Genomic DNA, 144,179 nt, shown 5'->3' with positions numbered 1-144,179 from the left:
GATGAATCAGTATACCCAACATTAGGGGGAGAAAATAAGCAGCTGAAAAGGAAAATAGATTGGAATGCATTATCACTATCTCATTTAGATCCTCGTACAAATAAATGTGAATTGGAAGTTCAAAAGATAATTCATTTGCAAGATATTGCAAATCAACTGCCAAATGTATTCATTGACCTATCAAGAATTACTAAATCTCATATTCCAACTGCTAATGCTCTAATTCGAGTTGATGTCCCAATAGGATAATTAAATAATGCAAATGAGTCTAAACCACATTTAAAACATGGTAGACCGATCGGTTCTAAAGATAAAAATCTTCGGAAAAAAGAAGAAGTAAATAATCAAGATGGTCATCATATGATAGAATCTGCTCAAGAAAAGCGGGGAGACATAACAATTAATAAAATATTGGAAGAGGTTAAGGCACCCGAAAATGATGAAGAAATTTCAATAAATTATGTCTCATCAGGAAAAATATGAAACCGAAATAATATAATTGTCGACAATAATTTTGCTTACAATGTTGCTATGGAAATAATGCAATAAAATGAGGATCTTGAACCAAAATCTGTCGATAAATGTAGACAGAGGAATGATTGGCCAAAATGGAAAGATGCAATTCAAGTTGAATTAGCTTTGCTTGAAAAACGCGAAGTTTTCGGACCGATAGTCTGAACACCTGAAGGTATGAACCCAGTGGGGTACAAATGGGTCTTTGTGCGAAAAAAAATGAGAAAAATGAAGTTGTAAGATATAAAGCACGACTTGTGGTACAAGAATTTTCGCAAAGACCCGGCATTGATTATATGGAAATATATTCTCCTGTGGTGGATGTAATCACTTTCAGGTATTTTATAAATCTGGCAGTTCATGAAAAACTTGGCATGCATCTGATGGATGTCGTTACAACCTATTTATATGATTCTCTAGATAACGATATCTTTATAAAAATATCTGAAGGATTTAAAATGCCTGAAATATATCAAGATTTTCGGAAAACGTTTTCAATAAAACTTCAAAAATCTTTATATAAGTTGAAACAATTAGGGCGAATGTGGTACAATCGTCTTAGTGAATACTTGCTAAAAGAAGGATATAAAAATAATTCAATTTGCCCCTATGTCTTTATGAAAAGGCCTGGATCTGAATTTGTCATAATAGCAGTATATGTTGATGATCTGAATATTATCGAAACATCTGAAGAACTTTTAAAGACAGTAAAATGTCTGAAAAAAGAGTTTGAAATGAAAGACCTCGGAAAGATAAAATTTTGTCTTGGTCTACAAATTGAACATTTTGCAAATGGAATATTTGTCCATCAATCAACATATACAGAAAATATTTTAAGGAGATTTTACATGGATAAAGCACACCCACTGAGTACCTCAATGGTTGTGAGATCTCTTGATATTAATAAAGATCTATTTCGACCGCATGAAAATAATAAAGAACTTGGTAGTGCCGAAATAACATATTTTAGTGCTATTGGTGCATTAATGTATCTTGCCAATAATTCTAAACTAGATATAGCTTTTGCAGTAAACTTGTTAGCAAGATTTAGTTTTCCCCAATGCGAAGACACTGGAATGGAATTAAACATATATTCAGATACCTCCGAGGGATCATTGATATGGGATTATTTTACTCAAATGAATCTCCATTACAATTAATTGATTACACAGATACGAGATATTTATCTGATCCCCATAAAGCTTGATCGCAGATAGGCTATTTATTTACTTATGGTGATACAGCTATATCATGGCGTTCAACAAAGCAAACTATGGTTGCCACTTCTTCAAATCATGCAGAGATAATAGCCATTCATAAAGCAAGTCGAGAATGTGTTTGGTTAAGATCAATAACCCAACACATTCAAGAAATATGTGGCCTTTCTTTGAAAAGAGACGCTCCAACAATATTGTATGAAGACAATGTTGCATATATAACTCAATTAAAGGGAGGATACATCAAAGGAGATGGAACAAAATATATTTCACCAAAATTCTTCTTTACCCATGATCTTCAAAAGAAAGGTGAAATAGATGTTCAACAAATCCGCTCAAGTGATAATTTAGCAGATATGTTTACTAAGGCATTGGCAACGTCAACCTTTGAGAAATTGAGATACAAGATTGGAATGCATCATCTTCGAGATATTAAATGATGTCTTCATCAGGGGGAGTATAATACGCGCTGCACTCTTTTTTCCTTAGTCTAGGTTTTGTTCCAGTGGGTTTTCCTAACAAGGTTTTTAATGAGGTAGCACTCAAGGCGTATTACAAGATGTGTGTACTCTTTTTCCTTCACTAGGCTTTTTTCCACTGGATTTTTCCTAGTAAAGTTTTAACGAGACACAATATTTATAGGTGTTTAGAATAATTATGTATATTATTTCTTGTAAAAGTTTTTTTTATTTTATATGGTCATCCAAGGGGGAGTGTTAGAAAAGCAAATGGGGTAGATGTCCATTTCATAGACCCACTATTGACAAATCGGCTTGACAAATTGGCATGGCAAATTGGCAAGCTGATTCACTTGCCATCTTTCCTTATAAAATGGTCAATCTTGGCCATTCTTGTACTGGCAGAAAAACAAGAAATATACTCTTCAGTTTCTCTCTTTCCTCCTTCCCTCACTATCTCTCTTTAAAAATTTTTGTTCAGTTAAATTTATATTTCTTAACATCAAAAATATTTATTTAATTTAGAAAATCAATGAATTATTTATCGATTTGTGTTCTTTGTACCCTTCCTATGAGATACTACAATTCAATATCTAATATATTTTTAAAGCATTAAATTTAATATATTCAAAAGATAATATAGTAATACTATCCTTATTATTTATTGTTTCTTAAGGTATGTGTCACGACCCGAATTCGGGTGTGATGACACTCATCTCAATCCACCGAGATAAATCAGCCTAATACCCAACGAAAAGTAAATGTGGAAGTAATTGAGATAAAACAAGGTTTAACTTAGTCAAAAATAAATAAATAATCTCAAAATCCCTCAAGACTGATTGTCACGTGTACAAGCCACTAATACATTACCGAAGTACGAAAGAGAATACAACCACAATGTCTTTGTCTCTAGAATATGACTAAAACATATTAAAGAGTAAGAGGTTTCCGCTAGATGAATGTAACAGCTACCTCAACACTCAGAATGATAACCTCGGATATAGTAGAAAACACTAAGAGATCAAGCAGGTTCGGGCTCACAACCTACACAAGTGTAGAAGCAAGGGGTGAGTACCAAACAACACGGTACTCAGCAAGTGGACAACTAAAACAAGCAAAGCTCAATAGATACAAGTACTCTTGTCCTCCCAACCAAACATCCTTAATTACAACTTGCATAAAACCAGTCTAACTCTACACATGTACAATAACAACAGTAATATAGTCCACGAATGCTCATCAATAGTCTCATCAATGAATCATATCAAGTCAAGTTCATCATATACAGAGCAATAAGGGGGTAAACACAAATTCACAAATATCAACGAAATGCAATGCAATGCAATGAGATGATGCATGTCTATCCTATCGGTACACATCCGCTGAATTACAGTCTGGAACCCATGGGGACATTTCTGTCCATGTAACCTGCCACAGAGCATGTGGCCCGTACTCTTAATATATATATCTTGCCACGGAGCGTGTGGCCCGATCCTTTTGTTTCATAATACCTGCCACGGAATGGGTGGCCTGACCCTTTTATTTCATAATATCTGTCACGGAGCGTGTGGCCCGACCTCTTTTATTTCATATCATTTTCAGTTTCAACGTAATATGTCAAAACCAATGCAATCAATTCATGTTCATATAATTCACGATAATAACATGACAACAACAATAATTTTTCCTATCTCACATCAACCTAGTTGTTTCACATGTCCAAAATAAACTCATAATCAAAACATATCAATTCCACCAACACATGTCATTAGATCATTATTTTATACCCCTCATCTCCATTTTTAAGGCCAATCATACAGTCAATAACCCAGTCCAATTCTCAGTACTCCCCAGTACACATAATACGGAAATACAAGCATCTACAAACTTAAACTGAGGTTTAGAAACTCACTTGCCTTAATTAATTCAGCAATCACTCCAGGACTTGATCCCTCCCTTTTCGTTGGGCCTCCAAATCAACGTAATCTAGTCAAATAAATAATCACAATAAGATTTTCGAAACTAACAGCACCCTCATTACCATATGTCTGGCCTAGACCCAAAAATTTAAGCAAATCTATAAACACGTTCCTAATTTTGATGTCACTTAATATGTCAATTCTCATATTTTTTGAATTTCGAAACTAGGGTTAAACCTCAATTAAATTGAATAATCACTTTAAAACTTGAGCCTTGCGTAACACTTCCAAACGATTAAAATATGTTCAAATATAAAATCTTCATAAGAATACGAATTCAATAACACTCATATTGCTATATTTATTTTTGGATTAAAAAATTGAGTCAAAAAGTCATATCGAGTCAGTGAAGTCAAATCTGAAATTTTCTTTCCGATTATGTTCACTCATGAGAAAATAAACTCACATGTCAAATTTCAGCTAAAACGAATCGTTATTCAACCCTCAAATCAAGATTTTATGTGAAGAACCATAGGGTCATATTTTATTATTTTAGCATTATTTATCCACCAATATACCCTAAAAATATGTTCATAATTGAATAAAAATTTAATAAAAAGGATGAGAATAATTACCTTGACGCTTTAGAATGAAAATTCTTATTTTCATCTTCTCCTTTACTTTTCTTTTTCCCTTTCTTTTCTTTCTTCCTCTGTATTTTTTTTTTCGTTTCCGTTCGCTTTTCTCGTTTTCTTGTTTATGAGCCCGTTTGGATGGGCTTTAAGTTGGTCAAACCAACTTATAAGCCCCTTTTTTGCTTTTGGACGTGTTTGCTTAATGCTAACTTTAAGCCATAAAGTTTTTAAAGCGCGCGAAGCGCATGCGGAACGGGCACGGAGAGGGTCAAAGAGTTTTAGAAAACGTTTTTGGTGGAAAAAAATGTTCAGTCAAAAATGAAAAGTTAGGATTTCTAACTTTTTTTTTTCTAAGTGATTAAAGCCATTTTTTACCATAGAAATTACTTTTATATCCCTTATATTTTAACTAAATTTCCAAACTACCATTTTTATTCTTTTAACCCTAAAATTCAAACACTTATTTTCAACATAAACACTTTTATCCAACCACTCAACTGCTTATTTATAAAAATATCTTTCAGCACTTTAAAGTTCTAAAAGCACTTCATACATAAAAGTTACTTTTTTAAGCCCATCCAAACGGGCTTTATATCTGATGGCTTAATGCCATCAGATTTTTTTGTATATATATAATTTTTTTTTCTTTTCTTTTATTATTTTTTTCCTTTTTCAAACTAATTATGTATTAAAATTTACAAACCCTACTAACCTATTTTAATAAATATAAGAAAAGTGGTATAAGGTATTAAATAAATTAACACTTTAGCCCATCAATTAAATTAATTCTCTAAAATTATCCCTCAACTAATTAACCAAAGTTATCGAAAGATCCAAAATTTTCAACTTAAATTTACGAAAATGATCTTTTATTAAAGGAGGAGGACTCGTTCTCAAAATTACCTAACGGGTCATTACAGTATGTGTCAACTCAATAGTGGACAATTATTTTTGGGCGGAGGGAGTATAATACTTTCTTTGTTCATTTTTACTTGTTACTGTTTGACTTGGCACACCCATTAAGAAAATAATTATAAATATAGGTAATTTATCACACTATCCCTATTAATTGATGTTAAGTATTAGGTCTTGAAAATTAATGATTTGGAGAATAATATTTAATGTTAAGGATAAAATATAATTCTCTTTTCTTGATATGTTAAGAGTGAGTAGTAAAAATGAAAATATATTTTAAAAATAAGAGACAAATAAAATTAAACTAAGTGATTATATATAATATCCTTTTTCTGTGACCCTTGCTCTATGGTAAAATCAATTAGACTTTTCTTCTTTATTTGTTTTTCAATCTTTTGGGTGAGGGAAAATGAAAGAATACCTAATTGGTGCATTAAATGTTCTATGGTAAAATCAATTTGACTTTTCTTCTTTATTTGTTTTTCAAACTTTTGGGTGAGGGAAAATGAAGAATAACTTGGTGCACTAAATTTTTATTATAGAGTTTGGAAATAGATCGATCAGATCACATAAAAAATTATTGTTCATATATATATAGTCTTTATATTTATATTTTGTAATTATATGATTTCTAATTCCTATCATCTCATAACTCCTGATCGTTGTCAACCCCTCATCACGATCATGATGGTTGTTTTAAATTTCAAACATCTCATAACTCTAGCCTTATTAACAAGTCTTAAAATATAATGCCAACTTATATAACATCTCAAAGCATGATTTGAAACACAAATACTCAAAATGAGTGTAATATCCCCTAAAAACGTTGTATACGATGTTTCAATTTTTGCCTAAACATGATACAGCCTCTGTATTTTGGTCATAACTTTTCATAGGAATATCCAAATTGAGTGATTCAAATTTTTGAGTAACCACAAGATCATTACCTACAACTTTTATGAAGACTATATTTTAAGATTCGGAGGTTAAGTAGGTCAAATAAATTAATCTTTGTAAAGTAGGATGCTGTGACGGAAATAAGTGTTTATAGAAGAAAAATCCTATCTCACTGTAGATTTATCCAAATTGGTTGATTCTTGAACGATATGAAACTAGACTTCCATATCTACAATTCTTATGAAGACACCAAATCCTAATAAGGAATTTATCTTATTCAAACGTAGCTCTCAAAAAGAGTATTCTGTCAAAGATAACTCATTTCACCTACCATAGAAAGATCTAGATACATTTGACATCACTCATGACATAAATTGTCCTCCATTTAACATCATCCATGACATCAATATATTCCACTAAATTTTCAGATTTTTATTTATAATTATTTTATTTATTGTTAGGTCATCTTTCCCACCTATAAATACCCACCTTATTTCCTCATTTTATTCATCAAGCTTTCTCAAGCAAATCTTCTCTCTATACACATTCTCAAATATAGTTTTAGTTCTTAGTAGTGAAGAAATACTATTCCGGTGATTCATATATTCCGGGTAGTACACAAAACGTTCCGGCAAGGAGAGAAGCTAGGACTCAAGAGTGTTCATTAAGTCTTCCGGTACCAACTAAAGCTTCGGTTTCCAGGTATGTAAGGTTTCAATGAGAGTATTCCTTCCACTCTCATGTCTAAATTATTTTGATTATATGATAAATTATATTTATTTTCTTTAAGCTTTACTCTAAGTTATGTGGTGTTTATCCATTAATTCTTCCATCCATGTAGTCCAAAAACTCTTTCAATTAAATATCTTGATTTTAAGTAATATTTTCTTATGTTAATTCTTATTTTTACTTAATAGTATGAATCATGGTTAAACTAATGATTATTGCTCTATTTTGATACAACGTAATTTTATATATATGAATTTATAGTTTGCAAGTAATTCCTCTATTTATCTATTTAAAGGTTCTTGAAATTCATGGTGGGTTGTTTAAAGCATGATTTTTAATTAATGATTTTTAAAGTATTTATGTATATTTAATTACATACATATTTGCAAGTTGAAGTGATTTGAACCCACCTAGTTTTACTATATTTTTAATAAAGTTTGACTTGAAAGCTTTGACTCCAAATAAATGTTTATGAAAGAAATATCTATGATAAAAAAAGGAGTCTTATGAAATGAAAGAATGATGAAATAATATGAATGATGAATTCTTTATGCAATAAGGACAATTCTTGCATATTTGAATTATCAAATGTTTTAATGAGCTATTCTACCGAATATGATGTTTGAATTCTCAAGTTATATACTATGAATATTTTGAAGTATTAAACTATTCTGTGGGATTGACTTAGCACCGAATGAGGCATTGAGGTGGGATTCGGTAAGGGAATCCTAGTAGCAACCCCTTGTCTCATTAACTATGTGCCAACATAGGAGCCCTTGTAGGCTTAGGCTAATGGATCCATAAATAGCCCTTAAAGTTAAAGTTAAAGAAGTGAATGAAGTTGACGGAGTTCTACCTGGCAAGTAGTCTCCCCGGCCAACGTAGGGGGTTATGTTGGATTCCATGTAATAGCTCGCATGGTCTTAAATGTCGGTTATGGTTATTTTCCCACAAAATGAATGTTTTAAAGGATATCCATATGATTTATTATGCATGTATTACATTATGTTCCATATTACATAAATGTTATAATATTTTCTCAATGTTCATGCATCCTTACATACTTAGTACATTCAAAGTACTAATGCATACTCTTTTGCCTACATGATATCACCATGTAGGGATCGGTGCTCCTCCTCGTTCTCCTCCACGTGGCTAGTTGATATTCCATTGAAGACTACTTTTGGTGAGTTCCCATGTTCCGGGAACAATACTCCTTTGTCTTTCTAACTTATGATATGTTAAGATATTTTATTATGTCATTTCTTCTATTATGATTGAGGGTGAGCTAGGAACTTGTCTTAGCCCCATTAAATCTAATAGTTAGAGGTATTGTTGGACATATGTAAGTTGAAGATTTATTATTATGATTTCCGCTTGTCTATTTATCATCATTACCTATGAAAGGCTAAAAGAATGCTAAGAGGCTTGTTTGAGGTACTTTCGGGTTCCTCATTCGCCATGTCACGTCTAGGCCCTAGGCTTGGGTCGTGACAAACTTGGTATCAGAGCCCGAGGTTTTGAATGACCCTTGGAGTCCAACATACCGCGTCGAATAGGGTCTTGTTCATGGTTGTGAAGCGCGCCACAATTATGAATAAGAGATTATGAGACGTTTAGGAAAATTTTCACTTCTTTCAAATTCATGTCGTGCCTTAGAGTGTCCTAAGCTTTCCTTTAACTAACGACCCATTTTGTGTTCTCTAGATAATGACTCGTGGAAGACCACCTCGAAGAGCAAGGGTTGACGATGAGGACCAAACTCCTCCGATTCCTAATGCCCAACATCATGAGGACGGGGTAACCCATGCCGAGTTTCGCAGTGTTATTACTTTGTTAGCTCAAGTCGTAGCTAACCAAGGGAATCTAGGTGTTCTTTCTCCCCAAATGCAAAATCCAGCCTCTAGGATTCGGGATTTCCAAAAGATGAATCCACCCGAGTTCGATGGTTCTAAACTAGATGAGGACCCTATGGAGTTCATTAATGAGGTGTACCGGATTGTGGCTATCATGGGTGTGCCACCAAATGAGAAGGCCGAGCTAGTGGCCTATCAACTCAAAGGTGTGGCTCGAGTATGGTACGAACAATGGATTGTTGAGAGGGATGAAGAAATAGGGTCGATAGGATGGGAAGAGTTCAAAGGTGCCTTCCTAGACCGCTTCTTCCCATTAGAGCTAAGGGAGGCCAAAATCCAAGAGTTCATCAACCTCCGTCAAGGGAGTATGAGCGTGAGGGAGTATGCTCTCAAATTCACTAAATTGTCAAAGTATGCTCCTTTTATGGTTTCCGACCCAAGAGCTAGGATGAGCAAGTTTATTTCCGATGTCTCAAGCTTGGTGTCCAAGGAGTGCAAAACGGCCATGTTGATCAAGGAGATGGATATCTCTCGGTTAATGACTTACGCAGAACAAATTGAAGAAGAGAAGCTTAGAGAGAGATCAAGGGGGTTCAAAAAGGCTAGAGTGGATGGTGGAGGGTTTAACCCTCAAAGGTCCGATTATGGTAACAATGGCAAAGGTCAAGGTGGGCAACGATTTGTGGGACAAGGTTCCACCAATACTCCTCCTCCAAGGTTCAACAAGGACAAGAGTGGTAAACCAATGATTCCAAGAGAGAATGTTGCTACTCAAACTTTCCCTGCTTGCAAGAAGTGTGGAAGGACTCACAAAGGGGAATGCTTAGCTGGTTCCAATGCATGCTTTAAGTGTGGCAAGCTGGGCCACCATGCTAAGGATTGTAGAGATGGTGGTGGTAGGACTCAAGGCCAAATTGCTCATGGTCAACAAGTCCAAGGAGGTGTCCAACGCACTAACCGCTTTTACGCCTTGCATGGGAGACAAGAGGTTGAGGATGCACCCAATGTCATTACCGGTATGTTAAAGGTCTTTTCTTTTGATGTGTATGCACTATTAGATCCGGGTGCAAATTTATCTTTTGTTACTCCATTCCTTGCTAATAGATTTGATGTTTTACCTGAAATGTTATTAGAGCCCTATTTGGTGTCTACCCCCGTTGGTGAGTCAGTTATTGCTAGAAAGGTCTATAGGGATTGCCTTGTGTCTATCTTGCATAAAGTTATTCCTTGTGATCTCATTGAGCTAGATATGGTAGATTTCGATGTCATTCTTGGGATGGATTGGTTACATGCATCTTATGCTTCCATAGATTGTAGGAATCGTCGAGTCAAGTTCCAATTTCCAAATGAGCCTGTTATTGAATGGCAGGGTCGTGATTCGGTGGTTAAGGGTCAGTTTATTTCTTATCTTAAGGCTCGCAAAATGATTTCTAAGGGATGTATTTACCATATTGTGAGGGTTAGGGATGTCAACTCCAAAAGTCCTTCTCTTGAGTCAGTTCCTATAGTCAATGAATTCCCCGATGTCTTTCCTGATGACCTTCCCGGTATCCCTCCCTAAAGGGAAGTTGATTTTGGTATTGATATCCTCCCCGATACCCAACCTATATCTATTCCTCCTTACCGCATGGCCCCAGTAGAATTGAAAGAGCTGAAGGAACAATTAAAGGACTTGTTAGAGAAGGGGTTCATAAGACCAAGTATTTCGCCATGGGGTGCTCCCGTTCTATTTGTAAGAAAGAAGGATGGGTCACTTCGAATGTGCATAGACTATCGGCAATTAAATAAGATGACCATTAAGAACAAGTACCCACTCCCTAGAATAGATGACTTGTTTGATCAATTACAAGGGGCAAGTCACTTCTCCAAGATCGACCTTCGGTCCGGCTACCACCAACTACGGGTAAGGGAGTGTGACATTCCCAAAACAGCCTTCCGAACAAGGTATGGTCACTATGAGTTTGTGGTGATGAGTTTTGGGTTGACGAATGCACCAGCGGTGTTTATGGACTTGATGAATAGGGTGTTCAAACCTTACCTTGATACCTTTGTAGTAGTCTTCATTGATGATATTTTAATTTACTCTCGGGGTGAGGAAGAACATAAAAATCACTTGAGAGTTGTACTTCAAACATTGAGGGATAAACAATTATTTGCAAAATTTAGTAAGTGTGAATTTTGGTTAAAGGAGGTAGCATTTCTTGGTCACGTAGTGTCCGGTGATGGAATCAAGGTTGATCCTAAGAAAATAGAGGCAGTCAAAAATTGGCCTAGACCATTATCTCCTTCAGACATTAGGAGCTTCTTAGGTCTAGCCGGGTACTATAGACGGTTCGTCAAAGGCTTTTCTTCCATCTCATCTCCTATGACAAAATTGACCCAAAAGAAATCCAAATTCATATGGACAGATGAGTGTGAGAAGAGTTTCCAGACCTTAAAAGATCGACTTACCTCTGCTCCTATTTTGACTCTCCCAGAAGGATTAGAAGGATTTGTAGTTTATTATGATGCTTCAAAGATTGGTTTAGGTTGTGTCTTAATGCAAAAAGGCAAGGTAATAGCCTATGCTTCTAGGCAATTAAAGGTGCATGAGCGCAACTACCCTACCCATGACCTTGAATTGGCGGCTGTTGTTTTTGCTCTGAAGATTTGGAGGCATTACCTCTATGGGGTGCATGTGGATGTATATACTGATCATAAGAGTCTTCAATATGTGTTTACCCAAAAGGACCTTAATCTAAGGCAAAGGAGGTGGCTAGAACTCCTTAAGGACTATGACATGAGTGTGCACTATCATCCGGGTAAAGCCAATGTGGTTGCTGATGCACTTAGTAGAATATCTATGGGGAGTGTGGCCCATGTGGATGAAAGGAAGAGGGAGTTGGTGAAAGATGTTCACCGATTGGCTAGATTAGGGGTGAAGTTGGGTAGTACTAATGATGGGGGTATGGTTGTTCAAAATAGTTCTGAATCCTCTTTGGTGGTGGATGTTAAATCAAAGCAAGATCTTGACCCAAAGTTTATCGAGTTAAAGAAGTTGGTAAAGGAAAAGAAGATAGAAGTCTTTTCCCAAGGGGGAGATGGGGTTCTATACTACCAAGGTCGGATATGTGTTCCAGATGTTGATGGCCTAAGGAGTTTGATCTTGATGGAGGCTCATAATTCTAGATACTCCATTCATCCCGGTTCAACAAAAATGTACCGAGACTTAAAGGAGTTGTATTGGTGGGGTGGCATGAAGAAGGACATAGCAAGGTTTGTGTCCGAATGTACAAATTGTCAACAAGTGAAGGCCGAACATCAAAGACCGGGTGGCCTAGCCCAAGACATTGAAATCCCAACTTGGAAATGGGAAAATGTGAATATGGATTTTGTAGTGGGTTTGCCTCATACTCGGAAACGTCATGACTCGATTTGGGTAATTATTGATAGAATGACTAAGTCAGCTCACTTCTTACCGGTTAAAACTTCCTATAGTGCCGAAGACTATGCCAAGTTGTATATTCGGGAGTTGGTGAGGTTGCATGGTGTGCCATTATCCATTATTTCGGATCGTGGTACCCAATTCACTTCTCACTTCTGGAGATCATTTCAAAAAGGCCTCGGTACTAAGGTAAAGTTGAGCACAGCATTCCATCCTCAAACGGATGGGCAAGCCGAAAGGACGATTCAAACACTAGAGGATATGTTAAGGGCTTGTGTATTGGAGTTTAAAGGGAATTGGGATGATCATCTACCTCTCATCGAGTTTGCCTATAATAATAGTTACCACTCAAGTATTGAGATGGCACCGTTTGAGGCTTTGTATGGGAGACGATGTAGATCACCGGTTGGTTGGTTCGAAGTAGGTGAGATGACCTTGTTGGGCCCCGATTTGGTACTTGATGCTTTAGAGAAGGTGAAGATCATTAGAGAAAGGTTGAAGACGGCTCAAAGTCGTCAAAAGTCCTATTCTGACACTAGGAGAAGGGATCTTGAGTTTAATGTGGATGATTGGGTGTATCTGAAGGTTTCACCCATGAAAGGTGTGGTTCGATTTGGTAAGAAAGGAAAATTGAGCCCTAGATATGTAGGGCCTTATAGAATCGTGAGATGTGTTGGTAAGGTTGCATATGAGTTGGAATTACCATTGGAAATGGCCATGGTTCATCCGGTGTTTCACGTGTCTATGTTAAAAAAACATGTGGGTGATTCTAGTTCCATTGTACCTATGGCAGTAGTGAATATTGAAGAAAACTTGACCTATGAAGAAGTTCCTGTGGAAATTTTGGACCGGCAAGTTAAGAGATTGAGGAACAAAGAAATTGCATCTGTTAAAGTCCTTTGGAGGAATCAACAAATAGAAAGTGCAACATGGGAAGCGGAAGCGGATATGATTAAGAGATACCCTCATCTTTTCCCCTCTACCCAAACCTAAGGTATTAAGTTGTCCTTGCTCAATTACTTGAAATCCTTACATCTCAACTTTTCTTGTCACATGCTTGCAAAATTATGAAATATTTTTTAAACGATATTTTAAATTACACTGTTGCATTAATGATAGGTTGTTTGTTAATACTCTACTCTACTCAAGCTAAGTCTTTTCTCATTCGAGGACGAATGTTCCCAAGGGGGAGATAATGTAATATCCCCTAAAAACGTTGTATACGATGTTTCAATTTTTGCCTAAACATGATACAACCTCTATATTTTGGTCATAACTTTTCATAGGAATATCCAAATTGAGTGATTCAAATTTCTGAGTAACCACAAGATCATTACCTACAACTTATATGAATACCATATTTTAAGATTCGGAGGTTAAGTAGGTCAAATAAATTAATCTTTGTAAGGTAGGATGCTGTGACGGAAATAAGTATTTATAGAAGAAAAATCCTATCTCACTGTAGGTTTATCCAAATTGGTTGATTCTTGAACGATATGAAACTAGACTTCCATATCTACAATTCTTATGAAGACACCAAATCCTAATAAGGAATTTATCTTATTCAAACGTAGCTCCCAAAAAGAGTATTCTGTCAAAGATAACTCATTTCACCTACCATAGAAAGATCTAGATACATTTGACATCACTCATGACATAAATTGTCCTCCATTTAACATCATCCATGACATCAATATATTCCACTAAATTTTCAGATTTTTATTTATAATTATTTTATTTATTGTTAGGTCATCTTTCCCACCTATAAATACCCACCTTATTTCCTCATTTTATTCATCAAGCTTTCTCAAGCAAATCTTCTCTCTATACACATTCTCAAATATAGTTTTAGTTCTTAGTAGTGAAGAAATACTATTCCGGTGATTCATATATTCCGGGTAGTACACAAAACGTTCCGGCAAGGAGAGAAGCTAGGACTTAAGAGTGTTCATTAAGTCTTCCGGTACCAACTAAAGCTTCGGTTTCCAGGTATGTAAAGTTTCAATGAGAGTATTCCTTCCACTCTCATGTCTAAATTATTTTGATTATATGATAAATTATATTTATTTTCTTTAAGCTTTACTCTAAGTTATGTGGTGTTTATCCATTAATTCTTCCATCCATGTAGTCCAAAAACTCTTTCAATTAAATATCTTGATTTTAAGTAATATTTTCTTATGTTAATTCTTATTTTTACTTAATAGTATGAATCATGGTTAAACTAATGATTATTGCTCTATTTTGATACAACGTAATTTTATATATATGAATTTATAGTTTGCAAGTAATTCCTCTATTTATCTATTTAAAGGTTCTTGAAATTCATGGTGGGTTGTTTAAAGCATGATTTTTAATTAATGATTTTTAAAGTATTTATGTATATTTAATTACATACATATTTGCAAGTTGAAGTGATTTGAACCCACCTAGTTTTACTATATTTTTAATAAAGTTTGACTTGAAAGCTTTGACTCCAAATAAATGTTTATGAAAGAAATATCTATGATAAAAAAAGGAGTCTTATGAAATGAAAGAATGATGAAATAATATGAATGATGAATTCTTTATGCAATAAGGACAATTCTTGCATATTTGAATTATCAAATGTTTTAATGAGCTATTCTACCGAATATGATGTTTGAATTCTCAAGTTATATACTATGAATATTTTGAAGTATTAAACTATTCTGTGGGATTGACTTAGCACCGAATGAGGCATTGAGGTGGGATTCGGTAAGGGAATCCTAGTAGCAACCCCTTGTCTCATTAACTATGTGCCAACATAGGAGCCCTTGTAGGCTTAGGCTAATGGATCCATAAATAGCCCTTAAAGTTAAAGTTAAAGAAGTGAATGAAGTTGACGGAGTTCTACCTGGCAAGTAGTCTCCCCGGCCAACGTAGGGGGTTATGTTGGATTCCATGTAATAGCTCGCATGGTCTTAAATGTCGGTTATGGTTATTTTCCCACAAAATGAATGTTTTAAAGGATATCCATATGATTTATTATGCATGTATTACATTATGTTCCATATTACATAAATGTTATAATATTTTCTCAATGTTCATGCATCCTTACATACTTAGTACATTCAAAGTACTAATGCATACTCTTTTGCCTACATGATATCACCATGTAGGGATCGGTGCTCCTCCTCGTTCTCCTCCACGTGGCTAGTTGATATTCCATTGAAGACTACTTTTGGTGAGTTCCCATGTTCCGGGAACAATACTCCTTTGTCTTTCTAACTTATGATATGTTAAGATATTTTATTATGGCATTTCTTCTATTATGATTGAGGGTGAGCTAGGAACTTGTCTTAGCCCCATTAAATCTAATAGTTAGAGGTATTGTTGGACATATGTAAGTTGAAGATTTATTATTATGATTTCCGCTTGTCTATTTATCATCATTACCTATGAAAGGCTAAAAGAATGCTAAGAGGCTTGTTTGAGGTACTTTCGGGTTCCTCATTCGCCATGTCACGTCTAGGCCCTAGGCTTGGGTCGTGACAATGAGAAATGAATTGTTACAAAGTAGGAAAAAAGAATAGCGTTGTGTGCACTAAACCCCGTTTTGTAGAGTTTGGAAATAGATCAGATCACATAAAATTTATCGTACACAACATTATACTCACATGTTTCCCATCGCGATAATTAAATGCTCTTTAAATATTGAACAGGGTAGAAAACTGTTTTCAATTTTTTACCCCAAGTGTTGTGATCGTTTGATAAAATTAATGATGAGAAATTAAAGACAGTCATTAATATTAACCTAAGTTTTTATGTTTAATTCCATATGAACTAGGGAACGTGGCCGCGCTTCGCGCAAGTGTTAAATATGTTTTAAAATTAAAAAAAAAATTAATTGATTATATATTCATTAGATTATCCGATCGTATCATTATTTTTGGGGTTAATTGTATTATAAAGATTATTTTGAAATGATGATACATAATAAAACTTATCAAACTTAACATCTTTTAATGATGGATAATAAATTCATAATGAAAATTCGGAATATATTCTCTAATAAAGAATTGTTTCATTTCTATTACATTGAATGGGCATTTGGTAGTATGTTTTGATGGTCCTGAGACTTTTTGTTGGGATATCAATGGGATTAAAATTAAAATTTAGCTTTTCCATAGTTAGCTTTATATATATATATATATATATATGAATGCACATTATATCTAATAAAGAAGATATATTATATTGGGAGGTAAAAAGTTGAGTAAAGGCTTTCTGAGATATTAAAAACAAAACAAAATAAATAGTTAACTAAAAGAAAAAAATGGTCTCTCTCTCACACACACACATATAAGAGATAATTTTAAAAATTAAAAATTATGAAGATTGGAGGTGAAAGAATATCAAAATGCACATTATATTTAATATAGTCTATCATATTATAGTGGGAGATAAAAAATTGAGTAAATGAATGTAAAGACTTTTTGAGATAATAAAAATAAAATAAATAATTAAATGAAGAAAAAGTATTTTTATCTCCCAATTTTTAGCACATTATTACTACACATTAATAAAATTGATTAAGAACAACGAAGGTGAAGGGTGGAAGAATACAGAATGCATATTAAGATATCTAATAAAGAAATGTCATTATAGTGAAAGGTGAAAATTTGATGAATTGATAAGTAATTTTTGAGCTATTAAAAATATGCATAATACATAAATATGCCTTTTAACTTGGCCGCATTTCACATTTATGCCCTCCAACTTTGGGTGTGCACAAGTAGACACTTAAACTTATATACATGTGTGTCCTACGTGGCACAACACACGTAGGAGGCCACGTATGACACAAAATTGCCATGTAGGATGCCATGTAAGACGAATATGTCTATTTGTTCAAGTTTTGGATAGTTAAAGTGCCTACTTGTGCACTAATAAAGTTAGAGGCCATAATTGTGTAACGACCCATTAGGTCGTTTTGAGAACTAGAACTTTTTATTTTATAAAAGACTCATACCATAAATTTTAATGGGTATTTTGGACTATTCAATAACTACGATTATTTAGTTGAGGGAAACTTTATATAACTAATTTAATTGGTGGTCTAAAGTGATAATTTAGTTAATATATTATACCACTTGTTCTATATTTATTAGAATAAGCTAGTAGATTTTATCACTTTTGGTACATAATTATATCTTGATTAGAAAAGAAAAGAGAAGAGAAGGGTTTGAGAAAGAACTTACATGTGCGGCGTCGAACACCGAACGAAGCCGCCAATTGCTTCAGGTAAATCATCCATGCATAAGTCTTTTATTATGAATGTAGGTAGTTATATTATTACTATAATAGTAACTTGGTAAAGAGAGAAGAGTAGTAGAATTAAAATTAAGGTATATGCGGTAATGAGTTTAGATTGAGTGACAATATGTGTGGTTATATGAATGAGAAGTCACCAGACAATAAGTGGCAATCATTTTGTAATGATTAGGAGGATATGTATCCTTTTAAAAATTCATATTTTGGCAGCCATTATGTCATATCTACCATGCGAGTAGTTACTGTCACGATCCAACCCCGTAGGTCGCGATCGGGTTCTGATCTGGACCCCCGTATACGTACCTATCAGCTATAGTCAAGTTAAACTATGTATAATGTGCTACTGCACACAAAACCCCAACGGGTCAAAATCTTTTCATGTACATGTAGCCTCTTTCATTCGGACCATATCATGCAAGGGCACGCAAGCCGACAGGGCTGCCATAGCATAAAAACATTTGCAGTATATAGTATATGCACAACTGAAATAAGCTTACAAACAACCCACATACATATGTCTACAGACCTCTACGAATAGTAATGATGACATATGGCGGGACAAGGCCCCCGCCGTACCTCCGAATAAACAAACATATACATTGTAGGTCTAGTACCCCCAAACTCATCTCCAATACAATGGAGCTTCTTCCAAACTTGCTGAGTGGAATCCTAAGCTGGCGGATCCCCGAAATGAACATCTGTACCTGCGGGCATGAAATGCAGCCCTCCGAAAAAAGGGGGTCAGTACAATACATATACTGAGTATATAAATCATAAAACATCATAACTGAGATAACACTGAGGTAGGGATGCAGGAGGCAAGTATAATAAACCACAGTACCTGCATCTCATTAATGCAAATCATGTATACCATTATCACATACCGTCTCCGGTTCTCTAATGGGATTCGGTGCTACAAATGTCTCACTATGTTTTTATATGCATGCCTATATACTGTATCTTTCCCTTTAGTGAGGGACTCGGTGAAGTTGTCATTTCATCGTGTATTATGCCCGGCCTTTCATGGGACGCGATGAATAATCATTCTATAATATATCATGCCCGACCCTTCGTGGGACGCGGTGAATCAGCATTTCATTATTTATCATACCCGGCTCTTCATGGAATGCGGTGAATAAGCATGTCACCATTTATCATGTCCGGCCCTTCATGGGACGCGGTGAATAAGCATTTCATCATTTATCATGTCCGACCCTTCATGGGACACGTGAATAATCACTTTATCATTTATCATGCCTGTCCCTTCATGGGACGCGGTGAATAGTCATTTCATCATTTATCATACCCGGCCCTTCATGGGATGCGGTGAATAGTCATTTCATTGCTTATCATGCCCGGCCCTTCATGGGACGCGGTGAATAATCATTCCATCATTTATCATGCCCGGCCCTTCATGGGACGCAGTGAATAATCATTTCATCATTTATCATGCCCAGTCCTTCATGGAACGCGGTGAATAATGTATTAACAACATGCACGAGCAGAGTAATGGGTAATTATATGCAAGTAAAATCATCATCTAAGACTCAATAAAAAAGTAAAGTGAACCGTCACTTGAAGATCAGGATACTAACTGTCTTGAGTATCCTCTAAAGGTCATTAGGGATCATATTAAGTGGGGCCTCAAGTATCATAGGCGTGCATCAATATAATTCTACACATCTTATGCAATTAGAGGCATTTGTCATCTTAGAATCCTTAGTATTAGGAGTTTATGCATTCAATTACTATTCATCATATCGAAGGCTTGAGGGTGATAGCTCAACTACCTTAAGAGCCTTAACATTCAGAAATGAATACGAGTCACGAGTTATACTCGGAGCTTTATGAGTGGAATTACCCGCAAACGCATATTACATTTCACTTATAGCTAAAACATGCCAAAAGGAAAGAAGGGATAGGCTTTACATACTTGTGCCCAAAACATGCCAAGAGATAGAATAAACTTAATACACTTATGCCGAAGACATGACAAAAGAAAGTATAAGCCTTACATACTTATGCCAAAAACATGCCAAAAGAAGGAAACATTAGCTTTACATACCTCTTACGGATTACTCTTAACACGTTCGCCTCGTCATCTCTTGAACCTATTTAACATGAAAGTAATTCTAAGGTTAGTGACCTTCGACTTTCCAGCTTGTAATTCTACCAGACCTTTGACTTTCCAGCTTGTAATTCTACCACTAACTACCTATAGGAACCAATCCCTTATCCATTTCCTTAGACAAGTTCATTACTAGTTCCGAAGTTAGCGGAAATCGGGCAACATCTCCCCTATAACTTGCCCTATCCAAACTTCCGCTTTAACCTCCAAACCTTAGCAGCCAACCAAAACAACAATCAACAGCATATATACAAGTAAACCACTTCAACATTACACAACACAAACTCCAAAGAGCTCGCTTAAAACTACGATACCTCCTTCCGTCTCTTCCGTGGGTTCGCAAACTCGTCTCATTTTAAGAGCCTATATATTCTTTGCTACTTAAGCTCGAAGCGTACTCAAGTATCTCAAGTATGTAAGACATTCAAGTTGATAGGTTACGCAAGTAAGTCGAGTCCTATGACTCATTACTTGGCTTCCAACTCCTTCCAGATTCTTATAACCCTATTTTCAATCTTCCCTATTATTGGGGTATCTAATTCTCCCCTCCTTAGAGTCTTTTGATAGCGTTATAGATTATACGACTCACATGAAGACTTCTAAGAAACTAAAGATCCTTCCCAGAAACTTAAGAAGCGTTCTAAGGAATCAAAGTACGGGGTGTAACAGTTATAGAATTCGGCATTTTTTTAATTCTGCATTCTACTTATCGGATCTCCCATATAGTTATCAACTATAGGTTTAATAAATTGATATTTAACCCTAGGCTTGAGATTTAAGAAATTGATTATAGAATAGTGTGAGGTTTTGGGTTTAGGCTAGGCATATAGTAATAGGGGTGTCTACATACTCATTTACCTATGAATATTTTATACATGATAAATGGGAAATGTGAGGCACTAAATAAAGAAAAGGCATTGATGAATTAACTTACTTGACTTCCGGCTCTTCAGTTGAGGTAGGTTATGGTTTATTCTATATCATAGATAGACTCTTAATAGCGATTGATAGTCATTGAGTAATGTGTGAAATTTACTATGCATTTAATTATTGTGGTTTGGATGGTTGGTATGTTGTTGTGATTGGTTTGAAATCTCAAGACCATGAAATTCATAATCTTGAACTTTCCCTATAAAAAATAGTGTCTTGAACAAAGAAGGCTTGATAAAATGTTGTTAATGAAGTAGAATGTAATAATAAAGAATGATAAATTAATTATATTTGGATCGAGTTTCACGAGCCGACATGGTATGTTTAGATCGAGTGTCACATTCCGATATAGTATGTTTGGATCGGGTGTCACGTTTCGACATGATATATTTGGATCGGGTATTACATTCCGGCAAAGTAATATTAAAGAAAAACAAAATTAAAATGACTTAATGCTACCCAGTCTCCAATAACTCATTTCCCAAAAGAGCGTGATGTGGAGACCTGAGTTCTCATGTGTGATCTTAATATTTTTGACTGGTTATGTAATTGTTTATTGTGTTGTCACTTGATCTTGATCTTGTTGGTTCTAAACCTGTTAAATGTTATGGTTGATTTTCCGCTATTACTGTATGCATATTGATTTCTATTTTGAGTCGGTCGATGATACCTAGAGGCCGTTTGGATTGGCTTATAAGTTGTTTTCAGTTTTTTTTAGTGTTTGGCTGGACAACTTAAAGTCATCTTGTGCTTAAAATAAGCTCCAATAAATAGTTGGGTTTATTTGAATAAACTTATTTTAAGCAGTTTATAAGTTGAAAACAGATTATAAGTCAAAAAAAAGTTGGCATGCACCTACTTTTTAAAAAAATTTATAAGCAGTTTTTAACTTAAAAGCTGCTTAAAAATAAGTCAATTCAAACAGGCTACTACTCAGTACATGTTGTCCCGTACTGATCCCTACTTATATTTTTCTTTGTTTTATTTTGTGGAGTGCAGCGAGTGTTCCATCGACTTCGACTCGACCTCATCTCTAGCCAGTGTCCCGCACATCAGGTTTCAGGGTGAGCTATTCCTTCTAGCTCGTGTTGGATTCTCTCTAGCATGGCATGATATCCTTAGTTTTCGGACACATTAAGTTATTTATTTATTCTGGTGTTTGATATTTTCAGACTTACTATTTTAGAATTAGATGTCCTTGAAGTGATGACTTTCAGATTTTGACAAAACATATCTAATAGACTTTAGTGGTTTTATTATTTCTTACTCTCATAAAGTGAGCTTTCACGTTATTGTCGTATTTTATAAGTTGGAGTTTGTATCGTTGGTTCTCCACCTAGGAGGTTAAGTGTGGTTCTACTCATGGCCCATTTTAGTCGTGACAAGTTGTCAGCTGAAGCCAAATTAAGGGTCATATTTATGTATAATGCCTTAAGAATAAAATAAATAAATAAAGGAAAAAATGGTAAAAAAGGATTAAAAAATATAAATAATTTTCTAAGACATAAAGAGGTGCCACATCACCTTTTTACATCTAACTTTATATATATAAAAATTAAAAATTATGAAGATCGGAAGTGAAAGAATATCTAAATACACATTATATCTAATAAAGACGATATATTATAGTAGGAGGTTAAAAGTTGAGTAATTGAATGTAAAGATTTTTTGAGATATTAAAAATAATATAAATAATTAAATGGAGGAAAAAAGGATCAAAAAAAGAGCAAAAAAATATGAATGGAGGCCATAGAGAGGTGTCTCGTCACCTTGTCTATGTTCCTCCTTTATAATATGATAGGCCATATCATATATTTTAGGGGCAACAATATCCAATAGCTATGAAAAATATATCATATGTAATATACCTTTCGACTGTGGGAAAATTTTAAAATATTAATTAGAACTTGGCAAACAGATATACACATAAACAAAAACATGCATCTTTTCATCTTCATTCGCATAATATTAAGATGAAGAAGAGCAAAGTTAATTGAGTAAAATTTGCTAATTGAGCTTTCTAATATGTTGGTTTGTAGAGTTTCATAATTTATTTTTTGCTGAAATAAAGGAAATCATATATCTGATTAAATATCTTTGTTCAAAAGAAAGTACAAATAAAAAAAAATAGAATAATATTAATCGAAATCAAAACAATACATTAATGAATCTTCAAAATATTTGAAAATCATTCAAACTTTTATACTAATATGACCATCTCTCTTGATGAATCTTCCAAAATAATCAAACTTCCTCCTCCTTCATTTTGATGAACTTGTACCAAATAAATGTGAACATCTCACAATAATAAATCTTTGAAAAATATATCTATGATCTTCACGAAAGTCCCCTAACTTCTTCTATTCCATTTTAATTGAATTTCTAAAATGATGCACACATATTTTAAAAAAAAATATTCAAGGAAGAAATTTGAACCATATTTTCCTCTATTACTCTTTTATTTTATCATCCTCATAAAAATGATTAAATGTGAAATCATAAATACAAATAGTCCATTATTGGAGTATAACTTTGTAAGTAGTGTAGTTTAACACCTAAAAAATTACAAAACTTCATTAATTGAAAGGGAACATAGAAAAAGATTCAAACATTTCTCTTGAATTTTGAACAATTCAACTATTTTGAACAATGAAAAAAATTCTAGAAATTCAGCTAATATAAAATAGAGGGAATAATCTTTTTATCCATTTTTACTCGTTCAGTATTGACTTGACATATGTAATTAATTAATTAGTATTTATTTATGCATAATAAAACTCATAAGTAAGCAATTTAAGATGAGTCAAAGGCGCTATTCCATGGAAATTGATCAAACTTTGTAGATTGTCAACCAATCACACGCCATGGCGGTGGTCAACCTCTCAATTACTGTTCCCTCCGTTTTTTTTATTTGTCAAATTTTGACTTAGCACACTTATTAAGAAATAATAATTGGTATAGTGGATTTACCATTTTATCCTTATTAATTGATAGAGTTTTAGTTACTCGCTATATTTTTCAAAAATATTAACTCAATGTTAATAAATTGAGGGTATAATAACAAGAAAAAAATTGTCCTATTTGTTAAAATTAACAAGTAAAAAAGAAAATTAAATTTTAAAACATTTGATAAGTAAATAGAATCGGATAGGGTATTGTTCAATCTTTATAATTGAAAAATAATCACTTTGTGAAGTTTCAGACATCATATATGGAATTTTAAGATATTATTATAGAGTTTCACATGTAAAATTGAAAAAGTAAAACTCTACAATAGTGAATATTTTTAAATGTCGGTTTGAAAAGTGAATATTGATTGTACGAAAATGACTTTAGTGACATGTAAAATAAGTTAGCTTACTTGCTATGATGCTATGTTTAAATACATATTCTATTAATTATAACTATTTATAGAGAAATTTTATACACTCTCAATTTATATGTATGAAGACACAACAACCATAACATGTTATATGTAATCCCATATAATGGAATTCGAAAAAATGGTTGATACATAGTCTTACTTTAATAATATATATTAAAAAATAGAAAATTATGAAACTATGGAAACAATTATAATTTTAAAAAATTGTAAAAATCACTATATGTTGTTTTTAGAGCAAACTCTCTCTTCCTTGCCTCTCCTTCCTCTCTCTCTCTCTTTCTCTCTCCGTAAAAAACAAAAAAGAAACAGCCAAATTAGGATGAAAAATTAAAAATTAAAAAAAAATAAAATCAAACAAATAAAACAAAGTTATCAGATAAACTAAAATAATTAAAGGGAAGTAACAATTGTATTCAATCAAATATAGGTGAGAGTTTGTATTTTATATCAATTGTGTTCGAAAAATTATATTTGTTTTTTTTGTATCAATTGTATTTGTATTCATACGAATACAATATGCATTCATCTTCTCTGCCAAACATATTATATATCAATTATAGTCAATCAAAGAGAGGATGAATACAGTTCTATCTGTTGTATTTCGAATACAATTATACATAATACAAAATAGTTATGCATTAAATAAATACAGAATACAATGCAAAATAAATATAAAATACAACTCTCTCTCCTCCCTCTCTGGATCTTGCTCGCCTCTCTCCTCCCTCTCTCAATCTGCCTTCTTTCTCTTCCTAATATGTATTCATTTTGATACAAATCAGTTTATTTTTATATTTTTTCTCCGAAATCTGTAAAAAAAATATAAATATACAAACACATAACAAATCAAAGTATAGCTATTTATTGTAAATTGTGAAAGTATAGCTAAAGAGACCTAATTAACGTGGTATGTTTGTTGTGTATGAAAATTTCCCATTAAAAAATCATATTATATTTGTCCATCAATTCAACAAACACAACTAAGTCGTGGCTCATTATAAATAGGGTGTTCCCAACTCATTTGTCTTCCAAATTAAACTAAAATTTGTCCAAGCTATAATTGTCTATTATTACTAAATCTCCTCCTTTCTAGAGAAGTTAATTTCTCTTTTTTCATTATTAATAATACTTAAGTATTTTGGGGCACATATTAAAGTAATATAATGGGAGGAACTTCATCTCCTTGTGCATCCTGCAAATTATTAAGGCGTAGGTGTGCAAAAGACTGCATATTTGCTCCATATTTTCCACCACATGAACCCCACAAGTTTGCCATTGTTCACAAAGTCTTTGGTGCTAGCAATATTAGCAAGATACTGCAGGTTCGTTTTACTTTTCTTTTTAGTCTGTTTTAAAATATATATATATTATTCAAGTATATGATCTTAGATAGGGGACTGTAGTGAAGTATACAGATTAAGATAGTAGAGCATTAATTGTCTAGCGTATTCTTTCATACTAGTAGTTGTATATTATTATTGTTGTAGTTTCTTGCGCTACGATTTTTGTTACTATCTGATATTTAATTTCTTATACTTTCACATTCATTGCTTTTTTTTTATGGATTGCGTTGATTTGATTTTCGTTAAGCCAGGGATTTATCGAAAACAACTTCTTTATTTTTTAGATAGGGGTAAGGTCTACGTACTCTAACCTTAGATTTTACTTTATGGGACTACACTGCGTATGTTGTTATTGTTGTTGTTGTCATCTTTAATTCTAACTTTTCACATGGCATGGTATGTTTAAAATCACAAGATTAAATGACATTTTGGTACATTATACATATATTTAGTTAATTTAAAATCATAAAATTTAAAATTATTTTTTACTTGCTTAAATTTTGTATCAAGTCAAAATCAAACAAACGAATCAAAAATCTATAACATATAGCAAGTCAAATATCATTATTATTTGACTATTAACACACACTATTTACTTATCATACTAATTTATCCGTAATTAACTTAAAAGTGAGAGAGAATTTATAAAGTGGAAATTGTACCCTCACCAACAAATTGAAAGTTCAAATAGCTAGACAACGAACTGAGCTACTAAAATTTCATATTATTAATAAATGCTTAACATAAAGTTTACCTATTATTATATAATATCTTCATATTATATTGCAAAATCTATAAGATTAATTTAATTTTTTTGTTTTGTTTTAATGTTATATTTTTTTCAGGAATTACCTATACAACAGAGAACAGATGCAGTAAACAGTTTAGTATATGAAGCAAATGCAAGAATGAGAGATCCTGTTTATGGTTGTGTTGGTGCTATTTCTTTTTTACAAAATCAAATCTCACAATTAGAAATGCAACTTGCTATGGCCCAAGCAGAAATATTATGCATCCAAATGCAGAATAATCAACACCCTTTTCCTAATTATAATAATAATAATTATAATTTGTCTGAAATTCAAATTGATAATAATAATAATAATAATAATAATAATAATAATCTGCAACAGTACCTTAGTTTGTTGCAAATTATTAATAATTCAAATTAATTATTTGTTTGTTCATCTTGTAACACAATGTGTGTTGGATTTCTAACAAATTAATGAAATGTATTGTAGCACTTTTGATTACTAATAAGATGATGAATTGTACGAAATTTCATTTTTAAGTTTTATAAACTAATAGTACAAAATTGTTAATTTTCAAATTATTTTTGTCATATTTTGGACCTTCCTTTTTACTAATAGTAATATTATTATTTTTATAGTTTCTTGTTCTTCGACTTTAATTATTATTGATTTTTTTTGTGTTTTGATTATTGCATTATTTAGTTGTCATTACTTCTTTAATCTATATATTGTGTAATGCTATGCATTTCATATTATTTTATTGTTATAATTGATCCCTTATCTATATCCCCTTTTTCAGATTGTTTTGATAATCTATCCAAAATTAAAATAGAAATAATTGAATTTCTAGATCTGCAATTGAATTGTATGATTATGGATATTGAAAATACAATCAACTTTGAGTCCTCACTCAAAATTATAGATTTTGCAGAGTATGAAAAAATATATGGTTTGATGATACTATTATATTACATATGAAAAGGCAAATTGAAGATGAATAGACACGCAAGACCAAGTATAACCCAAGTGGAGAATTAAATGATTTTAAGGCAAGAATAGTTATTCGAAAATACAAGAAAAGGAAAACACATGATACAATAACAACTCAGTGAAATCCCACAACGTGGGGGCTGGGGAGGGTAAAGTGTATGCAGACCTTACTCCTACCAAGGTAGGACGGCTGTTTTCGAGAGACCCTCGGCTCAAAAAAAGCATAAAAAGGTCAGATAAGGTTAAGAAGTTCAAAGCGTTATGGAAAACCAAACATGATAATGATATTATAAAAATATTTAATATAAAAAAAGCCAAATTGACTTTAGATCCTGTTAAAGAGAAATTGAAGTTTACTAAAGATGACACACACGATTTTGTTGATTCTACATATTTTAGAAAATTGACAGGGAGTCTAAGGTATTTGACTTCTTCAAGGCATGGTATTACTTATGGGGTTGGATTAATCAGCAGATTTATGGAATTTCTGCGTTAATCTCACTTGCAAGCAGCCCAGAGATTTTTGAGATATATTCAAGGTACACACTGTGATAGCATATTTTATTCAAAGACTAGTGATAGTAGTCTTGTTAGATTCACTGATAATGGTTTTGCTGGTGATATGATGGAACGAAAAAGTACTTTTAGCTATACATTTTATTTGGGGTCTTGCGTATTTTCTGGGTCTTCAAAGAAGCAATAAGTTGTTGCTTTGTCAACTGCTGAAGCAGAGTACATGATTGCAACAAATAGTGCTACACAAGCATTATGGTTGAGAACGATGCTTGAATATTTTCGACACGAACAATATAGTCATACAAAATTATTTTGTGATAGTAAATCTGCAATTGAGTTAACAAAGAATTCAATTTTTCATTGATGTAGCAAACACATTGATATCAAATGACACTTCATTAGTGGTTTGGCTCAAGATAAAGAGATAGTAGTTGAATATTGCAAGATTGAAGAACAAGTTGCTGATATTTTCACAAAGCCATTAAAATTAGAGTTGTAAAGTTGAAGAAGATAGTTGGCATGGTCTCATTATTTGTTTTAAAAAGGTTTTCTAGTTCTAGTTTAATTTGGTTTGTTAATATTATAAATATAGATGTCTTATTACATATTTTCAATTTAGTGAAATACAAGAATTTTTGGATTAAGTAAAGTCTCTTATTTCTTTTCTCTAACATAATAAATTTTTTCTATGTAAATTTTGTTGGGTCTTTCATTCATATATTATTCCACGGTATGTTTTTATTTCCTTCAAAAATTAATTTGATAGGTTAATAATAATACTTTCTCCATTTACTTTTACTTACCTTCTATATTAAAATAGATATTTATTTTTATTTATCCAATTAAAAAATAATTTATTATTAATTATAGTGTCATTTAGCAATGCAATTTTGGCTGACAATAATATTCTTTATCGTTTCGGCTAGTCTGTAACAAAAAATAACCGTAGATCATGGCTGGTACATACGATTACGCCGGCGGCAGATCTGCCCCGCCACCTGCTGACGGAGGATACAGTGGATCCGGCGGCGATGGATACGATGGATCGCGCGGTGGTGGTGGATATGGTGCTCCGGGTAGCGGTGGCGGATATGGTGGTTCTGGTGGCGGGGGTGGATATGGTGGTTCTGGTGGCGGTGGTAGATATGGTGGTCCAGGCAGAGGTGGATCCGGTGGTGGATATGGATCAGGATCAGGCAGTGGAGGGGGATATGGTGCTGGAGGTGGTGATTATGGAGGATACGGTAACAGTGATAGAGGAGGTGGGAGAGGAAGCAGAGTATATGGTGGTGGTTCTCATAATCGAGGTACTAGACTATCTTTGTTGTAAATTTTGTTGGATAAGATATAGAGCCCGTTATCAACTTAAACCCCTTTTTTAATTTTTGTACGTGTTTGCCTAATGCTGACTTTAAGCCATAAAGTTCTTAAATCAGTCAAAAATGAAAAATTAGGATTCCTGACTTCTTTTTTTTTTTTCAAAATGCTTAAAGTCATTTTCTTTGAACATGAAAATTACTTTTATATCCCTTATATTTTAACTAAATTCTCAAACTACTTTTTTTATTCTTTTAACCCTAAAATTCACATCATAAGCACTTTTATCCAAACCCTCAACTACTTATTTATAAAAATAACTTTTAGCATTTTAAAGTTCTAAAAACACTTTCATACATAAAAGTTACTTTTTTTTAAGCCAATCCAAACTGGCTCATAGACTATTCTATGCTAGAATGATTTATTATCCCATAAATGTCTGAATTGATAGGTGGTGGTGAATATCAAGGAGGAGGTGGTGGCGGCGGTGGAAGAGGTGGTGGAGGAAGTGGGAGGGATGGTGATTGGCGTTGCCCTAATCCGAGGTAAGATTTTTCAGTATTTTTTGGAGTTTTTTATTCCTGATAAACAAAATGTTTATCCTCATTATGTCTGCCTAAAGATGACTAGTGGCTTCACTTTCAAAGATCAGTGAGCAAATTTATTTTTATTCTCTAGTCATTACAAGTTCTAATGATGTTCATGTCATGCTAAGAAAAAGAGTACTTTGTGAATTGATTATCGGAATTGAATCTAGCTTGACGAGTTTTCAATTTCTATAGAGTTCTGTCAAGTATTAGTATGAAAGTTATATTCTTTTGGGTTTAATTACATAATATCTCATTTAAACTATGTAATTATATTCTTTCATATCTGGGTATCTGGGTGTAGTTGTGGAAACTTGAACTTTGCTCGAAGAGTCGAGTGTAATAAATGTGGTGCACCTTCGCCTGTGGATAATGATGATCGTGGTAGCAGAGGTGGTAGTGGTTACAGTAGAGGTGGATATGATGGGGGATATGCAAATAATCGAGGGGGAAGAGGCGATAATTATGATAAAGGAGGTGGAGGAAGCAATAGATACAGCTCGTATTTTGGTAATCAAGGAAGAGATGATGGTGGTTATGGTCATGGTCCTCAAGTTGCTCCTCCATCTCACGGAGGCCCGTATAGCAACCATCCACCACCGTCCAACACTTACAGTGGGAACCCAGACTATGCCCCTGATGCAGTTCATCAGCCTGCAAGTTACGGTGGAGGACCTGTGTCATATCCTCCTTCACATGCTAGCACTGTTGGCTATGTTGGGAATACACAATCTCATGCCCGTGGTGGTGGTCGGGGTGGTTCACAAGGAGGATATGATGGGGGATATAGCGGTGGTCCTCGAACAGAAGTAGGTAGTTATGACAGTGCTCCTGCTGAGGCTCCAGCAAAGGTGAAGCAGTGTGATGAGCAATGTGGAGATTCCTGTGATAACTCCAGAATATATATCTCAAATTTGCCTCCTGATGTCACCATTGAAGAGCTCCAAGAACTTTTTGGAAGCATCGGACAAGTAATATGAAAGTTCTTTTGGTTATTATTTTCGTTTCAGATTTATTTTTTGAGTTAGCAGTACATTATTTTCCTTTACTTCACATATCCATGCTGTTCAGTGTGATATTAGCACTTAGAACACGATGATAACATGTCGGGTAACTTTGTATTTTGATGTTTTATCGATAGCATGTTGGGTAACTTTGCATTTTGATGTTTTATCTTTTACTTTTTATAGAAATATTGCTTTGACTTTATCAACCCAATAAAGTGATTGATTTTTGTGACTAGCTGTTAGTCTATGCCTTCGAATGATGCTTAATTTCTTTCCGGCTGATCTCTAGGTAGCGAGAATCAAGCAAAAACGAGGTTACAAGGACCAGTGGCCTTGGAGCATAAAGTTATACTCAGATGAAAAAGGGAACAACAAAGGGGATGCAGTTTTGTCATATGAAGATCCTTCTGCAGCGCACTCGGCTGGAGGCTTTTTCAATAGTAAAAAACTATAATAAAATGATTTCTTTTGACCTTATGTACTAGTTGCCTTACCTGCTAACCATTATATGTTCACCAGATTACGACTTCAGAGGTTATAAGATCAGTGTTGCAATGGCTGAGAAATCTGCACCAAAGGCTCCTCCAGCATATGGGTCTGGGTAAGTCATTTAGTGTTATCCTTGGTTCAATCTTCTTTTTGAATTTATTTTCTTTCATTTCACATGACTTCCAGTCTACTGTATACCACTTTTAGAGTACAAAAGTATCTTTGAACTTGTGCCTTGGCATGGCATATGTCTTTGATTAGATTATGGGAGTGTCTACTAGCTAGTTGGTACAGTTTGATGGTTTTGTAGTAGTCTCTAGTTCTCTACTTGGGGAACAGCCAATGGCTTGTTCTCTCTCCCCCCCCCTGTTTTTTGGGGTTGGGTTGGGTTGGGTTGGGGTCCTCGAGTCTGAGGAACTAGTGATCTTGTAACAAAGGGTGACATGTTTGGATGGATGTGCCAACCTGCATACCTACAATGGAATATTTTTGTGGAGATTCTATAATGAAGTTCAACCCTTTTTTTTTCAATACAGTGAAGTTCAATGCTATAAAAATGATGTTCATAACACCCTAATAAGCAGAGTTTATACCAATCTGGTGTAATCCCCGTAGTCTTGCAGAATATGATCATCACCATCGATTAAACTAAGTGTCAAGTTGACAGTCTGTTGTATTATCTATTATACTTGTTTAAGGGAGTGTTTTAAATGTTTTTATCCATTTAATCTTCAGTGTATCTGCACCTACAACCTATGTTGCTCGGACTTTTCAAAAATGTTATCAGGTATGTGTCGGATCCTTCAAAAGTAGTGCATTTTTGGAGGATCCAACACAGGTACAGCAATATGTTCAGAGAGTCTGAGCAACTTAGCCTACAAAATATCACTTTGTATTCTTTTTGTCATTAAGTTTTTAATGTTAGCTTAAAGTGGACAAAAATGCCTAATCCATTAGTCTGATGGTTGCATTCAGTTTATCGGCTAGATATTAGATAAGGTCGGGTAATTAAATGTTTATTTTGAACTCTTGAGTGAATATTTTGTCCACCTAGAGAGTAAAATATCTCTAAGTAGAACGGTAATGAGGATCATTATGTTGATCTCTTTGATTGATTGTAGGGGCGGTGCTCGAGGCGGTTATGGTGGTGACAGGCGCAGAGGTAACTATGGTTCTGGTCCAGAGAGAAACTATCATGGTGGAAACCGCTCACGTCCCTACTGAATTTCAGCTACACAATCTATGTACTAATTATATGTGGTGGGAGGGTTTTTTTAATTAGTTCCATTCCATGATATACTCCCTTAGCTGGAGACTAAGAGGTAGGTTGTTCACTTACTCTAAGCGCTACCCTTTTTCTCCTTACTGTCTGCTACTTAGAGGGGTTTTCCATTCCAGTTTGAAGATATGATTAATATGTACTATGTGAATGTTTTTATAGAGGCAAATGGATGGTTCTGCAAAATGCTGCAAAGGTAGGTTTGAAATATTCAGGTGAGTTGCTTCTTTGAAAAATCTAACATGCTCCATTAATTCAAGCTGGTTGATACTGCTTTTGAGTGTGCATGCTGGCATCTTCACATGATGCCAAATTTGATGTTTTAGGTGCATCTAGATGGGGGTGGCACATAAAAAGTTTTCAAACTATGTTCTCATTTCTATGGTTACTGGCTAGTGTCGAGGTCAGAAATGACCATCTGGTTTGGAATCAGTCTATTTTAGCCAGTGTAAAGGATCTTTTTATATCTTTTGAAATTGCTCGAGTTGGGTCCTCAATCCTCTGGTGTTTCTGGTAGAGAAAAGAATCAATGTGGTTAGTTTTGCTACTTTTAGAAGTTCGGAGTGTGGAGTGAAGAATTTCGAGATTGATAATTGTTTCAGTTGTAGGGATTCTCTCTCCCCCTGTATCCACTTCTCCTTTTGGTTTTACATAACATAAAATTGTGGTGTGATGGCCTGTTTGTTGACCGAGCTTTCCTGGGTCGCATTGGTATTGACTGGGAAACTTATGGTGTGAGCAGAAAAATAGGATGTCTCATCTATTTGATTAGGACGTTTAGCTGGAGGAGCTATTCGGTTTTCCTAACAGCACCCTTACGTTACATATTGAAAACAAATCAGCAACCTGTGAAGCCTTTGAAGAAGCATGAACCAAGGAAGTGCTGACGCCCCCTCCTGCTAAGCTGTGCTATTGAATGTCCCCAGCTATAGAAGCCTATCTGAGACAGTTGTGTGATTAGTGGATTAGTGGCCAATTCGATCTTAAATGTTTTTACTATGTTTCTTTGTTTCTTGAATAAAATGGGTCCTCCTATAATATAACGAAAGAGGAAATTGGTAAATGGAGGAGTCTTGAAACGGTTAACGCTCAAAGATAAACTTTCTGCTATTGAGTATTTTGTTACTATGTTTGTGTGAATTTGGCCATTTTGACAAACCTCTATTAAATAATAATTGCTACTTGCGTTTCTAATTGAAAACTGTTTGTAAAGTGAAAAAGGTGCACCTTCATTTAAAGGATTATCCAGACGCAAGCTAAGGGGTCTTTTGAAAGTCATGTTTTTACCGTCTTTTTACTTTCAGCATAGTTTTATTTCTACATTTATTTTCATTATGAAGTTGTGACGAGTAGTCTAAACGCCTATTTGTGTCACTGAATTTAATCAACATATATACTATATGAATTTGAAGTTCGTCTGTTATCACAAACCAAAGAATCAAAATGCCGTCAACTTCTTGATGTTGTAACAAAAGTATATATTCAAACTTTCCATCTTCCTCGCTCAAACTCAAAAGTGAAATATATATTTTGGTCCAAAAATAATTTAATCCAATGAAGATTTGGTTGGACGTCTAAAACACCATAGCTGAAGCTCAAAAAGAGAAACCCGAAGTTTGTTGTCTTCCGTTATGAAAAACGATTTTCTTGAGTCAAGGATCTATCGAAAACACTCACTAACCCTACAAAAATATGATTAAAACAAGCATACATATAATCCTTTTCAAACTCCACTCGTGGACAATATTGCATATGAATCTCACTCCCATTCTTTCTTTAGTAGTCCTTGGGAGAATTCATATATGCTTTTATAATACCTAGAGATATTGACCGATTTGATCAAGTGAAAAAAAATCGTCTTCTAACCCAATGTAGCACAAGGAATGCTTAAAGGAAGTTCAAGAAGAGAATTATGAAGTTTGTTGCATTTCGAAAGGAAATGGGATTTTCTTGAAACGAGGATTCATCAAAAATAGTTTTACTATCAACAAAGCAACAACGTACACCCCACTGTCCCCAAACCTCAATTGTAGGACTATGATGGGAGACAAACTCAATTGTAGGACTATTATGGGTATGCTATTGTTTTTATTTTCCAATATGAATTTCACTCCCATTTACTTTTTAGTAATCCTTGGAGAACAAGCTGTTCATAAAAGTCAGAATGGATCTTGACAGAAAGACATCAGTCCCAAAATATGGAGAGGCTGTTATCTACAAGGTAAACTTACAGAAATCATGCAATTGATTAAAGCTAAAATCTGAGTGATCAAAGCTTCAAATCCTAGCCAACAGGAACATCAAGTGAGTTCTTTCATCAACCTCAACATTGATGAGTGCTGGTGGAGGATAGCAGCTACCTAGTGAATTAGTCAAATTGCTAAACCAACCGAGGTAGTACAGTTTATTGGTATGGAAGTACAAAATCATAGACGCTGCCGTAATAGCTTTAGACTGATCTAAGACAAGATAGCATATTGGGTACCGGTACTATCCTAAACTCTTAAGATATGGTCAGCACTAGAAGGAAATAAAGCGCAGAAGCCAAGTCCAGAATCTTGAAATGATATACTCGATGCAGCAAATACAGCCCTCGGCAGAAACATAGCACATCATACTACTTGATGGCTTAAAAGAAAATGGGAAAGGAGAAACTCTTTCAAATCTGGAACAAAAAGAACCAAGGTTTGATCCCATAAAGGAGTCTAATCATCTTCTCAATCAAAACGTTAAGACATGCTAAAACCAAGAATACAAATATTCGAAAGGCTGCTTGCAGAATAAAATATGTATTACTAAACAAAGGAAAACATTTAGAGACCAAACTACAAAACTTAACTTTATCCACGCTGCAACAGCGTGAGATTGACTTGAACAGTGGATGAAGCAACCGAGAGAGTTTAAGCAGTGGTGGCAGATTGAGCAGCCAGCCTCTTCCGTGCCTCCTCGATGATGGACAACTTAATTCCTTTACCTTTGGGTAGTGAAACCCATGGCTTAGTACCCTTTCCAAGAGTGAAAACATTTCCCAAACGTGTAGCAAATTCATGACCAAGTGCATCCTGAATGTGGAGGGTCTCAAAGCTACCCTTATGCTTCTCCCTGTTCTTAATAATACCAACACGTCCCCTGTTTCTACCTCCAGTCACCATCACAACATTCCCAACATCAAACTTGATAAAATCAACAATCTTATTAGATTCCAAGTCCAGCTTTATGGTATCATTGGCCTTGATGAGAGGATCAGGATAGCGGATTGTTCTTCCATCGTAAGTGTTCAGGTATGGGATCCCCTTCTGACCAAACTGCACAGAGCGGACCTTGCAAAGCTTAAACTGCCAATGGGGAGAAAAATATTCAGATAAGAGCAGTATACCACTAATAAACTTTACAAGGTCAGAAAATGAATATAACAGAGAAATTCGTCACAAATGCAAAAAGTTAAATATTAATCTACCTTGGCTTCCTCATCCCTGACTGAGTGAAGACGGAAGCGGCCCTTGGTGTCATAAAGGAGACGGAAGTTCTCATTAGTCTTCGGAATTGAAACAACATCTGTATATAGGAAGTTAGCAATATTCATTGTCAATGAGCAAAACAAGCCAGACCGCCAAAAGAAAGTGAAATGTCATTTGATTATTGAACAAAAACTGTTATTAACAAACAGACCACCTATCCATAGTTCTCCAGAAGTTTTAATTTAAATCACTCTACCTACTTTAAAATGTTTCGAAATGTTTAACACAATTCTCTTTCTACACAACTTTAAGAAATCAACTTCATTAAATTATTCCATAAACATCAAATAGAGATTGAAATGAAGGAGCATTAGAAAAGATACCAAAAATGGAAAATGTAGATAAAGTGCATTTACCCATGAAACCAGCCGGATATGTCTTGTCTGTCCTAACTTTCCCATCAACCAGAACTTGTCGTTGCATCAAAATTGAGATCACCTCTCGGTATGTAAGAGCATACTTCAACCTGTTTCGTATGATAATGACCAATGGCAAGCACTCCCTTGATTTGTGTGGACCAGAGGACGGCTTGGGAGCCTATAGAGCAAAAGACACAACTTTTCTAGCTAAAGCAGTTCCAAGTCATTTCGAATTACTTAAAAAATACTCAAAGATAATTCACTTACAAATGCTCCACCAAGCTTATCAAGCATCCAATGCTTTGGGGCATTGAGCCTCTTCAGATGCTTCTTCAAACCTCTAGCCTGTAAATAAATGTAAGCCCGAGTTTTTATACAAATTTTCCTCAATATATCTTCAACATGCAATTTGTTTCCAAAAATGTAAAGCAACACCAAGTATGCAATATGATGTATAACACAAAACCAAACAACCACTTCATGGTCTAAGGAGCAATAGACATTAGGGATGGTAAAATTGTCTCAAGAAAGAAAACACTCTTTTCATAAACAAGGTTCACAGAAGTCATGACTCATACTGTAAGGGACAGTCAGTTATAGTATCAGACCCATCGAATGGGCCTATCGAAAGATTATTTAGGGTAAATGGACAAACCCATCATAGAACTATTAACTTAAGCAATATAGATCATGTAAAGGGCATGGATCAACCCTGAATAAACACTATCTTAGGGTAAATACTCATACTGTAAGAGACAGATAAAGTATCAGACCCATTGAATGGGCCTATCGAAACACTACTTAGAATAAATGGGCAAACCCATCATACAACTATTAACTTAAGCTATATAGATCATGTAAAGGGCATGGATCAACCCCGAATAAACACTCTATCTTCCGTAAATACGTCACGAGAGACTGATTACCACACCTAGACAATCTAATCAACAGTATTCAATCCACAACTATCAAGTAGAAACACTGAATTTATTTGAACTGATATGGGACCCTATCAGTTTTCAGGTCGCATCTCTATAGCAAAATTATAATACATAAACTAAAGTTTGTAGATTTTGGCTTCATAACTCTTCATCAATGACCTGAAACTGATCCTTAAATCAAAAGAAAAATTATTCACATGAATGACAACAGCAGAAAATGAAACAAACCCATTGTTTCCTTCACAAAGTTTTGATTTTTCCACCGACCCATTAACTAAAAAATGTTTCTACATACATTTTAGGTCTAGAAGAAAATTTTACCTTCTGATTCTATGATATAAATATACTCAATGAAAGAAATTGCACCGACAAAACTTATCAAAAGCGTAAAAAAATTGATAAATAGATGCATCACAGTATATACAAACAAACTTAACCATTGAAGAAATAGAGGACAGAGAACGAACCATTTTTTTAGTCTTTAAGAATTTCTCTGTATTTTTTGCTGCTTCGTTGAAGACGACGAGAAATACTTGAACCCTAATTTTTTTATTTTAACCTTGCAAGCCTCTGGGCTCTGGATAAGTTGGGCTGGGCTTTTAATGGGTTACTAACTTGGGCCTCCAACTACTTCTCATAAAAAGAAGAGAAACTTATCGAAATTCCGCTAGTTTAGAAGTTAATTATTTAGATACACTCTAATTTGCAATATATTTTGATGCGTCCAGATAAATGTACCTCGGTATACATGGGTCGAAATTACGTGTAATTTGTTCTAGATACATTGTATCCAAGTGGACTCGCATCTATCTGAGATACATATATCGATCTCGCTAGCATCCCTCACCTCCTTCCCATCTCGCTCACCACTCTCCTATGTATCTGGTATCTCAGATACACGTGAATCATACCAGATACATACAAATACATATATCTAGTGTGATTCGCATGTATTTGATATATATGACTATCTCGCTCGCCTCCCTCACCTTCTCGCTTGTTACTATCACTATTTTTAGTGTAATAGCAAATATATATATATATATATATATATATATATATATATATATATATATATATATATATATATTTAGGTGTATCTTTCTCAACATATAGCAGAAAACTCTTAGTTAGTACGCATTGATGTATGCATAATAGGTAGTTTCTCCTAAAAAGAAAGAAGAAAATTGATATGTATATACAAATGTCCCTAGATAGAATTGGCATGTTTTGAACTATATATACAGAGAAAATGATGTATGTATAAGACATAAGAGGTAATATTAGAAATCTTTACATGAGTTTTTATTTTGCAAAATATAATAGTAGAAATTTAATAAAACCTGGCAAATAAGGTGAAAAAATAAAAAGACATAGTAAATTGTATTTCTCTCAATCACACTAATAACGTATTTTGTTGATATACTTCTAATAAATTTATCTCGAATTGTTGCATTTCATGATTCTCTCGTTTGATGAACCAGTTGTTGCTTCTGCTAAACATATGTGGTTTGTGTTAAACATATGCAGTTGACACTTTTATATTTCGTTTGATCAACATACATTCAAGGGAATCAAATTTTGATTTTTTCACTCTCTGAAAATTTTCTTAATTTCGTATCGTATAAGTGATATAAAAGTTGTATACAACATGTGTTTTGAACTATGCTATGAACTAAGATGTGTGAAAAATATGAAGGAATTATGTATAACATATGTATAAAAAATAGTATGTTAAAAGTTGAATGTTTATATTTTAAATACATATGAATGACTACCAAATGTCATTCATACTGCCAGCTATTTGCTTTTTTGTAAAAATTCTTTCTCACAAATGTCAATTGTGCAACACTAATGCGATGAAACCATTCACCATTATATGGAGAAAATCCTGTTGGAAGCGTCATTTCTAAATGGGCCCTGCGATCCGCGATTTGAATTTAGTAGAGGCTCCAATGCGGGCTCCGAACACCAAGTGGAAACCAAAAACATTCACCATTTGTTTCTTACCTGTCACATCTTGACAATTTGGAGGGATCTTGGTTTCACTTCTTTTATTCATCTTGTTGCTTACTTTTGTCTTGTTGAGACAATCTGGCTACCTAGGCTTCTTAGGCATGAAATGAACCATTATAATATATGTTCTTCCTAGTGGTCATGTTTGCTTATTCTCTTTGGCATGTTTGAGTAAGCAGGAACAAACATATCTTTGAGGGGCACCCTTTTTCTCCTATATACGTGGGTGGAAACAAGAGAAGGGGTTAGATTTATCCTGACGACGACAAGAATAACAATACAGCTTATAATGTTATAGGTATAGTAAGCAAAATCATACAAGAAGAAAAAAGAGAGATATAAGACAACCATAAGAAAAAAGGGAGATATAAGACAACCATAACGAATATGTGGACGTCAAGTGGTTGATATTATCCCTCCCAAACAAGAACTTAATGTTTCCGAGGGCAAATCCCAAAGTAACTTTAACTTTATAATGGCTTAAAGCAAATTGGTAAAGGAGAAACTTTTGTCCAAATCTGGAACAAAAAGAAAAAAAATTGATCCATAAAGGAGTCTTTATCATTTTTTCATCAGAATGTTAGGCATACTAATACCAAATACACAAATATTCAAAAGGCTGCGTGCAGAATAAAATAGGTATTACTAAACAAAGCTAAACATTTAAGACTCCAAAATCCAAAACTTTAAACTTTTCCACATTTGCAACCGCATGAAACTGAAAAAGTTTAAGCAGTGGTGGCGGATTGAGCAGCCAGCCTCTTCCGTGCCTCCTCGATGATGGACAACTTAATTCCTTTACCTTTGGGTAGTGAAACCCACGGCTTAGTACCCTTGCCAAGAGTGAACACATTTCCCAAACGTGTGGCAAATTCATGACCCAGTGCATCCTGAATGTGGAGGGTCTCAAAGCTACCCTTATGCTTCTCCCTGTTCTTAATAACACCAACACGACCCCTGTTTCTACCTCCAGTCACCATCACAACATTCCCAACATCAAACTTGATGAAATCAACAATCTTATTAGATTCCAAGTCCAACTTTATGGTATCGTTGGCCTTGATGAGAGGATCAGGATAGCGGATTGTTCTTCCATCGTAAGTGTTCAAGTATGGAATCCCCTTCTGTCCAAACTGTACAGAGCGGACCTTGCAAAGCTTAAACTGCCAATAGGAAGAAAAAATTTCAAACAAGAGCAGTATACCACTAATAAACTAAACAAGGCCAAAAACTGAATGTAACACAGAAATTCATCACAACACAGAAGTTAAAATATCAAAATCTACCTTGGCTTCCTCATCCCTGACCGAGTGAAGACGGAATCGGCCCTTAGTGTCATAAAGGAGACGGAAGTTCTCATTAGTCTTCGGAATTGAAACAACATCTGTATATAGAAAACTGGCATTATTCATTTTCAAGGGTGAAACAAGCCAGACGACCGAAAGAAAGAGAATGTCATATGAAAATTGAACAAAAACTTCTATTGACAAACAGATGACCTATCCATAGTACTCCAGAAGTTCCAATTTATGCGACTCTACCTACTTTAGAATGCTCTCCAAAATATTTAACACAATTCTTTTTCTACACAATTTTAAGAAACCAAATTCATTCAATTGTTCAGAGAACAAAACTTTCATGTTGTTTTATCTATCAAACTAACTTTTCAACGAGTACTTCAATATTCTTTTCAAGTATACTTATAATATAAGACAGATGTTTAAACTCTGTACACATCAAATAGCATTAATATAACATAAATTGACGGTGCATTAGAAAAGATACCAAAACTGGAAAAAGTAGATAAAGAGCATTTACCCATGAAACCAGCTGGATATGTCTTATCTGTCCTAACTTTACCATCAACCATGACTTGTCGTTGCATCAAAATTGAGATAACCTCTCGGTATGTGAGAGCATACTTCAACCTGTTTCGCATGATAATGACCAATGGCAAGCACTCCCTTGATTTGTGTGGACCAGAGGATGGCTTGGGAGCCTATAGAGGAAAAGAGAGAAATTTTTAGCTTAAGCAGCTCCAAATCATCTCGGATTACTTACAAAATACCATGATCAAGGATAATTTACGTACAAATGCTCCACCAAGCTTATCAAGCATCCAATGCTTTGGGGCATTGAGCCTCTTCAGATGCTTCTTCAAACCTCTAGCCTGTACATAAATGTAAACGCAAGTTTTAATATAAATTACTCCCAAATAAGTCTTCCCACATTTGATTTGTTTTAAAATTTTGAAGCACAGCCAAATATGCAATGTGATGTACAACAGAGAGCCACACAACAATTTTTATGTCAGGGATTGGTAGAAAAGAGGGATAACAAAATTATCTCAAAGAAGAATATACATTGAATGGGCCTATTCAAGAACCAACTTAGAGCCTCCGTCTATTAAATAGATCGAAGAATGAATGGATTACCACACCAAGACAATAGGATAAATCTGAGAAAGTGATGGAACTAAAAAAACTTGATGAACAAAAAAAATCTAGCTATTTACATAAGAAAATGTATACAAACAGTCCTCTGTCCACACCGACAAGTAGAAACACTGAATTTATTTGAACTAATCTGGGACCCTATTGGTTTTCAGATGGTATCCCTGCGGGCAGGAACTTTAACAACATCTGATATAGATTGAAAAGAGGGAAGTTAATTGAATTAATTGACCGGATCTTCCATCTACAAAAAATGGTAGAGATAGCTTGCTTAAACAGATCAAGCTCTCTTTTCTGTGAACAAGGGGAAATTCTTAGAAATCACATTGCTTTTCTGGAGAATAACTTGACCACCACCGTTTACAGGACTTCCATTCAAAGCTTAGGCCAAGCCTGTGGGCATGGTATTTTTCCGTAGTTGGATTGGCAAATTGATAGTTTATTGGCTTCCTTAATTGAAAGAGTTTTCCCATAGGACAGCTACTATGAATAAATGGATTGTTTCTATTGAATAAGCTAAAATTTCACTAACAAACTATTAAACAGGTAACTTTTGGCTTCAATATCTTAGTCCCACGAATTTAAACATAAAATAAGAAACCAACAAAACAAAACCTGCAAATGATCATCATCAACAACATTCCAAGTATACTCACACACAGTGGGATTAGTGGGATCTGGAGAGGTCGACTGTACCCAAACTCTGATAGACACTCAGCTTAATGAAAAATTGATACAAGAAATATAGTAACAAAAGCAAATAAAATGATAGTCGAAGTACAAAAATCAAAAGGTGATAATAGAAACTGATCCATAAATCAAAAGACAAATTACTCTTGATAAAATGAATGACCACAGCCAAAAAATGAAACAAATCCAATGTTTCCTTCACAGGGTTTTAATTTTTCTACCGACCCATTAATTAAAATATGTTTCTACATACATTTTAGGCAAATTCCAATTTGAATCTACGCTATAACCCATGATAAAAAAATTACTAACAAAACTCAACAGAGCCTAAAAGATTTATAAATAGATGCATGACATTATATACAAAAAAAATTATTCAGTTAATAAATGGAGTATAGAAGAACGAACCATTTTGTTAGTCTAAGAATTTCTCTGTATTTCTGCTGCTTCGTTGAAGAAGACGAGAGAAAGGCTTAAACCCTAGTTTTTTTGTTTAAGTAGTTGACATTGCGGGCCTCTATCTATTGGGCTATGGCTAAGTTGGGCTGACATTTTAATGGGTTACTAATTTGGGCCTCCAACCAATTGATGATCTAAGGAAAAATTACACGGTCAAATATTACTAGTTTATTGCTCCATATGGATATAGTTTTATTTTATTACTATTTATGGTATATTTTGCTGAGATTTGCTATAATTCATTTGTATATTTTGCTATACAATTCGTGTTTGCTATACAATTCGCAGTGTTTGTATATTTCGATATACAAATAATTTGTGGATATAGTATTTGTATAATTCGCTATACAATTCGCAATTTTTGTATAACATTTGTATATTTCTCTATACAATTCGTGTACAACGTTTGTATAATTCGCTATACAATTCGCAGTGTTTGTATATTTCGATGTACAATTTGTGTACAGCATTTGTATAATGACAAACACGAATTTATTATTATAAGTAATTAGAAAAACTATACCCATATGGAGTTATTATGCAAATAGCCAGTTAGATTTACTGTTTACTTTTCCTAACCAGTGAAGAATAGACTGACTCGAAATATAGCTATTAGCCTACCACCAGTGATGGCTTCTAGATTAGGTGGGGCGACTATTGTATGAGGTTGATCCAATTATTGAATGTGTGGTTATATTAAGAGTAATAGGGTTAGATTTGAAGCTATCTAAGACAAAGTAAAAGCAACCGTGGTGGAGGTCAAGCTACGGGAGGCAAACTTGAGATGGTTCGGATATGGATAGTTTTCGAAGCGATAAAAATATGTTGAAGAAGTATTGAAGATAAGTGATTAAACAGCATATGACACAGTTTCAACTCATCGAAGACTTGATCTTAGATATGAGGTTGTCAGTGACACCATTTAAGGTGAGAGGTTAATAGACAGTAAAGCATTGTCTCACAATTCGAGTGTTTCTCATACGAATTATCACGTAAGACGTGTGTGTTTATCTGTTCAACTTTATACAAGTTTAAGTGTCTATTTATGCACATGCAAAGTTAGAGATCATAGCAAGTTGAGACAGAGTTAAATTTTTTTTTTATGTATTATGTATTTTTTTAATATAATAAATGCATGTGTTTAATTTTGGGATAAGACATTAGAATTCCCCTAAACTATAATAAAATTATCAGTTACACACCTAAATTATGCGAGGATCCTATCATCCCCCATCACGAACTTAACTTTTACATATTATTCACACCCTAAACTATATGAAAGTTCTATTACTGTCCTGAACTTACTTTTTTATATTATTTTAAACCTTTGAATTATTTTGGTCTGATTTTGTTGTTGTCTAATTGAAGTTTTTTGTCCAGTTTTTGATGTAGTTTTAGTGGATTTTTAGTCTAGTTTTGACTGTTGTTTTGGTGCAGATTTTCTGTAATTTTGATCTAGTTTTGATCCAATGACATGAACATGAACAACGCTAGCAAACTTTGTACATCAAATAAATGAAGAAAATTTGTGCAAATATAACTTTACAGGACAGCTTTATAAATGAAGAAAATTTGGGCAAAAATGTCACAAATATTTTTATGGCTATCAAAACGAGTGACGGATATTCATAAATAGAATAATTGGTGCAAAGTGTCTAACTATGCAGTAACATCATTTTAATAGAAACAAAAGGTTAAACACAAAAATCAGTGCAATCTTGACGATGAAGTTTAGGAGTAATTCGATAATTCAGAGGGATAATAGACTCTCACATAATTTAAGGGTGTAATTAATATGAAAAATTAAGTTAAAGAAATAATTAGACTCTCGCATAATTTAAATATGTAACAGATAATTTCGTTATAGTCCATAGGTGTTTTTTATACGTATTTCTTTAATTTTAAAATATATGAGTGAATATTCATAGGCCTATTTAGAGTAAATCATGAAGCAACTTATGCAAGGGCGTATCGAGGGGAGGGGGGAGGGGTGTTCAAGTTCACATGAACCATTCTCCCCTACTGAAATCATATATAGTTATGTTATGTTTTTAAAAAATATTTAAATGTAGATGTGAATATAAACTTGAAATATCATATAATAAAGTGTTATGATAATTAAATGCATCTCTGTCAGTGAGGTTAGAAATTTTAAACTTATATCTATCTTCTTCTCTCATTTTTTCTTTCTAAATTCGATTAATTAACACATTTTTAAGTGGTTATTGGTAGCATTTTAGGCGTTTTATTAAAATTAGTAGTACTGGATGATATATCATACAATCAAAGTGTTCAACGATCTCAACATATTCGACACTAGTGGTGGAATCAATACTTTTTATTAAGGAGGTTCAAAATATGAAGAAGTAAACACAAGAACAAGTCATACTGGGTTCAACATTTATTATATACACATAAAAAAATAATTTTAATTGTGTATAAATAGTATATTTTTTTTCATTTAAGGGGATTGAGATGAAGTCCCTAGCCACATGCTGGCTCCGTCCATTAATATATATAAATTACTATTTGATAGATACGAATTAATTGGACTTATAATTTTTAAAGTTTAACGAGTACAATAATAAGAATGCAATAGCGAGTTCGCATTAGGGTAACATGGATGAAATGGAGGTTTGCCTCTAGAGTCTTGTGTGATAAGAAGATACTGCCTAAACTTAAAGGTAAGTTCTATATAGTGGTGATTAGACCTTCCTTGTTATATGGGGTGGAGTGATGACCAATCAAAAACTCACATGTTCAAAAAATGCATGTTGCGGATATGAGATGTTGAGACGGATATGTGGACATATTAGGAGAGACAAGATTAGGAATGAAATTATCAGAGAGAAGGTGAGAGTAACCTTTGTGACGGAAAAGATGAAGGAAGTGATGCTGAGATGGTTTGATAGTGTGAAGAGGAGGTGTGCTGACGCTCCAATAAAAATGTGCGAGAGGCTAGTGGTAGGGTGTACACGGAGGGATAGAGGTAGGCCGAAAAAGTATTGAAAAGAGATGATTAGACAGGACACAACTTCAGATTACCGAGGACATGACTTTACATAGAAAGGAGTGGAAGTCGCGTATTAGGGTGGAAGGTTAATAAGGATAGAGTGTTGTCTTGCCTTGTAAAGACTCCTTATAATTATTGTTGTATATTATTTATTGTTTTCCGATTATCACACTATTTGATGACGTCACTCTTCTTTCTTGTAAATACTACTTTGTCTTTCTTATTAATTGCTATACTTCTTCATTGTTTTCTTTTTTCTTGTATTTGAGTTTGAGTACCTTAACTGAGAGTCAATCAAAAACAGCATCTCTACCTCCTTGAGGTAGTGATAAGGTCTCCATATACTCTATCCTCTCCATATCCCACTTAATGAGATTTCATTGAATATATTATTGTTTTATAATTGTAATAAGAATATATAAATCAAATCAATCAAATTTATATTTTATATTCATCTTTTCATAATAATGTGTCCCTTACTTCAAAATTCTAAATACGCCTCCAAATACTCATGCATTTATATTAAATAATAACAAAATTTTAGCACACCACCAATCTAATAAACTTGTCGTTGTCGAACCATTCATTCATTTGTGAAAATTACCTAAATTGGGTCTGTTGGCCACAATGACACTTACCTCACACACGTGGAGAGATACATTTGGGCTAAGTGTAAATATCTCCAACGTTGAGGTCCCTTTCTTATACTACTATTTCCTAAAATTGAGGGCTGTCAGATTACTCAACAATAATCCACCAATTTATGAAATTAAGAAATAATTTTAATTTAGTTTCTAATTTATATTTATTATTAATTAATAGTCACTTTCATGTTATATTTTTTAAGATATTATATTTATTATATTCAAAAAGTAATATAATAAAATTATTATTTTATTTATAATTTCTTAAGGATTGTGCAAAATTAACCATGAATAACTATTAATTGACGAAGGGAATATTAAATATTTTTTTATGTATAAAAAAATTAAAATTAAATATGTATTATGTCAGTTTAATTTTGATTGAATTTAACTTTTTTTTTATTTCTGTTAATAACAAACTAAATCAACAAAAATCGATTTATATCTTTCAATGCTAAATCAATCAAATCAAATTACAAATCAATTTTGTTTAGATAATTTAACTTAATTCATTGATTCGATTTGATTTCACTATTGATATACACTTGCCTTTTTCCCTTTTCATCAAATGTTTCCTCAATCATTCATCAGTCTCCTTGTGTCCCCTCTCTTTTCATTCTACGTGTTTTCATTTTGTCCTGGAATTAAAGAGCCAATTTTTTTTATTTTTTTAAAACGAAAAAGGATCAAAGATATTTTTGAATAATTTGGAAAGATTTAAAAATGCTGTTCATTCGTTTTTTTGTTTAAAAATATCCTCAAATTCACATCTCCATTAAAACTAACAACCCTCTCTTATTTTATTTTTAAAAAATATTTATTATATGTAATTTTTTTATTGGATGAAATAAAAATCATATCTGAACTAGATATTTTTTTATAATTTATCCAAATCAAAATATATACCTCTTCAAGACACCATTTTTTTATATAAAAAAAAATCAAGTGATTTTTGTATTTTCCATGGCCTAAGTTTGTTTTAGATAATTAATATTATCCAAAAAAAATTTTAGTAATACCACAATTCTAACATATTATGTTATTCAAAAATCTAAGCAATATCTATCTTCCATTTTTTAAAGAAAAATTTAATAACATAATTTTTTTGCTAATAATTCTCTGTGATAAGTAATTTCAAAGAGAAAATTTCACAAAAAGTTGTAATTAAAGATTAACACAGTTAAAAAAAAGATAGATGTTCGTTGGGAAAAGAAAAGTAGGAAAAGAGAGAAAAATTTATAATGTATTTATGAATAAGATAATATATTGCTATGATGTGATATTTTTAATTTATTTATGAAATATCAATTATCTAAATCATGATTAAAATTTTGATGTAGTTAATTTTTTCTCATGCCATGTATCTTCAATTCAAGTAAGAAGTTGAAAAAAATGGAGAGGAGCCGAATTCAAAAAATAATAATTAAAAAAGCTACAACAAATACAAAATGCTACTAGATGTTTACAAAAACATAAAATTGGAGTCTTGAAAATGTATATTATTTTTACTTGGATAAATGAAAAAAAATCTAATAAAAATGAGATTTTTACTTCATTCAATAAAAAAAGGACACATAATAAGTATTTTTTTAAAAAATAAAATAAAGAAAGAGTTGTTAGTTTCAAGGGTATAAGTGAGCTAAAAATGTAAGTGAAATGGTACTTTTATACCAAAAGATGAGTAGAAGAGTATTTTTAGATCAAAAGGTGGATAAAAATTATTTTAAAATCTTTTTTTATAGTTTAACGATATTTTTGGCCATTTTTCCTTTTTTTAATATCTATTTAACTTAAATAATCCACAAATTCACAATCTTGAAAAACACCCACAAAATAGTTTTCTTTTCCCAAATTCCATCATCTAAAAAAAATGGGTTCTTCTTTCCAAAAAAATGCAACTTTTTTTCTTGTTTGCTTGCTATGTTTCACCCAATTTTCTTTCATTTCTTGTGAGAAAAAAGTTTCCTTGGCTTTGTATTATGAAAGCCTTTGTCATGAATGTTCCAATTTCATTGTTAATTACTTACCTAAGATTTTCAAGAATGGGATTATTGATATTGTTGATCTTAAACTTGTTCCATGGGGAAATACTAGGCTTCAACCAAACAACACCTTCAAATGCCAGGTTTTTCAAGAATTCTTCCTTTTTTTTTGTTCTTTAATTTGTACAATATTTGGATCAAAACTACTGAATTCTACTGAACCTGTAAGCGATATTCTAGCTCCACCCCTCAATTGGAGGCGGATCCAAAATTTAGTTAGTGTTTAACCATAAATTTTAGATGTAGATTAAATTTTTTTTTTTATCTTGAAATATCTGTTTGGCCATGAAATTTGATCAATCTTTAAATAATTTTAAGATCTGTATTTGGGGTATAGTTTGGCTAGTTAGAGTGGAATGTTAGTAGGGATAGAGTGTTGTCTTGCCTTGCAATATTATTTATTGTGTTTCGATTATCATACTATTTGATGACGTTACTGTTTTTTCTTGTAAATTCTACATTTTCTTTCTTATTTATTGCTATGCTTCTTCATTATTTTCTTTTTTTTGTACTTGAGTTTGAGTACCTGAGCCGAGGATCAATCGAAAACAGCCTTTCTACCTCTTTGGAGTAGTGATAAGATCTGCGTACACTCTATCTTCCTCATACTCCACTTAGTAAAATTTCTCTGGATATATTGTTGTTACAATAAGAATACAAAAATCAAATCAATCAATTTATATTTTAGATCCATCTTTTAATAATAATGTGTCCATTCCTTCAAAATTCTAAATATGCCTCCAAATACTTATGTATTTTTATTAAATAATAATAATAATAATAATAATAATAATAATAATAATAATAATAAAATATTAGACACCACCAATCTAACAAACAACTTGTCATTGTCGAACCATTCATTCATTTGTGCAAAATACCTAATTTGGGTCTGTTGGTCACAGTGACATTTACCACACAAACGTGGAGAAATACATTTGGGTTAAGTGTAAATATCTCCAACTTTGAGGTACCTTTCGTATACTACTATTTCCTAAAATTAAGGGCTGTCAGGTTACACGCCTTGAGAAATACTTATGTTCTTATTTTTATTTTATTATTTTAAATTTATCCTATATTAAAAAATTAATTAAATTTATCATTTTATTTTTATTTAATATTTTTTTTTTGCTTAATCCTCAAATTCACAATCTTGAAATAACCTCACAAATTAATTTCCTTTTCCCAAATTCCATCATCTAAAAAAAATGGGTTTTTCTTTTCAAAAAAATGTAACTTTTTTTCTAGTTTGCTTGCTATGTTTCACCCAATTTTCTTCAATTTCTTGTGAGAAAAAAGTTTCCTTGGCTTTGTATTATGAAAGCCTCTGTCCTTTCTGTTCCAATTTCATTGTTAATTACTTACCTAAGATTTTCAAGAATGGGATTATTGATATTGTTGATCTTAAACTTGTTCCATGGGGAAATACTAGGCTTCAACCAAACAACACCTTCAAATGCCAGGTTTTCCAAGAATCCCCCCTTTTTTGTTGTTCTTTAATTTGTACAACATTTGGATCAAAGCTACTAGATTCAACTGAATCTGTAAGCAATATTCTAGCTCCACCCCTCAATTGGAGACGGATCCAAAATTTAGCTAGCGTTTGACCATAGATTTTAGGCGTAGATTTTAAATTTGTTATCTTGAAATATCTGTTTGGCCATGAAATTTGATCAATCTTTAAATATTTTCAAGTTCTAAAAAAGGGGCTCCGAGGAGGTTTTGGGACTTCGACTCACAAAACTTCAATTTTTTTCAAAGTAAAAGCCATGTTCAAACACAACATCAAGTTAAAATTTTGATAACTTTTGACATTCCAGAATACTACGTGTTCAGTTGAACCAAGTAAACTATGCCTCCTCTGAGTTTAGAGTGTGATATTTATACATTTTGTAAACATTTTTGTGTATGTATAATGGTTGAACAAATAAAGAGTGAGTGGAGTTGAACCCATTGAGAAGGACTAGATCTGTATCCGGGGTATAGTTTGGCTAGTTAAGTTTAAGTTGTTTTGTACTTCTAACACATATATATTCTGGAAGAAGCAGGGTAAAATCTGCCTACACTTTACTTTCTTCGGATCCTACTTGTGTGATTGATTACACTGGGTGTCTTGTTGTTGTTACGTATATATTTATATAATGCATAGCATCAGTCAAAACTAGAGATTTATGAAGTTCTCTTTGTAATGGTTGCAGCATGGAAAAGCTGAATGCTTTCTGGATATTGTAGAGGCGTGTGCAATTGATGCCTGGCCAGATTTGGTAAGCTTCTAATCAAAGTTGTTGAGCATGTTTTCGATAGTTGTAGTGTGCCAATTGGAAAAGCTTAGAAACATCACAATTCAATTCACTTGGAGCATGCTTAGGTTGATTTATCCAAATAAATAATCCCTGCGTTACTAATTCTTGCGTTACTAGTCCTTGGATAACTTGTCTTGAAGCAAACGACCCCTTATAAGATAAATGTGTAGCATCACGTTAGAGCCTATAGAGTTACTTGATAAATGACAGGTAGCTTGCTACTTTTCTATCTCTCTTAGGAGGTTATTCTAAATTATAGTTGTGTTTTTATTCAATATTTGATGCAGAATGAACACTTTCCCTTCATTTACTGTGTGGAAAGTCTGGTCTACCATAAGAACTATACCCAGTGGGAAACATGTTTTGAAAAACTGAATTTGAAGAAAAAGCCTGTTACTGATTGTGTCGTCAGTGGGCGAGGGAAAGAGGTTAGTTCTCTTATTGATTTAGAGCTAATCATAAATCATATCCTTTCTGTTTCTCTCTCTGGTTTTTGTTTTTCGGGTGTTATTGAGCATTTCGTGGTAAATTGGTATTATTTCTGAATTACTTTGCTGTAAAGATGTATTTGAAATTTATGATTTTCACATCACAATGTGCAACAAAAAACAACAACAGAACTTTTTTTCCATTGTTGTGCTATATGCTTAATCAATAGATGTTGAACATATGAATATGAAGAAGAGGAATTTCTTCAAGTCTGCTATTGTCAGCTCGCAGATATGCATTCTTGAGCATACTAGCTCACGTTATGCATCTATGTATATAGAAGTAATTGAATTTGAATGTATTCTTCACGAAATTAAGTTTAAGAAGACAGTCGTAAAAAATAAAAAGAAAGTGTTATGTCATGCTTCATTATCGTAATAGTTGTAGTTCCACCTTTTTGGATATATCTTCTCTTTCTCCCTCTTGGATATACCCTTCAATGTGTTGGTAAAAATAGCACTTAAAAATACTACTCAGGGTAAATTACAAGAATAAAAACGGATGTGGCAGCGAGAATAAATGAGAGAAACAACAACAGCAAGATTCAAATGTGGAAAATCATTCTCAATAAAGAAAAAATCACTGCTTGAAAGGATCAGATCTTTCAAAACACAAGCAGTCCCTTGAGATATCTCTCTGGTATATGGAATATCCAGTTTACAGTTCCCAATGTTCTGTTTCGACCCCCGGAATACTATACCTCTGCTTCTGATGACTTCTTCTACGGATCCCACAATATGTAACCGATGAATATGCGAGGAACGACTTTGTTGTCCAACTTCATTCGTTTCTCCTACAGTTCATGATTGAAAGCTCTCACATGAAAACCTTTAGCTTGGGAGTAGGACACTTTCTCATTCGTCTAAACTTTCTCTGGGATATCTAAACCCGAAATTGATAGACTTCTGTTGATCAAGTAATAGGTTGTCTGAAGTCTGAACTGTTTCATCCGATGATGACTTGGGCAGTTTAGCCATTCTGAGCATGCTTCTCACCTTCTCAACCATGATGCAATTCATCCTCTTAGTTACACCATCGTGTTGCGGTGGGATTTCGGGAACTGTCTTTTCATGTATGATCCCATGACTTGAACAATACTCATCAAATTCCCTTGAAATGTAGTCACTGCCGTTGCCATGTCAGAGATGCGTTAACGTTCAAGTCGTCTCCCATTCCACTAGAACATGGAACTTCTGAAAAACTTGAAATACCTAGTTTTTGGTTCTCAAGAAATAAACCCCCAGTTTTCGGTAAACAAGTGGCAGCTTGGTTAATGAAATTGTAGTTGTAACCTTCATGACTCATGAGAGTAACATAAAGTGGGGAAGTGCATCAAATTAATTAAGAAATTCAAGACAAAATTGCTAACATAGCAGTAAAAGTACTTTAGAAATTTCTAGAGGTGCAGGTCAACAAATGGTGTTTTCCTCATTTCTTGCTATGCTGGGGCTGGAGAGGATTTAAGTTATTCACATGTGCTGTTTGAGATTGATGAAATTGTGTAGAATAACTCAGAAATCTAGTCCTATCATCCATTTGTTTGGCTTGAATTCCAACAACAGAAAATCATTATTATCAAGCTTATCGGAAGCAAATTTGATTTATTAAGAGCTTTGATGGTACAATGTTTTGTTTCATATAGTAACATCTTATGTTGTGTGAATTAATGTTACTTGATCTTATGTGCAGCTCGAACTACAGTATGCGGCTGAGACGAATGCCCTTCAACCTCCACATAAATATGTACCATGGGTTGTTGTTGATGGCCAACCACTTTATGACGTCAGTTTCTTCTTACTCTACATTTCAGAACTTGTACTGTTTATTAAGTATCTAGTGTTATAGTCCTTTTCTAACTGTTTGTCGAAATATGTTTTTAGAGTTCTTTTCCTGCATGCACACCGGCAACAAATCCCTTCCCCCCGTCCTGCATTTCCCCTGAAAACTATTCCACAATAATATGAAAGTTGCCACCCTATTCACTTTAAGGAGCGGACTTCAGCTTTTTGGGCTGATTTAGAGCTATCTACCTCCGAAATTGCCTTGGATATCAACAATTCCTCGAAGTCTTTTCTATATCTATCTGCTCTCGAAGTTTTTGCTTTGTATAATTTTTAAAACAACAACATACTCAGTGTAATCCCACAAGTAGGGTCTGGGGAGGGTGGTGTGTACGCCGCCTTACCCTCTTACCTTGTGAAGGTAGAGAAATTGTTTCAGATGGACACTCGGCTCAAGTAAAGCATACCAAAATCAGTATGAAGAGTTTTGTACAACTTTTAACTGTCGTTAATGCCCTCTTAACGCAAGGGGATAATTAGAAGTTCCGCAACCAGTTATGGTTTGCTGTATGAAAATATATTTCATTGTTGCAGGACTACACGAACTTCATAACCTACATCTGCAAAGCGTACAAAGGAACTGCTCCTGTCCCCAGTTGCAGCTCATCCATCAACGTCATTAAAATGGGACGGAAATTTAAACCTTTCTGTTTAAAGCAGGCAGCCATTTCCAAGTTATCAACTGTAAGTTCGGCTATTACATCATGGTTGAACCGAGGTAAGCTCACTGCATCTGTATAATACAATAGAGCTTCGTGGTGCAGACAAACGTGAAACGACGTTCATTTTATGAAATGATGAGATACTGTACATGGTTGAACCGCGGTAAGCTCACTGCATCTGTATAATACAATAAAGCTTCGTGGTGCAGACAAACGTGAAACGACGTTCGTTTTATGAAATGATGAGATACTGTAGTTGGTTTATGCAGTTGTAATATGGATGATAATGAAGAAGATGCTAAGTTCTCTAATCAGCTGTTGATAGAGGAAATGTTGTAATGTGAGAATTTGGTTCAATTTGGGATGTGGATATAGAAAGTATGGGTTTTTATAAGTTGTCTACATCAAAGTAGCCGCAACGTAAATTCGGTCGATTCAGAATGAATGTGATCTTATTATACACATATATATCTTGTTTAGCATTGTTGCACACAGTTCAAATCGAAAGTAATGGATTCAGTAGAATTCACAAAATCACTTTTTAATTCGACTATGGATTATTAGCTTGTTTTGGCCAATGTTTTAAAATTTGCTTATTTTAAAAAGTACTTTCGGTGAGAAATAGTTCGTGTTTGACCAAACAATTTTGAGCAACAATTTAGTGTTTGGTCAAGTTTTTTAAAAATATTTTGAAATGTTGTTTTTTCAAGAAATTATTTTTTTATATAAAAAAAAATTTAGCTTCTGAAAAATAGTTTCAGTTATTCTCCGGAATCAGTTATGTTTTCCTTAGTAACGAATTCCTTGACATAAGCTATACTTTATTCATTGTGAAATGTGGCATTATAAAATGCCTTGAGGAAATATTTTTTGGAAAGTGGCATTTGATATCGATGAGATCTGCATTAGTTTTAAAATAAAATATAATTCACGTTGAATTTTTTTATTCGTGTATAAGACAGCTAATAGTCATATTAATTTATTCCAATAGAAAAAGTATAAAGTAGGCAATTATATAAAAAAATATAATCGAAATTTATGAATAGTCATGTGAAATCGTGTGCACATAATATTTAGAATTTCTCGTTTCCAATGGCGTTCGCATTATGTTTTTAAGTGAATAATTTAAAAAGTGAATAATTAATTTCTTTAATAAAAAAACACATACTTTTGTATAGTTTAACTTCAAAAACCAAAAACATTAGATGTCTTCAATGCTATAACAACATTGCAATATCGTAAACTGGATGTGTAACTGAATTTTATTCCGTAGATAGAAAAGTTATTTTTGATAAATTCTCAGCTAATTTAAAATTGAGTTCCTTTACTTTCCTCTTATGCTTCTTAATCTAAATGTTTTTGTTGCTCGAATCAGTAATCAAAAATCAACTCTATGATAAATAATGATTTCATCAGCACAAACCCCATAAAGTCAAAAACACAGAAAAAAGTTCCAAAATTCAAATCATCTCAAAAATGGGAATTTCTTTTCAAAAAAGTGTATCATCAATTTTCCCATTTTCCTTGTTATGCTTCATCCAGTTTTCTTCAATTTCTTGTGAGGAAAAAGTTTCTTTGACTTTGTATTATGAAAGCCTCTGTCCTGGTTGTTCCAATTTCATTGTTAATTATTTACCTAAAATTTTCAAAAATGGGATGATTAATTTTGTTGATCTTAAACTTGTTCCTTGGGGAAATACAAAGATTCAACCCAATAACACCTTCAAATGCCAGGTACTCCGACAATCTCACTTTTTTTTTCTTGTACATATTTAGTGAATTTTAAATTTTGAGATAGCGATATCATCTGTTAGTATTGAATTAATTTTCGTACATAAAAATCACTATTTTCGCACTGAAAAATGTTCAGTAGTTATTCAGACAGATATTTTGATTGAATCAGTAAAAAAAAATGATAGTGTTTTCACATGAAAAAATTAAGAAGTTTTCCAATGTTTCAATGAGAATCTTTTCCCATCCTGTGTTTTTCCAATGCGCTTGTCTGGTGGGAAAATCATGTTGATATATAAGAATAGTATCAACAACACTTATTTGGTATCTGTTAGTGGTGGAGGTGACAAGTATCCCTTGGAATTAGTCGAGGTGCACATAAACTGTTCTGAACACCACGATTATCAAAAAAAAAAGAAGAAGAGATTTATGATGTTCTCTTTGTTGTTATGGTTGCAGAATGGTCCAGATGAATGTTTTCTGGACACTGTTGAGGCTTGTGCTCTTGATGTCTGGCCACATTTGGTAAGCTGTTAATTAAAATTGCACCTTCCTGTTATCTGTATTTTCTGAGCAATTTACTTGCACATAGTTTAGTTATCGAAAAATTCTAATTGCATTTTTTATCGGATATATTTGATGCAGAAGGAGCACTTCCCTTTTATTTACTGTGTGGAAAGTTTGATCTACCATAAGAATTATATCCAGTGGGAGACATGTTTCGAAAAACTGAATTTGAAAAAAAAACTCGTTACTGATTGTGTTGGCAGGGAACGAGGGAAAAAGGTTAGTTCTCTTGATTGATTTAAGTCTAATCCTGTTTTTATAACTTCCCTCTTTTTGTATTTTGGATGTTATTGAGCATTTCATGGCAAATCAGTATTGTTTCTGAATTTCATTGCTGCAAAGATTTCACTTTGGGTTAAGTAAATTTCAAATTTATTTGAGATTTCTGATTTCACATATCGTCTGTTAATATCAGTTGTTTCTTATACTTCGACTATCATATTACATTGTTGTAGACTTGTAGTTATTGTCTTGTTTCTCTCTATTGTTTTTGTTAATGTCTGTTATTTCTTGTTACTTCTTTTTTTTGGGGGATTGCTTTGAACTATTTTTCTCTTGAGTCACGGTCTATTAGAAACAACATCTCTACCTAAAATAGAGGTAAGATCTACGTACGTCCTCTGTACCCTCTCCATATCCACGATGTATGTTGTTGTCGTTAATTTCACATTTTAATGTATTCCTCATTTCTGGTTGTAAAGAACTTCGATTGAACAAGGAAAGAAAATCATAGAAGTGAAGCAAATTTGATATGTAAAGAACTTCGATTATCTTATGCTATGTGAATTAACGTTACTTAAATCTTATGTGCAGCTTGAACTACGTTACGCAGCTGAGACACCTCCGCATAAATTTGTGCCATGGGTTGTTGTTGATGGCCAACCGCTTTACTCTGGTAGTTTCCAATTCTTCCTCTATATTCTTTCATTTTGCAATATAATCTACCTAATTAGAGTCCATGTCGGAAACAACCTCTCTACTTCCCAAGGTAGGGATAAGGTCTGTGTACACTTTACCTTTTCAGACTCCTCTTGTGGAATTGCGTACACTGGATATGTTGCTTTGATAATGCCTTTTGCTTTCAATAGTTCTTCACAAGTTTTTCTATATCTACCTGCTTCCTGAATTCTTGTTTTATATGATTTGTGACTAATATAAATGAGCTCTAAGTGTCGTGGGAGGGAGGGCAATCGGATGATGGCCATGATCTAGAAGTACAAAGAATCAGAAAATCACCGGTTATGGTGTTGTATGAAAGTTTTCATTTCTCCTCTAAGCACAACTTGGTTTGCTAGTCGCGTCAAACCATCCAAAGGCTATGTTAATCTTCAAAAAAGCCACCAGGTATTTGTAGGATCCTCCCAAAAGTAGTGCATTATTGGAGGATTTAACATTTTTGGAGCATCTGAACAACATAGTCCAAAAGATTACCGTCAACCCCCAAAATTACTTTCTTTTTAACACGATAACAATGTATTTTCATCGCTACAGAACTACAGGGAATTCATAAGCTACATCTGCAAAGCTTACAATGGAACCGCGCCAGTCCCTGGGTGCAGCTCATCTAATTCTTTAAGTTTCACCAGTTCCCTAATCAAATGTTTATAGGAAATGTTGTAAATTGTAATATGAGAGTTTGATTTATTTGGGATGTGATATTACGAAGATTATTTAACTTTCTTTTGACAATAAAACAATTAGGACCTAAAAGTTACACACCCAAGAGAATTAGTAGGTGAATAAAACTATGGGAAACATACTAAAAATTAAATTATTTTATCATCAAGCTGTGCGAAAATTTAAAAAATACTATCGCGTCAGGTAGGGGTCGAACCTACGACCTTCTGCTTAGGAAACAGACGCTCTATCCACTGAGCTACAGACGCCATTTCTTGTCTACTAACTATTTTATAATAAACCAAACTCTGTCTCCTCCTCTGCCCATGTACTTGTTGAAAGCTTTGGAGAATAATTCGTGACTAGAGGTCCCACTATGGCATTGTTCTTATACATTCCATTAAACGATCCTTCAGTTTTATTTTACTTGATAACTTAATTATTTCCTCAAGGAAATATTTGAAAATTTAAATTTAATAATTAAAATTTTATAATTATTTAGTTATAATAATAATAATATTGAAAGAAATTAATTATTTTTTCTTAATTTATTATAATAGATAAATCAAAAAAATAATACTCTTTTTTTCGTATAAAAATCAAATTAAATGTAACGGCGGAATGAAAAAATTACTAGAAAAAACACTTTTTAATAAATAATTACTAATTTTAGCGATACTTTTTATTTATTACCATTTATAACAATATATAACAATATTATGATATATCTACTATGTATTAAAAGTGAATTATGCATGCAATATAAATGTATTATAAGTGTTTTAAAATATATTATATTTTTTTAGTGAGAAATTGACACAATATATTATAAGTGTATTAAAGTATATGATAAATATATTATCAATGAATAAAACTTGTATTATATGAGTTTTATAAATTATTTTTGCTAATATATATTAAAATTATATTATAAGTGTTTAGTAAAAAAAATTATTATTATAAATGATAAATATTTTCTTAATGTAGTACATTTATGTTATTACTTTTAGCCCAAGTATTGAAAAGTATGGCACACCGCACTATGCAGGCAATGACGTTGATCATTATGCAGATTATTGTCCCATTTTATCTATATTTTAAGGCATAAATTCCCCCAAAGTTATATCAAAAAATCAGTTATACATTAAAATTATTATAACGATCTATTATAAATCTAAATTATTTAAAAGTAAACTTATTACACACTTAAATATATAACATCACTTTCATAGTATGTTATGTATTATATATGCTGTCACGTGATGCTACATTAGTGCCACGTCAGAGATTATAATTTTTTATATTTTTTCTTTTTTTTTCTTTATTAATTAACTTTTCTTCTATTAACTATATTTTATACTAATTAACTCCTAATTAATTATTAACTATCTATCTGATTTTTTATATTTTTTTCTTTTCTTTTCTTTATTAATTAATTTTTCTTTTATTAACTATATTTTATACTAATTAGCTCCTAATTAATTATTAACCACCCATTCGATTTTTTATATTTTTTTCTTTTCTTTTATTAACTATATTTTATACTAATTAAATCCTAATTAATTATTAACTACCTATCAATTATTAACCACCCATCCGATTTTTTATATTTATTTTATTTTATTTTATTTATTAATTAACTTTCTTTTATCAATTATATTTTATACTAATTGACTCCTAATTAATTATTAAGTACCCATCTGATTTTTTATATTTTTTTTCTTTATTAAAAATTTCTTCTTCTTCTTAATGGGTTTTGAAAGAAAAAATATTCAAGATTTAAAATGGGAAGTAAATAGAAGTGGGCGTAAAGAAGAAGAGGGTAGGTTGGTGTGAAGAAGAAAGGACGTGGGGGTGGGGTGATTTTTTGTTTTTTTAAATATTTTTACTTTAATAAATTTTGAAAGAAAAAAATCAAGATTCAAAGTGAGAGTAAATGAAGGCGGGTATGAAGAAGAAGAGGATAGACGGGTGTGAAGAAGAAAGGATGTAGGGGTGAAGTGATTTTTTTTTTTTTAACTTTACAAAATCTGAAGCACTACTCTTTTTTTTTGGGTCACGTATATTTTAGGGGGTAATAATTTTTCACTTTTAGAAAGTTCAGATGTGTAATAAATTGTCATAATAATTTAAATATGTAACTGACTTTTCGATACAAGGAGAATTTATGCCTTTTCCCTCTATTCTAAATAGGGATGATGGTGACTATTTTTATATTATGAAATTTGTAGATAATGTAATTAATTTCTTCTTTCTGTTTTGATTTTTGCTTTCATCTATTCAAATTTGTAATATTTTTGCATCATCTTTAATTATAATTAACTTTCACACATATATTATTGTCTCAATTTTTGTCAATATAATTTTTCATCAAATAGACGATACATATTAACTAGCACCAATAATAAGCACTATTTATTTTATTTATCAAGATCGTAGAGGTTATAATGTTAATTTGAAAAAAACATATTTAATTTATAAATTAAATAGTACACCATTTTGGTATTTTCTAAAATTATTTCTTCGCACAATAATAATTATCTATTATTAATTTTATATAGTGATTAAAAAAGTAATATTTAATAATAAAAATAAAATACAAAAAATATAATAATTTATTTATTAATTTTATAAATTGAATAAATATTACTAAACATTTCAAAATGATGGAAGTATAAATTCACACACAAAAAGAGATGCACGTAATGGAAACGCTACCCATTTCTTCTTTGTAAACCCCCAAAATCTCTAAAAACCGAGAAAATTCCTCTCGCACAAAAACCCCCCATAAATACCCCCCTTTCCCTTCACTATCGAAACTTGTTCTTCACTCCACACATGAAAATTCTTCTCCTTAACTTCTCCATCTTTCCGATCACTCATCTTCACTCATACCTTCGCACTCAATCGGTAATTTTTTTTTTATCTATCTCTGCTTTAAATTTTGCTATTACGATCTACTCAGATGTTGAATTGAATTTTGCTATCACGATTCACGGATATGTTGAATTTTGCTGTGATGATTCACTGAGATGTTGAATTTTTCTGTGCCGATTCACTGAGATGTTGAATTTTGCTACGACGATTCACTGATATGTTGAATTTTGCTGTGGCGATTCACTGAGATGTTGGATTTTGCTATGGCGATTCACTGATATGTTGATTTTTGCTATGAAGATCTACTGAGATTTAGTTGTCGTCCTATGTAGTAGTACTTTTTTTTTTAGCTTGTGCGAGCTGGAATTAGTTGCAAACTATGATATTTTATCTCTCACGATCTACTGAGATTTAGTCGTTGTCATATGTAATCATACTTTTTTTTTCTTGTGCGAGCTGCCTTGATTGTTATATGTATTTGGAGTTAAATGCGAACGGAGATATTTTATCTGTCAAGATCCACTGGATTTGTGTGAGAAAAAACTAAAATAACTCATGCCTTTGTGTGTTCGGTGCAAGCTTCTTTGCTTGATATATGGTGTTTGGAATTTGGAATCAATTGCAACCGTTAAGTCTTATGTACCGTTGTTGTTGTCACGATCTACTGAGTTGTAACAATATGCCTTTGTCTTTCGATGCAAGCTTCTTTGCTTGATGTATTGTATTTGGAATAAATTACAAATGTCATAAAGTAAATGGCAGTTTTAGGTATTATCTTGTTATGATATATGGAATTATTGTGCTTTGAGTTTTTGCATTTCTTCTTTGCTTGGTGTACTGTATTTGGAATAAATTACAGATGACACAAAGTAAATGTTATTGTTAGGTATTTATGTTGTTATGATATATTGGATTATCTTGCTTTGAATTTTTAGTGTTTCTTCTTTGCTTGATATACTATATTTGGAATAAATTACAAATGGCGCAAAGTTAAATGCTAGTGGTACAGTACTTATGTTGATCTGATATTTCGGATTATCCTGCTTTGGATATATGCATTTTGTGTCTTTTGATCTTGCATTTTTGAGTTGTTTTCTGATTTTGGTTGTCTCAATGGGTTTTCGCCGATCGTTTAGCTGTTTGTTGCACTATATGCTTCCTAGAAAGAGACCGGCAGAAGGCGTGGTAGTTGAAGATAACAGTAGCAGTTGTGATTCAGAAAGTGCTCTTAAAAAGCATAAAATTAGTTGTGTGATCTCTTCCGACACCAAAGAGAATACCAGCGGTTGCAGTAGTAACAAGGTCACAAGTAATAATACTAACGGTAACGCTAGCAGCAGTAGTGTTGAACAGTCAGTGACTGAAATGGCTTTTGATGATGGCAATCCACATGATATTGATGAGGATCTCCACAGCAGGCAGCTCGCCGTGTATGGCCGTGAAACTATGCGACGGCTCTTTGCTTCTAACGTTCTTGTCTCGGGGATCCGAGGGCTTGGTGCTGAAATAGGTATTTGTTACCATCTCTTAAAAAAGTGTAATGCAATATAAAGCGTTGCATAGGTTACGTGTACCTACACTTGTTAACCGCTGTAGCAATAGCAACAACTATAGTTTATATAAGATTGAATTCTGGACCTTTTCTTGTGGCATCATGTCAATCAGGCTATTTTCGGTATTTTAGTGTTTCTTTGCATTTGTGTGATATATGTATTTCCATGTGATTGCAGCAAAGAATCTCGTACTTGCTGGTGTAAAGTCTGTGACTCTGCATGATGAAGGAGAAGTGCAGTTGTGGGATTTGTCAAGCAATTTTATTTTCTCAGAGAGTGATGTTGGTAAGAACAGAGCACTTGCTTCTGTTCAAAAGCTACAAGAGCTCAACAATGCTGTGGTCGTCTCAAGTTTGACTACAAAATTGACCAAAGAAAAGCTTTCTGATTTCCAGGTAAGGTGCTATCTTTGAGTTTTAGCTTTTTCCATGGAAGAAATTTGGTTATTCAAAGAAAATTATTTGTTCTAACTGATGCATGGTAACTCCTAAGAGATGTGATAGACCTTTTGGAAGTTCTTTGGTGCAAATTAATAATGTTGTCTTTGATTTATCGACCAAAAGTTAAAAAAAGTTCGAGAGATGTATGCTGTTTTCGTGCAAAGGTGGATGCTACTTGTAAAAAAAAATATATTTCTGCTGTCATATATACCTGAGATGCTAGAAGATAAAAAGGTAGACTTTTGTGTTGATACTCCTTTTAAAAAGATACGACTTATGTGTTCATACTCCCTTTATTACAACCATCTTGTCAACTATTAATCCATATTCTCATTGACCACATCTCTATTTCCGCCCGTCCCCAAAGAATGGCCCTACTATCTTTAAACAATCTATTCCCTCCATTTCAAAATATGTGGTGTTTTCAACTTTTTATTTTGTTTCAAAATAAGTGGTGTTTCACATAACCAAGAAGGCACTATGATGTTCTTCCAATTCTACTCTTATTTAAATAAAGGAAGTTTTACATAACCAGGAAACTACTAGAGAGCTACATCTTTTTCAAGGTATTTATTAAGGGTAAGTTGGTAAAAATACGTCTTAGTTTTAGTAATGAGTAGTTTTCTTGAGGGGGTGTTCCATAGCTAAAAACACAACTTATTTTGGAACGAAGGGAATAATTAAAAACTCTTGCTACTAGTACTTATGGATTTATTTAACTTGACATGTATTACGCATCTTGTAACAACTATTTTGGCATAAATTCATTATTCAAACTTCCATCTTGGTCTCTTCATGAAAGTCATCCAAGTGAAACTAGTTGGAATGGGAGGTATGTTTATCTAGTGAGGTGATCAGGTCAAATTGTCCGACTAGACTATCATTCGCTCTTGACATAGTATTATGGTGGATCGCTCTTTGAATTAATAGAAGTAGTTGTCTGAATCATGTTCATCATTTCTCTTGGTGAGATGCCTCGAATTTTATAGATGTTGGTTAATCAAAACCAGGCTGATTCTTCTAACTTTTCTGAGAGGTGGAAATCATACATGATTGATGTCAGTAGACCCAATGTTTCGAATACAATATGGGAAACAATTCAGGAGCACATTTTATCCTTATGCTGGCCGGAGAAGAATTTTAATTGAAGAAACATGGTCAGGGAGGATTCACATTAGCTGGCCCTACTTGTCTGGGGTTGACTATTAGTTTGTAATTGTAGAAGTAGATTTGCTCACATCTTTTGATGTTGCGTTGATTTGCATATGTTCGTGTTGATCTTTACTTTAACTGCTAGTATGATTTTTGGTTGGTGCTGCCTGAGTATCATGCATTTTGTGGTAGAATTTCTATATAAGGAGATATGACTTGGTCGGTAGAAGCAAGTTCCTTCAACGAGAGAAATCTATAAGCGTTGGGACTTTTGGGAATGCTGCACACTTACTGCCTTAGTCATGCTAAATTCTTGCAATTTGTTCCTGTTAAGGAATATCAATTACTAAGATTTATAAGTATTTGGACTTTTGGGAATGTAGTGTGCATTTATTTACTACCTTAATCATGCCAAGTTCTTGCAATTTGTTCCTGTTGAGGAATATCAATTTGCCAAGTCTTTAATCTCCTTTTGCCAACTCATTTGAACTTTGGACTGCTATGAAATTCCAATCTAACTGTCTGACTAGATAGTTTCCTGCCAAACACTGAATGTTATGTTGTTTTGATGCAGGCTGTGGTGTTTACTAACACCAGCTTAGAGGATGCACTGGAATTCAGTGACTACTGCCACAATCATCAACCTCCTATAGCATTTATTAGAACTGAAGTGAGGGGTCTATTTGGTTATGTTTTTTGTGATTTTGGCCCTGAGTTCACAGTTTTTGATGTGGATGGTGAAGAACCTCATACAGGCATTATTGCATCGATTAGTAATGATAACCCTGTCCTAATTTCGTGTGTGGATGATGAAAGGCTTGAGTTTCAGGATGGGGACCTAGTTGTGTTCTCAGAAGTACATGGCATGACAGAACTTAATGATGGCAAGCCAAGAAAAATTACAAGTGCAAGACCTTATTCCTTTACCCTCGACGAGGACACAACAAACTTTGGTCCCTATGAGAGAGGTGGTATTGTTACTCAGGTTAAGCAACCCAAAATTTTGAATTTCAAGACATTGCGGGAAGCTATCATGGATCCTGGCGATTTTCTTCTTAGTGATTTCTCAAAGTTTGACCGCCCACCTCTGCTGCATTTGGCATTCCAAGCATTAGACAAGTTCAGATCAGATTTGGCACGGTTTCCTCTTGCTGGTTCAGAAGATGATGCTCAGAGGCTGATCTCTATTGCCACCAATTTAAATGAAAGTAATGGGAAGGTCAACCTGGATGATATAAACCCAAAACTTCTACAGCAGTTTTCTCATGGTGCACGTGCCGAACTTAATCCCATGGCTGCTATGTTTGGTGGTATTGTTGGGCAGGAGGTTGTGAAGGCTTGCTCTGGGAAGTTTCATCCGCTTTATCAGGTTATAAATGCTGTTACTGCCTTCTGTCAATTGCATTTCTATGTAGTTCTGTTTCTCCAAAGGTCCTTTCCCAATCTTCACCCCCCGAATCCCCCTCCGCCCCCTCAATCACCACACCAAAGATTTGGGGGGTGGGGAGCGAGGCTGCTAAAGAAGGGGTGTAATTGTTTCAGCGAGCAATTAATTTGGCTGTCTGAGTATTTTTTTGATTTATGAGGTCTAAAGGACACTGACTTTCGTCTTTGTTTTTTGTTATATTTGTTTACAGTTCTTTTACTTCGACTCCCTGGAATCACTTCCAACTGAGCCACTGGATCCCAGTGATTTAAAGCCATTAAATACTCGGTATGATGCCCAAATCTCAGTCTTTGGGCAGAAATTCCAGAAGAAACTAGAAGATGCCAAGGTGTTTTTGGTGGGATCTGGTGCCCTGGGTTGTGAGTTCCTGAAGAACTTGGCTTTAATGGGAGTTGCATGCACCGAGCAAGGGAAATTAACAGTGACTGATGATGATGTTATTGAGAAGAGTAATCTTAGTAGACAATTTCTATTCCGTGATTGGAACATCGGCCAGGCAAAATCCACTGTTGCTGCTGCTGCAGCAGCATCAATAAATCCCCAATTCCGAATTGAAGCTTTGCAGAACCGCGTGGGTCCTGATACTGAAAATGTGTTTGATGACACTTTCTGGGAGAATCTTAGTGTGGTTATTAACGCACTTGACAATGTCAATGCAAGACTTTATGTCGATCAGAGATGCTTGTACTTTCAAAAGCCACTGCTTGAATCAGGGACCCTTGGTGCCAAATGTAACACTCAGATGGTGATCCCCCATCTGACTGAGAATTATGGTGCGTCAAGAGATCCTCCAGAGAAACAAGCACCAATGTGCACTTTGCACTCCTTCCCACATAATATTGATCATTGTTTGACATGGGCGCGGTCCGAATTTGAGGGCTTGCTTGAGAAAACACCAGCCGAAGTCAACGCTTATCTTTCTAATCCAAGTGAATATACAGCTGCGCAAACAAATGCTGGTGATGCTCAAGCCAGAGACAATTTGGAGCGTATTCTCGAGTGTCTAGATCGAGAAAGCTGTGAAACTTTTGAAGATTGCATCGCATGGGCACGCCTCAAGTAAATACACAATATCATTATGCATTTGCATATAATATCATAGTGCTGTATTTATTTCTGATGTTTCTGACCTTTGTTCTTTTCCAGGTTTGAAGATTATTTTGCAAACCGAGTAAAACAATTGATTTTCACTTTCCCCGAGGATGCTATGACCAGTTCTGGAGCCCCCTTTTGGTCAGCCCCCAAGCGCTTCCCTCATCCCTTGCAGTTCTCTTCTACTGACCCTAGTCATCTCCATTTTATCATGGCTGCATCCATATTGCGTGCTGAGACATTTGGTATACCTATTCCCGATTGGGTTAAGCACCCAAAGAAATTGAGCGAAGCGGTGGACAAGGTTATGGTCCCATGTTTTCAACCTAGAAAAGATGCGAAAATTGTGACTGATGAGAAAGCAACCAGTCTCTCTACAGCTTCAATAGATGATGCTGCTGTCATCGATGAACTTATATCAAAGCTGGAGTCCAGTAGGAAGAATTTACTGCCAGGCTTCAGGATGAAACCTATTCAATTTGAGAAGGTCTCAATTTTGTGATGCCCTCCCTAATAGTCTAGTTAAAAGTTTGCATGATGCTCAGATGAATTGTCTCGGTTACTGATGTTTCATTTAATTGCAGGACGATGACACTAATTACCACATGGATCTTATAGCAGCACTTGCCAACATGAGAGCGAGAAACTACAGTATCCCTGAAGTTGACAAACTGAAAGCTAAGTTTATCGCGGGAAGGATCATCCCAGCAATCGCGACTACTACTGCGATGGCTACGGGTTTGGTTTGCCTTGAGCTGTATAAGGTTCTAGATGGTGGTCACAAACTGGAGGACTACCGGAACACATTTGCCAACCTTGCTCTACCTCTTTTTTCCATAGCTGAGCCAGTACCACCCAAGGTCATCAAACATAATGACACGAGCTGGACTGTTTGGGATAGGTGGGTCATCAAGGACAATCCTACATTGAGAGAACTAATCCAATGGCTTGCAGACAAGGGACTGAATGCATACAGCATTTCATGTGGAAGTTGCCTGCTCTATAACAGCATGTTCCCTCGGCACAAGGAACGGATGGACAAGAAAGTAGTAGATTTGGCGAGGGACGTAGCAAAGATGGAGATACCACCGAACCGTTGTCACTTGGATGTTGTTGTTGCCTGTGATGATGACAATGATGACGACGTTGATATCCCTCTGGTGTCTGTATACTTCCGTTGAATTTTCTTGGTAATCGATTCCAGTATTTGTTTCAAAGTTTAGTATCATACAACTTGTATGCACTATCCTCTAGTCCCCTCTATGTTCTAATAATGTAAGTAAGATACACGGCAAGATTTTTTTCCATAGCAACTTTGATCCTTACTATGTCAATTGATGGTGCCTCACAATATCTTGAACCTGCTTTCCTGTTGTGTGTATATTCTGCGTTTTGTCAATTCAGTTGTCAAGATACGGGGTGATCACGAGAATGCTCTACCTAGAGTATGTTTTTTTTTTCGTAATTTGAATATATAACACACAAAATGAAAGTCAAACAAATCAATTGAAACAAAACTACTAAATATAAATAGTGAAAATGACTGGATAATTTATTATTAAAGCAAACATTTCACAAACTACTATGTGAGGAGCTTGTAGAAATGACTAAGCAGTCAACTTGACCTCTAAGCTCCTCACATTACCGCTTATAATATAGAGTAATAAACAAAATGGAATATATGATACGTACGTATAACATAATTTTTGGACAAATTTTGTTCAATTAACCATATTTCAGGTATTGCCGGGTAGAAAAATTATTGAGTGCATAAATTTTAAAATATTAGTTAAATTAATATTTTTCTGCAATCAAAAAAAGATATAGAAAGGATAAATTGCAAGAATTATGGTTCGATTTAATTTAGGGGTGTAATAAAGTTAATTCATAATTTTATTTCAAACATAACGCTATTAAGATATAACATGAATAGATGAATAACTCTTGTGTGATAGAAGAAAAAAATATCTTTAATGTTGATTGACCAAAATATAAAAAGAAATGATTCTGCCTATCGAAATTCAAAATAACAGATAAAATAGAAATGTGAAACCTAGTTCTATGGCCAATAATGCTATCATAGAACTTATATTGTCAACTTGAATCCTAGTGGGCATGTAGACATAACTAATGATTTTGAATTTTTATGAATGATTTAAAATTTAAAATTATGAAAATAACTTTTTAAAACTTTTCAGAATTAGTTGAATTTTGAAAAATTATTTAATTTTATGTCCAAACAGTTTTACTAAATATTATTCAGCTAAACGGGCACACCTAGTTTTGTTAGAAAAATAGCTCATGACTTCTTGTCTTAGTGCTTGCTTCCCTAGTATATTGCGAAATTTGGACTAAAACTGTCCACTTTTAAAAAGATGAGGGATGTTTTCCATTTAGTATTATAGATAAGGGACAAAACTACTAGTACACCCATACTCAAGGGACCATCTCAGTCTCTTTTTCTCAAATTTCACAAAGCCAAAACTTGTTATTAGAAAGGCATAATAAATTTGATTTAAACTAACATCTATGACCTTCAATTTCGTGTGTGTATAAGTAGATATTTAAAATTTGTATAAAATTAAATAAGTACACATAAGCGTTTTATGTGACATAATCAATGGCGGAGCCAAGATTTTAATAAGGAGTTCAAAATCTGAAAAAAAAGACACACGAACTAGTCGAAATGGGTTCGACATCTACTATTTATACATAAAAAAATATTTTAATCATGTATAAATAATATAATTTTTCGCCGAAGGGAATTCGATGCGACTCAGCCCCTGAGCCTGGGCATACTATGCATAAGATGCAATGTACAATATAACGTTATCATGTAAGTTATCATGTAAAATGCCACGTAAAATAAATGAGTTTATTTATTCAATTTTATATAAATTTAAATGTCAACTCTGCAAAATTGCGGGCAAAAAAGGTGAAATCAAATTGAAGGCACATTTATGTGCCTATTTGGAAATAATAAAAAAGAAATATTTTCTTCAAACGAAAAACATCTTGAGCTGCCATGGCGACTGTACGAATGATAGGTAAAATCTTTCTGCTTTCTGTTTTCCGGGTCATTTTATCGTAATTAGTAGCAATTTTGATATTTATATAATTGGATTTTCTTATTTGAGCAGATATAGCCGTCAATTTCACTGGTAAGTAAGCAGCAAAGCAAGAAGTATATTTTTCAAGATTCAATTTTTTTTATTTCGTGTTCATTCTAAGTTTTGAAGAAATCCCAACAATTCAGATAGCATGTTCAAAGGGATATACAATGGAAAACAATATCATATAGGGGACATTCAAGCTGTGTTGAAAAGGGCATGGAGTGCTGGAGTTGAACGAATAATAGTAAAAAACCTTCACACTTACTCTTTGTTTGTTATTTACTGGATTTGTTTGTATGGGGTTCGAGTCGTAGAAGCAGACACTAATGCTTGCAGTAGGGTAGGTTGTTGCAGGATGCTTTGTGGACTGGGGTTCCCTTTTTATTTGAATGGGGTTGAGTCGTAGAAGCATTCACTAATGCTTGCAGTAGGGTAGGTTGTTGCGGGACACGCTTTGTGCACCAGGCTGCCCTTTTTGTATGAATGCTGTTGTGGTAAAGAAGATGATACAATGTGGAGCTTTTTGAAGGATCTTACAATGCTTTTTACCAATATTTGGTTTTCTTTTATCTTGTTTGTGGATTGCTTTCAGTAATTGCACATAAAATTTCACATTTTATATCAAATTTGACTAACAAATTCTGATGTGTTAAAAATCCAAATGATTTACCACTTTAAGTGTACTAAAAGACGGACCATTCTGTTGTAAAATCATGTTTCTTCACGGGTTCGAGCTGTGGAAACATCCTTTTGTAGAAATGGTATTGTGGTTCGGCTTTTCACTGGACCCCGCTCATAGCATGAGGAGCTTAGTGCACCGGGCTGCCCCTTAACGAAAAGGGAAAATAGGAAAATGTTTAATGTAATACATAATTGCTGGTATTTATGTTGTTGACCCTCAGTCTCTGTATTTCGTCTAGTTTGTTTCTTCAATCGTTGACTTTGCACCGATATAGTTAGAAGAAATATATGTCAGTTTAACTGTTTATCCAAACGACTAATACCAAGTCCAAATAAACCTATTACTGTTTATACTGATTTGGGTGATAAAGAATTTTGTTCAATTAGCTTATACTAGTACAAAAATTTCTCTTTTTTCATTTTTTTTTTGAAACTGGTAACATAATCTTTTTTTTTTTCAATATTAGGGATGAAGATTAATTACCGTGCTTGTTCTACAACAAGAACAAGAACTACTACTCAGTAGTTGGAATCAATCATATACTTGAAGATTAGGTTCTCTAGCAATAAGAGTTCTCTACATATCCTAAATACATCTATTTCTTCCACTTGTAACTGAAAAAATACGCTTGGAATGACCCTTCCAACTGATAGAGTCCCTTTTGTAGTGGTCCAAAACAATGTTGCTTAGCATTTGAAAGAGACTAACCTTTCCATTTCCAATCATATGTATCCCTTCTAAACCTCAAATTCCAGTCTTGTGATGTACAGAATTCTGCAATTGACCCATTGTGGCCTGTTGATAGATAATAAAAAACCAAGACGTGGTTTTTTAGTGGCATATGGCCCAACCATGCATCTTTCCATAATCTGATTTTCCTTCCATTTACAAGAGTAAACTCCATATTTGTCTCAAACTTGTTCCAAAGCCCTCTAGTTTGTTCCCAGACAAATAGAAATCAGTGACATAATATGATCGCACATCCATATCAACATTTTCATTATGGCAACACTCATCTTATGGATATTGGAACTTGGAGGGGTGTCGACGCCCTAGTTAGGAGGTGTGAGCGGTTGGATGTGGGGATTATGCGGAGGGGTAGGGGTAGACCGAAAAAGTATTGGAGAGAGGCGATTAGACAAGATATGGCGCTACTTTATATCACCGAGGACATGACCTTAGATAGAAAGGAGTGGAGGTCGCGGATTAGGGTAAGTAGGGATAAAATGGTGTCTTGCCGTGTGTTGGTTTAGGGTGGTCGTAGGTCTGGGCGTGCCTTTATAGTTGTGTTGTTATTGCCTTTGATTATCATATTACTTTGTTATCGTTGTTGTTCTTGTCTTGTAATTTGCATCGCTTTTCATTTTTTTTCCCATTATGCTATATATATTGTTTTTCTATCTTACTTGGGACTGTGACTTTTGAGCCGAGGGTCTTTCGGAAACAACCTCTCTATCTCCATGAGGTAGTGGTAAGGTCTGTGTACATCCTACCCTCCCCAGACCCCACTTGTGGGATTTCACTGGGTATGTTGTTGTCCCATCTTACATTTATGGTCTTACAACCATTCTATGAACTTCCCTTTCACTTGTTCTGCTGAATATCATAATTTGGTTAGGTTTTCCTTCCAGGTAACTGGTGGCTCTCTTGAAGAATCAAAGGAAGCTCTTGCCATTGCTGAAACAGATGGTTGTCCATATGCCCTTTTTTAGTTAATTACTCTGACTAATGTTATTTATTTGCTGCGAGTTGACTTCTCAAATATATTGGCATGTCTAACCTTGAGAACTAACTCTTTTTGCAGCAAGACTCTTCTGTACTGTGGGTGTGCACCCGACAAGATGCAAAGTGGGCTTCACTCTTGATGTTTTGTAATGACATACAGAAAAATACCTACCCATTCATATATGTTGGATGTTTTGTCATTTTCTTCTTCTGTGCTCAATCAGGAATTTGAAGACAGTGGGGATCCAGAAAAGCATTTGCAGGATCTTTTGACATTGGCTAAAGAGGGAAAAGAAAAAGGAAAAGTACGTTCAATTTTTTTGTATATAAGGTTATGGATTCATTGAACGTACACCTTCTTAGTAAATGTCCTGTTCAAATTAGCAACTTTTGAAAAACTATTCTTAATGTGTGAACGACGAGCAGTTTAAGCTCCTGGGTTAACTGATCTTATGTTTCAATTGCTCCAAACTTTTTCGATAAGGATATTTCCTATAAAGACATTAGTATAACCAAAATAATACTGAATTGGTGCCTGCAAATCACAGAAGGAAAAAAAGTTTTGCCCCAAAAGAGCTTAGAAGATTTTAAGAATTTTACAAGCTCTAACATTTGGAGATCTACTTTCTGGGCTAACTTCCTAACGTTGTGCTAGGGAAGACGGTGAACAAACATTGGAGGCTGTTTAGTTTATAATGACAAAGATTTGTTCATAAGATGCACATTTGTAATGCATTCTAATGATATAGCTAGTCGCCCATCATGTGATTCATTCCTTTTCTCTCGTGAATATACACTTCTGCATTAATCTTTTCTTTATTGGCTAGCAAGTTTTTTGGAGCTATTTCAATTGTGATTATATCTCCTTGGTGCCTAAAAGATATTTATAGTTTATCTTTATTTACTTGCTTTGCTAACGACAAAATTCATTTTCAAACAAGGTGGTTGCAATTGGCGAATGTGGGTTGGACTATGATAGACTTCACTTTTGTCCATCTGATATTCAGAAGAAGTATGTATCTGCTTCAAATCACCGACTCCTATGAGTTCTTCCTCCACAATTTACAACTCTCTCGCTCCCCCCCCCCCCCAAAGCAAAAGCAAGAGGCGGGGCTGTCTTGCTCAATCCCTCCCACTCACCTCCAGCACTCCCCTAAAGAAAACCCCTCTTTTTGGTGACATTTTCTCCAAAGGAATTACTTCTTCCTCGAATTGTAGCCTGGGTGCACCTTTTGGTGACTATTGTTTTGTAGTCTTACCTTGTTTCCACTTCGCTGATGTGCTCTTGCTTTCTATTTTGAAATATAGGTACTTTGAAAAACAGTTTGAGTTAGCATATACGATGAAACTGCCAATGTTTCTTCACATGCGAGCAGCTTCTCAGGATTTTTGCGACATTCTTCAACGAAATAAGGATCGGTAAATTTTTTGGAGATGGTGCGAAATGGCTTGGCTTTTATTTTCTCCTTGTAATCCTCATCACTATGATAAGAAGAATAGCAGAAAGATCAGGTTAATTAATCTAAGATCTTCTTATAGGTTGTAGTCCTTAGGTTTTCCATAAGCCAGCTTAAAGGGGGAAAGTATAAATAAAGTAATAAACCTCCAGTATCTCATGATTTCACAACTATGTCTGATTTATCTTACTGCTTTTGGGATGAAGCCAAACCCCCATTACTAGAAAGCTCCCAGCTATGCAGGTTCAGGGAAAAGCGGATGTAGACAGCCTTACCTCCTCATGTCAATTTTTTTTATGGGGCCAGCTTATTCTGAGATTTGCTATTGCAAGAATACTGCAGTGAACTTCAAAGGCTGTTTGACTGGATATCTGTCTTATGGAGTTGAGGCAGTACCCTAGTCTTGTTTTGTTTGGTTAAGTGATATTAAACAATATCATCATGGTTCAAGTTTATTTGCATACATTTGTTGCAGCTTTATATAAATCAGTGATATCAAAAGCCCTAAGGTCTGTTGGGGCTTTAAGCGTAAAGCGCAAATAAAGTGTGGGCTGTAATTAAAATGGGCGCAAAGGGAGAAAATATATAAATATATATGTTATAGTCCAAGACTAATAATTATAAGCATGAATGACAAATATATTAACAAAGAAATTGAAAAATATTTATGGTAAAGTGAAATATCAGAAGAAGCTCATTGGCAAGGAAAAATATGCATTATTTGATAATGACACTCAAGTGCACATCAAGTGAGGTGAAGCATTTGAGCCTTGCTTCAGGGCTTAAGCGCGCCTTTGACAACAGTGATATAAATGGCACGCCTTTGACAACACTGATATAAATGGCATTCTGATAAACCAATTGTGTGTTGAGCAGGTTTGTTGCTGGTGTTGCACACTCTTTCACCGGAAGTGCTGAAGATTGTGATAGACTTCTTTCATTTAGTAACATTTTTATAGGTGAAATCTCCGGTCCATTGTATTCTGTTATTTTTTTAATTTAGAAGCTGTCATGGTCTTATGTTTTCCATGAGATACTTAAATTGCTAAACCCTGATTTACTTAAATATGTTTCTGTCTCTCTGTTTGAACTACTTATATTAGGAATAAATGGTTGCTCTCTCAAGACAGCTGAGAACCTTGAAGTTGTAAAGGGTATACCTGTTGAGCGAATGATGATTGAGACAGATTCACCATACTGTGATATCAAGAATACACATGCTGGGATAAGGTATGTGAAATCCTCGTGGCCTTCAAAGAAAAAGGATAAGCATGATCAAGAATGCCTTGTCAAAGGTCGCAATGAGCCTTGCTTAGTTCGGTGAGTGTCATAGCATTCTTATTGCTAGTTATATGATTCTTTTTCCCTTTTTTATAAACATCAATTGAAACTGTGTTCTTGATATTGAAGTTGATTGAAAATGAAAGCTACAACTTCCATATATTTCTAAACTTGATAATCTTTATAGTTTACCAGTGTTCTGTATTAGTTTTCCCTTCTTTTATCCCTTAAATACACTTTTATATGTTAAAAGATTTACTTTCAATACTTGTGTAATCTAAACATTTTTAGAGTTGGGAAAAGATACAGACATGGACAAACTCATTCTAAGTAGAGCTGGAAAAGGAGAATATCTGAGATGTGGATGGAAGCAGAGAAGCTAGAAGAACTTGCCTTACAATACACTCCCATTGAACTTCAAATTGGCAAGTGCCACAGTCCAAAAAAATAATAAATTAAAAACCCCCAAAAAAGGAAAAATAGAAAAAGAGAAAACTCAAAGATTATATGTTAAAAGTGTTAACTATTCATCTGGGATACTTGAGCTTTCTTGAAACTGTCTTTCTATTTATGATCTGTCAACACAAATGCTTCCAATATGATCGGGCCTATTTTGAACTTTCTAGTCTTATTAGTTACTAGAATAAGTGGTTTTTTGCTTCAGCAATAAGGTGTGGTTGGGGGTTGTAGGGTTTGAATTTAAACTTGGAGTTAAGTCTAATGTATTCTTTGGTAATCCCTTTTTCATCCCATGAATAAAAGCAAAGTACCAGCTTATCCCCTTTTACTTTGTTCCAGATGCTTTTAGTTCTCTGTATATTGTTTCTGTTGTGGAAAATTTTCCCATTACTTGTGCCTTGGCAATATAGTAGTACTACTAGCTGCATATGATTCTCTGTATGTCGAGTTTGATCTTGATATCTTGAAAAATATCAACTCCCTTCTTCCCAGGCAAGTGCTTGAAGTTGTTGCTGGCACTAAAGGTATCGCTGACATAGACCAACTGAGCCAGACACTGTACCATAATACGTGCAGGTGATGATAAGGTTTCCTCTATTTCACATCTCTATACTCGTACTGCAAGAAAGGAGATGGCTTTTTTAATACAGAAAGACATGCTAAACAATTGGAAAATGAGGGTTAATTTTCATTTCCTAAGGCAAAACTTGGATGCCTTTCAAGGTATTCCCATTCTTCTTACTTTTGGGGCCAAGTGATGCTTTCTTATAGTAGGATTTGAAAATTTTGGTTCTTTTTAGCCAAGAGATTATCTCAAACCTTAGGCATCTCAGCAATTATTGAGTCCTGGGGAGAGAGCCTGGCTTTTTTCTTTTTTTGCTATTTCTTGATTCCTGGGGAGAGAGCCTTTTGCTAGAAGTTCCATGTCTAAGCAGTTTCTTTTACATTATGTTCTCGAGTCAAAAATGTATTGGGGTAAGGTGATTAGGCAGGATATGACGCAAGTTCAGCTCACTAAGGACATTACCCTTGACTCGAGTACATTATGTAAGAATGGTTTAGTGTGAACCAACTCCCATCAACTACACTAAATTTTTACACTAAAAAAGAATATTCTTTTCTCTTTATTATATTATTATTTTTATTTCATTTATATTTTCAAAAATGTTATATAATACGAATAATAATAAAATAATGAAAAAGTGATTTAGTGTTGATGAATAGTGTCACAACCAATTTTGGTGCGACACTATTTACACACTAAAATGGTGTAAAATATAGTGTTGGCTGAAGTTCAAAAACATTAAATTTTACACCTAAATAAAATTTGGTGTAAAATATAGTGTTGGGTTGGAGATGGCCCTGCAATTTCTTTTACATAATGTTCTTGAGTCAAAAAAAGTATTAGGAGTGAGGTGATTAGGCAGGATATGATGCAATTTTGCTATCCGAGGATAATGATCCTCGATAAGAGGGTGTGGAGGTCAAGAATTATGTTAGATGGTTAGTAAGATAGTCAGACATATTTCTTCTTTCTCTTGAGTAGTATTATTCTTGTTTCTCCTTGTTTTTAGATTTCTATTACTACATGTTCTTTTAGTCCTGGTTATCTTATTATCTTCTTGTTTCTTTTCTTTTTTTATCATTCTTTGAGCCGAGGGTCTATTATAAACAATCTCTCTACCTTCTCAAGGTAGGGGTGAGGTCTGTGTGCACTCTATCCTCCCCTGACCCCACATGTGGGATTGTATTACACTATGTTTGTTGTTGTTGTTGTAATGTTCTTGAGTCACTCATGAAATTTTTAGCTCATTTGCGTGACCGTGAACATTTTCAGGGTTTTCTTTCCTCATGATTTGGATTCTGCAGCTGAAGCCCTTCTTGCTAGTGGTAGGGAGGCTCTATGAAGTTGTTGTACTCTGCTAGTCTTTAATAGTGTATGAGAAAACAAACAATAAGTTTTTGGATTAGTTTTAGTTTTTTTAAAAACAAATGCTACTGTCAGTAGACATTTAAAATTATAAAATTTATTTTTGTTTTGTTTGAGGAAAAAAAAAAGCTCTCAGGTTTAAGTTTGAGCATTAGTTATTGGAATCGGTCGAATCCGTATCAGGACTTCTAGCTCCACTCTTGACAACAACAACGGATCATTTTCTTCAAGTTGTTTATACTAAAGCTAATTATGAAGTGGCTCATGCTTCTTTATATTTTGTTGTTAGAAGTTTCATGTACTATTTTGCAAATTGTGTTAGCAAGAGAGTGATTTTTCAACATACTGTTGGAATTATATGGCAATTGTTGCTACTAAAGTAGGAGTTTGAACACGAATTTGAAATTATACTTTTGTAGGGATTTAGATGTAAATTTGAAAGTATTGATTTTAAGCTTGTGTTTGTATATGTGATTGAAGTTATGATTTCAAATCAGCGTTTGAACATGTGATTTGGGATCATGATTTAAATATAAAATTCTTCAAACTGGTGTTAAAGTATAGATTATTTTGAGGTGAAATTTTGTTTGGACGTATAATTTGAATTTAAAAGGTTGATACTTATTTTTGTAAATATCACAACTCCCACCGTTTGTTAAGACTATTAAAACTTATTCAATTTTCTGATACAATTTTATTAGATGAACAAATTATGATTTATAAATAATGTACTGGAAATTGTAAGTCAATCAAATTGAAACAAAGTGAGCATTATTTATGCTGACCAAATCACCTCTAAGTCAATTTCCTTCCTTCAGTTTTATTTCAAGATAAGTGGTATTTTTATCGTAGGCACATTCGTTCTTAAAAAGTGAAATGTATTTTTACTAATTTACTCTTAACAAATATCTTTAAAAAGATATAGCTCTTTACTACTTCTTTCATTTCAAATTAAGTAATGTGTTTAGCTTGGACTCATCCATTAATAAACTACTCATCCCTAAGAAGAAAAAAAGGAGTTGTGTGGTATGAGTTACTTCAACACCGTATTGGCTGATATTCGAACATTGGCTCGAGACATTTTCTCTACCCCTTCTTACCTTGTAAAAGGAGGGATACCCTACGTTTACTAACTTATCCTTAATAAATACCTTAAAAAAAATCTAGCTCTTTAGAGTTTTATTTAAATAAGAATTTTTTTTGGAAGAACAACATTAATTCCTTCTTGAAATACTTAGTTTGGAACAAAGGGAACCGTTTCTAGATTATGTAAAATCCATTTATTTAATTAAAGATAAAATTGGAAGAACATCGTTAAATTCTTTTTGATTACGTAAAACAACACCTTTTATTTTGAAATAAAATTAATAGGTATATATTGTTATGAAATAATAATAATATATAGATAGCAAAGAAAAGAAAGTATAATAAAGGAAGAGAAAGAGAGAGAAATAATATGATAGAGAGAGAAAATTAGAGTAGAAAATATTATCTGTGTGTAATTTCATATTGCAGATGCGATGCCTTTTTATAGGAAAAAATTATTGAAAAATGATCGATCTACAATAAGAAAATGCATGAGCTATGAAAATACTATTCATCTATAGTGAAAGTACTATTCATCTACAATGAAAATACTATTCAACTACAGTGAAAATGAGTCCCATGAATATCCACTTGTTTTACAACACTCCCCCTTGTATGTTCATTAGGGGTGTACATGAACCGGAATGGTTCAAATTTTTTACAAACCAAATCAAACCATTTGTGTCGGGTTATTAAATCAATAAACCAAACTAAACCAATAAAAGTCAAATTTTTTGATATCAATTTTTTTCGAGTTTTTTAGATTTTTTCGGTTTTTTTGGGTTTTTCATAGTATCTAATAAAAAGCACAGAACAGTGCTTCTTAAAAAGAGTTCTAGTACAAAATATCAGTATATAAGATGGGGGCAGAATACTGTTTGAAGTTTTAACTTTATAATATAACTTTATAAGATGGGCTTTTTTTGTATATTATTTAGATGGGCTTCTCAAGTCCAAATCTAAATGTAAGAAAGAAAACAAAATTATGAAAAATTATAAAAAAATATTTATAAATTACATTTTAATAAATATTTTTATGTATAACATAATTTAAGAGTAGTATATCTATAATCGGATCGGTTTGAGTTCGATTTGACATTTTTTAGTTAAAACCAAACCAACCCTTTAATGATTGAGTTTTTTTCCAAACACCAAACCAAGCCAAATCAAATCACTAGTCGGTTTTTTTCCCGATTTGGTTCGATTTGTCGGTTTGGTGCGATTTATCAGTTTGCCCTGTACAACCCTAATGTTCATGTACAAAGAAAGAAAATATACATAAATATTTGCTGCCTCATTAAAAGTAGATTGAAGAAAGCTACTTTGTAAGTTGCTTGTAGAAACTTGCTTGTAAAGCTGATTATAGAAACCTGCTTGTATAAGTTGTTTATATAAACCTGCTTGCGGAGCTGCTTGTAAATTGTCTGCTTGATTTCAAACTTATCCCGAAAACTGTATAATAGGCATCCACAATCCGATGTATTTAGTGCTCATTAGAGCTCATCAATAGATAATGTGCCTTGTTAAAACCTTACTAGAAAAAACCCTTGGGAAAAGTCCTAATGAAGGAAAAAGAGTACACATATCTAGTAATACGCATTGGTAGCTGCCTCATTATAAACCTTAGCAGGAAAACTCAGTGGGACAAAAACTCAGCTAAGGGAAAAAGAGTGCAGCGCGCATTATACTCCCCATGATTAAAACATTACTTAATTCTCGTGAAGGATGCCCCTCGATCTTGTACTTAGTTTTTCAAATGTTGATATTGAATGTATCTTTGTGACCAAATCATATTCATGAATATGTTGCATCCTTGAACATATCCTGATATATTTTTTTTTATCTCTTAGATGTGTTGAGTCTTTGAGTTCAGCCAAATACATTCTTGACAATCACTTAGTTTATGACCTCGTCGATGTAGATGAATTGCTCATTCGACTTGTTTGTAGTAATAGTCAAGTGATAGAGACTTTCATGACAATAATTTATTGTCTTGTAAAACAACATGATTAACAGTATTTTCATATGAAAGCAAATAATTTTCGTGAGATCAAACTTCATATTAATCAAATAATTTTCTGTAGTTTCATAATCAATAAACCTTGACACGATTGGTTAGAATAAATAAATTTATAAATCATTATTTGATTCACTTTGACATCTTTATCGATAAGAGTCATGTTATATTTTGTATGCACATAAATAATTATAATATCATGAATGGTAATAGCAGGATACACAGGTGCACCAATTGTAATATGACATGACATTTTCTTATCATTTTTAATGAGATCGAAAGTGATCTTATGACTATTGGCGTACTCAATAAAATCACTTTAAAATATTTTAATCATTCATAAATTTTCATATAATATACTGTCTAGCTAGACATGATCGTCATTTATTATACGTATTCAAGTTCTTCATATATTGTCAGACTAAAAGAAGCCTCATTGCATCCATCACAGGAGAACACATCTCCATACAATAATGTCAGAATTTTTGCGAAAAATCTGTATGCCCCAAGGCACAATAGTACTTTATATTTTACGATTTTTATTTTATTTTTATCATAATCATCCATTTGTACCCCACTGACATTATATCTTGGTATATGGACTATAAGCCCCAAACATCACTTTTCCAAGTGAAATATAATATACTTGAATTGCATATTTTCTTTGGCAGATCATTAATCTATCGATACTATTTGACAGATTTGAATTAAAGATCCTCGTCATCATTTATAATTTTGAGCGCTACATTATAATAAATATATTGTCAACAGTTATTTGATATCGATTCTGATATGACATAACTTGTTGAGCTCTTTTTATTTTTCATCATTTTCAGATACCTGAACCTTTGCCAAGGTTTTATGAATGTCATGGTGCTCTTTTTATAACACTTGCCTCATTATTATGACCATCTAGATCATTTGCTCCTTTTTTTCTTCAAGAAATTTTATCTTTGGAATCGATTTATTTATCACGCTTCAGGTATATCATACATTATGTCCTTTAATAAATTTTCATTGGAGCATTTATAACTCGATTATAACATAGGGTCAACAAATGCATCTGACAATTGACTTGCATTATCTTTGAAGAAGGATCATACCACTAATAATTCATATATATAGCTTATTTTTCAGTTGCTTTTCATCCATCCCCAATGTTAGAAAATCTAACATTCGCCCCACCGTATTTGGGGACTTATCTTTGTGCATTACATAATGGTGGAGCAATTGAATCTTATATTGCACATTTAAATTTTTAGATGAGAATTATTTGGTTCCTGAACCTCAACTAATTATAATAGGGGATCCTTGTTGGCTTGATGCGTACATGTGTTGTTATATTTGAAATAGCACATCTCATGCCAAATTTATTTTGAAAGTTTTGTTCTCATAATCAGTGTTTAGCTTTAATTGAAGGCATATAACATTTGCTTAAACCTACTTGGATATAAACCAGTTTCATCAATATAATTTTATAATTTGAAATGTACTCTTGATTTAATAATTCGAGCAAACAACAAAGCATATGTGATCATAGCATAGATGCATGTATTAACATCATATAATAGTAAACGGTCCACATGGCAGGTGAACGGACCCATATTCACCTTTTTATAGATTTCAAAAATTCAGGGGATACTATCCTAACCTTAGCTGATACAATGATAATTTTATCATGAGAATAAACAACCTAAGAAAATTCTTGAAGAGTTTATTATTTCTTCAAAGTATAACCACATGAATTCTCAATTATTTTCGCATTATATTTGATCTGGTATGGTCAACCGGTCATGCCAACTGATATTTATTTCAGTAAACTTCTAGTTTATTTTTGCATGTGATTCCATCATGTTAGCTTATACGAGTCCACCACTGTGTCAATGAACCAGGTCCCTTGACAGAAATGTAACTGCTAAAACGAACTAGGGAGTAAATATAATGCACACGATTTTACATGGAAAACCTCCTTGCTCAAGGGAGGAAAAACCACGACCTGTCCAACAGGATTTCACCAACCATTCTTCACTGAGATGCAAGAGCAAAGTAGTCTATTACAACTTATTGTAACTAGACACTAACTCTCTCCACCCCTCGGCTTGCAATACCTCTATTACACGACTTTGAGCCTAAGAATATCTCTATTTCCCACTACCCTAACTAACTCTAGTTGACATAAACTTTGAATACTTGGTCAAAGCTAACTCTAGCAATGACTCGGAAATTAAGCAATAAAACTATTACCCACCACACAACTATCCCTTAGTTAATATAGACTTCAACTCACTGGTTCAAGGTCAACATTTAACCAAGAACCAACAAACTTATGATAAACAAACTGATCAATGTTCCTTTATAGTGTAGGAACTGATCTTACAATATTTAGCACACAAGACTCAACATTACAATAAAGCAACAACCTAAAAAACTATTCTTCAATAGTAGCTCGATCAGGTCCCTTGCTGCCTTGAGGAAGTTATTCTTTCTTTTGAGCACACACACCTTTTTTTTTGCCTTGTAAATATGATGTGTAAAACTAACTTGTTTCATGTCCTAAAGATAGTATTTAACATATGGACGAAACAACCTAGTATCCTCTGATTGATTGGCTGGGCTTCTGCTGTCCTTCAGCTGTTGCCCACCAACCACAATATGTGGTGATAATTTTTACAGCTGGTTCCCATTGATCTGTGATACACATCGTTCATGTGAACAGGTCCGTCTATGGTTTATTGATTCATAAAATGAGAATATGCACCTCTGCTGTAGTGTCCACCAACCTCTGCAGCTTTTGCAGCTTCACAACTGTACTTTACTTTTTTGCCCTTGACAGGCGTTAATCATGTGACCAGGTCTCTTTACCATATCCATAGTTTGTTAAATAATCAAAACACATATATAACATTTCCCCTCTTTTTGATGACGACAAACCATACGGACCTGTGTTGATGTTAGTTTGTTAAATCATCAAAACACATATATATCATTTTACCCCTTTTTGATGATGACAAACCATACGGACCTGTGTTCATGTTTCTACTAACCAGGTCCCTCATACATTTCCCCTGTCGGACAGTTCCTCTTGTCACATAGCTTCGAGAGACACTATGAACACAACTGGACCAGATCCGCTAATCAAGTCCCATGGTTTGTTGATGCATCAAAACCCAAATTATAATATTTTAGCCTTTTTCGATGATGACAAACCATGCGTGCCTGTGTTCTTGCTTTCAATGAACTTTCTTTTATCAATGCGACCAGGTCCCAATGTATTCTCCCTGTCGCATAGCCTTCCTAACCAGCATGAACATAACAGCCTATGTGCCTATGTTTTTGATTTCTAGTGAACTTCCCCCTATCAATGTGATCAGGTCTCCCATGCACGTTCAATGAACCTTCCCTTTTATCAATGCGACTAGGTTCCATGCATTCACATCTTGTCTCTCATGTCCCCCCTTATGTCATTCGTTGTACGATAGCTTGTTAAATTATCAAAATCCAAACTATAATTTTCCTCTTTTTGATGATGACAAACTATTCTCCTGTCTCTCATGTCCCTCCTTGTAGCATTCCTTCAAAATTATCTTCCCCCTATCATATGGACCAGGTCCCTTGAACTGAACTGAACTGGCTACCTGTCATTAATACTTCTTCCCCCTTCTGGCATCATAAAAAAGTCAGAACATTAAATCAAGTAGAATAATATGCACTTTTGATCAATTCATGGCCACTGGGACAACATTAACATAAATGAACTAGCCAAGAACAAGAAAGGAAGAATAGTCAACATAGAGGCAAAGTTTCATTCATAGTTCATCAGAACAACGTCAAAAACATTTCATTAACAAAAATGCATAAGGAAACTGATCAGTTATATCCATGGAGACAACAAAGAAATACATTCGAATAAGAAAAAAATAGGACTAGGAAGAGGTAAGATGAGGGACAAGAGAATGGAGAACCATCATTATGCGCTCATTTTCAGCCGCATAAGCATATAACAATTGTTTGGTCAGGTCCTCCACTTCACAATGAGACTCTTATTTTCAGAAGTTAAAGCATGAACTTATGCCTTCAAATCAGTATTTTCTTTCTAAAAAGTCTCATCACAACCTGGTCCTTGAGTCAGACTTTGCTGCAAGGTTACTTCATTCTAGCAATTTCATTATTACACTTTGCCACTGCAATGGTTATCTTCTCCAGATCTGCATTCAGTTTCTCTTGTTGTTCCAAAATGTCTTGACACCTGAGACTTTGCTTTGTTGCCCATTCTTCTCTCAACTCTCTCACATTCAATGAAAATGGTTAATAAGAAGAATTACTTTACTATCCCTATAATTTCTTCACCAAATTCATCTTGCAGTGAAAAAAGAACTTGTTTAATAAATAATCATAGTCAAAATGATATTTGCCATCCTTTGCAATCATCACTTTGTGCATAGGATTCTTATTCATTTGAGTCAACCTCTGAACTACCAACTCTTTTTCAGCTGCTAGGATACTTGATCTATTCCCCTCTCCTTTTTTTTATAGGTCACCCTCAGCCGCTAGGATACTTGATCCGGGATGGTCAACCGGTCATGCCAACTGATATTTATTTCAGTAAACTTCTAATTTTCTTTTGCATATGATTTCATCATCATGTCAAAATTTATGTACCACAGACAACATAAAAAAAATGGCCAGTATTTCATGTAATTATTTATAACCCACTTGATTGTAGTAAATTAATATGAATATCTTAAAACTTCTCATATTTTATAATCTCATTTTTTTTCTTTTTGACACTTTCTTTGAAACTAAAAAAAAGTTTCTTTCGAGACTTACTACAATTTCATAATCATGAAGAATTTTATTTCTTTGGGTAGTAGCACATTATTTCACTAAAGCTATTAACTTTGGATATTACCACATATTTCATATCATTGTCCATATGGTGGATATCTCCTTCAATAAGAAATTTATATCATCATTGTCATGGTCAAAATCATTATAAGTAAAATTTGTTCCTTGATTTATTTTTGCCATGAATATCTTCCTTTTATGTATATAATACCTGACAAAATATTTTTGACATACATATGTACATATTCAATGACAATTTTGTGCAAGTAATAATTTTCATTTTTTTTCATGGCCACAATCTTATAGGCAAAAATTATTTCTTTCTTTTGCCCTTTTGATAGGTCATAATAAAACATATCACAATATTTGTGACGTACCAAACGAACTTGACTATTGATCATTTATATCATAATAAAATTTCTTTATTTCTCTCAAACCTCTCATAGAGGTGAGTTGTGACATTCATTCAATGAGCATGTCATTATTCATAATTTTCATTATCTCTTGCCACATTCACTTTCAATAATAGTCGAGCATTCATGAGGCTTACCACAAGTCACATTCTCTTCAAGAAATGAACTATAATCATATGTATGTGCTTCGTAATTCTTCATTAGAAATTCATTGTCATGTTTTGAAATTTATCATATTTATATGACACACCTCAACATCACCTTTTAAAAGGTCAAGTGTATCACCACTTTATATTTTTTTATTGATGAAGAATTTATAAAATCAAATTAGATAGCATAGCAACCGCGTGCCCAATACCTTTCATACCAAATTTGATGACAAAAAATACTTTCACTCTTTGAAGTATCATTTTGAGAACCCATAATGTTCTTTCTTTTATAACTATCACAACGATGACAATTATTATTTTGTCCCTTCAAGCCCATATTAATATGTTCAATCACAAAATTATCTTGTCACTTTTCAGACTTTTAATTTATTGCTATCACATTCTCTTCAAAGAATAGAGCATATTCAATGAAACAGACTTCACAATTTTTATCAAGAGCATATCAATTTGCTCAGTCATCATTATATCATCAATATATTACATTGGAACTTTAATCCAATGTTTTATCCTTGAATCTATCATCATAACTTCAATCAATGGCATAATAGGCCAAGATGCGGTGAAATTCAATCACAAATCTTTAAACTATTATCACTTTATAATTATATGCATAATTGAATTATATTTCAATAAAACATAATAAATATAATAAATAAATTTAAAATATAATAAATAATATTATATTAGGCCTTTCAATAATCAATATAAATAAGTTATGATCTAACCAAAAGATTGTACCCACAATCGAAAGACTGTACCTTTTTTTTTTTTAAGACAAAGTTCATTAATATGTATAAGAATGCAATCACACTTACTTTTGCAGTGGTTAAAGAGCAACAAGAGTTATCATGATGAATATGACAAATCATGAAAAATTGATGGTCTTTTAAGTAGTCAATAATCCCACCAATAATTTTAATATGAATTTTATTTTGTGAATATCAGAATTATATTCTGTCACAGTTTTAAAATCTTAAAATCGAAGGTGTATTCACTCATATCGAGTTTTCGGTAACATCGTAAGTTTTAGGTGGTTATACCAATCCTTCAAATTAGTCCATAATTAAAGAAGGTCTTTCACAGTTAAATATTCAGTTTTTAATCCTTCGTGAATATGATGACGGAGAAAAATCATGACCTTTACTTTATCTTGGGTTGATGCTTTATTTCCTTGTTTAATAGTATCACCAAGACCTTTAGCGTCAAGGTGAATTTCAGCATCAAGAATCCATACCAAATAATTTTTTCGGTAATGTCAAGTGCCACAAACTCAAGTTTTGATAAATTTAACATGATGAAAACTGACGTAGAAATTAATTTAGAAATAACAAATTACATACCTGAGGTAGAAGTTAACTTATCCGGAGAAAATTAGAGTTTCGTGCTTATAACGTGTTATGAAATAATAATAATAATATATAGATAACAAAGAAAAGAAAGTATAATAAAGGAAGAGAAAGAGAGAGAAATAATATGATAGAGAGAAAAAATTAGAGTAGAAAATAGGGAAAACGGTCAAATATGCCTCTGAACTTGTCGAAAATGTCTAGATATACCCTCCGTTTGAAGTTTAGCTCACTCATATCCTCGCCGTCTACATTTGAGCGCATATATACCCCTTTTAGCTTTGTTGGAATTTTTTTTTATTTTTATATTACACGTGGAATTGCCAAATCATTATTTAATTGACAGATAACATTTATATTAACCAACAAAATTCAGCCAATATCCGACCCAAAAACCGACCCATGCCCTTATCCTACCCGGAAAAACCTTTTAAACCCATTTTCATTTATATACCAAATGAAAAGTTTGTTTTGAATTACGAATGATTTTCTTGCAAAAATAGGGCACGCTGAGATACAACCATTGAAGAAGATGAGGAGAATTTCTCTATGCAATGGCAATGGCAATGGTATTCCCTTTATCTCTTTCTTTGCTGCTTCGCCAATTACAGTAACAACTTATTCTTCTTCATGCCATTACAGTAATCAATCCATTTCAGTAAAGGGTAGCAATTTAGATGATGCTGTTACTTTCTTCCATCAAATGGTTAGAATGAAGCCTCTTCCTTCTGTTGTCGAATTTTCTAAATTATTTAAGAATATGCTAAGTATGAAGCATTACTCTGCTGTCCTTTCTCTTTTTCGAGAAATGCAGAAATTGGGTATCCCAATTGATGTGTTCATCTTGACAATCGTGATTAATAGTTATTGTCTGATGCATCGTTCTGATTGTGCATTCTCGGTGTTACCCATTTACTTGAAGAATGGCATTCCATTTGATATTGTCACCTTTACAACTCTAATAAGGGGAATCTTTGCTGAAAATAAAGTCAAAGATGCAGTTGAATTGTTCAAAAAATTGGTGAGAGAGAAGATTTGTGAGCCCAACGAAGTCATGTATGCAACCGTCATGAATGGGCTTAGCAAAAGGGGCCACACTCAAAAAACTTTAAGTTTGCTCCGGTTAATGGAACAAGGGAGCACTAAGCCCGACATATATATCTACTGCATTGTCATAGATTCCCTTTGCAAAGATAGAAACTTAGATGCTGCTATCAACCTTTTGAATGAGATGAAGAAGAGAGGCATTCCTCCAGACATAGTCACATATAATTCAATAATTGATGGTTTGTGTAGGATTGGTCAGTGGGAAAAAGTTAAGATTTTGTTCTCTGATATGGTGAACCTTAATATTTATCCAAATGTGCGCACCTTCACCATACTAATAGATGGACTATGCAAAGAAGGGAAAGCTGAAGATGCCAAAGAAGTAATGAAACAAATGGTCGAAAAGGGTGTAGAGCCTGATATAATCACCTACAATGCGATAATGGATGGATATTGTTTGCGTGGTCAAGTGGATAGTGCGAGGAGAATTTTTGATATCATGATTGATAAGGGCTTTGAGCCTAGCATTATTAGCTATAACATACTAATAAATGGATACTGTAAGAAAAAAAATTTGGCCAAGGCCATGCAATTATTTCATGAAATTTCTCAAAAGGGATCAAAGCCTAATATCATTACCTACAATACTATCCTGCAAGGTCTTTTTGAAGTTGGAAGAAAAGGCTATGCAAAAACATTCTTCGGTGAGATGTTATCGGCAGGGTCCATACCTGATTTATCCACTCATCGCACTTTGCTCAATGGTTATTTTAAGTATGGACTTGTTGAAGAAGCTATGTCTTATTTTAATAAGTTGGAAAGAAAGAAAGCAAATACTGATATTGAACTTTACAATGTTGTCATCAATGGATTGTGCAAAAATGGTAAACTCAACGAAGCTCATGCTATTTTTGAGAAGCTTTCTTTGATTGGATTGCTTCCGAATGCGAGAACATACAATCAGATGATAAATGGATTTTGTCTTGAAGGATTGTTAGATGAAGCTAATGATATGCTAAGAAAAATGGAGGAGAATGGTTATTTGCCAAATGACGTCACTTACAATGTCGTTGTGCGGGGATTTCTCAGGTGTAGCAAAATTACTGAAATGACAACTTTTATGAAGGAAATGACTGGTAGGGGTTTCTCATTCGATGCAACTACAACTGAGTTATTGCTAAACGTTCTAAGGGATAGTCCGTCCGTCCTCGACATGATACTAGAGCTTCACTCAAAAATCATGGAGTGAATATTTCTTTCGCCTGATTTATTCGGCTACACTATCACTGTGATACGATTTCCTTTTAGCACTGCAAAAGAAATGGTTTCTAATGCTGTTGTGGAAGCAGAAAAAATGGCAATGCGAACGTCGCTTGGGCTTTGCAGGCAGTCTTATTGAAAAGGTACACCACTTCTTATATTTTTATTGTTTTTCCACTCTTCTTTATTCTGGAAATCAGATATTACTGCTCTCTTAATATGAGGAATAAGATGAGTTCCCTTATGTATAAACATTTTAAGTCTAGGAATATCATTTTCACTAAAGGTATTCTATTAATAATGGTTTTAATGTATTGGATGGTGGTTGACATGATCCCAGTTATGTAGTTAAGAGTGTGGAGATGGGGCAATTTAGTAGAGGGGATACTGTTGACCCTCACCCTCTCTTTGCTCCAATATGATTGGGGGCTTAATCAGCGGGGGAAAATGGGTGGGTTGGGTCAAATTAATTATTGGGTCAAGACCCAACCCACCCAAAGTTTGCTTGGGTCAAACAATGAGTGTAATAACCCAACTCGTCCTATATAACTCAACCTCTCCCCTCTTTCTAAACATATCACAGTTCTTGCAATTACCGTGATACATTGATTAATATTTGCTGTAGAAAAGCAAAACAACTTGTAAGTTATTTTGCTATATTTATTATCATAATTGACATTTCAGGAAAGTATTCAAATATTAATATGCATAAGTATTGTCTGTAATGCTTGTTTTTGGTAACTTCATTATGTCGAACAAATTTAAAACTGGTCACTTTACTTGGTTAGAGCTTTTTTACTCACCTGCCAAAGCATTATTCTTTGATAGACTTAAGTTTGGATAGGAGTTCTATCCAAATAGCAAATCATAAGTATTTTTCAGATTCTTTTTTTTCTAATATTCATTGCTTGTTTGGGCTGGATTACATTTTGACTTGGTGGGTTACACGATCTTTAACGAGTTGGATTACAACTCATAGAAACTAGAAAAACATCGGACAGGTTGTGTTGATTTTACCACTCCTAGGCGGAACAAAGTGAGTAAGCACAGAGTTAAAGGTGTTTTTGGGGGAGATTAAATTTAGTCTATAAGCTATTTCTGAGCATGGAGTAACGGAACAACATGCTGTCAGAATCATAAAGAAGGCTGCTGGAAACTGGAGATGGTGTAATAACTTTGGTAATAGCAGAAAATAATGTATCATCTGGGGTAGGGATGGCAACAGGGCAGGTTTGGCTTTATGCGGTTGTGGGGCGGTTGAGTTACTTTCAGAGTTGAGCATCTTGAGTAAGTTTGCTTTCAGTCATTTTACATACTATACATTTCATGTACTGATGTTATTCGACCTGCATCGTGTTATGATGCTGGCACAGGTGATAGAGATCATCAATAGGTGCATCGTTGAAGATCCAACTTTCTACCCAGCTTTGATGAGACCTCTTTGCATTCAGAGGAGTTCTTCGCCATGCCTCCCAGTTGGTTGAATATGGTACCGGATCCTACACTGCTGACATACAGGCTGATGTTTCTGAAGTTTCGTTAACGTATCTCAAGCTTTTTCAGGCTGCAATCAACTCAAAAGCTTGAGTGAGGTTTGGGAGGCCGTGCCAGCCTACTATTTATCCAGTCTACTCCAAACTCACCTCTTTGAATTTAAGCTATGCTGCCATTCAAATACCTGGTCTTGGCAAACTCATCAGTGACTGTCACAATTTGGAGCAGTTGTGGGTAGGTTCTAGTTTGTGTTTTACTTTTGTATAGATTTGCTTGTTTTAACATTCGAGACTCGGTACATTAACTGTGCTTGTGATAAAATAGAAATGTTGTTCATGGTTATCATCCTAATACCTCCTGAGCGTGTTGTCTAGTTGTCAAAGCAGAAGTCTCTCAGAGAAGAACAATAATCCTAACTTATTCATTGTTATGCTGATTTTGAAAACTGCTAGGGATAAATAAACAGCATAGATAAGCTTCGGTGTATACTGAAATAACGTAGCTGAATGATTAATGTCGAGTAATTTCTCTGAATAATTTGCTGGTTAGCTATATGGAGAATAACTTACTGTTGCATAGTTGTTATCTGGATTAAAGACTTCTCAGTTATTTGATTTTTGATCCTACACTTTGACAATGAGTCTCTGTTGTCCAATGCTTCAAAGTTGGAGACAATGCGATCCCTTTGGGTGTCTAATCGTGCAGTAAGTTTTGAAGTTGCCAGGGCTTAATGTTGATGTTATAGACGGGAGGGGTCATCTGCATACGAGGCTAGAAAGTTGCCATGTGTATCCTATTTTGTATCATTATGTATCAGTGTCAACTTTCTCTAGTGACTTGTTCATTGGTGTTGTCATGTACTCCTGGGCATGTATGGTTAATCTTTGGTTGTAATTCTCTTTGAAGATTAATGTGAATCAAGACATTCATTTAACCTTGCAACATGATGCAAATGGAATCCCATTTAGTGTTTTACTTTTATTATTAGTGTGAATGCAAAGAAAAATAAATAGAGAATTACATAACTGTACTATTGTTTAGGTCAAGCAAATAAAATAATATTTGTTATAACTAATTTTTTTTTATACCAACCACGCATGCACGAATACTAATATTATGAGATAAATAAAATAATATTTGTTATAACTAATTTTTTTTTATACCAATCACGCATCGGTATTAATACTACTTACAAGAAAAACAAAAACATGAATGGTATTTGCTCACTTTATCTGCCAAATACCCCCACCTTGTGTTGTTCATGGTCATTGTCACAGCCTGTTGGATCTTGTAGAAGTTGCACCTTTCTTGGCAACTAGCCAGACAAAAAGGGCTCTTGGATTACCGACTGAACAACACTATCGTCACTAAACTACACTCCGACGTCGTTCACAGAATCTGTAGGGAAAAAACTCTTAACCAAATCTTATCTGAATATATAAACTCTACTGGGAAAAATAGGTGGGAAGAATATAAGATTACCGTGAGTACATTCCCACTCTAAAGCAAATCATCTTTGAATATCTCAATTATCAGACAAGACTCGGCAGAGTTCCATCGAGTCAACACAGCGATGCAACTCTCCGATGCCAGATTTTTTCGAGGACAGCGGCGACTCACTCCGGCAGCTTTCCTCCATTTCTGTTGGCTTACTCATGTAGCAAATGACATTACTAATCCTTTTCGGAGTTCCTCCGAGAGAATATATGTTACACTATTAATTATTCTAATGAGACATTAATTAAGTATTTGGTATTTATAAAGTGAGACACAGTCATAGTGATCTTGTATATAAAGTGAGACAGTCCCGTACAAATGTCTATTGTTCTTCAATGTTCCTTTCTAAGTACAAACGACCTTTGAAAGTAGAATGATTATTCTTCTTCAAAACAATAGCTTCTTTTTACATTACTGGAAAAACGGCCTTCCAAAGTTGAATTTCTCATATTTTTTTTTGCTTATATTCCTCTAGGCCAAGAGCGTTTAGATACTACTCCAAATATATGTCAGTCCTTTTCAAAGTTACCGATTTTGTTTGCATCGTCATCTTCTAATTTAAGTTATAAGCCTTGCAAAAGTAAAAAAGTAATGCACTTACCAAGTTTATATTTAGGTTTTCTTGCAATGACAGAAGGAAAAAGATCCACACATATAACTATACCACCACAAGAAACTGCCATAAGTTGGAATTGTTTCAGCCCCTCAAAGTTGTGGTGGACTCGCCATTTAGTTCAGAGCCATTGGCACGGAACTCTTAGTATTGTGGCTTGTGGCCAAATGGGGTACTGGTAAAGATGTTGTGCTCAAAAGGCTTAGAGAAGTAAGGAGAGAACACATTTTATTGTTGTTTCGACAAGCCAGCAAAAAAGGCCAGGTAAAGATCGATTATGAAAAGATTACTTTTTGTGAGTTGAGAAGAGTTTTTATCAATGATGGAGAGACATAAGTTGTTGGAGTATGCGTTGGTAACTGTATGGAGATTGTATATTGATACCTCAAAACAACAAACTAGGGATCATATGTCAAAAGGAGTGGATATACAGAAGGCAACAATGCTTTGGATGATTCTAAAAAATATGCAATATTTATGTTCTTGGTGGCAGTCTGGCAGAGAGTGAAGATGGGCTGATAAATAGGTTAATTGATAGAAGACCGAGACTTGATATAGATTTTTCTTGTGAGAATTCTCCTGTTGAGGGAGGACATGAAGCATATGAAGGAGTTTGATTATGTGAACATGGAGTTTGGTTGCCTCAAGTCTAACAATAGTATTATGATAATGTTTAAAGGCTCAAAAACAGTATTTTCATTACTTCAAGAATTACTAAGTTGATATTTTATGAATGAATTTCTCTTTTTCAAAGCGAATGGGTTAGCCTACAAGGTGAAGTATATGTATAATTTAAATATAACACTGGGAAAAACTATTTGGTTGGCCATTCTAGTGGAAAATAGTGTGAACTTACTATGGATTTCATCTACTAAGATAACATTTGTTTATTTATCCTCTTATTTGAATACCTGTTGAATCTACTATGAATTTCCTTGCCTTTTTAGAGAGAATAAATCTAATTTTAGAAAGGAAACTATGAGGGGTATGAATTCTTTGGAACTAATTTTCCTTATGATAATAAAATCAATTTGGGCCAGATAGATCAAGGCATGTAATAGACTAGAAGGAAAATCAACTGACAATTCTCTTATGTCTTCATACAGAGACATTGCTAGGATAAATTGAGACTTGTATAACTTGGTCTACATGTTGTTAACCAGTTTATGTTGCAAGTTAAAATACAGAATAAGTTTTTCAATATCTCTCTCTTCTCATAATGGTTAATCAAAGACACAAAGAATGTGGACACAGTTCGACAACATTTTGTAAATTAGAGATGTCTCAACCGATACAGCGTGAAGAACTGTAATATTCTCTCTGACGTATATCCTGAGACATCATTTAATCGAAATGATCATACATTATTACATCAGACTAAAAGAGATGTGCTTTTATATTTCGGAAAATGGCCTAAAATGCTCTTGAACTATTGGAAATGGTATTAAAATGTCCTTCATTCATCTATTGAGCATAAAATGCCCTTAGCATCCACCTTTAGGTCAAAAAATAACTTTTTCTTTAACAAAAAAAATATTTTAGACCCAATAAATGGATGAGGGACATTTTTGTACCATTTTTAATAGTTCGAGGGGCTTTTAGACCTTTTTTCGTAATTAAAATTATGTTAAATAAATTTTAAATAATTAAATTGTAACTAATAGATGTCCGCCATGTGTTTAAAAAATTTATTCAAATTATTTAATTAAAATTGTGTTAAATAAATTTTGATTTATAATTAATTTTAAATAATTAAATTGTAACCAATAGATGACCGCCACGTGTTTAAAAAATTATTTAATTAAAATTCTATTAAATAAATTTTGATTTATAATCAATTTTAAATAATTAACTTGTAACCAATAGATTAATTAGTTTTAAATAATTAAATTATAACCAATAGATGACTCCACATGTTTAAAAAAATTATTCAAATTATTTAATTAAAATTCTGTTAAATAAATTTTGATTTATAATTAATTTTAAATAATTAAATTGTTATCCAATAGATGGCCGCCACGTGTTTAAAAAAATTATTCAAATTATTTAATTAAAATTTTGTTAAATAAATTTTGATTTATAATTAATTTTAAATAATTAAATTGTAAACAATATATGACCGTCACGTGTTTAAAAAAATTATTCAAATTATTTAATAAAAATTCTATTAAAAAGGCCTAAAATTCCCTCAAACTATTGAAAATGGTACAAAAATGCTATTTATCCATCTATTAGGCTTAAAATGCTCTTTTTCGTTAAAGAAAAAATCATTTTTGAACCTAAAGGTGGATATAAAAGGTATTTTAGGCCCAATAAATGGATGTGAGACATTTTTGTATCATTTTCAATAGTTCAAAGGCATTTTAGGCTCTTTTTCGTTTATATTTTTAGTAACTTTAATAACTACACAATAAATTTAATAAAGAATTTAACTTTATTAAATTCTTTTTATTTTGAAATAAAATAAAAAAGTATATATATATATAAATAAAATACATAAACATATTTTTATTTGGCTATACATTTCAATTTGTATAAATATTTAAGTATTTAAATTCGTATTATGTATAATGCATGAAAAGTTTGTTTTGAATTTGAGAATTACCTGATAGTAAAGTTTCTGCAAAATTAGGGCACTCTGAGATACAGCCATTGAAGAAGATGAGGAGAATTTCTCTGCACAATCGCTATGGCAATGGCAATGGTATTCCCTTTATCTCTTTCTTTGCCGCTTCGCCAATTACAGTAACAACATATTCTTCTTCATGCCATTACACTAATCAATCCATTTCAGTGAAGGGTAACAATTTAGATGATGCTGTTACTCTCTTCCATCAAACGGTTAGAATGAAACCTCTTCCCTCACTTGTCGATTTCTCTAAATTGTTTAACAATATGATAAGTATGAAGCATTACACTGCTGTCCTTTCTCTTTTTCGAGAAATGCAGAAATTGGGTATCCCAATTGATGTGTTCATTTTGAATATCGTGATTAATAGTTATTGTCTGATGCATCGTTCTGATTGTGCATTTTCGGTGTTACCCATTTACTTGAAGAGTGGCATTCCATTTGCTGCTGTTACCTTTAACACCCTAATAAGAGGAATCTTTGCTGAAAATAAGGTTAAAGATGCAGTTGAATTGTTCAAAAATTAGTGAGAAACAAGGTTTGTGAGCCTGACGTAGTCATGTATGCAACTATCATGAATGGGCTTAGAAAAAGGGGCCATACTGACAAGACTTTAAGTTTGCTCCGTTTAATGAAACAAGGGAGCACTAAGCCCAACATATATATCTACAACATTGCTGTTGATGCCCTTTGCAAAGATAGAAACTTAGATGCTGCTATCACTCTTTTGAACGAGATGAAGCAGAGAGGCATTCCTCCAGACATAGTCACATATAATTCATTAATTGATGGTTTTTGTAGGCTTGGTCAGTGGGAAAAGGTTAAGAATTTGTTCTTTGAGATGGTGAACCTTAATATTTATCCAAATGTGCGCACCTTCACCATACTAATAGATGGACTATGCAAAGAAGGAAAAGTCGAAGATGCCGAGGAAATAATGAAACACATGGTCGAAAAGGGTGTAGAGCCTAATATAATCACCTACAATGCGATTATGGATGGATATTGTTTGTGCGGTTAACTAGATAGAGCAAGAAGAATTTTTGATATCGTGATAAAGAAGGGCATTGAGCCTGACATTATTAGCTTTAACATACTAATAAACGGATATTGTAGGAAAAAGAATTTGGCTAAGGACAGGCAATTGTTTTGTGAAATTTCTAGAAAGGGATCAAAACCTAATATTGTTACCTACAATACTATCTTGCAAGGTCTGTTTGAAGTTGGAAGAATTGGTGTTGCAAAACAATTGTTTGTTGAGATGGTATCTACTGGACCAGTACCTAACTTATGCACTCATCACACTTTGCTTGATGGTTATTTTAAGTATGGATTTGTTGAAGAAGCTATGTCACTCTTTAATAAGTTGGAAACAAAGACAGAAAATATTGATATTGTATCTTACAATATTATCATTAATGGATTGTGTAAAAATGGTGAACTCTATAAAGCTCATGCTATTTTTGAGAAGCTTTATTCAATGGGATTGCTTCCGGATGCGATAACATACAATACAATGATAACTGGATTTTGTCTACAAGGGTTGTTAGATGAAGCTAAAGATATGCTTAGAAAAATGGAGGGGAACAATTGTCTTCCAAACAATGTCACTTACAATGTTATTGTGCAAGGATATCTTATGTGCAGGAAAACAAATGAAGTGGTAACTTTTATGATGGAAATGACTGGAAGGGGCTTATCATTTGATGCAACTACAACAAAGTTACTGGTAAAGGCTATAAGTGAGAATCATTCCGTCCTTGACATGATACCAGAGCTTCACGCGGAAAACAATATTATCATTAATGGATTGTGTAAAAATGGTGAACTCGATAAAGCTCATGCTATTTTTGAGAAGCTTTATTCAATGGGATTGCTTCCGGATGCGATAACATACAATACAATGATAACTAGATTTTGTCTACAAGGGTTGTTAGATGAAGCTAAAGATATGCTTAGAAAAATGGAGGGGAACAATTGTCTTCCAAACAATGTCACTTACAATGTTATTGTGCAAGGATATCTTAGGTGCAGGAAAACAAATGAAATGGTAACTTTTATTAAGGAAATGACTGGAAGGGGCTTCTCATTTAATGCAACTACAACAAAGTTACTTGTAAAGGCTATAAGTGAGAATCCTTCCGTCCTTGACATGATACTAGAGCTTCACGCGGAAAACAAGAAGTGAATATTTTTTTTGGTTGGTTTATTCGGCTATGTTATAAGTTTGATCCAGTTTCAGTTTATCACCTCAAATGAAATGGAATCCAATGCTATTGTGGAAGATGAAAAATGACAATCAAAACGTTGCTTGGTCTTTCATGCTGGCTTATCAAGGAGGTACATTACTTTGATATTTTGATTGTTTGATTGTTTGATTGTTTTTCCACTATTCTTTATCTTGGAAATCAGAGTCTCTTGATATGATAAATAGTGTGAGTTACCCTTATGTGTACGCATTATAAGTTTAGGAATAGCATTTCCAATGCTATTTGTCATCTTCTGTATTGTCATTTTCTATCTATTTGAGGAGTAGTATATATCAGATAGGCATTCCATTAAATGATGTCAATTTTATTTATGTGTGGGTTTGCAGAACAGGTTCATCGCGGTCACCCCTGAAACTGAAGTTCTGAAAACGAAGCAACTGATGATAGGTACTACTTTCTGCTTCATTTCTTTTTTGAATGCCCCTTTTAGCATATTTTCTTTATACACAATAAGATTTGCAATAATGTACTATATGATAGACTTGAGGAGTAACATATGATATACAAACAATTTAAGCCACGCCGAAAAGAAAAGAGAGTATACAAGAACAACAATTTTGAAAGAACAAAATGAAGACAAAAACAAGGGGAAACTGAACAAGAGTACTGCAGTAACAATTGATATCAATACAACTCTCCATCACTTATTCACCACAATAGAGTTGTCTGAGGCTGATGTACTGGCAAAGAGAATTGTATCTCGTATTCCTTACATGCCCTCTGCAAAGAAAATTACACTGGTTGAAGAAATCGGGAAAAAAGAAGAAGAGAACTTACTGCATGTTGTATGACACTCTTTTTCTTTTTTGCATGTTTTAATAGTACAATGCCTTTCCATAATTGAAAATAATTTAATTATAAATTTCTCATTTTACCTTTAATGACATGCTTTTATAGCCACAACTATGACATGACAATGGCAATGGTATTCCCTTTATCTCTTTCTTTGCCGCTTCGCCAATTACAGTAACAACTTATTCTTCTTCATGCCATTACAGTAGTCAATCCATTTCAGTAAAGGGTAACAATTTAGATGATGCTGTTACTCTCTTCCGTCAAATGGTTAGAATGAAACCTCTTCCCTCACTTGTCGATTTCTCTAAATTGTTTAAGAATATATTAAGTATGAAGAATTACTCTGCTATCCTTTCTCTTTTTCGAGAAATGCGGAAATTGGGTATCCCAATTGATGGGTTCATCTTGACTAGTGTGATTAACAGTTATTGTCTGATGCATCGTGCTGATTGTGGATATTCGGTGTTACCCATTTACTTGAAGAATGGAATTCCGTTTAATGCCGTCACCTTTAACACCCTATTAAGAGGAATCTACGCTGAAAATAAGGTCAAAGATGCAGTTGAATTGTTCAAAAAATTGATGAGAGAGAAGATTTGTGAGCCCAACGAAGTCATGTATGCAACCGTCATGAATGAGCTTAGCAAAAGGGGCCACACTCAAAAAACTTTTAAGTTTTCTCCGGTTAATGGAACAAGGGAACACTAAGCCCGACATATATATCTACAGCATTGTCATAGATTCCCTTTGCAAAGACGGAAATTGTGATGTTGCTATCACTCTTTTGAATGAGATGAAGCAGAGAGGCATTCCTCCAAACATAGTGACATATAATTCAATAATTGATGGTCTGTGTAAGCTTGGTCAGTGGAGAAAAGTTAAGATTTTGATCTCCGAGATGGTGAACCTTAATATTTATCCAGATGTGCTCACATTCACCATACTTGCAGATGGACTATGCAAAGAAGGAAAAGTCGAAGATGCCGAGGAAGTAATGGAACACATGGTTGCAAAAGGTGTAGAGCCTAATATCATCACCTACAATGCGATAATTGATGGATATTGTTTGCGTGGTCAAGTGGATAGTGCAAGGAGAATTTTGGATATCATGATTGATAAGGGCTTTGAGCCTGGCATTATTAGCTATAATACACTAATAAATGGATATTGTAAGAAAAAGAAATTGGCCAAGGCCATGCAATTGTTTAGTGAAATTTCTCAAAAGGGATCAAAGGCTGATACTTTTACCTACAATACTATATTGCAAGGTCTGTTTGAAGTTGGAAAAATAGGCGATGCAAAGAAGTTCTTGGTGAGATGTTATCGGCAGAGCCCCTACCTTATGCACTTATTCCACTTTGCTCAATGGTTATTTTAAGTACGGACTCGTTGAAGAAGCTATGTCACTCTTTAATAAGTTAGGAAGAAAGAGAGAATATACTAATAATGCATTTTATAGTGTTGTCATTAATGGATTGTGCAAAACAGGTAAAATTAATGAAGCGCATGCTGTTTTCGAGAAGCTTTCTTTCCTTGGATTGTTCCTGGATGTGAGAACATACACTTTAATGATAAATGGATTTTGTCTTAAAGATTGTTGGATGAAGACAAAGATATTCTAAGAAAAATGGAAGACAACGGTTGTTCTCCAACAATGTCACTTATAATGTCATTGTGCAAAGATTTCTCAGGTGCAACAAAATTAGTGAAATGACATCTTTTATGAAGGAAATGGCTGGAAGGGGCTTCTCATTTGATGCAACTACAATTGGTTTTTTGGTAGACATTGTAAGGGAGAATTCTTATGTCCTTGACATGATACCAGAGCTTCAATCGAAAAATTTAATCAAATACCAGGGCCCTCCTGTGTGTACCTTCAACTATTCAGCAAGTACATGCTACCTCCCACCAACACAAGTACCAGGTATCTTTGACTATCAGATATGTTCAGTTGTCTATGAAATATTGAATCTTGTGGACAATTTAAGATAGGAGTAATACATGTCTATTTCCTTCTAAGTTTAGTTTATCATGTGACGTAATCATGTTCTGTCAAAAATTTAACCTCGTCTTTAGAATGTTTTGAATGTCCGTTGTGATTGTTTGTTTCTTCTTCATTAACGTAATAGAGTGCACCTGATGTTTATGAATGTCATGCTGATACTTTCTTGTTGCGTTCGCTTGCCGTGTCTTGGCCATGTGAAGGGCAGGATTATAAAATAAGTCATGTTTGGGAAAGGAATACACAAACAATTGCCATGTTGAAGTGTTTTGATAAGTCAAAAGGATATTATGACCATAGAGGTAATCCTAAAACTTTATCTTGTTATGATCTTGAATACTTTGCAACATGTTAGAGCAGTTTGTACTGGTTTATTGCAAAATTTGTGCTGGTTGGGCCTGACCAGACCTTCAAATAAAAGTCTATTTTCTGTTTGTATTTATTTATTCGTTGTTGTAACATGTTTTAATCTTTTTTAGAACTTAAGTTTGGGTTTAGAGTTCTAACTGTCTGAGATGAATACATGTTCATGAAATAAGACACATTTTCTGAATATGCTACAACATCTGTAATTACACCTTCTTTGCCTGGTCAAAAAAATTGTTTCTTCCCAAATATAACTTATCAAGGGTGTGGTATAAAAGTGGGTTGAGAATCATAAGGTTTCAGGTTCAAATCCACTAAGTGATAGTTATCGTGAGGAATTAGTTGAGGTGCGCACAAGCTGTCTTGGACACCCACGGTGGCACGATTATCAATTTTATTTTTTTAAAAAAAGACTTACCAACTTGCAGTACACGTTTTGGCTTTGTTGTCTCTGGAATAGACTTGTTTGTATCCCCTAAATACCATACATGCGATATTTTTCAAGGACTTTTTTGCTTCAAATCTTTCTTTCTAATTTTCTGCATAACATGTCACCAGATAATAGCATCAAGCACATTCTAGTCGTTGATTGGACTGGTATGGCGTCCATGCAGATGTTGTCTATGATGTTGCAAGTGAAGATTGGGATGAGCTGAACCGTTTAAAGCCTACATACAAGAAGGTCATTAGATGTTGATGGCAAAAAATATGTTTGGGTCTACTGTTTGGAAGGAGACCTTTCAAAATTTGACTTTACCTCTCTCTGGTAAACTTTTTAATTCTTTGTACCTATTTGCATTGTTAAGGGGAGCCTTGGTTCAAAAGTAAAAATTGTTGTCGTGTGACGAAGAGGTCATAGGTTCAAATTGCGGAACACATCCTTTTTTTCATCTAATTTTGATCAAGCTTCTGCACTGATTGCCCTTATTTCAGGATGGTCTTTAATTTTGCCCTTGCTTTTCATAGTTAAAGAATATATGACCTAGTTTTGCAACTTGTTCGTTAAAAGTTCCGTTGGAATAAAGTATGCATAATTATTCTGAAACTGACTTATGTCTCTATAACACAAGTACTGTAAGAACTAAATTTTGCATGTAAAATAACTTGTAGGTTCTGAACTTATTAAGGCATAATGATTTGAAATGGCACTTATGTTTATAACACATAACTTGTGGCTCGAGATTTTTTTGTCAGACATAACTTATATCTTGTGATATGTTTTTCGTCTAGAACAACTAGACGAAACACCACAAACATTTTCTTCCTTTTCCTTCTACTCAACCTCAACAACCTACCATCAATTTAGTAGAGAAAAGCCCCCCCATCTACCCCCTCCCCCAACTCACAAACTACTTAATCCACAACTCCCCAAGCTAGAGACTCCAATTCATGACTAAACATCTACACCTTCTAATCCCATTTTTCAATAGCCTATGTTCTTCTAGTTAGCTATACGAAGCAACTCACCGATCATGAGTTTAAGAACCTGCCCTTCGCTCAATTCCATTCTTTTCTACACCAAAAATTCTCCATCGCATGACCTCTTCTCCTGGCACCTTCCATCAAGGGTTTATGTTGAGATAGGTGTCAATTGAATCCACAAAGGTGTTTTAAAATTACAAAGAAACCGATTCTATGTCAATTCTAAAGAAAGGAAGAGCCTCTCTCTTGCATCCATTCATTAGGGTGCACTAATGTTGGAATAATAGTTCAAAATATCCTTTTTAGACTCCAACCCCCAATCTCCTTCCTAAGATACACATCAAAGAAGCCTCTGATTCAAGTGGCAAGTCACGTCTTTCACATAAAAATCAAACTGAGAAAGTCATTTTTTAGAAATTAAATCAATACTCTTAAGATAGTTTTCACAACCCAAAATCACTCTATACTTAGACATCCAAGAATCATTATAAGCACAAAGTAAGGGATGGTACTAAGTTTGAGATTTTGTTCTTCAGAATGAACAAAATGGAGAAAAGCTTTTCTATAAAGAAAGCTAAAGACTTTTATGTAAAGCAAGAATTGAATCAATTAAAAGCTCGAGGGTATGGCCAAATGGTAAATGAAGTGAAAAACACTATGTGATTTCTTCCTATCTAAATCTTGGTGGATTAAGTTACACGGTTTTAGGTGGAATTAGTGGAGGTGCATATAAAATTGGGAGACAAGAAGTCACGGATACAGAAGTGCAGAAAGGAGAAAGAAAAGAAAAGACAGATACAGATCCACAGTTCTGAGTAAACAAAATTGATAAGGTTTATTTACGGACAATGTGAATATCTTGCTTCTGTCAATATCTATTTTTGACAAATACAATACTACTTCAACTCTCAGGACTTGTATACAAAGTAACACTTGAGCCATAACAACACATGAGCAATGAGAACTTTTTTAATATACTGTATGCAGTGGCGGACCCAGAATTTTAAATAAGGGGGTTCAAAATCTAAATAAGTGGACACACGAGCTAGTCGAAGAGGGTTCGACATCTATTTTATATACATAAAAAATTATTTTAACCATGTATAAATAGTATAATTTTCCGCCGAAGGGGGTTCGGATGAAACCCCTCGGCACAAGGTAGGTCCGCCCCTGACTGTATGAGACTCTTTATGATGTGACCATCAATATTTGGAGAAATGCCTTTGCGGCAAGCTATCTTACGAGAACAGAACATTCCACTAAAAGAACTGCCAAGATAATAGATTTTCCACGACAAGCCATTGTCTCTGCAACTAGACTCGATTTACACACCCTTCAAAAGTCTAAGGATAAGTTCCCTCTCTATGGAAGAAAGAAGTAGATAAACTATTCACCAATTTCAAGTTACATCATGGCCAACATTCATTAAAAAGTACATATCTAAGTGTATCATATGGATCATGTACAAATCCCCAAAAGTGTATATATATATATATATATATATATATATATATATATGTGTGTGTGTGTGTGTGTGTGAGAGAGAGAGAGAGAGTACCATCTATGCTTCTAAAGAGTCTACTTCAAGTGACCATCCTCAAGACTCGTACATCACCTACGATAGCAAAAGATTATCACTACGCATAAAGCTTAATGGCACACAAATTTTGGGCTTGTAGCCATTAATTTCTCCAATTTCCATGATTAAAAAAACTACAACATATCATATCAAACTTAAACACATGAATGTAGCTCAATCGATATAAGGCGCTCAAGAAATAAATTCTAGAAACGAGCTTATCAAAATCACCATCAAATACTTAATGAAGGTAGATGCTTCAAGAAAATCAAATATCAAACCATAAAGTAGTTCAAGATGCAAATATTCAAAAATTTCAAGTGTCAAGAAGCTTCACAAAGCTAATCCAAAATTCCACCAATTAGTTAGTTTTGCCCAACACTACGTCAAACAGCAGCATCAAACATAATCGAATTAGAAGAAGAACCGGAGTCTTCATCAAGTACGGTCATCACCCAAAAATCAAGAAAATAAAGATTAATGTTCCTTTTTTGGTAACTAATTACTTGTATTAATCACCAAGTAATGAATGATAAACATCACAACTAAGCTTCACTGATACATCAAAAAACACTACCTACTATCCAGTGTAGTCAAAGGCGCACTTAAGCCCTGAAGCGAGGCTCAAAACTTGTTGAACGCTTCGCCTTGCTTTATGTGCGCTTTAGTGTCGTCAGTAAGGTTCTAAGGCAAACTTTTCCTTGCCAATGAGCCTCTTCTAAAGAAGTGACACTAAATAATTGATATTTCACTTTATCATAGTTTTTTTTTTCAATTTCTTTGGTCATATATTCGTCATTCATGTTTATAATTATTAGTCTTGGACTAAACATATATATGTGTATTTTTTGTCCCTTTGCACCTTTTTTCATTAAAGCTCGCGCTTTATTTACGCTTTGCACTTAAAGCCCCAACAGACCTTGAAACTTTTTTGCGCTTTTCTCCTTTGATAACACTACTACTATCTATGGAATGTAAACAACATTATCAAAAGGATAGCCTGTAGAACACAATGCTTAGCTTCATTGATGATCTAACATTGCAAATGCAAGCTATTTCCCAAGCTAGACTGTCTGTAGTTCTCTCTTTCTGCACAAAAGACTTTGAAATTCCTTCCGCACCAAATGGCAGGTATGTCAAAATAACTGATAGTCACTACCAGAAGAAGGACAAAGTCCAAAAGAATGCAATAGTGCTCAAGCAATCCGTATATGTGGGTGAGTTAAATTATCTTACAAAAACTACTTCCCGTTACACCAATGTGACTTTAACGTATTCATAACCCAACTACAAAATAGTACACCCAATGATAGCTAATTTATCCAAGTATCCAAGAGTCAAGACATACTTTCTAGCAACAAAATCAATATGACAACAACAACATCAACATACCTAATGTAATCCCACAAGAGAGTTCTGGGGAGGTTAAGTGCACATTGACCTTACCCCTACCTTGGGAGGTAGAGAGATGGTTTCTGATATCTAAGCAAAATAAATTGAATGGAAAATTCAAGTTTATGTGCAAACGACGAAGCTTTAGTATTCCGAAAGCTCAAACAAACATCAAGTACAAATCCTTAAAGAAAATAATCAAGCAATTATGTCGACTTCCTTAGCTCGAGTAAGTAGCTTTAGTACCTTAATACACAACCAAACTCCCACTAAGGGTCTGAAATCTGAAGATGTTTAAAGCAAATCATGATGAATATCAATAAGATATAACAAGTCTTATTTTTTCTTCTTTTCAAACAAAATTTAAATTTAAATTCAAGAGAAGTGATAAAAAAATATTTACTATAAGAACAAGATCATCTAATTGCAGATAATAAATTTACAAAATTTGGGGTGTTACATAATCATTTTCATTCACTTCTTCGTAATGAATGGGTGTTCTAATGCTTGAGAAATAGTGATTCTCTTTAGAGGATCTAACACAGATTCTCTCCATCAAATCTTTGAAGTGATCCAACATCTTTAATTCTTCACCAGGGTCACCCGAAATTACTAAACTGATATCTTTCGGTTTCATGTTGACAATCAGCTTCCTTATAGCCTGCAAACAAATAGAAGCACATGCAAAACTTAAAAGTACATCAAAGTTATAACCATTCATTATTATAAAGGTTTGTTTATCAGGGATTGAAAAGACTGGCCAAGGGTCTACAAGACATACCTTCTTTGTAACAGGATCCTTTTCAGTGGTGAGAAAATTGAGATCTTGGTCAAATGTTGATATGTAAATTCATCGTGTGATAAAAGAAGAAAAGAGTATTATTGTTTCCATACTAGCTATATCATGTCATTACTCATTACAAACTATAAAAGCCGCTACATAATACAATCATCATAATAGAATTTTCCACAGCAAATTATTGACCAGCCTATTAACTTCAAGTGATAAATGTTTTCATTCAGAGAATGTCTTAAGACGAACCTTTCTAAGCATCTTCTTCGGAAATGGACCTTTCAGTTCCATATGAAGACGGAGCATGTCGGAGTAGTACGACCTAGAAATAAGACTTTCCCATCATAAAGCTCAAACAAACAGCAACCTACTGACCAAATATCCATTGGATGATCGTATGGCAAGCCAAGTATTGCAACAAGAAAAAATACATTAACAAACAAAACTACAGATCCATAAAACTACTTCGGATCAAAACATTGGAGCATCAAACAAAAGAAACAAAGTGAAAAGGAAGATAAAAAAATAATAAATGGCAAATCTTGAGAAATGATACTTACTGATCTGGTGGGCGCGGTAAAAGCGGCTCACGGGGTATGGAGTAATTTCGTTTTTGCCAGCAAACATAGCATTGCCAAAGTCACAAAGCTTCAACTTGTCTTTCGCTTCATTTACCTTAACAATTAAATATAGAAAAGTCATCATACGCATACAAAAGCAAAGTGATGAAAAGCTACTCTCAGCAGATGCAAAGTGGGTGAATCAGCAAGCCAACAAAAGATACAATACTCAAAATATTCCACTTACCAAGATATTGTCAGGTTTAATGTCACAATGAAGCACGCCACAACGATGCTTCAAAGCACTGAAAAGTTGCTTCACAAAAAGCCTCACAACGTCGAGGCTAAGTCCAATGTTACGCCCAAACTTCTTCTGGAGCTCACGGAGATTCATTCAGAGAGACTCAAATACTAGACAAAGATTATTCCGGTACTTGAAGCTACAGATTAAATGAACACAGCGGCGCTTGCCTTTAGGATCTGCAGCAACTAGCTTCTTCAATATGACCAACTCTTCCATACCCGCTTTATACCTGATGAGCAGAAATAACAAAATTAGGCCACAAAAACAAGCAAGGTTGGCACGAAATGGAGAAATTAATAGATTAACTCACATCGTTTCATTATTATGAATGATTTTTATTGCTACTTCTGTCTGATCACCAGGTCTAGCCTTCAAATATTTAGCCCGAAAAACAGTAGAAAACACACCTTTCCCATGAGCAGCAAGAATCTCATAACGGCCATCAAAAATTTCTCCGAAGCGGTATTCTGCAAAAATCAATGAGAATTAGAACATCAACTAAGACAAAAGTTACCAGCCATTACAGGAAAAGTTGACAAAAATAGGCAGAAGGATAAAGCTATTTTCTTGAGGTAACAATGTCAACTTGTAGTATGATATATCAAATAACAGAATGAAGGGACTGTCATGCGCAAATATCAAGGAAGAGGGAGAAAAAAACAAATTTAGAAGTGTGATCAACATGCTCTGAAGTAAAAGCTCAAATAAGAAGGATCCAGGCAAAATGTGAGATGAAATACTTGCTATAATACCCTTCCGGATCATTCCAGTTATCATGAAGACAATTGCGCTCGGTTGGCATGCCATCTCATTTGCCCTGCAAAACAGATATAACCAGACACATGAAATCAGTTTACTTATTACAGCCTGATTTGACAAAGAAAAGACTCTCCATAAGCACAATAAATTATTTCCACAATTCAGTCTAAGCACAACTACACAAGTAAAAAGAATAGAACAATCCTTTTTTTTCTCTCACTTATTGGCTAGGGTTTTACCTTGGAGCATATAGCACAAGATAGAGGGATTCATAGAATCAATAGAGTTCAAACAATACATGATTCCTAGATATCACACTCTAAACTGAACAGTAGTAGCAAAAACTACCACCAAGTAATACACTCCCATAATATGGACAAAGGGAATAACCTTCAACTAGAAACATAATAAAATAAAAGCCATTTTGCAGTCATCACTTCAATAAATGGCTCCTTTTTACGTTGAATTTTGGGTTCAGTAGGAAAGAAAGGGACACTCACATTTTGTTTGAATTAATATAACAATAATAATAATTTCCGACGACGTTACCAAGACAGACTCACCATTTTCGAAATGGCAGCAAGTGATTCTCCAAATATATCGTCACAAAGCATGTCAACCGACCTCTCACTCCGTAAAGTGTTAAAACAGTAAGTCAATCATCGGATAGAAGAAGCCAGCATTTAGGAAAACCACTAAAGGAGAAAAAAGCCAAACCAACCTTTTGCTTAACTTGGTCGTTATACTCCGGTTGATACTGTTGGAGATATTCAATTTGTTTAGCAAGCTCTTTCACTAGCTCCTCTGTTGGAAACTGCAAAGTAATGACTAATGATCAGAAAAATAAGTTGTATTATCAACATAAAGTATTTTTATTTTTATTTTTGAGAATTATCAGCATGCCAAAGTATTTGAGCCCAGTTGCTAGAAATTCAGTGGTCAATTATATTTAACAGGTTATTTTCAGAAGTATTCAGTTAAATTCCAACCTGTTGCTTAACTTCGTCCTCATGCTCCTGTTGATGCTGTTTGAATTTTTCCATTTGTTTAGGAAACTCCTTCAACAGCTCTTCTGTTAAAAACTGCAAAGTAATGACTATGATCAAAAAACGTAAGCAGCAATATCAGCATTTCGAAGTATTATTTCATCGACTAATTTTAAAACAAACCCATAACATGGGAGAATGATTACAAGCTCACATAAATAAGTGCTGAAAGATAGGGGGGAAAAAGAGAATGAGCACTTATTCTAACCTGTGGTTGCTGTTGGAGACGTTCAATTTGTTTCTCTAGCTTCTTCACTAGCTCCTTTGTTGAAAACTGCAAAGTAATGACTTATGATTAGAAGAAGTAAGCCGCATTATCAGCATCCCAAAATATTTGAACCCAATGGCGAAGTATTTCATCAACTATTTCTGAAACAAACCCCTAACAAAAGGGGAAAGTATTAAGATCTCCCAGAAATTAGTGTGGAAGATAAATAAAACAAAAAGAAGAATGGCATCACCAGAAAAGAAAACCTGTTTGAATCTCAGGGTCATGTGAACACACCTATCTCTGGAGTAGCCTGTCCCAGTCCACCAGCTCCAGAAGCCTTCTCTTCAGCATTATAAGTTTATAACCACCTCGCGAAGGTGGTTTCCCAGAAGAAAATGTTGGCTCATCAACATGGACATCTGCACCATTGGTTGGACCATCAATGGGCTCTGGTACAACACTATCTCCAGCTGCACACTTCTCAGTAGACTGATCCGCATGAACCTCACCTAATGCCAAGAAAATGAAATGCACAATTAGAGACCAGAAACTCAACAAGAGAGAGAGAGAGAGATGTAGAGGAACAACAGAGAAAATAGCTCTGAAGAGGCTCAGGTGAATTTACAATCTTCATAAAATCTTAAGTGAAGACAGTATTGTGACACCCCAGAAATTTTTTCGCAAAGACTCAAACATTTCTTCACGTGTGGGTAGACTCGGACCGGAGGACTTATAATTCTACACATGAGTTAGGATTAATTCCTAAGTATTTGAAGTGTGTTAGATATGTTTAGGGGTCATAAGGGATCTCTAACACCAAGTCGAGTCCAAAGAACTCCAATCGATTAAGTTTTCGGATGAGTTAGTTTAAGAGTCAACTTCAAACGACCCTATCTTTTGATACATGACGATCTGGGTGGCCCACGATCTATTAAATCAAAGGTCATCGAGTCTTCTTTCCAACGCCACCAAGAATGCGAATTTTGGAGTTCGGAGTCGAAAGATATGACGCTCCTAAGATGAACTAGCGCGGCAGGAATTTCATTTTTGGCCTGGGTTGCAACTGTTGGGGAAATGGCCTTGGCGCTGTAAGGGCGCGACGCACCACTATCACGCCAGAAACATGCCTCAGTAGTTTGGTCCTTGGCGCGACGCGCCACTAAAAGTTTTGCAGGGTTTTTCAGGCTAAATTTCCAGAACCCAAAACTTTGGCCTTGGCGCTATAAGGGCGCGACGCGCCACTATCGCGCCAGAAACATGCCTCAGTAGTTTGGTCTCTAGCGCGGTGCGCCACTGTGAGGTGTGCAGGTTTTAGGCGTAATTGGCCTGGCGTTGCAATGGCGCGACGAGCCACTATCGCACCAGGTGCATTTTTAGCCTATTTTCAGAACTTTTGAGGAGGGGTAATTTGGGAACTTACCCAAATTATATATGTATCACCTTAGACCATTTTGGGATCATATTATTACAGCCTCTCTCTCTCTAAAAAGCCTTAGGATTTTCTCTCTCTCTTCTTCTTCTTCTCCATTTCCAACAAAAAGAGTCCAAGAGCTTCAAGAATTCAAGTCTTCCATTGAAGACCTAACATCAAGTTCCTTCAAAATATTCAAACAAGGTATGTAAGGCTAACCTAAAATATGGATTTAGTTCTTCCATATGCTTATAGATGTGTTGGATAGGAGTTGTGAAAGAGATGAACCTTCTAAGAAGGTTTTCTTGAAAGTTTTCCTAAACTATAGAATGTTTTCAAGTACTATTAGTTGATTGATGTTTTAATGACTTGAGTTACTAAATAGTTATATTTTATATTATTGATTTCAAATGTACCTTTGTATATAGATTTATAGATGTTGACGATATTCTTGAGCTGAGTTTTGTTGAGAGTATGGATTCATGTTTCATTCACATGAACCCAAGATGAGATTTCTTGTCATAAATGTCTTGAGGTTGAGATGGATAGTTGTGTGTATATATGTATTGATTGGAATGAAAAGAATGAATTGGTTAGTTAAGAATGTCCCTTTGCTTCTATAAAATGAACATAGGACAAAAATAAGGATTTTGGAGTAGATGTTTGATGATTGATATGATGATAATACTTGACAATGATGTGATGATAATGTTTGATGATGATGTAAATGATAATATATGATGATGATGTGATGATGATGTTTTGATGATGAGGTGAGTGATGACGTGAATGGTGCTTATTTAATATGTGTAGAATGATTGATGAAGAGGTGTATTGATAAGGATGTTATGTGATGGAGCGGATTGGAGTCTAATGTGATTATGTGATTTGCATAATCTGAGTTGATTGGAGTCTTATGAGTATTTTGGAAATAAAGAATTTTTTGAGAATGAGTTTTAAATAAATGATTTGTGAGCATTTTTGCATAAACTAATTATACACTATTTTTGAGTTTAAGAAATGATTATTTTCATCTATGATTTAAAAAGAGTTTAAGCATGAGTTGAGTATGAGGAGACTTTAAATGAGTTGAGTATTTTTACATTAAAGTATCTATTTTGAGTTTGAGTTGAGGGGTTGAAATTATGTTTTAACGTACATAATATTTTCTGCATTCATCGAGTTGAGATTGTACAAGTTTTAAAGACAAGAGTTTGATGATTTGAGTTGAGTTTTGAAAAGAGTCCAATGAGACTTGCCATTATGACTTATTTGAGTTGAAATGAGAACAGAGTTGATGAGGTGGTAATGCTCCACATGAAACTAGCCGTGAGGGCTTGTTTGAGATGATTGGAGGGAGCTTTATGAGCATGGAGTCATGGGAGAAGTATCGAGCACCGAGGCGGGTGAGAGTACAGTCCATACTCGAACCCCAGAAACTACGCCGCCAACGTAGGTAGGGATGGAACCGTTAAAGTCGGATGCTTCCCATGAGATCGAATCGTTAAAGTCGGATGTTTCCCATTTTATTGTCCTAAAATGATAGGACCTGACTAATCGATGGTATCCATGATTAGGGAGGCGTTCATGCCCTGGCAAGGTACGGACGGACGTGGCAACAACGTCTAATTGTTGTACTATCACCGGCTCATAGGTGATGGTTGTCGGATAAGAGAAACTCCCATTTAGGTCTTGATAGTGCTCCGAGTCAGTTGAGTTGAGTGGTTTATGAGTTAGTACCGTCTAAACTATTTCTTGTTAGACTTAGGGCATTTGAGTGAGTTGCTATATGCTTATGAGTTAGTTCTGTCTAAACTATTTCTGGTTAGACTTAGGACACTTGAGTGAGTTGTTACACATTTATTGAGTTGAGTCCTTTGAGTTGAATTGTAAAACGTTGCATAATTTAATTTGCATATTTACTGAGTTGAGTCCTTTGAGCTGATTGTTGAGTTGAATGTTGAGTTGATGGTATATGGTCGGATTTGATTAGATGAATTGTGATTGGATTGAATAGAATGGTATGTGACTAGATTGAATTTGATTATTGAGTTGAATGTTGAGTTGAGTGTATATAATCAGATTGTACATAATTGAAAGGGATCGAATTGTAAATGATTTGATTGAACTGTATTATGTATGATTGGATTGGACTGTATGGTATATGATTGGTCTTTGTCTAAAAATGTATTATTACTTTAGACTTATGACGCCTTGTTGAGTCTCTCTTATCTTTCTGATTTGAGATATGTGGACCGATGTTATTCTCCCTTGAGGTATGTTCCATTCTGCCATATTACATACTCGTACATTCCACGTACTGACGTCTATTTGGACCTGCATCGTTTTATGATGCAGAGACAGGTTTATGAGATCGTCAATAGAAGCATCATTGGGGATCTATTTGCACTCAGCGTATTGGTGAGTCCTCCCCTACATTCGGAGGACACCGTTTGTGTATTCTTATATCGAGTTAGCTCTTTTTATTTTTATTTGAGGTAGCCATGAACATGTCATCGGCACCAATTAGATAGTAGTGATAGAGGCTTCATAGACTAGATAGTGATGCGTCGATTGAGTATTTCTTTCCTTAAATTATTCTTGTCAAACTATTTATAATGACAGATATTAGAGTTGATTTGTTGGCCCATGACCTTTATTCTTTGAGTTAGACTGATGTTTGAGTTGCCCACCGAATATTCTCTGTATTCTTTTGTCTTCCGCTGATCGAATGAATGAACGGATGTGTGATCAGGCTATGTGGTTCTCTTGGGAGCCAGAAATGGTTTCTGAGTGCTGGTTACGTCTAGGGTACCCTCCCGAGGCGTGACAAGTATCCAACTCAAATCCTAAATTATATAACACGCACATTTAAGAGTTCGGATTCAAAATTAAAATACATTAAGAAAGAAGGAACTTGGCAGTTAAATTGCTTAGCAAAACTGGGTGATTAATTAGCCAACAACAACAACATACTCATTATAATCCCCAAGTAGAATTTGGAGAGAGTAGGATGTACGCCTACCTTACCCCAACCTTTGTGAGGTAGAGAAGTTGTGTCAGGTAGACCCTCATCTCAAAAGAAATTGGAACACAACCAACCAAGGACCTTTCCCTCTTCAGATAGAGCTCTACAACAGGCAAGAAGAAATACAACAAAACAGAATTGAATTATATTTTACAAAAATCACAGGTCAAATAACTTACCATTGTCTCCGAATTGAGTAGCTTGGTCCTTCTGTGAAAGCTGATTCTTATACTTTTCAAGAATAACTTGCCGGCGCCTTCTGCTCTTCTCCTTAATTCCAGCAAGTTCTTCTTCTTCTTCTTCTTCCTGTTGAGCAAGTTGGAAAGCAATTTTTTCCTGATAGTCCTCTTGTACAACTTCATCTCTGCAATGAGAGAAACAAAAACCAATATCAGAAACAACTCCGTCTTTGGTGCTCTTTTGCTTTCGACTTACTTGGACCTTGTGTGGTTTAGAATCCAGTTCATTTATGTAACTAGAATTCTACCGGTGAGCTTTAAACATATTGTTATGTTTGATAAACAGAAATTTATACTACATTTGATAATTATGGACTATATATACACACACACCATCATGTTACTCATGCATATATAGCACCCTAAAAATAAATACTTGGGTTTCCAATAACTGTTGTCTTAATATAATTTCACATTATACTATTCAACAAAATGGTATAAAATTTTAAAAGTTATGCTTGTTTTTAATTTTGTTCTTCCTCCTTTTGCATTTTTCAATTGTCTTGATCTATTTTATTTTTTTTTGGATTAAAAACTTTCTCCTTATTGACGAGAGTTTAATTCTCAATTTTATAATTTTCTCTCACATTTCGACTCCCCCTAATCCTAATTACACCACAAAAAGAAAATATTTGTAACATTATATTCCTTTTATCCATTTTGGTTCAGAGTAAGTATTGTTTTAAGAAATCAAGAAAGCATTAAAAAAACTATTAATATTGTCGGAAGCCAACTTTTTTTTTTTTTTTTTTTTTTTGCAAATTGTTTAATTGTCCTTCTTTAGTGATGATATTTTCTTCTTTTTATTTTATCATAGATTTTTTTTTGAATATTTAAAAATAATTTGATTTTAAATTTTCTATATCATCCTTCATGAGATGATTATAATTACATGATCATTTATGAATTGTTTTAAAATACATGTTCCACAATTTTTTTGTTAAATTCCGCTCTCAGCTATATATTATCACATAAATTAAAAGTTTCTCAAAAACATCAACAATGAGTAAAGTGTATAAACCAATTTTGAGGTTTTCAAACTAAAAGTATATTTTTATACATATATTCCTATTTCTATTTTTTTTACTTTAATTAAAAAGGTGTAAAACCTAAAGAGTTTTAATACAAAAACATGGACTGTTTTTTTCCTTTAATATTGAAGACTAATGAGATGTATGTGCATGTAAGTGATTTTTCAAATACGTCCACATAATATTGCTTATGTTGATTGTGAATAATATTGAATTTTTAAAAAATATTAATAAACATAAAGTTCTGACTTAGAGCACCAAATCTCAACATTTGTTCTATTAAATCACTCCCTTCGTTCATGTTTACTTATTTATATTTGATTTTGTACATTCTTTAAAAAATAATAGAAAAAATTATTATGTCACTCCTAATTACTATAAGTCATCTCACTCATTAAAAAATGAATTAAAAATAACTAGTATTTAATAATAAAAGATAAGATAGATATTTTTAAATTGATCAAGTAAAAAGGAATGCATATTTTTAATATAATAGATAAATAAAAATAGACAAAAAGAAATAAAAAGAAATGAAAAAAAGAACCAAGAAAAGGGAAGCTCAAAAGAATAAGGGGAAAAAATGAAATCATATAAAAGCACACAATTGAGTGGTTAAAATGTCTAATAAATTGATATATATTTTAAATATTCATTACACTTTGCCTCTCATTATTTTGCTTCCCCTTATCAAGTTTCTTCTTACCCTGTGATTGTATGTTATTTTAAAATTCAATCTTGTATAGAAAATTCTTATTTTTGCCAAGTCAATTAAGGATTTATCTAAAAAAAAGTAATCTTCTAAGATATATGGTTAATACTTCTAAGTAAGTGACTTGAAATCGTTGTTTGGGACGGACCTTCGAATAAAAGATTATTTTTATTTTTGAGTTGATATAGTTATTTCTAAGATAGATTTTAGTTTTATTGAAATCTTAAACCTAAATTTATATTTGAAATTCAAAATGAGATGTGTTATTTTTTTCTAAATAGCTTTATTTTTTCGACCACTATAAATTTATCTTCTTCGACAGTGGCTATCGATTTGCAATGTCTATTTTGGCTTTAGTATATTCTTAAGAAACACCAGCGTATACGCGTGTATAATACATCTCAACTATTTTTTTAAGGTCAATGACCTCTCATGCTTCAAAAAAAAAATTCCATTGTTATATTTTTATCTTTCTTATACAACACTACACTTGACAGATAACCACGTCAACCGTATATCAATAATTGATTAAAACAGATAACCACATCAAGAATATCTCAATAGTTGATTAAGAGTGATATGATAAAGGGTAGTCCATTAAAAACGTTGTCCATGCTATTACATTATTTTTTATGGAATTGGACACCTCTTGATCATCCCTTCATTCTCATGTTCTCAATTAGAAAATATTGAAAAATCTTTGTTTATTGAGGTAATTTATTTTATCAGAGCTGTGAAGATTTGGAGATTATTTTATGTAAAAATTGGATATTGATGTAATTTCTCAAAAATCATTTCAAATTCAAATTAACTTACTTGAATTTATCCACACATTTGGAGTATTCGAATGTGTACGATGGATAATGTATTTTCTTTATCAATAGCAAGTGAATTTTCATGTTACTAGCCATGTAACTTTTGTTATGTAACACGATATCCAACGTATTTATCTTTATGTTAAATATTAAATAATACATGACATAAATTATTATTCTCAAACTATTGGGTACGGTCACACAAAAATTAAAAACAAAACAACAATAGATCCAATATATTCCTGCAAGCAAGATTGGGGAGCATTGTGTGTATGTAAACTCTTTCTTTTATTAGTAAACCTACGTAGTTAACTCATATATTGTGAAGACAAAAAATTATTTTCGCTAAATCAATAAAAAATAGATTGTAATAAGAATGCTTTGCAAATAAAATTTGATTTTAAATAATGTAGGTAAATATTATATATTAGACTTCTGTCACTTTTAAAGTGTCACATAAAACTTTTAGAATTGAAACTTCTTACATTTATGATGGATAAAAAAATATTTATTATTTATTTTCGTAGAAGTAACAAAATAAACTTAATTTGAATAATCAAACATTGAAATTTCTACTAATTGGGCAATGATATATTTATTGACTATGCTTAACTTGTGGAATTCAAAATGATCGATTAAGCTATTCAATCGACGCGAATCAAAATATTGGATCGGGTGGATTAAATTATAGTCCAAAAATAAAAATTATGTAATTTTGAAGAAATTAAGCTAATATAAAAATTATGTTTTCAATCCCAAATAAATTAAATTTGATCATCCATTACAATTTGTGTACAAATGATAAATAAAATAAAATAGTTAAAAAATCTCCATTTTCACATTTTAAATTTTTTTCTGTCCCAATTATGTAATGCAGATTGACTAGATACGAAATTTAAAAAATATGAGAAGATTTTGTAATGTTACTTTTAACATATCAATAAAGTATAATTACTTTTTTTTATTTTACACTCAAGATTAATTACTTGTTGTCTAAAACATTTGTCAAGATCTAAAAATTATCCAACAAAAACAACAACATACCTATATAATTCCATAAAGTAGGTTGTGGAGAGGATAAAATATACACAAACCTGACCTCTACCTCAAAGATAGAGCCAAGATCTAACACTATACATAAATTAATATGATTATGATGATAATACAGTAAACCTCACTATATTAATACTTAGTAAATTAATAATCTCTCTATGATAATATTTTCCTCCGGTCCCGACTTGGGGCAATGAAAAAAATCACTCATTTTGATAAGATAATATATTTTCAGAAAACCCCTATATAAATATATGGTCTCATTAATATTATAAATTCGTCAAGGAGATTGGTGGTGGAATGGAGAAGTACAAGGCAAAGTGAAAACCAAGAAGGTTGCCTATACAGAGTGGTTGGAGTGCGTGGATGAGGAGGAGAAAAATAGGCTTAGAGATATCTATAAGAAGGCAAAGACGAAAGCGAAGTCGGCGGTCACCAATGCTAAGAAGACAGCTTTTGAACGCCTGTATATCGAGTTAGGAGAAAAAGATAGGGATAAGAGATTGTATAGGCTTGCCAAAGCGAGAGAGAGAAAAACACGCGATTTGGACCTAGTAAAGTGCATCAAGGACGAGGAAAGTGAAGTGTTAGTGGATGAGACCTCTATCACGCAAAGGTGGCAAACTTACTTCCACAGACTCCTAAATGAAAAAAGAGACAAAGACATTGTACAGGGTTGTTTGGCGCACACTCATAGTCTTCGAGACTTTGGGTACTGTAGGTATTTTAAGGTTGAGGCGGTTGGACGTGCTCTTAACTGGATGAGGAGGAGGAGAGTGATAGGGCCCAATGAGATTCTGGTGGACTTTTGGAAGAGCACTGACAAGGCAGGTTTGGAGTGGTTGACTAAGTTATTTAATGTTATTTTAAAGACTGCTAAAATGTCTGATGAATGGAGGTGGAGTACTACGGTTCCATTGTACAAGAATAAGGGTGATATCCAGAACTGTAATAATTACAGGAGTATCAAACTACTAAGCCACACTATAAAGATTTGGAAGAGAGTGGTAGAAATGAAGGCGAGGAGAGGAGTGTCAATCTCAAAGAATTAGTTCGGATTCATGCCAGTGCGGTCGACTATTGAAGCAATCTATATTATGCGGAGACTGGTGGAGAAATTTAGAAAAAGAAAAAGAGATCTCCATATGGTGTTTATTGACCTTGAAAAGGCTTATGAAAAAGTTCTGAAGGATGTTATCTAGAGGTGTCTAAAGGCTAAAGGTGTCCCGATGGTATATATTAGGGCGATAAAGGACATGTATGCTGGAGCCAAGACTCGGATTAGGATGGTGAGAGGTGACTCAGAGCATTTTCTTGTTGAGGTGGGACTACATCAGGGATCTGTGCTGAGCCCTTTTCTTTTTGCCTTGGTGGTGGATGAGCTGACACGGTATTCAGGAGGAGGTTCTATAGTGTATGTTATTTGCGGACGACATAGTTTTGATTGATAAAACTTGGGACGGAGTTAATGATAAGTTGGAGGTTTGGAGATAAACACTAGAGTCCAAAGAGTTCAGATTGAGCAGAACCAAAATAGAATACTTGGAGTGCAAATTTAGTGTTGCGATGGATGAAGAGGGCAGGGAAGTGAGGCTTGCCGCCCAACCTATCCCCAAGACAGAAAGCTTTAAATATCTTGGATCCATCATATAGAGTAGTGGGGACATCGATTATGATGTCACGCACCGCATTGGGGTAGCATGGTTGAAATGGAGGCTAGCCTCTAGAGTCCTGTGTGATAAGAAAGTACCACCTAAACTCAAAGGTAAGTTCTACAGAATTATGGTTAGACCAGCGTTGTTGTATGGAGTGGAGGGTTGGCCAATAAAGAACTCTCATGTTCAGAAGTTGTATGTTGCAAAGATGAGGATGCTGAGATGGATATGTGGACACACTAGGAGTGATAAGATCAGGAATGAGGTTATTCAGAAGAAGGTGGGAGTGATATCTGTGGTCGACAAGATGAGAGAAGAGAGACTGAGATGGTTTGGGCATGTGTAGAGGAGGAGTGTCGATGCCCCAGTTAGGAGGTGCGATCGATTGGATTTGAGGGCTATGCGGAGGAGTAGGGGTAGACCAAAAAAGTATTGGAGAGAAGTGATCAGACAAGATATGGCGCTACTCCATATCACCGAGGACATGACCTTAGATAGAAAAGAGTGGAGGTCGCGGATTTGGGTAGAAGACTAGTAGGGATAGAATGGTATCTTTATAGTTGTTGCTATCGCCTTTGATTATCGCAGTACTTTGCTATAGTTATTGTTCTTGTCTTGTAAATTTTGCATTGCATTTTATTTTTATTTTTTATTTATTTATTCATTATGCTATATATATATTTTTTTTATTTATTTATTTTTATTTATTTTTTTCCCTCTCGTACTTGGAACTGTGACTTTTAAGGTGAGGGTCTTTCGGAAACAACCTCTCTACCTCAATGAGGTAGTGGTAAGGTCTGAGTACATTCTAATCTCCCTAGACCCCACTTGTGGGATTTCACTGGGTATGTTGTTGTTGTTGTTAAAAGTACAAATATATATATAAAACAATTTAGTGAAATTTGATTCTATTGTATTTTGTTTTTTGTTAAAATTTCAATCTAGTTGAAGCTCATCTTTAACTTTTCTTATTGCATCTAAAAGTTTAGGCATCGTCTTTTGGAACTTCACCATAATATTTTGAAGAGTTCCAGATGTGATAAGTGTTTCTTTATGCATAACAGGTTTCAAAGATATTGTATCATCTTCAACATTGTTTTTTTCAATGATATCCACAATTTCTTCTAAGCTTTGGATCTCTGAATATGTATAATTTTCATCTGGATGATTCAACAGGTTATTGACATCTATTTTATTGCGATGACTTCATGTTCAAGAATGACATTTTACAAGTGGGTTCATTAAAAAAATTACATTTTCTCTTATGAATTTTCAATTTCGTCTCCGTGTCTTGTATATCAAAATTAATCTTAAGTGAACATCAAAATACTCTTTCAATTAATAAACATTAATGTATTAATTAAATAATACATTTATAAAATAATAATATTTCATTATCCAACCTATATTAATTTAGTAAAATTTTACTCATATTAATCATTATTTTAAAAAAAATTGTAATAACTAAGATTGAACAAAGGGAGCATGCCGTTCCTTTTGGGATCAACTAAAAAAACATAATAGAAATTACAACAAAAAAGTAATAACTTACAAGAATTATTCACTTTTTTCGTTGGCCAATATTCTAAAAATTTCCCAAAAAGCACAAAGTCTATATTAGCCATTAGGGCAACATTGGCACATCCATTAGCCATTGAAGATGAAGAGAATTTCTCTGCGAAATGGCAATGCTATTCCCTTTATCTCTTTCTTCCCTAATTCACATTCTGCTTCTGCAATTTCAGGAAAGGGTAAAGTTGGATTAAACAGCAAAGTTGAAGATGCCGAGGAAGTAATGAAACACATGGTCGAAAAGGGTGTAGAGCCTAATATAATCACCTACAATGCGATAATGGATGGGTATTATTTGTGTGGTCAAGTGGATAGTGCGAGGAGAATTTTTGATACCGTGATAGATAAGGGCATTGAGCCTGACATTTTTAGCCATAACATACTAATAAACGGATACTGTAAGAAAAAGAAAGTGGATGAGGCCATGCAATTGTTTTGTGAAATTTCTCAAAAGGGATCAAAACCTGATATTGTTACCTACAATACTATCCTGAAAGGTCTTGAAGTTGGAAGAACTGGTGAAGCAAAACAAATTTACGTTGAGATGCTATCTGCTGGGACCAAGCCGAATATATACACTCATACCATTTTGCTCAATGGTTATTTTAAGTGCAGACTTGTTGAAGAAGCTATGTCACTCTTTAATATGTTAGAAAGAAGTAGAGAATATACTGTTATTGCATTTTATAGTGTTGTCATTAACGGATTGTGCAAAAATGGTAAACTCAACGAAGCGCGTGCTGTTTTCAAGAAGCTTTCTTTTATTGGATTGCTCCCAGATGTGAGAACATACACCGTAATGATAAATGGATTTTGTCTTGAAGGGTTTTTTGATGATGCTAAAGATATTCTAAGAAAAATGAAAGACAGTGGTTGTGCTCCAAACAATGTCACTTATAATGTTATTTTGCAAGGATTTCTCAGGTGCAACAAAATTAGTGAAATGACATCTTTTATGAAGGAAATGGCTGGAAGGGGTTTCTCATCTGATGCAACTACAGCTGAGTTTTTGGCAAAAATTGTAAGGGAGAATCCTTCTGTCCTTGACATGATATCAGAGCTTCACTTGAAAAATAAGAATTGAATATCTCTTTTGTTTGGTTCATTCGGCTACGCTATCACTGCAGGGGCGGACCTACATGCAGCCTACGTCGAAAAATTACACCGTATGTATAGAATCAATTTGTTGGTTTATGAGTATATATTTAATAATGAACCCCCTGAACACAAGCCAAAGACTTGGTCCAGCGGTAAAGGGGTTCACGAAATTGCAAATTCTGGAGCTAAGTCTGCGGGTTCGAGCCCGGTAGCAACATTTTTTTTTTCATATTTTAGTTTCAGCCAATTTTAATTTTTATTTGCTTAATAAATGAAACGTCCAACCCCAATATTGTAATATTAAACTATATTATATGTGTTTAATTATTTTACATTAATATTTTAGAGCACAACATAAAATGAATTACACTTTACAATAAAAATTTTTCTATTTTTATAAAATTAAGTAAAAGTTATAACTTTTTTTAAGTTTTCATATTTAAAATTTTAAAAAAATTTCTCTCATACTCATTTTAAGTCAAACATTTAATTTTTATTTGATTAAGGAATAATATGATTATAAGTAAGATTAAATAAATAGGATTGGATTTTGGAAGTATTCTCTTATCCTTCTACTACAGATTAGTGACCACAACTTAAGAAAAAATATGCCTTTAACGTACAAATCAAGAATTAAGAAAATCCTCATTATTAAACTTTCATTTAATTATTTCTCTTATTTTAATATATTTTTTTGGATAGTATAATCTTTTGTGTTCCTTATTTAGTTTCAAAAATTGAATAATGTATTTATACAACAATGACGGCGACAGAACCCATAATTAAAATTTTAAAAATACATTTTCTCATATTGATTTTAATATTATGTCAAACGCGTACTTTCTCTATTTTATTGTTAGTGTTGAGCTAAAGTTGAATTTTATCTAGTTGCTTATATTTGATCCGACCCGTTCATATATGACCCGATCCGATCTGCTTATTTGTGGATACTATTAGCGTGTTTACTTATTTTTTTGAATCCCCTCGATGAAAATCCTGGTTCCGCCACTGTATCACTGTGATACAGTTTCCTTTTTATCCCTGCAAAAGAAATGACACCCAATGCATTTGCCAAATGTGATGGCAATTAGAACATCGCTTGAGCTTTCCAGACATCAGTTTTGATTTGAGAAAAAAATGGTGACCATACAGATTTTCTTAAAAAAGAAATAATGGTAAGTTCCCTTTTTGTACACATTATAAGTCTAGTAATATCATTTTCAGTGCTATTTGGTATCTTCAGAAACATCAAAATATTCATGTTTCTGAGTAAACATCAAACTGAGATAGTTTGGAAATGTGAAGAGGAGAGACACAAATGCCCCAGTGCGGAGGTGTGAGAGGTTGGCCATGGATGGTTACAGAAGAGGTAGGGGTAGGCCGAAGAAGTATTGGGGAGAGGTGATTAGACAGGACATTGCACAGTTACAGCTTACCGAAGACATGACCTTTGATAGGAGGGTGTGGAGGACCCACATTAGGGTAGAAGGCTAGTACATAGTCTCGTTATTCTTCCATATTCGTAGGCGCATTAGCGCATTACAACTTCATGCGCTATGATTTCTGTTATTTCTGTTATTATTTATTACTTTCTATACTTTGATTACTCTATTTTATTTGTGACGCTTTCGTTATTTATTTATTTGTTATTTGTTATTTGTATTTATTTATTTGTATTTATTTGTTATCTATTCGTTATTTGTTTTTGTTTTTCCCATATCGCTTTTAATTTCCTATACTTATCTAACATCTTTTTATGCGTTTATGCTTTTACTGAGCCGAGGGTCCTACTTTAGTAGGAGTAAGGTCTGTGTACATTTTACCCTTCCCAGACCCACGTTGTGGTATTTCACTGGGTTGTTGTTGTTGTTGTTGTTGAGAAAACCCTCCCAAAGAAAAAAAATATTTGTTATATTTTCTTTTGCCGATTTCACCAGCATTGCTTGTAATTGTCTTTCATCTTTCTAGGTTTACCCTTTTTAATGATTTTCACATTATTTAGTGTATGTTAATTTATCTGCAGGTTGATGCAGGGCAAGTTGCTAGTTTTGCACTGAGTTACAACAAGCTTTGTTTATGTTATTATTTTTTCCGAGAATCTAACTTGATTTCTTGCTGGCTAGTGTTGGTCTTGACACTTTTACTATGTGCATTTCCAGTAGTTTTGCAGTTTCCTGTTGGCTTGGAAATCTCTTTTCCTAGTTTCTAACTTGGTGGTTTGATCTTGTGTAACTTTACTATTTGCTACAACTGTGCACAATCTAGTGAAAAATGAAAGCTCCAAAGTTAAGGCAGATAATTGGTGGTCTTTTGTAGAGAATCATATATTTTTTGAAACTTGTAGTGAATCATATCTCTGCGTGTGTTTCTATGGAATGACTAAAGTGCTGGTATAAATGGGATCAAGAAGATGCAGGTTAGATAGTTGGGGTATTTTTTGTAGTGAATCATATCTTTTTTAATGGTTTTCACATTTTTAACGTTTGTATTGTGTTTGCACTCTTCTTTATCTTGGAAATCAGATATTACTGCTCTCTTAATATGAAAAATAAGATGAGTTTCTTTATGTGTAAACATTCCAAGTCTAGGAGATACTGTTGACCCTCACCCTCTCTTTACTTTAATATGATAGTAGCTTTTAATGTTAGGGAACTGAATTAGCGGTAACAAATGGGCAAGTTGGGTCAAAATAATTATTGGGTCAAAGTTTGCTTGGGTCAAACAAGGAGTAATAACCCAACTCGCCCACATAACCCAACCTCTCCTCTCTATTCACCCTCTGTTTGCTTTGTCCTTCATTTAACAACTTAATATTCTGTAATTAAACAGAGTGTGGAGGAATAATTAATGACACCACAGCATGAATCAGTGGAGCCTCACTTTTCTACCACAAAGCCTAAAAGGATTAGAGATTATTAGTTTTAGTTTAGTTAGCTAATCAAAATTTCTCATCGGAACAATACTCGGTTCACTTTATATTACTTCCTTCTTTTCATGTTGTTCAACACTATTTTTTATTAACCCGTCTAGATAATAATAACATTCTTATAATTTCTTAATTAAAAGCTTTTATATCCACACAAATATTACGACATGTTTATGGCACAAGTTTCAAAAAAAATTCTTTTCCCTCTCGTTTGATTTAGGAGGATGCCCAAGTGATATATGCGTGGGGGCCAACTAGAGCGTTAGCTATAGGTTTGGGTGAAATCAAGAGCTTTTGTGTAGACCTTGTATTTGTATTAGAAAAATCATTGTATTCACATTTAATTGCGACCCCAGTAAGTAAGATGAGTGACAATATCGGTGAATTCATCCACCTGCACTTCTTTTTCTTTCGTCACATGTTGCATCAACATAGGCATCTACCACGGTAGTCATAGAGGCTGGTGAAGTTGCACCAGAAACAACCCTTATGTCAAAGATTCATTAAGTTCCAACATAGTTTTCTCCTCTCTTATGTTTGAGAATAAATCCACATTGTCAAATTTGTACTTCCGAAGCACTAAAGAATTTAACCATTTATTACAGTTCTCTATATGTTATATTCAAATTTTGATGATTTGACAAACTACGAGACCTGATGGAGGGACCTGGTCCCATGAGTAACGTTCGTCTAGGACAGAATGGGGAACAACTATAAAAGCTGCCACCACCTGTTGTGATTGGTACACACAACAGAGGATAGCAGAGCTCTCAGCTAATAGGATTGCACTAGGTTGTTTCGTCCATACTTTATTATACCATCTTTGACAAGAAATAACCTAGTTTTTGCTTAACGATTTTGAGAGCAAAAGCCATTCTCTCTCAAGCAAGAACAAGCTCACAAGAACAGCAAGGAACCCGATAGAGTTATCTGGTGAAAAGTCTTTAGTTGCTTCTTAGTGAGTTGTGTTGCTGCTTTCTTGGAAGAGCGCTTGAACATGGGTCTTAATTTCATTCTTTCAGCCGAGGTAAGTGGCATATGGATCTTTTTATCTTATTGTAGTTCCTTTAGAAACACGCATGTTCTAAGTTTCAACTATTCTCGTTTTTTTTTTTCCTTCGGATAACCGAGAAATCTCTTAGGGCAGCTAGTGCATGGAATGTAACTCTTTGATTTAGGGGCACACCCTTCTTAACTATTCTTTCCCTTCATGCTTATACTTGTTGGAATCCGATCTCACACAGTTAGTCCTAATTGTGTTCCTTATCGCTTGTTTAGGTCGATCACAAAAAGAAAGACTACTAGTTTGGTTTTGGGCTTGCAGTTGGAGAATAGAAGAGGCAGCTTAAACAGAGGGATTAGGGGTAAACATATGAGCACAAGATAAAAGCATCTTAAAAAGTGATGTTTTTTCTCAGCGATAAAAGGATCGAAACATCAGTTTTGTATTTTTATAGAGCAGACATTGTTTCTGGAGCATACATATCATCAACTGGTGCAACTAGTCACTAATAGTTGATTTTGCAATTTGGGACAATTCTTTAGACAATTTAGAATTGTAGAGTTGACTTTATTCAAATACAGAGATCTATCATTATGATTTTACTGCATCTAGCTACTATGTGCTGAATAATTCTATTATTAAATTTGATGTAGTGTTTAGAGATTTTGAAGGTATTTGAATACCTACTATGTGAAAACCAGGGAAAGTTTGATTTAACATCCGGTAATTTTCTTTGTCTAGTATTTGTGATGTTGGGAGATAGCCGGCATCTAGTGAAATTATCGAGGTAGTTCAGATACCACATTTATAAAAACAAAGTGTCAATAATCTATTTCTCTGTTTCAAATCAGTTCGAATCAACTATATGAATTTCTTATAGCCAATTTCTGAATATCTTCAAATAATGTAGTCAGTGTAATAGCATAGGGAATTTTGATGGAGGTAGAATTAGGTAGATACTTAGGCTTGCATCAAATTTTCAAGGATGTCTCACCTGAAAACAGTGTGTGATTTCTTCCCATATGTTTTAGTTTCAAAGGCCAAAGGTATTTGGTATATGTTGCAGCGAGGAAACAAGTATCGCGTTGAAATTAGTCGGGACGTGTGAAAGTTGGTTCAAATATCATGGGTTATCAAAAAATAATATTGTGAAAAATAAAAAGTGAAGTAATTGCATTAAATATTTTTATTAATATGATTCAGTTGCATACATTATTGATATAGCACATCCCCGTGTTCTTTAATTTGGTTTAAGTTAACATATTTGTTCTTCAACTTTAAATATGCACAAGTAGACAATTAAACTTATATTAAATTGAATATGTGTACATACGTCTTACGCGGCATATACAAATTAGTTCGAGAACACCATATAGGATACATATTTCTTTAATTGAAAAAATAACAGACATTTTAATCAAGCATGTACAAATTAAAAACGCTTTAATTAGAAATAACAACAAATTACTTATTGTAATGGCTTTCTTGCTTTTCGAATTAGTTTGTTTTTTCATTCTTCTACCTCATATTTGTTAAATTCATTTACTTACACGACCATTTTAAGGGATTATGGTGTTTGATTTTTAAAGGTAAAGAAAATTCTACTATTATATTTTTTGTAGATTTTTCAATATTATAAAAATGAAAAGAGTTTAAATTTTAAAATATAAGGGGTCGTTTGATTACTAATTAGGAAAAGAATTACTCATGTATTAAAAATTAAAATTTCAATATCATATTAAGGATTTTAATGGCTTTATATAAATTTAGCATACTAATAGTCTGTTTGGCTAAATTTTTGAGAGATCGAAAGTATTTTTTAAATTAAAAAATGTTTTTTAATAAAAAAATGTAAAAGTGTTTGGCCAAACTTTTGCAAGAAAATAAGTACTTTGGATAGTAGCACAAACTGTTTTTCATGTGCTAAAAAGTAATTTTTTTCTAAAAGCACTTTTCAAAAACATATCTTTGAGAAAAATAAACTTAAAAATACTTTTTAAAAGTTTGTCAAACACCAATTATTTTCAAAAGTGTTTTTTAAAATTTAATAATCAAACACAATTTGTTTTTTGCCATAAGTATATTTTTAACCACTTTTAAAAATAAGATAATTTTAAAAATTTTGACCGAATTGATTACAATGTATAATTATTTTACACACACATAACTAAAATATACATTATAAGTATGAGTTATTTTATGCATAACAAATCACCCCTAAAGAGTTATTTGAGTGCCCTTTAATCCCCTGTTTGGTTTTATGATAATATATTTTTCTATTAAAAATTACATTTTATAAATACAATTTCTACTATGAATATATTATAAGTTGAATTTATTTGTCTAATTCTTATGTTTGTTTATATTATGATTTCTCTTTAAATGTTCACTCCACTAATAAATTACATATTTTTAATTAAATAGTTTATTACTCACTTAAAAATTATATTTTATATATCACTTAAAATGTAAATAACTTTAAAATGTAGATAATTTTAATAATAATTTTTTTTTACTTTAATAAACTTAAAATGAAAGTTTTATTTTTAAGCTAAATAATATGAAAATTTTATTTTTAAGTTAAATAAGATTGAAATTTTATTTAAAGCTAAATAATATGAAAGTTTTATTTTTAAGTTAAATAAGATTAAAGTTTAATTTAAAAAACACACGGCATAATCATGAAAATACATACACAAAATATTTAAGTTAAATAAGATGAAAAAATAACTTTTAATAATAAATAACTAAAGATGATAAAGAAAATGTAAAAAAAATACTAAATACGTGGAGGGTATTTTTTTAAATAAATAATTTGTTCTTAAAAATTATGCCACGAATATAATTTAAATATAACAAATCAAACAAGCAATAAAAACCATTCTCGATATAACTAAATCCCAATAAAAACAACTTATTTCTGGTTCGGCATATACAATTAGAGCTTATTCTTCATGCCCTACCAAAAATGAAAATTTTGAGTGTAAATAGTTGCAATTTTGAGTGTTTAGATGATGCTATTACTCTCTTCAATCAAATGGCTAGAATGAAGCCTCTTCCTTCACCTATCGATTTCTCTAAGTATGAAGCATTACTCTGCTGTCCTTTCTCTTTTTCGAGAAATGCAGAAATTGGGTATCCCAATTAATAGTTATTGTCTGATGGGTTGTTCTTTTCAGTGTTACCCATTTACTTGAAGAGTGGCATTCCATTTGCTGTTGTTACCTTTAGAAGAGTGGGTTTATAGAAATGGCAAAGGAACTGAGAGATGGTGCCTTCGGCATGTCATTTTTGTGGGTGTAGATGAGTACATAACTAGATCAATACTAACAAAAAGATGGTAATGTCATTTTTGTGGGTGATTTGTGGGATAACGAAGACTAAAATGGCTAATAAGGAAATGGTAGGAGAAAATGATCCAAATGTTGGTGCTACCAATATATATGTTCTATTCCTAATATTAAGTTCCATATCGAGTGTAGTATGTATTGCATCAGAACTAGTAACCCTGTACTCTATGAGAAAGCAAAACTTTAGAAGGGTGGGTTTATAGAAATGGCAAAGGAACTAGTCATGGAAGTAGTAGTGAACTGAGAGATGGTGCCTTCGGCATGTCAAGGAAATGTTGGATGAGAACACTAAAGAAGGATCTCTAGTAGAAGGGGAGTGGTGGGAGAATGAGAGGCTTTGGTAGCATGAAAAGATAAGAGTGAATAAGGAAAGCAAGTTTTGAATGGGAGAGATGAGTTAAGGAGGTCTCGAAGGGTTTTTGAAGGTGGGGCTATTCGATTTTGTCACACATTGAGTAGTATAAAAAGGTTGCAAGTGGGGGAGACAAATATAAAGGAAAATGGGTGATTTGTTGAATCTTGAATGTATATTGCTTTTGTTTCTCAAAACTCAACTATTCATGACATAATTTCTTATGATTCTCTTTTGACAGGGAAGCTGAAGTTCATGCAGATAGACCATGATGGTGGCTTAACTGCAGTGTATAGGAAAAGCTTCTGATGTTTGTAGAAGAGAAACTTCAGAAGAAAAGCTTGACAGCTCACAATAAACTAGAACTCCCTATCATGGAAAGTATCAAGCCTATGCTAAAGATTATTCTAATCAGGTCAGCTAAGCCTTCTGATTATAAGCCTAACACAGATGGTTGCTCGAAAGGTAATCCTGGCCCTGGTGGAGGAAATGGAAATCTGGCCATCAATAATGTGATGGAGCAAATCAAGAATATAGTAGAAAAAGTCTTGAAAGAGAAAGGAGAATTTTGTTTTCTGCATTACTACAGAGAAAGCAAATACTGTTGCAGATGCCACGACAAGCCATTGTCTCTGCAACTTCAACCATGCCAAGCATCGCTCCCACAAATGATTGTGTCTAGTAGAATATCATTTGTAGAAACTCCCTAGGGAGAAGGCCACTTATTAACCGAACTAATCTAATATACAAAGTTACGTATTTTCTTCAAGACTCTTTGAGTTAAAATGGGAAGCGCCACTTTTAATTAAATCAACACCTTAGATTGTATCTAATATCAAGTAGAAGATTATTTTTCATACTACTACATTCGAGACTCATACTAGGCATGAAATCCAAAATTTCAAATGTCAAGCACTAACTAGTTAAGTCCCCTTCGCCACTAAAGTGCAATTCAAGAGTAAACTTAGTAAATAACTAGACTCGATTTACACACCCTCCGAAAGTCTTAAGGAATGGAAGAAAGAAGGAGATAAACTATTCACCAATTTCAAGTTACATCATGGCCAACATTCATTAAAAAGTACATATCTAAGTGTATCATATGGTTCATGTACAAATCCCCAAAAGTCTACAAAAATATATATATGCTTATGCAAATGTGATCACCATCTATGCTTGACCATCTTTAAGTCTCTTCAGGTACATCACCTACGATAGCAACAGACTATCGCTAAGCATAAAGCTTAGTAGCACACAAACTTTGGGCTTGGAGCCATAAATTTCTCCAATTCCCATAATTAAAAAAACTGCAACATATCATATCAAACTTAAACACATGAATTTAGCTATAGCCATATAAGGTGCTCAAGAAATGTATTCTAGAAATGAGCTTATCAAAATCACCATCAAATACTTAATGATGAAGGTAGATGCCTCAAGAAAATCAAATATCAAGTAGTTCAAGATGCAAATATTCAAAATTTCAAGTGTCAAGAAGCTTCACAAAGCTAATCCAAAATTCCACCGATTACTTAATTTTGCCCAACACTACGTCAAACAACAACATCAAGCATAATCGAATAAGAAGAAGAACCGGAATCCACCCAAAAATCAAGAGAATAAAGATTAATGTTGAAAGTACCTTTTTTGGTAACTAATTATTTGTATTAATCACCAAGTAATGAATGATAAACACCACAGCTAAGCTATATTACACCTAGTTCCAAATAAAAGTCACTGATACATCAAAAAACACTACCTACTATCCAGTGTAGTCAAAGGCGTGCTTAAGCCTTGAAGCGAGGCTCAAAATGTGTTGAATGCTTCGCCTCACTCTATGTGCGCTTCAGTATCGTCTGCCAATGAGCCTCTTCAAAAGAAGTGACACTAAACAAATGATATTTCACTTTATCATAGTTTTTTTTTTCAATTTCTTTGGTCATATATTTGTCATTCATGTTTATAATTATTAGTGTTGGACTAAACATATATAGTTGTATTTGTCCCTTTGCGCCTTTTTTCATTAAAGCCCATGCTTTATTTGCGCTTTGCGCTTAAACCCCCAACAGACCTTAGAGCTTTTTTTCGCTTTTCACCATTGAAACCACTGCTACTATCTATGGAATGTAAACAACATTATCAAAGGGATAGCATGTAGAACACAATGCTTAGCTTCACTGATGATCTAACATTGCAAATGCAAGTTATTTCCCAAGCTAGACTATCTGTAGTTCTCTCTTTCTACACAAAAAACTCTGAAATTCCTTCCAGACCGAATGGCAGGGAGATATTCTGTGTAAACCATCTTTAGAATCTGAGCTGAAGTAGGAGAGTGACTTTTTAGTCATAGTTTCATACTTAAATTGGACGTAAGTCCATAAATAAGATGAATTGTAAATCCAAAGTCAAGATGCAAAAGATCCAAATTATTTCAAGAGGCATGTCAAAATAAGTGATAGTCACTATCACAAGAAGGACAAAGTCCAAAAGAATGCAATAGTGCTCAAGCAATCCGTATATGTGGGTGAGTTAAATTATCTTACAAAAACTACTTCACGTTACACCAATGACTTTAACATATTCATAACCCAACTACAAAATTGTACACTCAATGATAGCTAATTTATCCAAGTGTCCAAGAGTCAAGACATACTTTCTAGCAACAAAATCAATATGACAATAACAACATCAACATACCTAATGTAATCCCACAAGTGAGTTCTAGGGAGGTTATAGTGTACGTTGACCTTATCCCTACCTTGGGAGGTAGAGAGGTGGTTTCTGATATCTAAGCAAAATAAATTGAAAGGAAAATTCAAGTTTATGTGCAAACGACGAAGCTTTAGTGTTCTAAAAGCTCAAACAAACATCAAGTATAGATCCTCAAAGCAAATAATCAAGCAATTATGTCGACCTCCTTAGCTCGAGTAAGTAGCTTTAGAACCTTAATACACAATCAAACACCCACTAAGGGTCTGAAATCTGAAGATGTTTAAAGCAAATCATGATGAATATCAACAAGATATAACAAGTCTTCTTTTTCTTCTTTTCAAACAAAATTTAAATTTAAATTCAAGAGAAGTGATAAAAAAAATATTTACTATAAGAACAAGATCATCTAAAGGCACATAATAAATTTACAAAATTTGGGGTGTTACATCATCATTGTTGTTCACTTCTTCGTGATGAATGGGTGTTCTAATGCCTAAGAAACAGTGATTCTCTTTAGAGGTTCTAACACAAAGATTTTCTCCATCAAATCTTTGAAGTGAGCCAACATCTTTAATTCTTCACCTAGGTCACCTGAAATTACTGAACTAATATCTTTCGGTTTCATGTTGACAATCAGCTTCCTTATAGCCTGCAAACAAATAGAAGCACATGCAAAACTTAAAAGTACAGCAAAGTTATTACCATTCATTATTATAAAGGGTTGTTTATCATGGATTGAAAAGATGGGCTCAAGGGTCTATAAGACATACCTTCTTTGTAACGAGATCCTCTTTAGTGGCGAGGAAATTGAGATCTTGGTCAAAATGTTGATATGTAAATGCACTGTGTGATAGGGGAAAAAAGAGAATGAGCACTTATTCTAACCTGTGGTTGCTGTTGGAGACGTTAAATTTGTTTCTCTAGCTTCTTCACTAGCTCCTTTGTTGAAAACTGCAAAGTAATGACTTATGATTAGAAGAAGTAAGCCGCATTATCAGCATCCCAAAATATTTGAACCCAATGGCGAAGTATTTCATCAACTATTTCTGAAACAAACCCCTAACAAAAGGGGAAAGTATTAAGATCTCCCAGAAATTAGTGTGGAAGATAAATAAAACAAAAAGAAGAATGGCATCACCAGAAAAGAAAACCTGTTTGAATCTTAGGGTCAAGTGAACACACCTATCTCTGGAGTAGCCTGTCCCAGTCCACCAGCTCCAGAAGCCTTCTCTTCAGCATTATAAACACCTCATGAAGGTGATTTCCCAGAAGAAAATATTGGCTCATTAACATGGACATCTGCACCATTGGTTGGACCACCAATGGGCTCTGGTACAACACTATCTCCAGCTACAGGCTTCTCAGTAGACTGATTCGCATGAACCTCACCTAATGCCAAGAAATGAAAAACGCAATTAGAGACCAGAAACTCAACAAGAGAGAGACAGACACACACAGAGAGAGAGAGATGCAGAGGAACAACAGAGAAAATAGCTCTGAAGAGGCTCAGGTGCATATACAATCTTCATAAAATCTTAAGTGGAGACATTATACAACTCAAATCCTAAATTATATAACACGCGCATTTAAGAGTTCGGATCCAAAATTAAGATACATTAAGAAAGCAGGAACTTGGTACTTAAATATCTTAGCAAAACTGGGTTATTAATTAGTCAACAACAACAATATACCCAGTATAATCCCCAAGTATAATTTGGAGAGGGTAGGATTGTCACAACCCAATTCCTTAGGTCATGATGGCACCTACTATAACCCTCTAGTAGGTAAGCCAATCCATCAACCCGAAACTTCAAGTAATGGGTTTGAGGGCAGAAACTAAATAAGATTATCGAATTATAAAAGTAAACAGAATGAATAAGCGGAAGTAAACCAAAACATGTTTTAAACAACTAAAGATTCCTTCCAGAACCCTGAAAGTCACAAGTACAGAGCTGCTACAAAATACAATATGAGTACAAGTCCCGAAAGTAGACCGAAAATATATATATATAACAACTGGCTAGTCTCAGAAGGCAAAAGACGGACCATCCATGCTGAAGGAGACAAGAATGATCCAAAAACGTCAAGTACTCACCCTAGTCTCCGAAGTTGACTACAACAGGTTCGATTTATCCACGGCGATTGCTGGTGCTCAATCCTGCATCACGAAAGTAGATGCAGAGTGTAGTATGAGTACCAAGACAACAGGTACCCAATAGGCATCATAGGCCGACTGAGCAGAAAAGGTAAAAATAATATAAAAAGGAAGAATAGCCTAAATAGGAGTCAACATAAGCATCAAAAGAGGAAAGAGTACTACCTATGAGAACTACAGTTAATTATACCCAACAGGTCCCCCATAAGCCCAGCCGGGACACTCATGCGCAAGTTAAATACAACTCGAATGAACCCCCATAAGCTCGCCGAGTACACAGAATAGCTACAACTACCAAGGCTAGGAACCAAGAATCTGCGATGTTAGAAGTCGAAGTACTATATCATTTCCAAACCCAGAATCTCTAAGAGTCAATCGATCTAGTAGTGACTTAGGGTTCGAAGCTAGGACTGGGACCCAAATGCTGACCCAAATATTTAAAGTGGCCAAGGCCGGGACTGAGTACCAGGATGCTTGCCATAATACATAAGTGCAGTCGAGGTCGGCACTGGGTACTCGGATGCTCGCTGTATTACATTGACATAATTGTGGCCGAGACTGGGTACCCGAATGCTCATCATACTAGCAAGCCGGTAGAGGCCGAGGCTGAGTAACCGGATGCTCTCCGATAATTCAGAATGGAGGTCGGGACTTGGTACCCGGATGCTCACAGATAATTTATCCAATGATGCCAAACATTCTACTTTCCAACTTAGAATACAACAGTACCAAAAATCTTTTCCCAAATGAGTCAACCAATATGCCACCAAAACTGGAACCGAAGCCAAAGTCAACGATCACAAAATCTAGTATTACCAACGCATCACGAAAGTAAAAATTATACCAATTTACGAATGAGGATATTTTTAAGAGCAAGGATAACTCCTAACTAAGGCTATGCTACCAGGCACTAGCCCGCTACACCATTCTACAAGGATCTAAGTCCACCGGAGTGACGCCGGGACATCTAAAGCAAGTTTACATCCTATACTAAGGCCAACATACTCCACAATGTCAACAACATGCTCATTCAACACTCCTTATAATGCTAACAAGTAACGACAAGATACACATGCTTTTAAATATCCGAAAAACCCGATAACAAGCCTAAACCATGATTTCTAACACCTAAAATATACAATCATACTACCCAACCCAAATTCCCACTATTTCAATATACTTTCACACATTCGAGCTCAATCTAAAGAAAGGTAAAACCGTAGCCTACCTGTTGGCTAAACACGCAAGCTTCAAATCACTGTGCTGGAGTTTTTCCCTTTCGAACGACCTCGGAATGCTTCCAAGCTATCAAAAATAAAACCACAACGTCAATACGGTTGTTTAGACACTAATTTCATATTTTTTGGAGACGGGCCAATTTCGGGGTCTAAAATGGGAATTGTGGGACCCGCATATGAAATTCCGGATTTGGCCCCCCAAACAGTTTCCAAACATCACCCCAAGCTCAAAATTTAGATTTATAACACAATTTGGGGTGGAAAAATAATGCAAGGCGATCAAACAATCAATTCCCACATTTTCAAACTAAGAAAACAAACAAGACAGCCTCTTTACGCGTCGATTTATCAAAAAAGAAAATGTCCAATCAAAACAAATCACACCATGACGTTCCTTGCGAAAAACTCCACAATCTAGCCTCAAGAATTACTCAAAACGAAGTTATATTTACCAAGATACACTTTTCCAAAATTCAACAAAATTTGATTCCGAAAAATACTAAATCTGCAGCTAAAAATCCATTTATTACCTCGAACGACATGCCAAAAGCAGATTCTAAAACTACACGATGTTTTCCTCAAAATTCCACGCAAGATAGCCTCTGGAATCACCCAAATCAGATTTATATAGGTCAAGAAATAACTTGTCAAAGTTCTTCAAAAATTCATTTCGAAAATGGACACTGCTGCAAATAATATCATGGTTTTTACCTGAATCGAATACTCCAAATCAGTTCTCAAGCTCCCCAATGCGTTCTCCACGAAAAATCTCACAAGTTTTCCTTTTGAATCACCCAATTTGGAGTTATATAACTCAAGTTATGGGGTTTTAAAGTTGGAGGAAAAAACCCAAAAAAAAACAAAGGCAAACTGCTGCAGATTTTTGCAGATTTTGGAGAAATCCAAAATCTCCGACGGGGTGCTCGGAATTCGTTCGGATTCCGATAAAAATAAACCAGATATGCTAACCCACTAAATTCGACATTCCGGAATCAATGGCGCATTCAGCCATACAAGATCATTTTAATAAAAAATGGGTCCCACACCCAAGAGTCACTTTAAGCACATTCCACAACGGGCCTCGATATTAGTCCGGAAGCCTCGAAAAGCGAACGAAGGGACGTTCTAGACCAAAATCGATATTTTGGAACTAACCGCCCTGTCAGAATTTTCATTTGAGCGCGTTTGAAGTAATGACTTATGATCGGAAGAAGTAAGCCGCATTATCAGCATCCCAAAATATTTGAACCTAATGGGGAAGTATTTCATCAACTAATTCTAAAACAAACCCCTAACAAAAGGGAAAAGTATTAAGATCTCCCAGAAATTAGTGTGGAAGATAAATAAATCAAAAAGAAGAATGGCATCACTAGAAAAGAAAAACCCATTTGAATCTCAGGGTCAAGTGAACACACCGACCTATGGAGTAGCCTATCCAGTCCACCAGCTCCAGAAGCCTTCTCTTCAACATTATAAACACCTCGCGAAGGTGATTTCCCTAAAGAAAATGTTGGCTTATCAACATGGACATCTGCACCATTGGTTGGACCATCAATGGGCTCTGGTACAACACTATCTCCAGCTACAGGCTTCTCAGTAGACTGATTCGCATGAACCTCACCTAATGCCAAGAAATGAAAAGAGCAATTAGAGACCAGAAACTCAACAAGAGAGAGACAGACACACATACAGAGAGAGAGAGAGATGCAGAGGAACAACAGAGAAAATAGCTCTGAAGAGGCTCGGGTGCATTTACAATCTTCATAAAATCTTAAGTGGAGACAGTATACAACTCAAATCCTAAATTATATAACACGCACGTTTAAGAGTTCGGATCCAAAATTAAGATACATTAAGAAAGCAGGAACTTGGTAGTTAAATATCTTAGCAAAACTGGGCTATTAATTAGTCAACAACAACAACAATATACCCAGTATAATCCCCAAGTATAATTTGGAGAGGGTAGGATGTACGCCTACCTTACCCCAACCTTTGTGAGGTAGAGAAGTTGTTTCAGATAGACCCTCCCCTCTTCAGATAGAGCTCTACAACAGGCAAGAAGAAATACAGCAAAACAGAATTGAATTATATTTTACAAAAATCACAGGTCAAATAACTTACCATTGTCTCCGGATTGAGTAACTTGGTCCTTCTGTCAAGGCTGATTCTTATACTTTTCAAGAATAGCTTGCCTGCGCCTTCTGCTCTCCTCCTTAATTCTAGCAAGTTCTTCCTCTTCTTCCTGTTGAGCAAGTTGGAAAGCAATTTTTTTCTTGATAGTCCTCTTGTTCAACTTCATCTCAGCAATGAGAGAAACGAAAACCAGTATCAAAAACAACTTCGTCTTTGGTGCTCTTTTGCTTTCGACTTACTTGGACCTTGTGTGATTTAGAATCCAGTTCATTTATGTAACTAGAATTCTGCTGGTGAGCTTTAAACAATTCCTACACAAGAAATATGTACATGATTAAAACATAAATGTAATTTATTCAGACAAGGTTTGATTTTAACAAATCACAAACATACAAAAACAAAAAAGAAAGACCTTAGCCATGAGAACACCAACACGCCTCAATGTAATCAAAGCTCAGTATGGGAATAGGTAGTTATCATGTCTCCTTTTGCATTTTTCAATTGTCTTGATCTATCTTTTTATCTTTTTTTTGGATTAAAAACTTTCGAGAGTTTAATTCTCAATTTTATAATTTTCTCTCAAATTTCGACTCCCCCTAAACCTAATTAGACCACAAAAAGAAAATATTTGTAACATTATGTCACACCCTATTTTCGAGCGGGTCGAAATAGTTCACAACATAAAAAATGGCTATGCCTCTGATTTTGAAATTGTTTGTTTAGAGTCGCCACCTAATTTTAAGGAAAATATTAGGAAAACCATTATAAATGTAAACTCTGTTTTGATTTGCGAAACCTGTGAGATTCTAAGTAAGGGTTTTAGTTACTCGAGGGGAAGGTATTAGGCATCCCTCAGAGCCTATCCGAAGATAGTCCTTAAATTTAGTTTTAGAAAAATGATTAGGGATATTTATTCATTTTTGTTTGTTTTAGAAATATTAAGAAGAAAGGTTTTATTAAATTAAAAAAAATAGTGAAAATATAAGGTATGTCATATATATACATCTTATATATGAATGACCCAAATTTAATAATAATATATTTATTATGTAAATAAATAATAAATAATATACTTAAAATATATAAAAATACAAATGTATATTTTAAAATCATTTGAATAAATAACTTACTTAATTTATAGTGAAATAAATGTCTAGTATTAGCAATGGTTACTTTATTTGTAGCCACAATAGAAAGAAAAATGAATAAGATAATAGGCAAGTGTAGATATATGAATATATAATATGTTGTAAATCTAATTTGGGTGAAATCTCTAAAGATTAAGGATGCGAAAAATCATTGAGTTTTAAAATATTAAGCTACCCCAAATATATATACAAACAAAAATATTTAAAAGTCGACAGGAAATAAAATTATCTACGTTCTTATTTTTTCTTCGGATCAGCGCCGGCTCATTAATCGGAAGACAAAATATATAAAGTTTTTGTCATTTTTCTGCTCGGGTCAACTTCCATCATTTCCGAAGGGCCTAATTACCCCTACCCCTCTTAAGTTTATTTATTAAAATCCTAAAGCGATCTAAAAGAAATAATAACTAACGTCCTAAAGCGTGTCTATCGACCCAACTTAATATCCAAGAGGCATTGGATATACTATTAAGGTAGGTTTTAGACCAAAGAAAATATAGGCGTTCTAATTAGACCCATCGTCAAACAAAATAGATAGGACAAGCAGTTAGCACATAAAATCTCAAGTAAGCCTCTAAATTAATTAATTAACATGCTTGAAAACACAGATAAGTTGTGAAGGTTATCATGATCATGTGTGTGCATATAATCAGACGTAGATATTGTAAAATATAAAACTTGAATAAGATAGACAATAAATTTCATTATTTTAAATATATGAAGGCAATGTTAATTACAAAGGCGATTGTAATAAAGAAGGCATGCTTGATAATTTTAGTTATTAACTAATAGTATTTATAAATCCTATTAATATGAGTTAGTTAATAACATGCTGAAGATTTATTAAAATACTATAGATATGGTTTCTAAATGAAATGAAAATTTATTAAAAATGTAGACATGGCCTCAAAATGGAATAATACAATAAATATTTGTTAGAATCTTATAGACATGATTTTTATACATAATAACGTCACATTACAGGGAATATGATTTTAACCGGCAAAATCAATTTTTATCTATGAGTATGATTTCTACATGAAACAATGTTCTTAAAATATTTACAATCAAAAGATATGCTGAAATTATTATTTAAACCTATGAACATGATTTCTAAAATATAGAAATATGATGAAATATTTATTAAAGGCGCAGAAACTATAAGCATGATAACTACAATAACTCGTGTGAATTCTTCCTAATATTTAGAATACATTTTTTACTACTTTGCTGAAAATCTTGGATAAAGTTTATAAATATGGAATAATATGATTTTAAATAAAAAGAATGTTCTAATATAAAATTGATTAATTAACAATTATTCAAATAGTATGAGGATTGGTAATTTAACTCAAACGAGGCAAGATTTTAGGCATATTATTACTTCATATGTATATTTAAAGGAAGTTCAAAACATTAAACTAGATGACACGTTTTAAATGCATAACAAGGATAGTAAATTAAGATTTGGTCTTTCATCGTCCTAACAAACATAAAATCAACGACCTTATTAACAAACTATTGCTTTAAATTAGATCTAAACATGATATTAATGACATGATTTCTAAATTTTATTAAAACTATAGGTATGATTTATGGATTGACAACACACTACATTAGACATGATTTCTATGTGAATCAATATAATGAAAATATTTGACATCTTATAAGCATAACTTAATTCCTATAAAAATACCAAAATATTCATTAAGTCCTATAGACATGATTTGCTATATGATATTCAACATATTCAACATAAAATCTCATGCACATGATTTCCAAATGACTAGCATGTTAAAATTTTAATTAAAATATTTAAACATGATGTAATTAAAATTGTAAATCCAATGAACATAATATCTACACAAAATGGCATTTAAATCTAAATATGATTATTACTACATTCAAAATGATTTAGTAGATCCTACATATATAATGTCTAGATAACTAATATGATAAAGCTATTATTTGAAACTATATTCATGATTTTAGTCTTAAAGTACAGGTCATAATGTGGAAATATCATCAAAGTAATTATTAAATGAGATTTTTCATAAACAAAGATAACACATAAAATAAACAAATTATTTTTAAACATGTATGATGATAAACGATATTTAACAAACTATTCTTAGATCATTTTTATTGTTATTGTTTAATATATAAAGTAAACATCTTGTAAAAATATAAAATTTTATATCGTGAATAAATGGACCTAAACATGTGGAAATGAGTAGTATAACTACATCACATGCATTCAAACACATATAAATTTATGATAAACTAAAAAATAAATAAATAAAGCAAGTAGCAAGTATATCCCCTCCCCATATATTTTCCCCAATTTTCATTATTTATATAGAGAATTACTTACAAAATTATTACAAAACCACATAGAGAAGCAAATAAATAAAGTAACATAAAATAAAATAAAAAAAATTCGAAGTAGAGTAATAAAATTTCAGATCTCCGGTCTAGGCGAACTCTTCATGTCTTGAACTTTAAAGTTCAAATCCTGCTTAAAGCATAAGCAAAATACAAACAATATACAAATATGTAGCGATATATCATGATTATACAATCTTACTACAACAAAGCAAACAAACAAAGCAAGAACATATTTCAAAATAATAAACTAATATATTGAGGAAAATGGGAACTAACCTGGATACTTCATGTATTTATTTTGACAAGATATAATATGTAAGAATCTAAAGTAAAGACAGTACAATAAAATAGGAAAAGAAAGTACTAACCGGTTAATATGAGTTTTATGTTAATGAAAAGCGGTAGCAATATCCGAGATCCAAACAAGTTGAAGTAGCAAAGAGGCAAAAGAAAGAACTTAAAAGCAATTAAGTATTTTTGTTAAAGCGCTCTCTTGTGTTCTAATGTATTTTGTTTTTCTTATGTGTTTCGTCCCCTTTCTTTTTTTGTCTGTTTGTTGTCTTTTCTCTCTGTTTGTTCTCGGTCTGTTTTTTTCTTCCTCTCAAATGAAGATGTGAAGTCTTTTTTTATAAAGATCAAAACAATCCTCCTCTAGCAAGAAATTCAACAAATCACTTTTTAGTAAGACTTTTCTCTCAAAATAGTCAATAAGAGGAGCCCCAATTTCAAAAGTAAATATCAAATTTCAACAACAAAAATCCTAAAACAAATCTGTCAATATTTTCAAATCAATCGTTGGTTTGGTCAAACTTAATCAAGCTTTAATTCAAAATTTGGTGAAAAAGTCATAAAATATAATTAATACTTTGTCATAAAAGTCCCAAATATCATGCCAAGAGGGACCTACTATCATTAATTATAATAAAATCATAATCCATTACAGGCAACAATAAAGTAATTTTTAACAAGAATAATTTAGAATCCAAAGAAATCAAGTTTAGAGTTTGTTCAAAATTTAAGGATATCAATTGTATATGCTATGAACAGAAAAAATTGATCAAGAAATATTACATATTGCCATGATCACGGAATCAAGAAGTCAATTAATAAATTGAATCATATCATAATCAAGCCAAATACATCAGTCACTTTAATTTAAAAGAATTGCAAAATCAATTATGAGAATAAACTCAATCACTTTAATTTAAAAGAATTGCAAAATCAATTAAGAGAATAAACTAATCCAAAAATTAACGAATAATCAATTTTGTATTGAACTACTGGAAATATCAAAGTATTAGTAGATCTTATTCAGTTTTAAGGCAATTCATATGACGACGGAATTTTAATAAGCTAACTAATTTTAATTGAACCAAAATAAATCAGAGATTTCAACAAATTCAAGTGAAGACAGCAAACTTGACAATGAAGATGATGCTTTTACAGAATAATATAGAGCAATTAAGTGTCAACGACATAATACCACACCACACGTGAACTGATTTCTGAAGAACAACAAACAAAATTAATTAAAAACATATGAAATAATTCAAAGATTTCAAACAAAGAAAGAATAAGAAATGAAAAAGATCGAACCTAGACGGATCTTGACAGATCCGTCTTTAACGAGCTGACATCTTGTTCATCGTTGGGTGATGACTATTTGCAGGTCGTTGCTGGACTGCTCGGCGGAGTTCGCTACTGCTTTTTGCAGTTGCTTCTGCTGCGCGTCGAGCTGCCGATCGTCAACGGTCTGCTGTCCGCCGTCGCTGCTGCGTGTTGTTGAAGTCGCTGGACATGTCCTTGAGCTGCTGCCATTGACGTCGCAGGTTGTTGCAGCTGCAGCTGCTGTCCGTTGAATGCTGCTGGCGTCGAAGGCTGCTGATGGAGCTGCACGTCATCGCTTCGAGCTCGCTGAAGTCGCGTCGTGGAGCTTCTGGAGAAGCTGCTGCTGCTCGCCGTCGGTGGCTCGCCGTGGCAGCTGCTGCGAGTTGCTGTTGGAGGCTGCTGCGGCTTCTCTTCACCGGTGGTTCTTTCCGGCGACGAGAAGAGATAGAGGGAGAAGAGAGTGACGAGGAGAGAAGCGGCGGAGAGAGGGTGAGGGAGCGCGAGATTTTGTTGGTTTCTCCGGCGAAGAAGGAGACAACGATGGAAGAGTAAAAATGGAGGAGGCGGCGGTGTGTCTTCTCTTCTCTTTGGAGAAGATGACCCCAAAAAAATAAAAGGAAAAGGAAAAAATTCCTTTAGGTTTAGGATTTGGGTAATAATAATAAAAAATGATAGAATTAGTTATGGCCATGGATCAAAAATGTAATGTACGGTTGAGATTAAAATTGAATATAAAAGTAGACTACATTAAAATTTGATTAGGAAATAATTATAAGTAATTGTAAAAATAAAATGTCATCTAATTAATTGTCAAATACATGTTGAATAAGTAAAATCATAAATTTATAAAATTATAATATTATATATGTAAAGTAAATATGCATGTACATACAATATAAATATTTGCGTATATACATATAAAATGTCATATGTATATAATACATACTAAAATAGATATGTTAACATAAACAAGTAAAAATATATAATAAACTTAAATAATAGCCCCTTTTTATATACATATGCACATAAGATCTTTTAAAATAGATGTAATACGTATATATTAATATGAATGAGTAAATAACAAAATAGACTTAGTAAGTAATATATTTTTTATATAAAGAAAATACTCATGTATATATATATATATATGATGCATCGTATGCATACTAGAATAGATATGACATACCTATTAACTAAAATTCACAATAAACTTAATTAATAAAAAAAATACTTTATATGCATATTCATATAAGTCGTATTAAAGTAGGTATGCAATATGCACAAATAAATATGAATAAGTAAATTGATAAAATATACTTATTTCAGTAATATTTATACAAAGAAAATACACACACGTATAATATATACTAAATAAATGTGGAAAAAATATTTGAATGTACAAAGCTTGTTATTTTCATAAACGATAAAAAAATGATGTTAATAATATTAACAAATAAAAATATTATAAGCTATGAAATCTAAATATATGATTTTTTATTACTATTATT

The 144,179-nt window shown here is 33.7% G+C and overlaps 10 protein-coding genes, 1 non-coding gene and 3 pseudogenes across 24 annotated transcripts; 10 read left to right on the top strand and 4 right to left on the bottom strand.

Moving 5' to 3' along the window:
* Positions 1-25,353: 25,353 nt before the first annotated feature.
* LOC129898902 (LOB domain-containing protein 12-like) lies at positions 25,354-26,813 on the top strand. Its single transcript, XM_055973615.1, has 2 exons — positions 25,354-25,620; positions 26,487-26,813. The coding sequence occupies exons 1-2, from the start codon at positions 25,462-25,464 to the stop codon at positions 26,811-26,813; spliced, it is 486 nt and encodes a 161-aa protein (XP_055829590.1). The 5' UTR covers positions 25,354-25,461.
* A 1,960-nt stretch (positions 26,814-28,773) lies between these two features.
* Positions 28,774-33,779, top strand: LOC129899389 (transcription initiation factor TFIID subunit 15b-like). 9 transcript variants are annotated; one of them, XR_008769509.1, is made up of 8 exons: positions 28,774-29,206; positions 29,668-29,761; positions 30,108-30,774; positions 31,100-31,250; positions 31,330-31,411; positions 32,421-32,621; positions 32,741-32,774; positions 33,321-33,779. XR_008769509.1 is itself a non-coding variant. In XM_055974339.1 (6 exons), exons 1-6 carry the CDS (start codon positions 28,852-28,854, stop codon positions 32,521-32,523), a joined length of 1,452 nt encoding a protein of 483 aa, XP_055830314.1. In that variant the 5' UTR covers positions 28,774-28,851; the 3' UTR covers positions 32,524-33,779. The 9 variants fall into 9 exon arrangements, 1 of the variants encoding a protein (XP_055830314.1); XR_008769505.1 differs by having other exon boundaries at positions 32,905-33,779; XR_008769508.1 differs by having other exon boundaries at positions 32,741-32,793.
* Positions 33,780-35,127: 1,348 nt separating this feature from the next.
* LOC129898555 (40S ribosomal protein S4-like) lies at positions 35,128-37,950 on the bottom strand. The gene is made up of 5 exons (XM_055973136.1): positions 37,864-37,950; positions 36,723-36,800; positions 36,453-36,633; positions 36,036-36,133; positions 35,128-35,913 (listed from the first exon to the last, which is right to left on the bottom strand). Exons 1-5 carry the CDS (start codon positions 37,864-37,866, stop codon positions 35,479-35,481), a joined length of 795 nt encoding a protein of 264 aa, XP_055829111.1. The 5' UTR covers positions 37,867-37,950; the 3' UTR covers positions 35,128-35,478.
* A 1,981-nt stretch (positions 37,951-39,931) lies between these two features.
* On the bottom strand, positions 39,932-43,048 carry LOC129898554 (40S ribosomal protein S4). Its single transcript, XM_055973134.1, has 5 exons — positions 42,964-43,048; positions 41,505-41,582; positions 41,231-41,411; positions 40,699-40,796; positions 39,932-40,575 (listed from the first exon to the last, which is right to left on the bottom strand). Exons 1-5 carry the CDS (start codon positions 42,964-42,966, stop codon positions 40,141-40,143), a joined length of 795 nt encoding a protein of 264 aa, XP_055829109.1. The 5' UTR covers positions 42,967-43,048; the 3' UTR covers positions 39,932-40,140.
* A 6,787-nt stretch (positions 43,049-49,835) lies between these two features.
* Positions 49,836-54,402, top strand: LOC129899481 (gamma-interferon-responsive lysosomal thiol protein-like). Its single transcript, XM_055974466.1, has 5 exons — positions 49,836-50,176; positions 50,912-50,977; positions 51,304-51,444; positions 53,195-53,287; positions 53,881-54,402. Exons 1-5 carry the CDS (start codon positions 49,922-49,924, stop codon positions 54,085-54,087), a joined length of 762 nt encoding a protein of 253 aa, XP_055830441.1. The 5' UTR covers positions 49,836-49,921; the 3' UTR covers positions 54,088-54,402.
* Positions 54,403-55,484: 1,082 nt separating this feature from the next.
* LOC129898901 (gamma-interferon-responsive lysosomal thiol protein-like) lies at positions 55,485-57,914 on the top strand. The gene is made up of 5 exons (XM_055973614.1): positions 55,485-55,742; positions 56,199-56,264; positions 56,385-56,525; positions 57,120-57,201; positions 57,799-57,914. The coding sequence occupies exons 1-5, from the start codon at positions 55,485-55,487 to the stop codon at positions 57,912-57,914; spliced, it is 663 nt and encodes a 220-aa protein (XP_055829589.1).
* A 205-nt stretch (positions 57,915-58,119) lies between these two features.
* Positions 58,120-58,192, bottom strand: TRNAR-CCU (transfer RNA arginine (anticodon CCU)). Its single transcript has one exon. It is a non-coding gene; the product is annotated as a tRNA-Arg (tRNA).
* A 2,441-nt stretch (positions 58,193-60,633) lies between these two features.
* LOC129901760 (ubiquitin-activating enzyme E1 1-like) lies at positions 60,634-67,852 on the top strand. Of its 2 annotated transcripts, XM_055977018.1 has the most exons (7): positions 60,634-60,833; positions 61,937-62,310; positions 62,531-62,748; positions 64,520-65,314; positions 65,583-66,451; positions 66,539-66,971; positions 67,069-67,852. In XM_055977018.1, the coding sequence occupies exons 2-7, from the start codon at positions 61,953-61,955 to the stop codon at positions 67,663-67,665; spliced, it is 3,270 nt and encodes a 1,089-aa protein (XP_055832993.1). In that variant the 5' UTR covers positions 60,634-60,833; positions 61,937-61,952; the 3' UTR covers positions 67,666-67,852. The 2 variants fall into 2 exon arrangements, with proteins under 2 accessions (XP_055832993.1, XP_055832992.1); XM_055977017.1 differs by lacking the exon at positions 60,634-60,833 and having other exon boundaries at positions 61,899-62,310.
* A 1,572-nt stretch (positions 67,853-69,424) lies between these two features.
* On the top strand, positions 69,425-77,406 carry LOC129899371 (uncharacterized). Of its 3 annotated transcripts, none has more exons than XR_008769500.1 (12): positions 69,425-69,531; positions 69,625-69,645; positions 69,741-69,841; positions 71,911-71,968; positions 72,084-72,127; positions 72,229-72,309; positions 72,946-73,016; positions 73,313-73,423; positions 74,338-74,420; positions 74,565-74,781; positions 75,694-75,924; positions 77,039-77,406. XR_008769500.1 is itself a non-coding variant. In XM_055974318.1 (12 exons), exons 1-12 carry the CDS (start codon positions 69,510-69,512, stop codon positions 77,106-77,108), a joined length of 963 nt encoding a protein of 320 aa, XP_055830293.1. In that variant the 5' UTR covers positions 69,425-69,509; the 3' UTR covers positions 77,109-77,406. The 3 variants fall into 3 exon arrangements, 2 of the variants coding, with proteins under 2 accessions (XP_055830293.1, XP_055830294.1); XM_055974318.1 differs by having other exon boundaries at positions 75,694-75,777; XM_055974319.1 differs by having other exon boundaries at positions 75,694-75,788; positions 77,039-77,125.
* Positions 77,407-87,492: 10,086 nt separating this feature from the next.
* On the top strand, positions 87,493-91,766 carry LOC129901021 (putative pentatricopeptide repeat-containing protein At1g12700, mitochondrial). Of its 3 annotated transcripts, none has more exons than XM_055976127.1 (3): positions 87,493-89,458; positions 90,689-91,043; positions 91,534-91,766. In XM_055976127.1, exon 1 carries the CDS (start codon positions 87,541-87,543, stop codon positions 89,302-89,304), a length of 1,764 nt encoding a protein of 587 aa, XP_055832102.1. In that variant the 5' UTR covers positions 87,493-87,540; the 3' UTR covers positions 89,305-89,458; positions 90,689-91,043; positions 91,534-91,766. The 3 variants fall into 3 exon arrangements, with proteins under 3 accessions (XP_055832102.1, XP_055832103.1, XP_055832101.1); XM_055976128.1 differs by lacking the exon at positions 91,534-91,766 and having other exon boundaries at positions 90,689-90,804; positions 90,879-91,295; XM_055976126.1 differs by lacking the exon at positions 91,534-91,766 and having other exon boundaries at positions 90,689-91,295.
* A 1,131-nt stretch (positions 91,767-92,897) lies between these two features.
* LOC129898900 (guanylate kinase 2, chloroplastic/mitochondrial-like) lies at positions 92,898-96,075 on the top strand (annotated as a pseudogene).
* Positions 95,779-101,908, top strand: LOC129898899 (pentatricopeptide repeat-containing protein At1g12775, mitochondrial-like; annotated as a pseudogene).
* Positions 101,909-105,848: 3,940 nt separating this feature from the next.
* Positions 105,849-113,953, bottom strand: LOC129898898 (serine/threonine-protein kinase prp4-like; annotated as a pseudogene).
* A 6,695-nt stretch (positions 113,954-120,648) lies between these two features.
* Positions 120,649-121,644, top strand: LOC129898897 (pentatricopeptide repeat-containing protein At3g22470, mitochondrial-like). Its single transcript, XM_055973612.1, has one exon. The coding sequence runs from the start codon at positions 120,649-120,651 to the stop codon at positions 121,642-121,644; it is 996 nt and encodes a 331-aa protein (XP_055829587.1).
* Positions 121,645-144,179: the final 22,535 nt, after the last annotated feature.

Source organism: Solanum dulcamara, chromosome 8 (genome assembly GCF_947179165.1).
Source record: "Solanum dulcamara chromosome 8, daSolDulc1.2, whole genome shotgun sequence".
NCBI classification, from domain to species: Eukaryota; Viridiplantae; Streptophyta; class Magnoliopsida; order Solanales; family Solanaceae; genus Solanum; species Solanum dulcamara.
This window is presented reverse-complemented; position numbering and strand designations above follow the sequence as displayed.

What these genes read in the sequence shown, in the direction of transcription:
- LOC129898902 (XM_055973615.1), top strand. Translation starts at nt 25,462, where the DNA reads ATGGGAGGAACTTCATCTCCTTGTGCATCCTGCAAATTATTAAGGCGT. An exon ending in ATATTAGCAAGATACTGCAG is followed by an intron (nt 25,621 to 26,486) that starts GTTCGTTTTACT and finishes TATTTTTTTCAG; the next exon opens with GAATTACCTATACAACAGAG.
- LOC129899389 (XM_055974339.1), top strand. Translation starts at nt 28,852, where the DNA reads ATGGCTGGTACATACGATTACGCCGGCGGCAGATCTGCCCCGCCACCT. An exon ending in TTTTTGGAAGCATCGGACAA is followed by an intron (nt 30,775 to 31,099) that starts GTAATATGAAAG and finishes GCTGATCTCTAG; the next exon opens with GTAGCGAGAATCAAGCAAAA. An exon ending in GGCTGGAGGCTTTTTCAATA is followed by an intron (nt 31,251 to 31,329) that starts GTAAAAAACTAT and finishes TATGTTCACCAG; the next exon opens with ATTACGACTTCAGAGGTTAT.
- LOC129898555 (XM_055973136.1), bottom strand. An exon ending in ATATCCGGCTGGTTTCATGG is followed by an intron (nt 36,134 to 36,452) that starts GTAAATGCACTT and finishes TCCTATATACAG; the next exon opens with ATGTTGTTTCAATTCCGAAG. An exon ending in TCAGGGATGAGGAAGCCAAG is followed by an intron (nt 35,914 to 36,035) that starts GTAGATTAATAT and finishes CCCCATTGGCAG; the next exon opens with TTTAAGCTTTGCAAGGTCCG.
- LOC129898554 (XM_055973134.1), bottom strand. An exon ending in ATAAGCTTGGTGGAGCATTT is followed by an intron (nt 41,412 to 41,504) that starts GTACGTAAATTA and finishes TTTCCTCTATAG; the next exon opens with GCTCCCAAGCCATCCTCTGG. An exon ending in ATATCCAGCTGGTTTCATGG is followed by an intron (nt 40,797 to 41,230) that starts GTAAATGCTCTT and finishes TTCTATATACAG; the next exon opens with ATGTTGTTTCAATTCCGAAG.
- LOC129899481 (XM_055974466.1), top strand. Translation starts at nt 49,922, where the DNA reads ATGGGTTTTTCTTTTCAAAAAAATGTAACTTTTTTTCTAGTTTGCTTG. An exon ending in ACAACACCTTCAAATGCCAG is followed by an intron (nt 50,177 to 50,911) that starts GTTTTCCAAGAA and finishes TAATGGTTGCAG; the next exon opens with CATGGAAAAGCTGAATGCTT. An exon ending in TCAGTGGGCGAGGGAAAGAG is followed by an intron (nt 51,445 to 53,194) that starts GTTAGTTCTCTT and finishes TCTTATGTGCAG; the next exon opens with CTCGAACTACAGTATGCGGC.
- LOC129898901 (XM_055973614.1), top strand. Translation starts at nt 55,485, where the DNA reads ATGGGAATTTCTTTTCAAAAAAGTGTATCATCAATTTTCCCATTTTCC. An exon ending in ATAACACCTTCAAATGCCAG is followed by an intron (nt 55,743 to 56,198) that starts GTACTCCGACAA and finishes TTATGGTTGCAG; the next exon opens with AATGGTCCAGATGAATGTTT. An exon ending in TGGCCAACCGCTTTACTCTG is followed by an intron (nt 57,202 to 57,798) that starts GTAGTTTCCAAT and finishes CATCGCTACAGA; the next exon opens with ACTACAGGGAATTCATAAGC.
- LOC129901760 (XM_055977017.1), top strand. Translation starts at nt 61,914, where the DNA reads ATGGGTTTTCGCCGATCGTTTAGCTGTTTGTTGCACTATATGCTTCCT. An exon ending in AGGGCTTGGTGCTGAAATAG is followed by an intron (nt 62,311 to 62,530) that starts GTATTTGTTACC and finishes ATGTGATTGCAG; the next exon opens with CAAAGAATCTCGTACTTGCT. An exon ending in AAAAGCTTTCTGATTTCCAG is followed by an intron (nt 62,749 to 64,519) that starts GTAAGGTGCTAT and finishes GTTTTGATGCAG; the next exon opens with GCTGTGGTGTTTACTAACAC.
- LOC129899371 (XM_055974318.1), top strand. Translation starts at nt 69,510, where the DNA reads ATGGCGACTGTACGAATGATAG. An exon ending in CTTCAACGAAATAAGGATCG is followed by an intron (nt 73,424 to 74,337) that starts GTAAATTTTTTG and finishes TGTGTTGAGCAG; the next exon opens with GTTTGTTGCTGGTGTTGCAC. An exon ending in AATGAGCCTTGCTTAGTTCG is followed by an intron (nt 74,782 to 75,693) that starts GTGAGTGTCATA and finishes CCTTCTTCCCAG; the next exon opens with GCAAGTGCTTGAAGTTGTTG.
- LOC129901021 (XM_055976127.1), top strand. Translation starts at nt 87,541, where the DNA reads ATGAGGAGAATTTCTCTATGCAATGGCAATGGCAATGGTATTCCCTTT.
- LOC129898897 (XM_055973612.1), top strand. Translation starts at nt 120,649, where the DNA reads ATGAAGAGAATTTCTCTGCGAAATGGCAATGCTATTCCCTTTATCTCT.